This window comes from Elaeis guineensis, chromosome 4 (genome assembly GCF_000442705.2).
Source record: "Elaeis guineensis isolate ETL-2024a chromosome 4, EG11, whole genome shotgun sequence".
Classification (NCBI taxonomy): domain Eukaryota; kingdom Viridiplantae; phylum Streptophyta; class Magnoliopsida; order Arecales; family Arecaceae; genus Elaeis; species Elaeis guineensis.
In genome coordinates, this window is record NC_025996.2 from 56,405,663 (window position 1) to 56,549,841 (window position 144,179).

The 144,179-nt window shown below is 37.1% G+C and overlaps 3 protein-coding genes, 1 non-coding gene and 1 pseudogene across 7 annotated transcripts in view; 2 read left to right on the forward strand and 3 right to left on the reverse strand.

The window, feature by feature from the left end:
* Positions 1 to 14,183: 14,183 nt before the first annotated feature.
* On the forward strand, positions 14,184 to 35,144 carry LOC105042490 (uncharacterized). 2 transcript variants are annotated; one of them, XM_010919724.4, is made up of 7 exons: positions 14,184 to 14,467; positions 14,564 to 15,057; positions 15,295 to 15,414; positions 15,522 to 15,575; positions 29,838 to 30,001; positions 34,535 to 34,704; positions 34,787 to 34,974. In XM_010919724.4, exons 2-7 carry the CDS (start codon positions 14,635 to 14,637, stop codon positions 34,834 to 34,836), a joined length of 981 nt encoding a protein of 326 aa, XP_010918026.1. In that variant the 5' UTR covers positions 14,184 to 14,467; positions 14,564 to 14,634; the 3' UTR covers positions 34,837 to 34,974. The 2 variants fall into 2 exon arrangements, with proteins under 2 accessions (XP_010918026.1, XP_010918025.1); XM_010919723.4 differs by having other exon boundaries at positions 14,185 to 14,467; positions 34,535 to 34,711; positions 34,787 to 35,144.
* A 27,755-nt stretch (positions 35,145 to 62,899) lies between these two features.
* LOC140857699 (small nucleolar RNA R71) lies at positions 62,900 to 63,005 on the reverse strand. The gene has a single exon (XR_012141191.1). It is a non-coding gene; the product is annotated as a small nucleolar RNA R71 (small nucleolar RNA).
* A 54,134-nt stretch (positions 63,006 to 117,139) lies between these two features.
* Positions 117,140 to 117,698, reverse strand: LOC105042503 (acetylglutamate kinase, chloroplastic-like; annotated as a pseudogene).
* A 15,423-nt stretch (positions 117,699 to 133,121) lies between these two features.
* LOC105042491 (aquaporin TIP3-1) lies at positions 133,122 to 134,372 on the reverse strand. The gene is given in 4 exon segments (XM_010919725.4): positions 133,122 to 133,681; positions 133,768 to 133,841; positions 133,844 to 134,014; positions 134,113 to 134,372. Coding segments are annotated over 4 exon segments (768 nt in total). The 5' UTR covers positions 134,249 to 134,372; the 3' UTR covers positions 133,122 to 133,294.
* Positions 134,373 to 137,025: 2,653 nt separating this feature from the next.
* The window catches only part of LOC105042492 (uncharacterized), a 17,971-nt gene continuing 10,817 nt past the window's right edge, over positions 137,026 to 144,179 (forward strand). For 2 of the 3 annotated variants that reach the window (XR_012140977.1, XM_073256570.1), the window contains exons 1-2: positions 137,026 to 137,324; positions 139,597 to 139,753. Coding sequence is in view for 2 of the 3 variants with exons in the window: in XM_073256570.1 (XP_073112671.1) it covers positions 137,291 to 137,324; positions 139,597 to 139,753 (191 nt within the window). In the remaining variant the exon portion in view is untranslated. The remainder of the gene's footprint in view (positions 137,325 to 139,596; positions 139,754 to 144,179) is intronic. The other variant, XM_010919727.4, reaches the window with a different exon arrangement.

Here is a 144,179-nt window from a genome sequence, read left to right on the forward strand (position 1 = left end):
TATTTTAAATAAAATTTTAAGTAAGTTCGTAAGTAAAATACCACATGAGATGTGGATAGGGTGTAAGCCAGCACTCTCTCATCTTAGGGTTTAGAGATGTCTGACTTATGTCAAATATTTAAAAATTGATAAGCTTGAACTTAGGTCTGACAAGTGTCTATTTGTAAGATACCCAAAAGAGACCAAAGAATATTACTTCTACCTTGCTAACGAACAGAAGGTGTTCATCAGCAATAGGACAGTCTTTCTAGAAAAAGAGTTCCTTAGGAAAGGAACTAATACCTCAAGGATTGAACTTGATGAAATTCGATCGGTAGAAGAACCGACACAATCTAGTAAACCCATAGAGTTGGACTTGATTAGATCAAATTCGGAACCTATTGTAAAAATATCTTTAAGGAGATCCGATAGAGTACCGCATCAATTGGATAGATACTATAATTTTTTGGTTTGAGATGGTGATCTGATTGAATTCGATGAGAATAATGAGGATCCGATCACCTATATGGATGCGATGCAGAGGTCTGACTCTAATAAGTGACTGAAAGTCATAAATTCAAAATGGAGTCTATGAAAGTCAACAATGTATGGACATTGGTTGACCCACCTGAAGGAATAAAATTCATAGGGTGTAAGTGGATCTTCAAAAGAAAGAGGGGCACAGATGGAAAGGTGGAGACCTATAAAGCCCGTTGGTTGCTAAGGATTACCATCAGTGTTATGGGATTGACTATGATGAGATATTTTTTTCTATAGCAATGCTCAAGTTTATTCAGATCATGCTTGCGATAGCAGCACATCTGGACTATGAAATCTGACAAATGAATGTGAAAACAGCCTTCCTAAATAGAGAGCTGGAAGAAGAGGTGTATATGATATAACCTGAAGGTTTTATATGTACAAATAAATCTAAGTTGTGCAAGCTTCAGAGATCCATTTATGGACTTAAGGAGACATCTCGAAATTGAAACATATATTTTGATAAAATGATCAGAATGTATGGCTTCATTAAGAATGGAAAGAAACTCTGCATATACAAATGGATTAATAATTCGGTGATAGTATTTCTTATTTTATATGTGGATGACATTCTCTTAATTAAGAATGACATCTCTACATTACAGAGAATAAAAATTTGATTGTCATCACAGTTCTCCATAAAAGACTTGGGAGAAGCATCCTTCATCCTTGGAATGAAGATCTATAGAAATAGATCTAAAAGGTTGATTAGATTATCCCAGTCGATGTACATTGATATTGTACTAAAAAGATTCAGCATGAAAAATTTTAAGAAAGATTATCTTTCGATAGGTCAAAAAATTTTTCTTTCGAAGAGTGATTGTCTGACAACTCCTCAAGAGAGAGAGCATATGAGCAGAATTCTATATACTTTGATAATGAGATTTATTATGTACGTCATGACATGTACGTGATCAGACGTGACATACTCACTAGGGGTAGTGAGCAGATACCAGTCCGATCCAAGTAAAAACCACTGGAAGGTCATAAAGACCATCCTTAAGTATTTGAGAAATACTAAGAATCAGTGGCTTATTTATGGAGAATCTGACTTAAAACTTGTGGAGTTTACAAACTCTAATTTTCAGTTAGATTATGATGATAGTAAAAGCGTGTCGGGATATATTTATATCCTAGACAGTAGAGCAATCTGCTGGAAGAGTTCCAAGCAGCACACTGTGGCCGACTCTACTTGCGAGGTGGAATATATCACGGCATCCAATGCTGTGAAGGAAGCTGTGTGGTTACAAAAATTCATCAACAAGCTCGGAGTGGCACCTTCCCTTGATGGCCCCATCTTGTTATACTGCAACAGTACTGGCGCCATTGCTCAAGCGAAGAAATCGAAGTCACATCAACAGATCAAGCACATTCTGCGTCGCTACCACCTAGTCTGAAACATCGTAGATCAAGATGACGTCAAGCTTCAGAAGATCAATAAAATGAAGAACCTGACTGATCCATTTACTAAAGCTCTCGATGTCAAGGAGTTCGAAGACTATAAATCAAAGATGGATATACGATACTATACCGATTGGCTTTAGTCCAAGTGAAAGTTGTTAGAAATTGTGTCACAAAGTCAATCATCAGTCTGTTGATGGTTGAGCTTATTATTGTAATTGTATATAAATTGTTGAATTAATAAATATTATTTAATTTTTTTATTATTATGTACATCTAATTTTGAACTCCTGTTATGTGATGAAGTCTATAGGACTATTTGATTTGATATAGGAGGATATATCATTTAGTCCTTAAACCTTAGGTTTACGATCAAATGATATACTATTATTCGGACGATAGCTATATCAAGTATAGATTATTGTATGCTATGTACGTTGGTTGTCCTCTTAACCAAGGAGTATCGAGACACTGGCATGACATATAAGTGAGATGTAAGAGTATATTTCACAGAATGTGACCAACTGCTGAGCACTCTGCTGTCAAGAGTAGCTCACGAAGGATATGGATATAAGTGTCCCTCTGATCTGAAGTCACCATGGTGACTTGCAAGCAACTCACTGTGCTTTGATATCGAACTACCTAAATTTTTTAATTCAGTGATAAAAATTTTTAGGCACAATCAAGTACTTAAAAAGTCAGTGTGTGAGTCAAGATAGAATTGATCCCTCCGAATAAGTAGAAGTTAATGTATCAGTGTATTTCAATTCAGTAAAACCTCGATTGAGATAATCCATGTGATGGATTTTAAAAATTAAAATATAATGTGAATGACTATATCAGGATTGATAGTTAAATTTTAGGTCACCTTAAGTATTTGGATCAAAAGAATGAATTATATGGTAACCATATGCCAATAGGTTCTTGAATGATGCTTCGTAATCTTTCGATCTATCCGGACGTCGGGTATCATTGCTAGATGGTCACTTTGATTGGTATAAGAAGATTGTTTCTATACTATCGATTTAGATTTAAACCTATAGGGTCTCACTCAAAAAAAATTTCTAACTGATCATATGGTTGATCGATGATTAAGAATCATTCTAGGATAAAACAGTCAATTCGATTGATGATTAAGCCTATGTAAAAGTTGTAATAAATCAATTCGCTAATTATTGGTGAATTATAAGAGGATTGTTTAGGAATTAGATTGCTAATTAGCTCAATTTGATTGAGCATTGAGGTTTGGATCAAATCTAATGGAATTGGATTCAATTTGATTTGACCGTTTAGGTTATAAGATGACCTAATCGCTAAGGATATTTAATTCCTGATTTGATCAAAATTTAAGCTTGATTAATTTTTAATTTGATTAGAATTTTATCAAAATTATTTATTACCTAATTAGATTAGGTTTAGTGATTTAATTGGATCTAACCTAATTTAGTTGGATTAAGAATTTAGTTGGATGAGAAAATAATTTGAATTCAAATCCCTTGCACCTCCTTTCTCTGTACCCTCTTATTCTTCATGCGAGAAAAATTTTTTATGTGAATTTTTCTTATGCTCAAAAGCTTTTTTATATCCACATCTAATTTTTTTTGAATTAAAATTAATTGATTTAAATTTGAGTTCAAATGGGTTTGAATTTGAATGAAAATCTAGAGTCCAAATTAAGTTGGACTCTTCTCTTCACGCCATCATCTTTCTCCACACATAAAGCATTTTTGCATGAGATTTTTTGCACCAATCTAATGTTGATCGACTCTTCTCTAAGTTCATAAAATGAAGATAAAGTTTTATTCAAAATTTAATTTAAGTTTGATTTGAATTGGTGATAAGGATCAACCAACGTCTGAAATTGAACTGAAACTATCTTTTCCTTATCCTTATCTTCTATGGGATGCCACCCTTAAGAAGGGATCAATTTTGTGTGAGATTAGAAGTGATTTTTGGTATGAGAAATCTGAGAGTTGGGATGTGAAAAGTTGAGAGTAGGTTGGGCTTCCGTTCGTGAGAAACAGAGAAAGTATTCTTTCTCTCGGGCATGAGGAGTAGGGTCTAGGGTTTCAACTCTAGTTTTTATGAGAAGAAAAATACAAAAGTGAGTCTTGTTCAATCTCCCACACCATCACTTTCTTATAAAGCTTCATCTTCTGATCCGAAGGAGTTTGAGAGATCTGAAGAAAGAAGCTTGGATTAGCCATCTAGAGCCTTTGACATGAGCTAGTACTCTCATGAAGGAAGATCTTATTAGGGCTTCGAGTGGATGATTTATAAAGGTTGGATGATTTGTGCGGCTGCTCGATCAGTGAGAGCTTCATACCACACCTACCAGCAGCAAAGATCATCGATCCATAATAAGGTGATGAGCTCTGAACTCAACCAATGTGATCTAAAGGTTAGATCAGATCCAAAACATCGATGTAATTGATGCAGTTTTCTATTTTATATCAGATTTTATATGTAAATTTTTTATATCATGGATCCTTAATTGGTAGTTTAGATCTGATTCAAGATATGTTTAGAAGATTAAAAAATTTAATTTTTTATTTTTTATTATAAAATTTTAAAAATACATGCTTTAAACTATCAGTTTTTCCTACAGGGATGTCCCATGTTTCTTTTGTGGCGTGAAATTTATGGAAGGGCGACATATCTTGAAGAGTCCAAGATTCTTAGGACTCTTCATCTAACCCTATTACATGCCAATAAGAAGGGGTCTATTCCTCTCTTTTGTGCATGTAAGATATCAGAAGAAGAGTTTTTCATGTGAAGGTGCTTTGGGGCATGGTTTTTGGTGTGAAAAAGAGGAGAGTCCTCTCTCTTTGGGTTAGCTCAAAAGCTGAATTTTAGGGTTTCTTTCTTAGGATTTAGAAAAAGAGAAAAAGAAAAGAAGAAAATTATTTTCTTCTCCATCTTTCTTCCACCTCTTCATCTCCTCCAGAAGTCCATCTTCAACCTTTGAAAAGGTTTCAAAGATTCAAGAAAGGATCTAGATTAGCTAAGAAGAAGATCTTCGTACGAGCTAGCACTCCTAAGAAGATCGATCAGATCAAGACTTCGAATAGATTTTTGTAGAGATCGAACGTATGTGCGACTGCAAGCAACCAGCAAGGATCATCTTTATTATATCTCTCAGCAGTGACGATCATCGATCTGCACTCAGGTATCGAGTTTTGAACTAGATTAGAAGTATATGTGATCTACTACTTATATCCATTCATGCAGATTTTATCATATGATTATTTCAGATTTTATATGCAACATATCATTTCATACATCCTAGAGTAGGTTGATTTAATTATCTGATCATATGCATGTTAGATTAATATGATTAATCTATTTTTTTTGCTATAATTTATTCGAAAAAATTTTGAAATACATGTATGAAATCGCTTATGTCCACCAATAGTGATATCAGAGCCTAGATTTGTTATGACATGTTAAATGTGCATATTAAATCTGAATTTTAATTTTATTTAGATCTGATATATGATATCTTAGATCTAAATTTAATTAATAGTAGATCATATAAACTGAAATAAAGTTGTCCTGCTGTATGGTTTACCCCTTATAGTGAAAAGATTATCCTAGTTTGTACTGATCTTCGATAAAATCTAATTTTTTATATTGCATGTGATGTTTATGATCTGATTTAGATATAATCTAAGATTGTGATAGATCTGATATAATTTAGATTAGATCTAAATTTAAATATATATGATATGTGATTAGATTAGATGATCCGATAACAAGTACTTGAATTGGATTGATCACCAAGCCGTCTAGTCATAGGAGCAAGAAGGATTTAAAAATCCTTTCTTTTCATTGATGGGGTACTCTTATGGCATGTAGGGGTATCATGTGATTAGATTCTATGAAGAAGAATACGAAAGAAAGAACTTATTTTTCTATAAAACTCTAGATTTGAAATCCTAGATTTGTTGCATGTGATACAAAATTGTATGAAAAATAAAACATCTAATCTATATGATTAAAATTATTTTAATCATGAGAAAATAAAATCTTGAATCATAACAAGTTTAGATATGATCTAAAAGATATTTATGATTAATTTTATTTTAAGATTATGTAAGATTTTTCAGATCTGAAATGTGCTCGACAATTACTGAGCTGATTCAGTTTTGAATTGAGTTGACCTAGTCTCCTTGTGTAGCCAGCTCAATGTTGATTGAGTCGATCTAATATCAGAATAAAAATTTTTGCATAATATTTATTGTAAATTATTTATAAAATAAAAAATTAAAATTATTTCAAACTTAAACCTAAATTCATATTGATGCTAAACTTAATTGAGAATTAAGTGAAGAATCGATTAGATCTAGAATTATGAATTAAAGATTTAATATCATTTGCATAAAATATGGGAGCATAAGTTAGCTCAAATCAGGTCATCTTAATTGGGTTAGATCTAAGTTAGAATCAAAGAGTTAATGGACTATATAAAAAAATTGATTAAGTCTCACCAAATGTTAAATTAGATTATATTAGGGCTTCTTTAGAACCAATACAATAGTTGTAGATGGTCAAGTCCATATTTTTGATTAGACTAAATGGACCTTGATTGTGGCTCAGTGGTTGAATCTGAATCATTAGGCTGGTCAAATTGAAACTAGTTAACCAATTGGTGACTAAGATAAGTTTGGCATTTCGATCGATGATTTTAATTGAGAACGGCTTACCTGACTATTTCAATGGTGTCTAAGGCAAGCTCAGCAGACCCTCCCACCGATCTCATTTACCTGGCCAATTTGATGGATTATGTCTTGATTAGACGCTAAGTGATTCGAGTTGATCCATGCCATTACAGTTGATCAGTGTGACTGATCTAGGTGCTATTTCAATCAGCATAACCCTATTCTGATTCAATGACTTGATGAAGTTAGTGAGAGGATTGTGGTCTATTAATTGATCTCTTCTCATCTCTTCTGTAAACTAATTCTTAAATTTTTTAAATTATTAGATCCATAAAATGAGCTAGTTATGGAGATAACTGGATCATAGCCTCCTATTAAGGTGAATGATAATGGATCCATTATTTCTGATTGACATTACAGGCACCATTCGTCTAGTATTTTCTATGAATGATAGAATTATCATTCATTATATGATGACTCTGTTGTACTATCTGATGATGGTTGGATTGATCGAGTCATCTTTAGATCTGATCATTCATTACTTAGAATCATGAGTAGGTTCATATTAATGGTTTGACCTAACTGAAACTTTCAGTGGAAGTCCATTACCTACTGAAATAAAATCTGGAGCTAAATTAACTACTAAAAATTATTTGAAAAAATAATTGATTGATAATCTATCCATAGGTGTATATGGATTGACCAAGCTATTCTCAGACCTGTATGCAGTCTGTGTGGATTCTAATATCCACTAAGGGATTAAAGTAATTTCTCGAATTAGAGGTAGAGGCTATCAATTCATATAAAATAGTGGAAGAATTTTTAGACTAAATTCCAAATCTTTAGATTTAATCAATTGTAAACATTGAGATCATATATTTTTCTTTCATTATAGCTAGATATCCATACTGTATTTACTGTTTGATAGTGACTTATTTATAGGATCCAACTTCGATAGATAGTATCGAAAGTTGTAAATAGTTCTAGAGCATGAATGGATTCTAAATATGATTATGGATTCAACACTTGATGTTTCCACATCCAACACATATGATACGATCAAAGGTACTTTTCAGAAGTGGCTAAATGATCATATCATCGTGTGGTTTTTTTGAGAGCAGTAAAGAATACGAATGTAGTTATAAATTCGATGATACTCAGTGAGAGGAAATCTTTCAAATATTGAAGTTCTTTTGCACCTTTGAAGATGTATCTTTGGTGGACAATAATTTTGAGAAAAAAAAAAAAAGAAGGTGCAAAAGAGTCATGCTTGGGCTAATGAGTTCAACTGATAAAAGAGTCTAAGATTAACCTAGTCTGACAGAGTCCTTTGATCCGAACAGGCTAAGAAAAGAAATCAGCAAAGAGTTGTTGAATAAGATACTTATATGATAATACTTTATGATTTTCTGTCTGTGACACTACACTAGGTATTGAATATCAGAAGTCCATACAAATTATTGCAATAACTTCAGGTTAGTAGAAAGTTTGAAAATAGCAAGAGGTTCCTGAACATTAGAGTTGGAAGTTATGTTCCAATCTTGGTTTTAGGAATCGTCGAGCTTATTTTCAGTTCTAACAATATCATTTTAAGTGATTATTACTATTGTCTAATGATTTTATGATATAATTATGAATGATATCAAAATCATGTGGACAACTAAGAAATGATATTTACACAGCCTGTTAGTGTACTGTACACAACAAACAAACTTCTTAGAGTAGATAATGTCATGGAAGCTTATCTTTGACAATTTAGGCTCGATCATATAAATAAAAATAGGATCAACAGGAGATAATTCTTAAAGTCAATATTATGAATTATTGTCAACCTGTCAATCCTATCTTTTTAGTAAGATGACCGAATCACTTTTTGCTAGAAAAGATGAACGAGCTAATGATGTTCTGAATCTGATACATACTGATGTATTGGATCTACGAACATATTTATCATAAATTTAAATTATTAAAATATTTAAATAATTTCTTAATAAGGTAGAAAATAAATTGAAAAGAGCATTGAAACTCTTCGATCAGATCAAAGAGAAGAATGCCTTTTCGGTGAGTTTTTGACATATCTAAAAGAGAATAGGATTCTCTCTTATTGGAATCAATTTGTTAGATATAGTTCGATCCATGATGGATTTACAAGTCTATCAGTCTCCTTTTAGGATTATGCTTTTGAGACTACTTATTATGTTCTAAGCTAGATTCTGAATTAATCAATTCCAAGGACTCCATATGATATATGGACTAGGCATAAGCCGATACATTCTTACCTTAGGGTTTGGGAGCGCTTGTTTTATGTCAAGCATTGGCAAATCAATTAGCTTAGATCCCGATCCTATATGTATTATTTTGTAGGATAATCCTAAATAATCTAGGGGATATAACTTCTACCATGCTAAAGAATAAGAGTTATTCGGCATTCCTTTCAGAAAAAGAGTACCTTGGTAAAGAAACTGATGTTTTTAATATGGAACTTATGAAGTTCAATAGGTAGAAGAACCGACACAATCTAGTGAACCCATAGAATCGGATTTGATTAGATCAAACCCGAAACCATTGTAAAGGCACCATTAAGGAGATTCATAGAATACTATGTCAATCGAATAGATACTTCGATATCTTGATACGGAATGTGATCCTGTTAAACTCGATGAGAAAATAAGGATCTGATCACTTACATGGATGTCATGCAGAGATCCGACTCTGATTAATGGCTTGAAGTCATAAAGTCCGAAATGAAGTCCATAATGGTCAACGGTGTATGGAACTCGTTGATTCACTCGAAAGGATAAAGCCCATAGAGTGTAAGTGATCTTCAATAGGATCAGAGGGTGCAGACGAGAAGGTGAAGACCTACAAAGCCATTGATTACTTAAAGATATTGTCAATATTATGGTATTGACCATAACAAGATAATTTTTCTTATGGCAATGCTGAAATATTTTGGAGTTGGAATGCGTATTTTGATAAATGTCAAAATACATGGCTTCGTTGAGAACGAAAAAGAATCCTACAATATAAATGGGTTAATAATTTTGTGAGTGTATTTTTTATTTTGTATGTGAATAAAATTTTCTTAATCAAAATGATATTCCTTACATTAAGAGAATAAAGTTTTACTATTATCATAGTTCTCCATAAAGAACTTTGGAAAAGCATCTCTCATCCTAGGGATGAAGATTTATAGAGATAGATCTAAGAGGCAGCTTGGGTTTTTCTAATCTAGCATACATAATGTATTTATGAGTAAATTTATTCTATCATGTACACTATATATGAGACTGAATTTGGTATACTCACTAGGATAGTGAGTGGATACCTACAAGATCCAGATGAGAATCACTAAAGGTCATCCTTAGGTATTTGAGAAATACTAAGGACTGATGATTCGATTATGGAGAATCTGACTTAAAACTTATAGAGTATGACTCCAATTTTTGGTTGGACATAATAATAGTAAGAACGTGTCAAAATACATCTTTATCTTAAATAATGAGCAATTTTTGGAAAAATTTCAAGCAGAGCAATATAGCCAAATTCAAATTATGAGGCAGAATGTATTGCAATATAGAAGCTATGTGATTATACAGATTCATTGGCAAGCTAAAAGTGGCACCCTCCGATGATGGCCCTGTTGTATTGTACAGCACTGGAGCCATAGCTCATGTCAAGGAGTCGAAGTCCCATTAGCTTATCAAGTATTTTGCATCGCTACCATCTTATTCAGAAAATCTATTAAGGTGACGTTAGTCTTTAGAAGATCGATGGAAAAAAAAATTGACCAACCTATTTACTAAAGCCTCGGTATCTAAAAGTTTTGAGATGATAAATTGAAGATAGGTATATGATACTATACTGATTGGCTTTAGTCTAAATGAAAGTTGTTGAAAAATATGTTCTAAAACCAATCATTTGATGATTGTACTAATTATAAATATATATGAATTGATAAATAATAAAAGTTATTTGTTCTTTTTCATTATAAGGTTACATCTTCTAACGAACTTCTATATTGTAATAAAGTCCTTAAGACTACTTTGATCGATAAAGGAGGATTTATCACGTAGTCCTTAAATTGGTTCGCGATCAAACAATATGCTATTACTAGGATGATAGCAATATCAAGTGTAGGTCGTTGTGTGCTATATGCTTAGCTATCCTCATAACTAAATGGTGTGGAGATATTGATGTGGCATGCAGGTGAGATGTAGGAGTACATTGTCACTAAACATGATCAACTGTGAAATACTATGCTGTCAAGGATAGCTTGTGAAAGGTATGGGTATAAATGTCCCTCCGACCTGAGATCACCATGGTGACTTGCAAGCAACTCACTGTACTTTGATACCAGACTAACTGAGTTTTTAATTCAGCAATGAAAGATTTTTGGGTGCAGTCAAGTACTTGTCAAGTCAGTGCAAGAGTCAAGATGAGATTGACCCCTACGAATTAGTAGGAGTTAATATATCAATGTATTTCAATTTAGTAAAATCTGAGCCCGGATAATTTATGTAATAGATTTGAAAGATTGAAATACAATGTGGATGACTTATCTAGGATTGATAGTTAAATCCTAGGTCATCCTTAAGCATTAGGATCAAAGAGATGAATTATATGGTAACCATATGCCAATAGGTTCTTGAATATTGCTTCGCCATCATTCGACCTATCCGGATGTCGGATCACCATTGCTAGATGATTACATCGATTGATTCAGAAATTTATTCATGTGCTATCGACTTAGGTTCGAACCTATAGGGTCACACTCAAAAAAATTTTTTGACTGATCATGTGACTAATCAACGATTGAGAATCATTCAAAGATTTAATCGTCAATTCGATTGATGATTAACCTTATGCAAAAGTTACAATAAATTTATTCATCAAATGTTAGTAAATTAATAAAAGATTAATTAGTAATTAGATTGCTGATTAACTTAATTTGATTGAGAAAAGAGGATTAAATAAAATCTAATTGAATTAGATTCAATTAGGTTTGATCCGATTAGGTTATAAGATGACATAATCGTTAAGGGAGAAATGTCCCTGATTTGATCAAGACTTTGATTCAATCAATTTTTAATTTGATTAAAATTTAATTAAAAATTTATGAATCTAATTAGATTGGGTTTCATATATTTTATTTGAGCCAAATTAGATGTGATTTGGTTTGGATTCAAATAAGGAAACCTAGAGTCCATATAGGATTGGACTCTTGCTCCCATATGCCTCCCACTTTGATGCCAACTTTCTCTATGCTCAAGAGGTTTTTGCATGAGATTTTTTCATGCCAAAGAAGTCCTCCACCCTCTCTTTCTTCACGCCAAGTCTGATTTGATTTTGATAAAAGGAAGGTTTTGAAATTAGATTTCAAAATATTTCTTATCAAGAGAATCTGTTCTTATCCAAATCACTCCACATGCCAACTTATTTTTTCTCTTGTGTGTGTTAAACTTTAAGGAGGATTTTTATCATGAAAAATCAGATTAGGATCTGATTTCACATGAAAAAATAAAAGAAGGGGCTCCCATATTTCTTTTGGGGTATGAAATTTGTGGAAGGGTGACATATCTTGAAGAGTCCAAGATTCTTAGGACTCTTCACCCAACCCTATTACACACCAATAAAAAGGGGTCTATTTCTCTCTTTTGTGCATGTAAGATACCAAAAGAAGAGTTCTTCATGTGAAGGTGCTTGGGGGCATGGTTTTTGGCGTGAAAAAGAGGAGGAGAGTCCTCTCTCTTTGGGTTAGCACAAAAACTGAATTTTAGGGTTTCTTCCTTAAGATTGGGAAGAGAGAAAAAGAAAAGAAGAAAATTATTTTTTTCTTCATCTTTATTCCACCTCTTTATCTCCTCTAAAAATCCATTTTCAACTTTTGAAAAGTTTCAGAGATTTGAAGAAAAGATTCAGATTAGCCAAGAAGAAGATTTTCACGTGAGCTAGCACTTTCGAGAAGACCGATTCGATTGGAGCTTCGAGTGGACTTTCATAGAGGCCGGACGCGTATGCGACTATGAGCAACTAGCAAAGATCATCCTTACCATATCTCTCAGCAGTAGTAATCATTGATCCGTACTCAGATATCGAGTTTTGAACTCAGATTAGAAGTAGATGTGATCTACTGCTTACATTTATGCATGCAGATTTTATCATATGATTATTTTAGATTTTATATGCAACATATCATGTCATAGATCCTAAAGTAGATTGATTTAATGATCTAATCATATGCATGTTATATTAATATGATTAATCTATTAGCTTTTTGCTATAATTTATTCAAAAAATTTTGAAATACATGCATGAAATCACCTACGTTCACCAACATTCTGCGCTCTTGTTCTTACCATTTTCTCCTTTAGAGTTGATCTCTTTATTGGACCCCCCACCTAGCACGCCAATCTATTGCTGCTAAATCCTAGTAGTGTTGCATCAAAAGTCGGTCGGGTGCATCGATAGACACGAGCAGCCCTACACAATCGGGGGATCTACAAAGAAAGTTTGCTCACCAGAGCCCGTTTGATATAGGATCCTCCAATGATGAAGTTAGTTGGGGTTTTGGGAATAGTAGGAGGAAGAAAAGCAAGTAAGAGTAGAGAGTTGGTCTTTCAGTCTGAAATTCAGCTTTACCTTAGGGTTCCCTTCTTATCTCTTTTATATAGAAAGGGTGTTGTAGGTTGTTACGCTGGAATCTGATAGACAGTTAGGACCTATGAGACCATGATCTGACATGCCATTGGGATTTGTGCACTACCGCATAATCTAAGTTATTAGTCATACTTGTAAATCAGGTCAATTAATCATGAGTGTATGTTATGCTCACGTTTGGAAGTTGTTGGAGAATCTCAAAGATTATTTGCATGGTCAAATAGGCTGGGAACTTGAGATGAGATTCTATCCCGGGCACATGGGTGTTTGTGCAAGTCACCAGATATTGTCGATCAGGTACTGATCGAGGGGTCAGTAGCCGATCGAAATGGAGATCGGACAAGAACCAATGTTGTAATGCTACCTAGTCTTGGATGCTTGGTCCTCCTCATTGTCTTAAGCAGTCTCGTATGATCAGGCAATCCATTGGGTGTTTGGTTGTGATTCGAAGAGAAGAGTTTGGGTCTAATAGCAGATAATCCCCGTAATACTTTTTATTGTTATCTCCGGCGTTTAGTCCGTGACTTCTGTCCAGAGGTGCAAACGAGTTGAGCTACTCGAGCTCTGATTCGAGTCGGAGCTCGATTCGAGTAAGAATTCGATTCGAATCAATTATTATCGAGCTTTAGTAGGATATTCGACTCGCAAGTCTATTCGAATATATATATATATATATATATATATATATATTATTATTATTTTTATTTATAATATATATATTATTAATAGGCTAAAATTTGATTTCTAATTTGAGTACGATTCTATTGATATTCGAATTAAATCAAATCAATTTTAATTTTATCTATTTTTTATTAAATTAAATTTAAATTTAAAATATTAAAATTTAATTAATTTTAAATTAAATTTTAAATTTAAATATTTTAAATCAAATCAAACTTGAACTTCCAGCTGCCTGATGCAATTCGATTCGGCTGGATCGCACCTTTACTCCCACTAGTTGCGTCCCTGGTTGCCATAGGATTCTGTCTCTGACCGGGTGTTCTTTTGTTTCTCGTTTCAGCAAGCTTGCACTCCCTATAAAATCGCCTTCTCTATAATTTTGGTGTTCTCCAAGTCATTAGCCTCAAACTTTCCCATTAAAATGATGAAAACAGGATAAGGAGAGGGACGAAGGCAAAATGCTTTGCTTTCCTTTGCGGTTTTTGCAAGTTTTTTTTTTGGCATGTCTTCCAAAAGTTATCTGCAGAAGTGCCCTGCCTTTTTCAGTATGTTGTTCTTCTTGCATTAGCTATAATTCTACAGTTTGAGAAGAGCAACCGGCCGTAGAAATACTAATTCTCTCCATTTAATTCGCCAAGCAGGTAGATCATATATTAGCTGCTACTTCTGATTCCAACCAACCCAGTTAGGATTCCGTTGTTTGGTGCCGCAAATGGTAGTTGCCATCATGGGGTTTCTGCCTTCTCACACAGGGTTACCGCAAAAATCGAGTTGCCGTAGTGGTATCTGTGATCCTATGGTTTTGAAACAACGTATCAGACATAAAAGGGTTGGCATTTTCGGTAGGAAGCAGATATCGCCCACAAACCGTTTGTATTATGGTCAGAATGACACTGGTGCTCTGAGGGTCTTTGTCATGTCGGACTTGCATACAGACTATGCAGAGAACATGGCATGGGTGAGGCGCTTGTCGACTGTGTGGTACAGGAACGATATCCTCATTGTTGCTGGGGATGTTGCGGAAACATACAAGAATTTTGTGGTCACCATGTCTGAGTTGAAGGATAGGTTCAGTGGTGTCTTCTATGTGCCTGGGAACCATGACCTCTGGTGCCGAAGGGAAGGAGGCAACTATGTAAGGTTCCTTGTTTATTTGAGATGTCCAAAAAATGAATGACAAACTGTTTTTCTCCTAGTTTTTATTGTAAGTGGTTACCTGGGACCAGGGCTGGTTAGTTGTTCCTGTGGGTGTTTGCCAATCTAACTTATCATATGCCCACTGGAGTTGGGCTGTGGGGGAATGCACAATTTTTTGATATATGATTTGCACCATGTTAAGTTGACTGAATGTGAAGTATTATTTTTGTTTCAGACTGATTCACTGGAGAAGTTGAGAGCCTTGCTTGATGTATGTACTGAACTAGGAGTAGAAACCAGCCCAAGAATTGTTGATGGTTTGGGAATTATTCCTTTATTCTCATGGTACCACAAGGTAAATGAATCTTGGTGGTGGCGATAACATATTACTCCTCTGCAACCTTTTGATTTGTCAAATTAATCTTTTTCCAATTTTCTGATGTTAGAGTAATTGCTTTGCAGAGTTTTGATAAAGAGAAGGATGTAACTGGCATTCGAATCCCTTCGCTTGAGATGGTGATTCACTTTCTTCTTTATTGTAAAGGCGTTGGATGACATGATAATATTGATTACTTTTATTCACAGATTAAGCTATTATTGCTTTTATTAAGTAACCTGATTTTGCTATCCTAAACTGTCAAGTCTCATCAATACAACCTGAACCAACATCCTATATGCCAGTGATGCTGGCAGATCTGAAATCAGCATCACTCAATCAACATTTCAATTTTGTAAACCTGTATATCAACCATAAAAGAATCCTTAGCACCTCAAGCATAATACAGATGCCATCCATTTTGTGAGCTATGACCTTTTAAGCTTAAATTGATTCAAGTGCAGATCAACCAAATCTGAATGCAACTTATTCAATTTCCTGTTGTTGCCCAATCTTTACTTTCCATTCTGCTTGACATTGATGGCATCCCATTTTACCTTATCCAAGCAGTTTCAAAACCCTAAATTTCCTTGCCAACATAAAAAACTAAATCAACATGTTCTTCAACAAGTGAATAATTGCAAAACTGGATATTAACTGGAGAACATATAAATAGAGTAACCTGACTTCTGTAACATTATTGATCCTAGAATGAACCTTTCTTACTTCTTAAGAATTCTCTGATTTTTTTTCCTGTTGCCTTGCAAATACTAATCACATTATTGTATTTTGACCTCTCCTTCTTTGTACCCTACATTTCCATTTTCGTTAACAAAATGTTTATATTGAATAATTAACTTGGTCCTTCAACCAAAAAATAATTTACTTAGTCTATCAATGGATGCATTTTTGAAATCTATGCACACATATATACATATTATGTCTTTTGTTGTATAAATATGCACTACTATTTGGCTTCTTGGACTTTGAAGTGAAATACCTGATGACATATTGACATGTAGACACCTTTGCCAAGCATCTGTTCTAGTATCATACCACTAAAACTCTACAGTCAGAAGTTCCAAACAGCACAATGTACTTTAAGTTGATATCTAATATCCTTTCTTTATCTTTATTTTTATGAATTTGTCTAGTTAAGTTTCGTTTTCTTAACAATATATATATATATAGGGCCTAAACTCAAACTCACGTTGAACCACCAAGTTGTTGATCATGGAATCGAGTGGTTGAACTTTGGCTTGTATCTCTTGTATTTGTTCTGGATTTTTTCAATTTTTTGTACTAATTCGAACAGTTTGTTCCAGTGTTTTACATTTGAAGCAACTGAGTTCAATTTCATAGATTTTGTTGTGCATACACGTACATATACATAGACACATATGTAAAATATACATACATATGTACATACATATAAATATAGAGTTAGGCTACAATGCTGCTTAGAGCATTTTAGAAATGCTTGTAAAAGGAGCTTCTCAAAATAAAAAAAAACAAAAATCAGCATCGTGGATCATGATTTATGACTTTTAAATGGCTAGAAACAAAAATCATGTTTGTGAGGTCTTTTACATCCAGAAAGACAAAATTGACAAGTTTAGCAGTATGATATCATGCTTTAGGTTGATCTATAGTCTAGAAATATGCAAATTAACTGAAATTTAGCACATTCTTTAAAATATTTAGATCAAGGTCAATGGTTTGAAATTGCAAATTAGATAGTTTATGTTGTGTTTTTGCTCATTAGCTACTTTGCCACCATTCAATTTCTACAGGTTAGATGCATTGGCGAGAGAACTCTAAAATAAATGATTTTTAGTTTCTAAGTATTTTATATATCTTAGATTATGACCAACAGTGCTGATTTTCATTTTGAGGGCACTTCATCAATTTCCATTGGGAAGCATCTAGAGCCAAATCCTCTTAGAAGCATTCTAGTCTAATTCTCTCTCTCTCTCTCTCTCTCTCCCCCCCGTGTGTGTGTGTGTGTGTGTGTGTAATATACACACATATACACACTCACACACCCATATGGACATACATACACATACATGCATGTACATATACATTATAGATTAAAGTAAAACCAATTATAAACCTTATAAATTGAAGATCCACATCATGGATCATAATTTGCATTATTTGAAATATGCGGAAACAAAATTTTTAAAAGAAAAAGTGCCTTGGAGATCTCTTCCTTCTGTAATAAGTGGATAAGGAAACAAACAATACTAGTAGATTTAGTGTGCTAAAATATAATATATGCCAAATAAATTGAAAATCCAGACAATATTATTTTGTTCTAGACATAGTAGAAAGCACAAATAATGAAATCAGCTGATTTGGATGCTTTTGAATCATTAATCAAATCAAAAAATTGTATTGTGCTATTAACGTTGTTTACTTAAGACTATTTGACATGGTTCATTGAACCATCCTAAACTGGATGATTTGAGGCTTGCTGAACCATACCGGCAGCTAACTGGTGTGATTCGGATATTCGATTCGGAGTGCCAGTAAAAGCGGAGTGAGGGAGAAGGAAAGAGAGAAGAGAAAGAGGAGAGGAGGAAAGAAAAGAAAAGGGCCGACGGTAGCTCGCTGAGGCCATCGATGTTGGATGTATGTCCTAGAAGTCAATCAATCTGACACATTAATTCTTTCTAAGATATAATTTGATACTTGATCTAATTAATTAGGGCAATTAATTCTATTCATGTAGTGCATGTGTCCATGAATCATCCAGAAAATTAATAAGATGATAACACATTCTCAAGAGTTGAGAATTTGAGGTATGTGTCGATGGTTAATTCTCAAATTACTCTGATCGAAGGATCATCACGGGGACGGTGAATGATTCGATAAGATTGATGTGCGGATCGCTTCCCTTAGGATAGGTGAGTCTCGAGTTTATAGTGTCGGAATATTGGAGTGAGTGTAGGTATTTGTTAGAGAACAAAGATACCGAGCATGACCAACACGAAAAATCATTTGGATATCTACTCACTCGTTAGTGACATTCTCGATGCGTAAGTTGTGACTGGTTCTTAGACCTGCGGTATCTCGGCTATTCACAATGAAGTTGTTGTAGTTTGACTGCACCATAACTCGATCTTCTAGCTTATACAGAATCCTGAGGTGTATGTTGGCTGCAGTAGATTTATTGTAGAAATAGGATGTGCATCAAGATAGGATCTATCGATCTTAGTAGGAAAAGAGTAGTCTTATGTGATTTATGAGATTGAGTTCAAAAGATCTTGGTCAGGACAGTGTAAATGATGGAAGAGTTTTCATTAGGTTTTACAAATGAATTCAAGTCAAATAAATCTTACTTATGATAGACGATGGAGTTTGACGAGTTTTTCATGATCTCCATCTTGTCAGGACTCATGATAGAAGAACTGAATCACACGATAACTACACCTAGAAGTTCATCCTTCTATTTTGCTGGATTGCCACTACATGCTACTAGACGTCACTGATGGATTGTGGGATCAATAAGAATTATTTTGATTGTCAATAATTCTCGATTGAGGAGTTAGAATTATTCCAATCCATTAAAAAAAGTTTCAATAATATTTTGATTGGGATCAAAATATTTTTCACTATCAGACAGAATAGAACCTATGGGTCCCATATAAAGAGATCCTGATTGATCGGATTGTCGAATCGCGATTTCGAATCGTAAATCACAAGTGATCTTAATTATTAATTTGATTGATGATTGGACTAAAATATAAAAGTTACATTGAGGACTTACTAAGAGTTAATAAGTTATAGAAGGATTCAATTGCAATTATTGCATATTATTTGATTTGATCAAATATTAGGATTGGATCCTAATCAAATTAAATCAGATTTAATTTGATTAGTTTTGATTTGAGTTTGACTCAAATTAGGTTTTATTAATGTAATGGGATTAGATCTAATGAATACTTGACTTAAATCTATCTAGATTAGGTTTGACCTAATCTATAGTCATATTTCATTTGGATAGGGTCTTAGTCAATTTAAATCAGATTTAATTTGATTAGATCTGATTTTAATTTGGCTTGGATTGGGTTTCATAAGTCGAATGGGATTGGACTTAACCCAATCTGAACTGGACTCCAACTTCCACTTGGATTTGGACTCTAACTAAAATCCTAACTAACTCCCTTTAAATAGGGATAAAAGGGGCTCCTACTAAAAAATCTGTAGGAGGAGGAGCCTTGGTCGCACGTCCTAAATTGGGATGCACGTCCTAAGGCAGTAGGAGAACCTGGGATGCCAGTCTCGGCTTGGGTTGCGCGTCTTGCCTTGGGATGCGTATCCCAAGGCAGCAAGCATGGAAAAAGGAGAGATGATGCCGCGGCTCCTTGGGTTGGCGTGTGAGGGTTGTTTCTCTTCTTTCTTACAACCAAAGATTGGTTGTTGAAGGTAAGATCTCTCTCTTTCTCCCTTATCTTATGTTCAAAAGTTGAACATCTCCACTCTTCTCTCCTTGTCCAAAGAGTTGGACATGTCTCCATCATCTTCTCCTCCATATATGTTCAAGAGTTAAACATGATTAAAATTAGATTTGATCTGATCTATTTTAGTCCATGAGATAGACGGTTCTCCTCTGTACATGTTCAAGAGTTGAACATGATTAAAATCAGATTTGATTCTGATTTTTGCCTTTCCTATTGGTCCATGAGATGGATAAAAGTTCTCCTCTACCTTTTCTTAGATCTAGTCCAAGAGTTGGACAAGATAGAAGAAGAAAGAGATTAGATCTCTTATCTTTTTTAATAGATCTTTGATTTTCTCTTGAGAAAAGAAAAGTGAAAAAAAATTCAAATGTGATCTAATTTCATCATCCTCCTATTGATCTGATTGATTCTCTTAAGAAGAAGATCAAAAGATCAACTCGATTCGATAATCCAGAAGCGATCTCTGTAAAGAAGCTAGCACTCCGGTGAGATCGAGTCCTCCTGATCAGATCAGCCTTGGTGGATATCCGTGAGATCGGACGTGTGTATGGTTTTGTAGGAATCTTATTAGATCACCACGGACCATCGGATCGCGGTGAAGATCTACCTGCATAAAGGTAAAGGTCTAAATCTGATTTTTATTTTTTAGTATTTTAATTTTAGTATGTGAATTTTTCTGGCATGTATAGATTAGATCTATAATTTTTATGTATGTTAGATTTAAAATAGTTTTAAATCTAGATCAGTTTCAATTTTCGCTACGTTCATGATTTTTAAAAGTTAAAAATCTGCATGTTCTGATCTTCGCATGCATATCCCGAAAGTCGGACTTTCTTCAAGTGGTATCAGAGTCATGGTTTTGTTTCACATGCATGTTATTAAAATCTGAAAATCAGATCTTTAGATCTAATAAATTAGATTTGATTTAATTTAAATATACATGAGATGTATTAGATCTAAATTATACATGAGATGTATATGCATATGTGATATATGTAGATCTAAAAATTAAATCTTTAGATTAGAAAATCAGATTTAGTAAATTAGATTAGATCTAATTTAAATATATGTGATGTATTATATTTTGTTTATACATGAGATGTATAATTGATATTCATATGTGATATGTGTAGATGTAGTTATTTATGAGATACATAATCTGATTTGATATTGCATAAAATACATGTTATTAGATCTAAATATACATGAGATGTATAAATGATCAAACCTATTTTAGATTAGATCTAAATTGGTTGGGTTGATCGAAATCATCCTGGCATAAGGTTGTCCTGACATAATGGAGATTATGCTGAATGATTGTCCTAGGATGATGTGAGATGAAGTAAATAAAGACGCAAAGATGTATGATACAACGCATGGTTTCGTGGAATGTAACGGGACCATGTGCACTCATAATCCTTTCTTAATTATACATGATGGAGGGTAATCTACTGTTAAATATTTACAAAAGAAGAAAAAAAGTGGAGAGAAAAGGGGCTTCATGATATTTATTTGAATTTTATTTGATATATCTCAGGGGTTATTTATACTAGTGTACAAACTCCATACTAGAAAAATAATATAACCTAATGCAGATCACACTAATAAAGAAAATTATTACGTGCTAATATGTGATTCTTAAAATCATGCTAACGCTTCCGTTCAAACTTAGGATGGTGTTGTAGGTACCAATTTGAATTTAAATTTTTTTTATAGAATTAAAAATTATTTTCGTTCAATTTTCGCTACGTTCATGATTTTTAAAAGTTAAAAATCTGCATGTTCTGATCTTCGCATGCATATCCTGAAAGTCGGACTTTCTTCAAGTGGTATCAGAGTCATGGTTTTGTTTCACATGCATGTTATTAAAATCTGAAAATCAGATCTTTAGATCTAATAAATTAGATTTGATTTAATTTAAATATACATGAGATGTATTAGATCTAAATTATACATGAGATGTATATGCATATGTGATATATGTAGATCTAAAAATTAAATCTTTAGATTAGAAAATCAGATTTAGTAAATTAGATTAGATCTAATTTAAATATATGTGATGTATTATATTTTGTTTATACATGAGATGTATAATTGATATTCATATGTGATATGTGTAGATGTAGTTATGTATGAGATACATAATCTGATTTGATATTGCATAAAATACATGTTATTAGATCTAAATATACATGAGATGTATAAATGATCAAACCTATTTTAGATTAGATCTAAATTGGTTGGGTTGATCGAAATCATCCTGGCATAAGGTTGTCCTGACATAATGGAGATTATGCTGAATGATTGTCCTAGGATGATGTGAGATGAGATCTTTTAATTTAAAACCCTAGATTTATGTATGAGATACATAATTAAATGTTTAGATATGAAAGTAGTTTCGACATCTAAACTACCTCATATTCATAATGCATTTAATTAAGAATCTGAAATTGAGAATTTAAGATTTTAATCTTAAGCATAAAACATGAGGGTTTGGGCTTAGGTAGTTCAGTTAGGTTTAGTAATTCGATTAATCAATTTGTATATAGTAGGGCTCAATCGAGATAAGCAGTTGATCCATCCCGATCAAGAGTTGATTAGGATTAGGTTAAGAGTGCTCGAGATCAATGCAATAGTTGTGGATTGGTCACATCGATTAACAGCCTTATGTTGGATCGATTAACTTAAAGATCTGATTTGGCTTAATAGCTCGAGTCTGAGTTACACAAGCTAATCTATTCAAAATTGATTGATCTATTGGTATCTAAGAAAAGTGGTTTAAAGAGAGATGATTATTTAATTGATTCCGTTCGCTGATCTGACCAATTTATTGGCATCTAAAAAAAGCAACAAGAGGATCTCCACCGATCTTATACTTTTCTGGCCAATTTGGTTGATTAGTCTTGATGTGGTTGTTTGGTGATTTGAGCTAGTCCATATTCTTAGGGTTAGTCATAACAGTTATAACTAATTAGGATTAGATCTATTATAATTGTGGATTTACATGAGATGTAAATTAGCAACTAAAGAATTAAAGAGACCTAAATTAAAACCTCCTCAATAATATTAAGTCGAGGGGTCTTCCACCATTGTAGAGTGCTGTGCCCTCTCCAATATTGATTGTTCTTGGCTGGATACAGTGGTTAAGTTGCATCAGGGGAGAAGCAACCACTTTATATGCGGGGTGGAGATGGGGTTGGGTTTAAAATCTGTCAGGTGAGGGTCCAATGATGGCTTCACTCGTGCTCAATGGTGGGTCTGACTTAACTAAGGAATGAGACTAAGATCTGTTAGGTGAGGTCTCAGGACCTAGAGACCAAGTCCGCTACAATTTGCTTGAGAAGTATTGGGTAAGAATTGTCCACTCATTGGTTGACATATTCATCAAGATCTGTCAGGTGAGATAGTATGACAATTGATGGGATCGCAGTACCCGCTAGAAATCCTAACTCATAAAGAGGTTTCTACTTCCCAATCCGAGGAGTGTTGGAATCCAAATAATTAGTGGGAGCACATTTATTTTAAAAGTCCCTAGAACGAATGTAAGATCAAGTATAAACATTTAACTAGAATCTCTACTCTCTGATAGAATTAAAAATCGACTTTTAATCCTCACAAACTTAGAACCAATTGACTAATCGATCAAGTTATAAAGACTGACTTAGGAACCTAAAATGGTTTTAAGTTTCGAGAAGTTGAGCTAATTAGAATATTTTTAAGTCATCAAACTGTCCGATATTGACCAAAGAGCAATTAGTTCATGATTATTGTTTGACAATGATAAAGGACTTGAATGAGCTTGAGAAGCTCAATATGTCTAAGCATAAGAAATCACGAATGAATTTGATCCTGTAATTCCTTACTGTTCATATGGACAGTTTATAGTAAACTACCATATGAATAAAATTGATTGCACCTTGGTTGAGTTGGTAACTATCGATGGGATCTTGAAGAGTTCAAGGGGAAGGGTTCTTGTACATCTGGAGAACCTAGAGAAAAGGATAAGGGACATACCTTCAGAAGGTATGAGCAGATAGTGAGTGCTGTAGGATCTGAAAGATCCAAATATAAGATAGATCCAAAATATATGTGGCACCTCAGGCTTGACCATATTAGAGAGGACAGAATAAATAAATTGAAAAGGTATGAGCTCTTAGACTCAGCGACTCTTAAGTCATTTTCGATTTATGGATTCTACCTTCAAGGATAGATGGCCAAACCACCCAATGTAGGACATAGGGTGAGGACCACTAATCTACTTGTCTTGATACATTCTGATGTATGCAGCCCATTTGATGAGCTAGTTAGTATTGATTCTCTTTACTTCATTACTTATATTGGTGACTATGGGTATATGTGTGAGACAAATCTGAAAATCTTGAAAAGTTCAAAAATTTGGATATGAAGTAAAAAAATAAATTAGAAAAACTCTTAAGATTCTTTGATGAGATCGAAGAGGTGTATGCTTTAGTGGGAGTTTCTAATCTATCTCAAAGAAACGGCAGTCTCATAATGGACTCTTCTTGGTGCACTTCAACTCGACAGGGTGTCGGTAAGTAGGAATTGGACTATTTGATATAGTCCGATCCATAATGAGCATCACTGATTTTCTCTTATTTTCTTTAGGAATATGCTTCACTTAATGAATAGAATTTCTTCTAAGTTTTTTCTATCACGCCGTATGAGATGTGGCATGTTTAGGATGTTCGGCCAATGTCAAGTATTGACATATGAATTAAGTTAGAGGTTAGATCTACGAGACTCGTTTCCAGATATCTTAAAGAGTTTTAGGAATACTATATTTTTTCTCAAAGGATCACAATGTGATTGTGGCTCAATATGCTATGTTCTTGGAGAAATAGTTTATCCAAGATGGAATAGTGGGAGAAAAACTAAGCTCAAAGAGAAAATCTCTTAAGAGCAATGAGTCATAGAACCTATCTATGTTGAGTCAGCATATGTAGTCCCTTTTTCATCTTATAATCTCCGATCCTACTCAAAGATACTTAGGTATTTTGACAGAGGACATAGAGGAAGTTTTCCTTGTAGGAGATAAGGAACATGAATTTGATATGATCAAATCGTTTGATGTGATCAAATATTCTTTGAGGGAAACATGTGTTTGTAAGAAGGTCAGTGGGAGTATTGTCACGATCCTTGTATTGTACGTGGATAACATCCTTCAGATTAGGAAAGTGGTTCCTATGTTGACATCGGTTTAAATTTGGTTGTCTAAACAAATTCTCCATAAAGGACCTCGAGAAGCATCCAATAAAGATTTATGAGATGGATCTAGGTCTATGAGATAGACCTAAGTGGATGCTAAATCCTTCACAAATATGTGCATAGAGGAGGTGCTGAAAGGGTTCAGCATGGATAACTCCTAGAAGGGTTTCTACCCTTTAGGCATGAGATTGATCTCTCCGAGATGTGTTCTGATACATTTGAGGAGATTCGGTATATGAGCTAGATCACTTATGCTTCGGCTAAAGAGGGCCTCATGTATGCCATACTATGTACATGATCCGATATAGTCCTTATTGTGAGTGTCATGAGCAGATATTGGAATATCCAAACTAAGAGCACTGGATAGCTATGAAAAATATTTCTAATACTTGAGAAGCACTTAGGATGTTCATGGTCTTTGGGAGGAGAAAAAAAATTAAGGATAAAAAGATTCACAATTCAGACTTTAAGTCTAATATTGATGGTAGAGAGTCTATATCAGCATGTGTTTCCTTATGCAATGAGATTTGGTAAATTAGAAGAGTTTCAAACAACCGATCATTACAGATTATAGAAGTTGAGTATGTCGCTGCTTATGAGATAGCTAAGAGGGTATTCTAGTTTATTGCAGAACTAGGTGTAATATCATGAGATGACACAACACTGTTCTTAGGCAACGATGGCTCCGTAGCTCTAGCTAAGGAGTCAAGATCTCACCAAAGTTCTTAGCACATAAGAATGATGATTCGTGATTATTCTGAGAAGGCTTCAAGGATTAGAGTAGACCCCACGAAGACATGGTGGGCCCACTGAATAAACGATTTAATCAGCTAGGACCAAAGCACATCTTGAGAAGATGGGGCTTAGGTTCATGGCAGATTGGCTTTAGTGCAAGTGGAAGATTATTGGATGTATGCCCTGTAAGCCAATCAAGTCGATATATTAATTTTTTTAAGACATAATTTTATATTTGATCTAATTAATTAGGATAGTTAATTCTATTCATATAGTGTATGTGTCCATGAATCGTCTGGAGAATTAATAAGATGACATATATTCTCAATAGTTGAGAATTTGAGATATGTGTCATTGATGGTTAATTTTCAAATTGCTCCCGATCGAAGGATCATCATGGAGACGGTGAATAATCCGGTAAAATTGATGCACGGATCGCTTCCTTTAGGGTAGACGAGTCAATATGGAGACACTGGAGCGAGGGTGCAGGTGTTTGTTAGAGAACAAAGGCACCGAGCGTGATCAACATGAGAAGTCATTTGGATGTCTACTCACTCGTCAGTGACATTCTCGATGCTGTAGTTGTGTGACTGATTCTTAGACCTGCGGTGTCTCAGTCGTTCATAATGAGATTGTTGTAGTTTGACTACATCATAACTCGATCTCCTAGCCATACAGAATTCTGAGGTGTATATTGGCTGTAGTAGATTCATTGTAGGAATAAGGTGTACATCAAGATGAGATCTATTGATCTTAGTAAGAAAGAAATAATCTTATGTGATTTATGAGATTGAGTTCGAAAGATCTTGATCAGGATAATGTGAATGATGGAAAAGAGTTTTCATCAGGTTTCACAGATGAACTCAAGTAAATAAATCTTACATATGACGACAATAGAATTTGATCAGTTTTTCATGATCTCTGTCTTGTCGAGACTCATGATAGAGGAACTGAATCACATGGTAACTACACCTAAAGGTTCATCCTTCTGTTCTGCTGGGTTGTCACTATATGTTGCTAGATGTCACTGATGGATCGTGGGACCAATGAGAATTATTTTGATGGTCAATAATTCTCGATTGGAGAGTTGGAATTGTTTCAATCCATTGAAAGGAGTTTCAATGATATTTTGATAGAGATCAAAATATTTCTCACTACCCAGAATAGAACGTATGGGATCACACATATTGGACTGTCAAATGCGATTTTGAATTGTAAATCGTAAGTGGTCTTAATTATCAATTTGATTGATGATTGGACTAAATTATAAAGTTACATTGAGGATTTACTAAGAGTTAGTAAATTATAAGAGGACTAAATTACAATTGTTGCATATTATTTGATTTGATCAAATATTAGGATTGGGTCCTAATCAAATTAAATCAGATTTAATTTGATTAGTTTTGGTTTGAGTTTGACTCAATTTATGTTTCATTAATCTAATTAATGAACACTTGACTCAAACCTATCTAGATTAGGTTTGACCTAATCTATAGCCATATTTGATTTGGATATGATCTTAGTTAATTTAAATCAGATTTAATTTGATTAGATCTGATTTTAATTTAACTTGAATTGGATTTCATAAGTCTAATGGGATTGGACTTAACCCAATCTAAATTGCACTCCAACTTCCATTTGGATTTAGACTCTAACTAAAATCCTAACTAACTCCCTTTAAATAGGGATAAGAGGGGTGCCTACTAAAAAATCTGTAGGAGTCTCGCGCGTCCCATCTTGGGATGTGCATCCCAATGCAGTAGGAGAACCTGGGATGCGAGTCTCGGCCTAAGTAGTGCGTCCCCGCCCTGGGATGCGCATCCCAAGGCAGCAAGCATGGAAAAAGGAGAGATGATGCTGCGGCTCCTTGGGTTGGCATGTGAGGGTTGTTTCTCTTCTTTCTTATAACCAAAGGTTGGTTGTTGAAGATAAGATCTCTCTCTTTTTCCCTTATCTTATATTCAAGAGTTGAACATCTCCCCTCTTTCTCTCCTTGTCCAAAGAGTTGGACATGTCTCCATCATCTTCTCCTCCATACATGTTCAAGAGTCGAACATAATAAAAATCATATTTGATCTGATTTATTTTAGTCCATGAGATGGACGGTTCTCCTCTGTACATGTTCAAGAGTTGAACATGATTAAAATCAGATTTGATCTGATTTTTGCCTCTTCCTATTGGTCCATGAGATGAACAAAAGTTCTCCTCTACCTTTTCTTAGATTTAGTCCAAGAGTTGGACAAGATGGAAGAAGAAAGAGATTAGATCTCTTTCTTTTTCAATACATCTTTGATTTTCTTTTAAGAAGAGAAAAGTGAAAAAGAAATTAGATGTGATTTGATTTCATCATCCTCCTATTGTTTTGATTGATTCTCCTGAGAAGAGGATCAAAAGATCAATCTGATTCGACAATCCAGGGAGCGATCTCTACAAGGGAGCTAGCACCCCAGTGAGATCGAGTCGTCCTGATCAGATCAGCCTCGATGGATATCCGTAGAGGCTGGATACGTGTGCGGCTCTGTAGGAACCTCATCAGATTATCACGGACCATCGGATCGTGGTGAGATCTACCCATGCAAAGGTAAAGGTCTAAATCTGATTTTTATTTTTTAGCATCTTAATTTTTGTATATGAACTTTCCTGACATGTGTAGATTAGATCTATAATTTTTTTGCATGTTAGATTTAAAATAGTTTTAAATCTAGGTCAGTTTCAATTTTTGCTGCATTCATGATTTTTAAAAATTAAAAATCTGCATGTTTTGATCTTCGCATGCATATTCCGAAAGTTGGACTTCCTTCAGTCGATGCCTCCAAGGCTCCTGGTCCTTCATGAGCTGTGAGAAGAGAGAGAGAGATAAAGAGGGGAAGGGAGAGGAGAGAAGGAAAGGAAAGACAGCGGGGAGGCTGCTGGACAGCCCAAAATAGCCCCGCAGCCACTGCATGTTCGAAATAGTGGTTGTTTTAGGCCATTTGGTGGCTATAGCGGCCATCAGGTGGCCCTCCGATGGCCTCTCCGTCATCTTTCCCTCCCTCTTCCGTCCTCCCCTCTCCCTTCCTCCCTTTCTACTCTTATTTTCTCTTGCAGAGGACTGCAGAGCCCAAGAGGTCTTGGCAGCCCTCCAGCGGCCTCCACAGCCCTCCAATGGCTACCGCTGGCCTCCCTTCCTTTCCTCCTCTCCCTCCCTCCCCTGTTTCTCTTTCTCTCTCTTTTCCTCCTCAGTTCATCCCTTATTTTTTGTGTTGCTTCGGATCCAGTATGGTTCGGTACCGATTCGTACTGCTGGCCAGCTGGCATGGGATCCGATTCTGAGCCAGCAATCCTTGCTATTTGATGCTTTAGTAGGTAGAAACCAAAATTTTATTTTTGTTTTGGATTCTTGATGTTGTAGATCAAGTTCAACAGCTTCTGTTTTTAGTATTGATTTGATATCATTAAGATTTATCAGCAATCAAGGTCTCAATTGTACCAAAAGGACACATCTTGGGCATTTTTTCCCTAAGACAAGCTTGCAACTATTTTTTTACCTCCTTATTGCATATGAATTCTCTAGTGCTGAATTCCTCCCTTGTGCTTTACTAATTGGTGCAATTGCTATATGAGGTAGTTCCTAAATTAGAATAATATGATATGTTGTTGTCATACAGTTAAAACCATGCAGAGAATCTACCATTACCTCTTGTAAAATCTTCTAGTAGATGAAAAGTGAATGAGCACTGATAACATTACATGGTCTACTGGAGTTCTTTTAATAGCATAATTTGACATTATTACATACAAAATTGTTGGCTTATAAATTTTCCAACCTTGTTCGGACCATTCAACCTAGTCTGCAATTGTCTAAATGCAATGCTCGTTTAAATGACCCTAAAATTGTCCCACTCCTGATCTTTATGTTGGAGATGATTGAGACTTCTTTATTATCATGATCTCTTAAATAATAACAATTCTCACATTTTATTATATGATTAGGCTTGCAAGGATTTTCATGCATGCACATGGCCCCCGGAATTATCAAATGGTGATGTAGCTCTTGCTCATCACTTTGATATGATGAATGAGAAGAACAATAATGCAGTCGAAGAAGTCCATAAGACCAATTGTCAGATAATAACATTCTCCCACTTTCTTCCAAGGTAAATTCTCAACTATTATAGGTGCTGGACTTTTAGATTCAGAAAATCAAAATTTGCTAGGTTGATCATGCATCTTTTCGTACATTTCTGGATTAATGAAAGATCACTCAATATAGTTTACAGAAAGATAAATAGCCATATTGTCAAATTGTAGGTAAACTAGGTATGAAGCCAGAGAGTACCATCATATGAAACAGAAGTACCTAACTAATGAATATGATGAGAACCACAAATAATTAAAGTGTTTGGAACGAGTTCAATCAATTTTATGTTATATTGACTTGATCATGCCATGCAAAACGACTTAAAAGAAAGTTCAATTGTAAGGTATTTCTTTTATGTGTTCACCGACAAGATCCTGCAAAGTGTCTCATTATTAAGCATGATTGGAAGAAATCATGCAATGCTGTTTGGATGTAGTTGATCAGGTATTGTTTGTAACTTGTTTTGCTTGCAAGGTGCATCTTACCTTTTCTTAGCAATAAACTCAGCTGTTAGATTTCATTCTTTCACATTGTTTGATTTTTTTTTTCCTTTCTCACCATCTTGCAGCTACTGCTCCAATAATAGTTAGAGTGCCTACTCAGTAGGACTTTTGTCTTCCTCTAACATGCTGCTAATGTTTTTTCTGGAATGTATTATCCTTCTAATGTTAAGCATGAGTCTCATAAACCTGTCTGCAAAAACCTTTAGCTTGTGTATTTCATCCTCTTAAGCTTCTTTCCAGCTGGATATTCCACATTCTCAAAAGGGAATCCCAATTTATAATTTGTTGAGCATCTTCCTCTTTTGATTCTACCAAAGATTTTTATAATTGTCCATCTGAGCCTTCACGACAGAACTGCATTATCTGCCAATTACATGATTGCCATCTCTTCCACTGGAAGATTACCTTGAATCACTTGTCCACCTCACCACAATTTCTCTGACTATTGGCACCTTGAGATATATGTGGCGTGCAATGAACTGAATGTTACCTTAGTGGTCATACCCCTTTGCTTAAAACCTGGTGGTCCTGAGTTCAAGGCTTGGGTGGTGTATTTTCAAGATTTCACTCAGGTAATTATAGACAGTTGGGACTCTTTCCTATTCTCAAAGATAAAAAATGAAAGATTATGTGGTATGCCAGGTTTTGGGAATATGACTTTCAGAACACTCTCTAACAACTGACCTTGATAATCTAAGACTAAATATAACTTTTGTGTCTTTGAGTGAGCTGAGAGCTATTACCATTGCTCAAATTCTCTCAGGGATCCCATGAAATCCTGTTTGCTGGATTCCATTGTGCTCTGAGTCATCAACTATGTTCCTCCTTATTCTGCAATCTCCTCCATCCTATTTGCTTTATAGTCTATAAAATACTAAGCTTCATCCTGTCATCCTTTATTTGTTCCTTGAAATGTGTTTTTCTTTTCAAAACCTTTGTTCATTAGGCTTCATACCAACATTGTCTTTGGATGATGACGTAAAGCTCTCCATTCCTTCAAGCAACCTCATTTTAAACTGATGGACATAAATGGGCATTTTCTTATCTTCAAGCCTGTGTCGCACTTGTTTCACCTTCCTTCTTCTTTGTTAGACTTGCCTTAATGCTTATATCAATATGCATAGGCACGGTTCTTTGCACTAGAACCTAAGTTCACCTTGAGGACTTCCAGGTTTACATCTGAACATGACCTTCGAATGGACCGCAAGAAGAAAGAACAAAAAAATTATTAAGTTCAGACTCTGAATTACAGTGAGGGGCCTTTCAATTTAAAAAATGGAGCGAAGAGTGACCATTTAATGCTGAATAATTACAAACACATCTTAAACATTTCTACATTATGCATATACTGTCTATAGAAGAGGTATATGGAGTCATCTAGGCTGTCAAAAATGAAGCTTAGATGTTTGATTGGAAACAAGCCTTTCATGGTGCATAACTAACATAAGACCACACTACCACTGCAAGCATATATCAACTCTCTCTCCGAGGTGTGTGTGAATGTTCATCTCATGCGTGTGCACATGTTTGCCAGCATATGCACGGACATGCTGAAATACAACAACAAAAAACATATGGAGGGAAATGCATTAGAAAACAAAAAAGGCTCAATTTGGTGAAGCTTGGTGGGAATCAAAAAGCACTTTCTAGCCCTCCAAAAGCATTTTTGGATGGTATAGTGGTATTTGGTAAAAAAAATCTAAAAGTGCTTTCTAGTTTCTTAGAAAGCCGAAAAAGGTCCTTCATAGCTTCTCTCTAAAAGTTTTCTGGCAGATGTTGGGAAGTTGTTATAACTTTAATGAAAATTTTCTAGTGGCCAAAATACCCACGAACAATAGTTATGTTATATTATATTATATAATTATGATAGATAAATATTATATTATATTATATTATAATAATATTATATTACATTATGTTAAACTATAGTAATCTTATACTATGTAATAATACATTACTATGTTATATTATATTAGATCATTTCATATTATGTTATATTATTATGCTATTATATACAATATTACATTATACTATATTATATTTTATTATATTATAATAGGATTTTTTATATGTATATCCTCCCAAACATTTAAATTTGCATAAATATCTTTTCAAAATTGATATCTGCATGTATACCCTCATAAAATATCTTTTTTTGCATATGTACCTATATCATCTAACATGGTAAAAAATTAGTGGTTTAAAATTAAAATGACTAAAATATCTTATGGATAGATGTGCAAAAAAAAAAATTTATAAGGATATATATGTAAATAGCAATTTTAAGAGGATATTCACGTAAATTTGAATATTTGAAAGTGTATACGCGTAAAAAACCCATTAACATAAATACACCTCTCTTGGTTTGTTAATTCTTTTCTTATTCTAATAGAGAAAAATTAACATATACAACTAAAATAATAAATTTACTTAATTTATTAATTTATATGGATAAAATAATCTTTTTATCAAATGATAGATCAAATTATTTTATCTAGAAAATAAACATATCGTAACCATCCATGTCTCCTCTAATGTATAATAATATGCTTCTAAGAAAAGTATCTAAACCTAATATTAGAAGAATAGCTTGTACATTTGCATAAAATGGATATAGTTGTGGATTTGGGCATTATATAATAATAAAAATTTATAATCTTATTATATTTTATTTTAAATTTTAAACGAAAATATCTTTATGAAGTGTATAAGGTATATCTTATTATTATAAGATGGACATAATCATCCCATCTTGCATAAAAATAAAATATAATATAATATTCTAATGTATAAAATATTATATAATATCATCATCGTGTTAATATATTATGTAATATGTTACTACATTATAGAGTAAGAGGGTCTGAATCCATCTAGATGAAATAGATAAAAATTAAATTAGAATTTTTTGCATGTATATCTTTCTAAATATTCAAATTTGCATGAATACTCTCATAAAATTGTAATTTATATATATAACTTTATAATTTTTTTTTGCACATCTACTTATAACGATATTTTAGTTATTTAAATTTTAAACCATTAATTTTTGAACGACATTAAATGATGTCGGTACATATGCAAAAAAACAAGAAAAAAAAAGGATATACATGCAAAACAAGTATTTTATGAGGGTATATATATAAATATTAATTTTGAAAGGATATTCATGCAAATTTGAATGTTTAAGAGGGTATACATGCAAAAAATTTATTATAATAATATGTAGTAATATTTTAATATGTTATAATATCTAATATTATACTTATTATGCTTTATATTACGATACTTTGTAATATCCTTTATTATTATTTTGTCGTACTGAAAGAACTTTCTCAGCTAGGTTACCAAACATATATTAAAGTTTCATAGTACTTTAGAAATATAGTTATTAAACAGCAAACGGCTTTTTATAAAAGCTTTACTTCTTGAAAGCTCTATTTTTCAAAAGTTCCAAAAGCTCTACCATCAATAATAATCCCAAACAGGGCCTTAATAGGTACGTACACTAACATGGTACACAATGCTACGTATCTCTAACTTCATACTTACAGTTAAGATGGCTATAAACTTGGACTTTGCCATAAATGATAAATAAGAGGCCCATCACAGGAAAAGGTGTATATGGATAATGTGGCATAACAAGCAATCAGCAAATTTGTATGGTGATTGGCCAAGCTGTTGAGTCCAAGTCCAAGAGATGGGTGGTGAGAATTCTTGAAGCTATATTGGCATGAAAGAGTCGAATACATGGTTTCACTGAGAATGAGTCAAAGTAATGGACATACAATGCTGGTGACAAGGCAAGTCAACATGTGAACTAACAGGACATAGAAAGGAACCATAATAGTTACAACCAGTGAATGTGGAGTGATGTGAGATCATGAAGATTACTACATATTACTTTCTTCATACAAAGAACACTCAGAAAATAAGAATGAATCTCATACGGCATCCATATTTGGTCTGATGTTGATGTTGAACATTTCATGCTCCCTTTGTCACAAAACATCTGTAGAATTCAGGCTTATTATTGGTTGATGCAGGCAAGACTTATGTCCAGAGAAAAGAATGCTTTTTTACCCAAACCTTCCGAAGATAATAGGCTCTGACTTTCTGGAGGTCAGATTGAGGTTTATACATGGTAAAAATGGAAACAGATCAGCTTGTCATGTCTTTGGCCATACACACTTCTGTTGGGATGCTGTGCTTGATGGTATTAGGTATCACTGATTCACCTTAATTTGTTGCCAGATTTTAGAATATAAAATAAATAAAACTCATCTTTCAACATGTAGGTATGTCCAAGCTCCTTTGGCTTATCCTAGAGAAAGGAAAAGGAGGATGAATGGTGGTGAAAATTGGTTGCCATTTTGCATCTATCATAAAGGATTCATGGATAAACTATCACCTTCCTACTGGTCTGAATACTACTCCAAAAACAAAAGAGAACCTGATAAGACTGATCTTGCACCATGGGTTGCCAGATTTTATACAAGGTAGCCCAAGCCACTTTCTCTCTCATTATTTATGCTTTTTGTTGTACAATTATGTAACCTGTAAATGTAAAATAAGATTTAGCAAATGACAATTGAGGGTGGGTCCAAATTCAAACCCAATGCTATTAAATATGTTAAGAAAGCTACATTTTTTTTTATCGTTTCTTCTGAATATATTGTCATTACTTTGTGATGTATGGAACCAGATTATTTTCCTCCCTGGTCCATACAATTAATAATGGTGATTCTGCAGGGAATGAAACGTGAAATAAAGGCTTTTTTTTTTTTTTTTTGATTTGCAACCTTTACCTTTTTTATCCTCATTTTTTCACATTGTCTCCTCCATATGTGTTAACTTAGCTCATATATCTCCTGTTAGGTCATATTGTTGCGACATTCTATCATGTGGATATTGTAGGTCAGCAACGCAATAAATGATACATGAATTTTTGCACCCACTCACAAAATGTGTTTGTACAAAACACATGGTGTAGCTATTCTTCAATCCATTTTATCATTAATATATTGCTTAACATGAAACTTGAAGAATGTTCTGAAAATTTCCAAGTTATGAAGAATGAATATAATAAAATAGCCAGCTAGTCAAGAAGATACTCTAACTGTTCTGTAAAGATATATTAATCTGGAGAACCTATGCTTTCTTAGTAGTTAAAAAATCTACTTTTCCTATCAGAAGTGGTCACTCTATAATAAAACCACCTTAAAACAACCAATTTGTGAATTAAATTTTACTGCCTCTAACATTGTTTATTGGGTCCATGAACAACCAAACTAGCTATTGGAAAAGGAAAAAGGATTTAACTTTTAATATTTCTAAAGATTATCTTTTGCAACTTCTGCAATTGGACAATGAAGCTTGCACCACAGTCTAATCATTCTCTGATGGAGTGCAAGACAGATTTCGCCAAGATCAGTAATCAGTCCTTAACTCAATGGTTCAATCGGTATTCCCTTTTTCTCTATTGGAATTGCTTATATCCCCTTGGTGGGTTATACTATGCAATAACTTAATCATTTGTTCTCGATACTAATGTTCTATTGATCTTGCTTCAGACAACTTGTCTAATAAGGAAACCGTTTGTGAGGTTTGAAGGCTACTATGAACCCTTTGCACACTGTAGATTCTTTGATATGATTGTCATGGCCATTATTTGGTCTTTTATTAACGATAGGAGTGTTTAGTCTGTCATGTCTTTGTTCAACAAAGTACCAGTTAATCCATCTAGAGACTTGGTTTTAAAGGAAATGCAATAGAGTTCATTCAAAACATGCAAAGTTGCACCAATAGCCAAGGGTATTTGCTAATATGATATGGCAGATATCTCTGTTGCTATCGACCTGCAATGTGTCTTATCATGCTGAAAACACTCATTTTTCAATCAGATTTCGCATGGGTCATTATTCACGTGATCATATGGTCCAATATAGGGACATGCATTTCATGTTTTTTCTTACCTTTTCATGCATGTGGTGCTTCATTTTTTAATGATATTTTATTTTTAAGATGCTTGCTTTTTATTTTTTGTGTTTCGGCTTGCTTTTCTACTAACAATCAGACAATCAGAACCTCCAGTTGGCCCAATGTGCTCCAAAATTCAAATGGTCTGTAAAGTTCTATCTAATTTATCTGTTGATACTTGCATTAAAAGAAAGAATCCTTTAAAAAGACATTCCTCCTGGACACTTATTTGGTGTTGCTTCTGCTTTTTAAAAGTCATTTTTGAAAAGCAGATCCATGTAAGTTCTTAACAAAAGCATACTTTTTGATATATTTGATGTTTGCTAAGAACACATGACTATATCTTATGGATGGGCTTACGATATTTGAAAGATATTGAGCAATCACATAGAACAAGTTTCACTTTCTGCTTCTCATAGAAGCAACTCTCAAATTATGTTACCGAAAACTTGATTTTTTTTTTTTGAGTTTTTTTTAATAAAATAAAAAAGAAATTGCAAAAGGACTTCTTTTAAGCAACACCAAACATGTCATGTAGTCCATAATAGATGATATTCAGCACATGATTACTGAATATGGTCCTCAACCAAGCAGCTAACAGTTTGGGTAGCCTTGACTACCCTAGGGCATAAAACTCAAAACAAGTCAATTGTCAGGTATCACATTGTCATTAAATATTTGTTAAAAATTGTTTTTTCTGCATTTTTGTATTTTAAAAATTGTAACTTCAATTCTTATGTATGAAGGCATCTGATTGATACACATTTTACTAATTCTTGTATGATTACTAATTTATTTCTTTGCTTGTTTGTTTTTAGGAATTTTTATATTTATTTAAATTTCTTCTTGGCTAAAACAAAAGCAGAACCATCAAGATTACCTAAATCAAGATTTAGATATTCATTTCTTGGTTTTGCTTTGACTCATATTTTTAAGTGCATGTCCTCCAAGCTCTCAAGCATATTCACACATCTCCTGCTAGAGCATGAGGCAAATTATCTTCTTTATCACTAATTATCTTCTGAATTTATAACTTATTGAGTTAAATAAAGTTTAGCACTTACTTTTTCCAATCTTTGGCACTTAGTTAAATTAACTTCACTTTTAAGTTCTTATGAGATAAATATGAAAGGCTTTTTCGTTCTTTGACTGTTGCTGATAGTTTAGGTTTCTCTTTTCCTAATAGTTTTAATGGAGACTTTCTCCCATTTTACCCCCCACACCCCTACCAAAAAAACCAAAAAAGAAAAAAAAAAATGAAGGCTTTGAATTTCATTAATTTGTCCAGGTGACTGGTAAGTCTATTGTTTGATTTGCTTATTATTTGATATGCCAGATTTTTTTTCTTTTTCTTTCTTTTAAAAGCCTGTAACAGCAAACTTCATCCAACATCTGTAAGTCTGTTAAAATTTGTTCATATCACACTTTCTTGTCAACTAAGGGCTCATAAATTTAACTAGACTGTGGCTAGATTACTTCCATTTTTTTTAGTATGGAACAATGGAAAACCAAGTTATGAAGGAACGATCTGGATAAACAGATCAACAGGTTAGATCTCATTTTACAAATGATGATTAAAATATTTGGGCTAAAAATTAGGGAATCTTTTCTTTTTACAAAATAATAGTGGGAATGCCATCTTTCCAAGTCCAACTCTCAAGTGCAAGCTCTGAGAGAGTTGCCAACCAATGGATTGAAGCCATGTTGACAAATTTAATAGTATCTTGGAACAATTCTTTGCCTCGATGTCACTGATCAAGTTTTCTGTACTCTTCTTTGGAACTACTTCAATGGAAAACCTTCTTCCGTTCCATTGTTTATGGGAATCATGTCAATCTTTTGTTGGAATACTAGGGGGTCCGGTAAGCCAAAATGCCACGCTACTATCTAAATGCACGATTGTCTGCCTTCAAGAGACTGAACAAGAGAACATCACACAAAGACTGCAAAAATCCATGTGTGGAATAAAACTAAACAAATGGATGGTTAAAAGATGCGCCAGGCACAGCAGGGGGTCCGTTAACATGCTGGGATCCCAATGCATGTGATGGCGACCTAATGGACCGCGGTCGCTACTCTCTCATCACAAGGTTTACTTGTAAAAGAACGGGCCCGAGTTTGATAGTGATAAATATTTATGGACCACAAGAACAATCAGAAAAAAGAAGGTTCTTCATGGAACTCTCCAAGTAGCGACAAGAGTTTCAAGAACCTTGGATTCTGCTGGGAGATTTTAACGCAACTCAATTTTCATCTAATCGGAGAGGAAGGACTGGCAATGCTTCAACCTCAAATCTCTGTAATAACTTTGTTAACCATAACTCGCTTATGGAACTTAACCGCGCCACAAGACAATATACATGGTCTAACTTCGGAGAAAGTGCTACAATGGCAAAGTTGGATCGGTGTTTTGTTTCCTTAAGAGTGGCATAATAAATTCTCACTTGCAACTCTCTCAATGCAAGTCCGAACAACTTCAGGCCACACCCCCCTCATCCTTCATCTCAGCCGGAAATAAGCCTTTTCGTTTTGAAAATATGTGGTTCTCTTGTCCAGGGTTTGAGGATCAGATTAAATCATTGTGCACATCTGCACCAAGCTCTAGCGAAGCTTTAGACAATCTTGTGAGGAACCTACTTTTTCTCAGAGCCAAACTCAAACAATTGAATAAAATAGAAGTGGAAAATGTAATCATTCGAAAAGAGGAGCCGCATGCTCGAATCGATCTCATCGACGCATAAGAGGAATCAAGGAAGCTTACTCCCCAGGAAGCAGATGATGAACAACAATTGACACTATCCTGAAGCAAGAAGAAATGCTTTGGAAACAAAGAGCTCGGGCAAAATGGCTTCAAGACGGGGATCACAATACTAAGTTTTTTCATGTGTGGGCAAGTAATCGGTGAAGAAAGAACTCAATTTTGGAATTAATTCACAAATATCGCAAAATAATGGCACCACAGGAAATCAAACAAGCTTTCTACCAATACTATTCAACTCTTCTACATGCAAATGAAGAACGGCTCATTCAAGGGGACTGGGAGATTCTATATGCTGAATGCCCATCCAACCTCACAGAGCTTGAGAAACCTTTCTCAACAAAGGAAATGAGACATGCAGTTTTCAGTTTAGCCTCCGACAAATCTCGGGACCTGATGGACTTCCATTTACATTCTATGAGAGCTTCTGGAACACCTTAGAGCCGGATGTTGTCAAGCTACTCCAGGCCTTGTATGATCACTCAGCGAAAATAGGAAGGCTGAATTATTCATTCATCACTCTCATCCCGAAGAAATCTGTTGAATACTCGGTTAAGGATTTCAGGTCGATAAGCTTAATTAATGGATTAGTCTAAGTCATTTCAGAAGTTCTCTCAAACAGGTCGAGCTCTTTAATCCCACCTTCTCTATGAACATTTAATAAGGGAAGGAACTTTTCAGAGTGTTCCATCATGGCAACGGAAATGATAAGTTTCCGCAACAACGAATCACACAACGGTTTAGTCTATAAGATTGATTTTGAAAAGGCACTTTGGACCTTCCTTCTCAATCTACTTTTAGGATTTAGATGATGTACGTGGATTATGGAACTAGCTTCCATGACCAAATCCTCAATCCTTGTTAACGGATCGAAGGCAAAGACATTCAAACTCAAAAATGGATTGAGACAAGGAGACCCTCTCCCTCCCAACTTTTTCTCTTGGTTGTTGGTACCCTTGAAAGAATGCTCAGAGTAGCTGCAAGAAATCAAATTTATCCAGGCATTGGACCGATGGAAGTTACAGGGCAATTTCAAAGCCTGACGACACCCTAGTCTTCTGCAAATCCCACTTAAACTACATCAGGGCACTCAATTACATTCAAACTCAAAAATGGATTGAGACAAGGAGACCCTCTCCTCCCAACTTTTTCTCTTGGTTGTTGGTACCCTTGAAAGAATGCTCAGAGTAGCTGCAAGAAATCAAATTTATCCAGGCATTGGACCGATGGAAGTTACAGGGCAATTTCAAAGCCTGACGACACCCTAGTCTTCTGCAAATCCAACTTAAACTACATCAGGGCACTCAATTTCCTACTCTACTCCATCAAGCTGATGACGGGACACAAGATAAATTTTGAAAAATCATAGGTGATAGGTTTGGATATCGAGGAATCCATGTAGAAACGTTCAGCTGATATTTAAGGAAGCAAAACAGCTGACTTTCCCACCACCTACGTAGGATTACCACCTCGTTACCCTAAGCTAAAGAGTGCTTTACCTAAATAATTTTTAAAAAAAATTATTTACAAAAATAATACAATTTTTAACTTATCTATTAAATTAATGCAAATCCTATAAAACACCATTCAAAATGACATTTTATAGTGTCCACGTCACCACCCCTTTTTCATACTTTTTCTACATGGACGATGGAAAAAAAAAATTAAAATCATTATTTGAAATAGTATTTTTGAAAATGTCATTTGAAAAAAAACCATTTCAAGTGGCGAATTTAATTATTAATTCTCCAAAAAAAATAAATAAATAGAAATTATAATTTTAAATTTTTTAAAAAATAAAAATTATGATTTTGATTCAAATAAAAATCATCATTTCAAATTAGTATCTCAATTTCAAATTATCTTTTTAAAAAAATATCTGAAAAAAATTGATGTAAAAAAAATAAAAAATACCATTAAAAAAAATTGAAAAAAAATAAAAATTATAATTTTAAATTTTAAGAAAATAAAAAATTTTAATTTAATTAAAATAAAAATCATCATTTCAAATTATAATCCCCTTTTCAAATTAATTTTTTTAAAAAATACCATAAAAAAAGAAAAAAATAGAAAAAAATAAAAATTATAATTTTGAATTTAAAAAATAAAAAATTTAATTTTAATTCAAATAAAAAATATCATTTCAAATTATTTTTCACATTTCAAATTAATTTTTTAAAAAATATCCCAAAAAAATATCTTAAAAATTAAAAAAAATAAAAAATACCATAAAAAAGAAAAATTGAGAAAGAAATGAGAAAAAAATAAAAAATATAATTTTAAATTTAAAAAAATAAAAATTTTAATTTTAATTCAGATAAAAAATATCATTTTAAATTACTTTCTCCAGTTCAAATTATTTTTTTAAAAAATATCCTAAAAAATATCTTAAAAAATTAAAAAAATAAAAAATACCATAAGAAAATGAGAAAAAAATAAAAATTATAATTTTAAATTTAAAAAAAATTTAATTTTAATTTTAATTCAAATAAAAATCATCATTTCAAATTAATTTTATAAAAAAATATCCCAAAAAAAATCTTAAAAAATTAAAAAAATAAAAATATCATAAAAAAAGAAAAAATGAGAAAAAATGGGAAAAATAAAAATTTTAATTTGAATTCAAAAAGAAATTAAAAAAATTAAAAATACTACAAAAAAGTGAAAAAAAGGAAAAAAATAAAATTTATAATTTTAAATTTAAAAAAATAAAAATTTTAACTTTAATTCAAATAAAAATTATCATTTCAAATTACTATCCCCATTTTAAATTAATTTTTTATTAAAAAATTACATAAAAATAACTCAAAAAAATAAAAAATAATATGTAATATATAATATAATATATCATAATAATAATATAATATAATATATAACAATATTTATATTAGTTATTACAATATAATGTACTATATTATATTTTAATATAGTATATTAAAATATAACATAATTACTATACTATATTTTAATATAATATATTATAAAATATAATATAATGTTATATTATAATATTATAAAAAATTATTATAAGATATTAAAATATAATAATATTATAATATATATTTTATTATAAAATATAAGATATTAATATAATATAATATATATATTATTATATAATATATAACAATATAATTATATCATAATATTTGTATAATACGATAACCATATCGTATCGAGTGGTTGATAAAAGCATCCTATCATACCGATGCCTTACCGACTTATACCGGCCCATACCGCACTATATATAACGATTCGTGCCCTACCGATTTATCTGATTTAGCTTATTTTTAAATATTTTAAAAAATATAATTAAATTATCTGATATATTATTATTATTTATGTTATAATTTTTATAATCTTTTTAGCATAATTTTTTCTCTCCTAATCTTCTGAGACACATGAGACAATATGTATTTATGTTCATAAAGCATAACATCCGTTCACTTGAAATTAAAATAATCTTTGATAAAAATAATAATTAATGATATAAAATAAAATAAAAAATATCAAGTGTAAAAAGAATAGTACAATAAAAATCTCAAAAATACTAAATACAAATCTAAAAAATATTAAATCCCACAAGGACGTCATGGTGCCCGTGGTCGCTTGGACCTTCTCAAGAAGGTCCTCAACGGTCGCTTCTGCTCCTGTATCTGCTGTGATGGCTCCTCCCTTACAGCAGTAGAGGTCTGCTAGTCATGCTACTCAGGAATAACCTCCTCAATCCCCTCAGGAATGGTCTGCTGTGCTGTCGGAGCATCTGCGGACCGAGTGACACCCTCAATCCCCTCATTTGGATATACGGATGGCTCTGAAAAGAAAGTATCATACTCATGTGGCCAACTGGTACCCGGTGATGTCATCTGCTGCATGTAGGAAGAAGAAGGTCCTGCCATCTATGGATCAAGTGATGACATCTGCAGCATATGTGGTGATGGCATATGTGAAACATATGGTGAAGGCGTATATCTCATATGTGGCACATCGGCTGCTCCATACCAAGGCGCACAGCTATCTGGATCAACACCAATCGCCACTAATGTTTTCGAACTTGTTCTTTCTATCTCACGCAGTATGCAGATCCACTTGTCCTCATCAGTCGTAGATAAAGCACGATGAGCGTCGAACATAAGACCTGACATAGAATCAGTCTGCATAATAAAAACAAAATTAGTAAATATTGTAAAACATAAAACAAAAATATAACAGAAGTACATAAAATATTTTTTAATTTTAATTATTAAAAATAAAGATATTGATATAAAATATAAATTTGTGGTCTTACCAAAAGACACACAATAGAATTCTCACCCTCATACCCTGGAACTGCATACCGAGGCTGTCCAATGACTCGCACTGTAATGCTAAGAAATCAAGCCATGTAGTCCTCGGTATATGCATGGCCTCTCAAAATAGAATCACTATAAACTATGTAATCTCGACGTGCATCCCAAAATGGTGATGTACTCTGCATGTCTGATACGTCAGTCAATACGAGCTCTCCCTCATCAATCAATACGATGAAGTCTCTGGTTGGTATCAAACTGCTCTGGGATGCTCTGAATCTGGCTAAACTGCCGCATGACATGATCAGAAAGATGCCACTCCACTACATCAAAATAAATAAGTGGCACCCTAGCAGTCCATATATCATGTCCAACTGTATACATCTGTAGCAATATGGCCAATATCTCATCTGTATATGGCTCCCACAAAAATTGATAGAGTTAAAATAAAAAAAATTAGTAAGCTAAAATTTTAATAGATTATTAATACTGTAAAATGATATTTATAAAAAAATTAAATTTATCCGTCTATATATATCAACTAATGTATTCAACTGGCACCTATAAACCCGTGCCACTCTCGTCGATATGTGATGAACATTGAATGCAACGTTCCATCTGTTTCATAATCTACTCATGTTAAGTAAATTTTATCAAATTTAAAATAGTAAGTTTCAAATAAAAAAAATAATATTTTTATACCTATATCCAATAGTCTGTCTAGTCTGAATGGAACATCAGGATCATGCTGCTCTGATGGCATCTCGAGCAACTGTCGTCGTAATGGACTGATAGTCGGCATACGCGCCCATATCCAAATCTGCAAATTTTAAAAAAATCAGACATGATATACCCAATGTGAACTATAATTGAATATTAAAAATAAAAATTTTTAATTCACATACCTGTAATAATATAAGATAACCATCAATCTTGCTCTGATCAGCATAAGAACCCCGACACATAACTCTGTACAGGCAAGCTAGTACTACACTGCCCCAACTAAGTCTACGAGTGAAGTCTAAATCCTCTAATAATGGCAAAAACATCAACTTCATCTTATTCGATGAAGTATCAGATAACAGACACCACCTAACAATTGCAGCACCTGATCCCTAACATACTGTTGCACCATCTCCTTTGGTGCATCATCCTCAATATAAAAATATCGATAACGATCATCCAAACACTCAATCCTAAGTCGTGAATGATCGAAAAACTGAGCATCGGGCTCAAACCCTAGCAATCGCAAGCACCAAGCCTACCACTCCGGAATGGTAAGTATGGGATCAACTCCGGTAACTAGATCGCCATCAACTGGTAGTTCAGTAAGGATGTGACATCCTGTAACGTGATGGTCGTCTCACCAAATGGAAGATGAAACGTGTGTGTCTCTGGACGCCATCTCTCAAGCAAAGCAGTAATAAGGCCAACGTCCATCTGTATATAACCAATCCGATATACTCCATAGAATTCAAGATATCGTAAATAATCCAGCACTCTATGTGGGATGTCCTCTGTCCTCCAGAAGTCAGCATCAGATCGTCGTAGACGAAGGTGTCTGGACTCCTGTAATAAGATATAATAATTAGATAACATATATGACTTTTCAAAAAAAATTTAAATAGTAAGAGTAGGATTGGAATGCTTACGCCGCCATCTAAAATAGTTTGTGATTGATGGTACTCCTGTAATGTAAGAATACTACTGTCTCGAGGATCGAGATGCCATGGATCATAAGCCATAATATGCTAATAAATCTAAAATAATGATATTATCACAAGTGTATTAAAATATAAAAAATATGATAGCCATCATTTTATGAGAAATATATTTTAAACACAATATTGTCACACAATACAACTTAAACACACAATTCAGTTCATCTTTGGATATGTCTTTTTAGCTTGATGAGTGCTTCTTGCTTGTCATACTACTCTTTTCAGCTGTATATTTTTAAAATGAGTGTTAAAATTACTGCAGATATGTCTTAAGCAGTATCGGTGATAGGCATGTGGTGGACTCCATCCAATAGATTCATCTGCGATGGTATTTAATATACCTGGATGTCTGTCAGAAATTAAGCATATTCTATTTCTATATTTGACGATATGTGTTTTGAGCTGGAAAAGAAATCAACTCCAACTTGCAGTCGTCTCCTCATCCACAATTGCATATGCTAATGAAATATCCCATTCTCAGCATCAATTCTTGTTATAATTAATATCTTACCTTTAAACTTTTCATACAAGTACGTGCCATCAATGCTGATTACAGGACGGTAGTACGTAAAACCCTAGATGGATGGTTTGAAAGCCCAAAAAATATAATTTAAAACTCGGATATTGAAATTCGTAGTTTGAAAAAAATTTTATGAAACAACTGTACCGAGATTTGCATGTTGAAGTGCAGCCATATAATAGGATAATTTAACATAAGACGGCTTTCATTCTCCATAAATATCAACCAATGCCTTCTGCTTTCCACACCATGCTTTTCTGTATGACACTATATATTGAAATTGATCATTAACGGTTGTCACAATAGCTTCAACTTTAACACCGAGATCTTTCTCAACAATATGTCGGACTAATGTGCCAATCATCCTTCCACTAACATGTTTGTGGTCTCGACTTAATCCAGTAAACAAACAAGTGTGAGGATCCTCATATTTTATAATTTAAAAATATTCATATTTTTTCAACAATGTAGCACGAAGCCTCCATTTACAATTTTGAACGTTATCTGATGATACGCATCGTACGGACCATAATTTCGAATGCAACTGAACTACATTATATATCCGATGCTTCATAATGTGATAAAGATCAATAGCTCTCCTTACATATTCTTTACTCTCAAACATTAGATGTTTAAAAATTTAGTCATCGAGGAGTCCCAAAATTAATAGTCAGAGTTCAATCTTCGACCAGCACTAACACAACCACCATCATCTAAATTTATATCATTAAAAAATTATGGGGGTTCGAGCAAACGAGGTTGAGGTTCTTCCACATTAATATTAGGCTGAACATCTTCATCATCATTCTCATCTTCACCATCATCATTATTACTGCTATTGTCATCATCCATCCAATAGTCTTCATCTCTGCTTTCATCTGACTCAAAGCCTAGATTATCAGAATTTATTCCACCGATCATCTCCCTATATGAGTGTCGTCTCCCGCACTTACCACTACTTCTGGCAAAGGAGAAGTTACCATAACAGAAGACATAGGAGAAGTCACCATAAGACTTTGAATAATTGGACAACTAGGACCGACAGTGGTAGAATATTGTTCTACAAATATGGCCTCAACACTATCAGTTTGTACCATAGGAGTTATGAAAGGTGAGGAAGGCCCAACAATATTATCTGTTTGAGTTAAAAGCCGACTATAATATCCAAAGCTCGGTACATCTTTCTTTTCAATATATAATTCTAAACATCGACATTCTGAATATTTCAAAGGAAACGTCAGTATTTCTTCGATATCTTCATCATCATCAATTGAAACTAAGATATACTTGCTCTGCATTAACTATCCCGATAGATTAGGAGATTTTCATTTCAATTTTATTTCATATTTTTCTTTGTCTATAGGAATACTGCTGTATAAATGATCCAATAATTCTTGACGTGATAATGATGAAGATACTCTAATCATCCGATTTGCAGAGTGACTGTATTGCACATCAGTTTCGTCATTCTATATCATACCATCTGTTGGGTGTAAAACCTCCCCCAGCCGAAGTTTGTGTTCGGAGTGACCCCTCGGGGATACTGCAGACAAACTTCGTCCGGACTCCTACGGAAGCCAGATCTCGTCTCCGACTCCAGCTACAGGCAGACTTCGTCCGGTCACCTACGGGCAACCTCGACTGCTGGTGAGCTTCGTCGGACTCCTACGGGAGTCGGACTCCGTCTTCTACTTCGACTGCAGACAAACTTCGTCCGGACTCCTACGGGAGCCAGATCTCATCTCCGACTCCAGCTACAGGCAGACTTCGTCCGGACTCCTACGGGAGCCGAAATTCGTCCCCAACCTTAACTGCTGGAAGGCTTCGCCTGACTCCCACGGGAATCGGGCTCCATCCTCGACCTCGACTGCTGGTAAGCTTCATCCGGACTCCTACAGGAGCCGGACTTCGCCTCGACTTTGATCGAATGAAGACTCCGTCTGGACTCCTACGGGAGCCGGACTTCGTCCTCGACCTCGAACGATGGTAAGTTCCGTCCGAACTCCTACAAGAGCCGGATTTCGTCTCCAACCCCGGCTATGGACAAACTTCGTCCGAACTCCTACGGGAGCCAGACTTCGTCCCCAACTTCGACTGCAGGAAGACCTCGTCCGAGCTCCTACAGGAGCCAGACTTCGCTTCTGACTCTAGCTACAGACTCCAACCAAACTTCAGCCGACAAGTCTGGACCCCCTGGCAGGCCGTAGTAACGGCCACGACTCTGCTCCACTCCCTGCGGTGGATCCTACGCGGCTCCATTACTCCCTGGCAGGCCGTAGTAACGGCCACGATTCTGCTCCACTCCCTGCGGCGGATCCTGTGCGGTTCCACCACTCCCTAGCGAGTCGCGACAACGGACGCCGCTCCACTCCTCGCAACTGATTCCACGTGGCGAGCCATGGTGGCAGCCATGACTCCACCCCATTACTCTTCATGATAAATTCCTCTGACCCCGTACGGCCCACTACGAGGCGATCATAAACAGTCGCTATCAATCCGCTGCTCCCCCCGTCTATAAAAGAAGACCCCAGATATATTATTCTCTAAGCTCTATTTTCTATCCGAAAACTTTGCTAAAATTTCTGTTCGAGCACTCCATTCTTGTTGAGGCAGAGAACTGACTTGAGCGTCGGAGGGTCTTGCCGGAGCAACCCCACCTCCGGTTTAGACTTCCTTTGCAGGTCCCGACGGTGATCGCGACTCACTCGACTCCAGCTTCTCCGATGCAAGCAAATTTTTGCACCAACAGGATTGGCGCTAGAGGAAGGGCCGTGTGTCTTCGCAGTACCTTGTTCTTAAAGGAGCGCTCAACGGGACCGCCTCTGGTCATCTTCTCCGACATCTACTCCTCCTTCCCCCCACTGGATCCTCACCCGATGCCTTCTCGCGAAGCATCCACACAGCGACCCATGGCCTCCGTGGCCAGATCTCAGGCTCCGACCTCGCCTCCAGTTTTTCAAGCCCCGCATCCTCCAGCAGCGGTGGCCAGCAGGGAGCGGTCGGACAATCGGCCTCCGATGGATTTCGCCAACACCATCTCGGAGGATCCCGGCAGGAAGCAACCAACGTACTGGCTGTACCTCCCAAGCGGCAAAAAATTGATGAGCCCATAACCTTTACCGAAGAAGATGCTCAGGGAGTCCAATTCCCTCATAACGACGCGGTTGTAGTTTTCTTGAATATAGCAAATTACGATGTCCGTCGCATTCTTGTCGACAATGGAAGTTCGGCCGACGTTTTGTTCTACGATGCCTTTTCAAGAAGACGGCCATTTGAGGCCGATTACCTCCCCTCTAGTAGGGTTTACCGGCGACACTGTCCCGATGGAGGGAATGGTGACTTTGACTGTAGCTGCAGGTCGATATCCAAGACAATCCAGGGCTCTGGTGAATTTCCTGGTGGTGAAGGCGCCGTTAGCCTACAACGCAATCCTCGGCCGACCTGGCCTCAATGCTCTCCGAGCCGTCATGTCAACCTACCATTTGAAGTTGAAATTTCCCACCAACCAGGGGATCGGAGAGGTCCGAGAAGACCAAGCCCTGGCCAGACACTGCTACAACATAGCCTTGCAAAGAAGCGACCAATCCGACCCCTGTCCAGTTGATGGGCTGGATGCTCGCGACGACCTCACCGAAGAGAGGGGCAACCAATTGAAGATCTGGTACTGATCCCTTTGAATGACGGGAATGCGGAGCATGTGGCGATGATCGGCTCCAACCTGGGGGAAGAGGTGCGGATGCATCTCATTAATTTTCTACGAAAGAATGCGGACGTCTTCACTTGGGTTCCATTGGACATGTCGGGGATCAACACGGAAGTCATGGAGTACCGCTTGGCCGTTGATCCCAAGCATCGACCGACGAAAGAAAAAATTCGAGGTTATGCACCAGAGAGGCAGAAGGCGATAGCCGAGGAAGTGGACAAACTCCTTAAGACCGGATTCATTAGAAAAGTCAATTATCCTGATTGGATCTCCAACGTTGTCCTGGTCAAAAAGCAAACGGCAAGTGGAGGATGTGCATAGACTTCAAAAAGCTGAATAAAGCCTGCCCCAAGGACAGCTACCCCCTGCCCAGAATTGATCAACTGGTGGATGCGACCTCGGGCCATGAGCTCCTCACCTTCATGGATGCATTCTCTGGCTATAATCAAATCAGGATGGCGCCGGAAGATGACGAAAAGACTGCTTTCATTACTAACCGTGGCCTTTACTGTTACAGGGTCATGCCTTTCGGCCTCAAAAATGCAGGCGCAACCTACCTGCGGTTGGTGAACAGAATCTTCAAGGAGCAGATCGGCCGCAACATGGAGGTCTACGTGGATGACATGCTCGTAAAAAATAAATCTTCCATGAACCACGTCGTCGATCTCGAAGAGACCTTCAGCACCCTCCGAAAATATAAAATAAAGCTGAACCCGACTAAATGTGCTTTCGGAGTGACCTCAGGAAAGTTCTTGGGCTTCATGGTATCGGGGTGCGGAATTGAGGCCAATCCAGAGAAAATTTGTGCCATCCAGGAGATGACCGCCCCAAGATGATAAAAGAGGTTCAGTGCCTTACAGGGAGGGTGCAGCCCTGAATCGCTTTGTCGCGAGGTCAGCCGAACGGTGCTTACCCTTTTTCCAAACTCTCAAGCAGCCGAAGAACTTCTGTTGGACCCCTGAGTGCCAAGGAGCTACCTCGGCTCACCCCCGCTGTTGGCAAAGCCAGAGCCTGGGGAGGAACTGTTTTTATATCTGGCGGTCTCTCCCATGGCCCTTGCGGCAGTCCTTGTCAAAGAAGAAGCAAAAGTCCAACGGCCGATCTACTACGTCAGTCGCGCGTTGAGAGACGTCGAGATCAGGTATACCAAATTAGAAAAACTGACTTATGCCTTGTTGATTGCAGCCCGGAGGCTCCGACCCTACTTTCAAGGGCACACCATAACGCTGCTCACCGACCAACCGATCAAGGCGATTCTGCACCGGACGGATGCCTCCGGGAGGATGGCAAAATGGCGATTGAGCTCATAGAATTTGACATCAACTATCGACCCAGGCCAGCAGTGAAGGCCCAGATATTGACAGATTTCATAGTGGAGTGTACTATCCTAGAGGAGGCCGAACCTGAACAATGCGAAATTGACGGCCTGAAGTCCCGACCGAACTCCCCCAAAGAAGAGGCAGATCCCTCTGGTTGCTTTTGGGCCCTCTACGTGGACGGGTCTTCCAATATGTCAGGCGCAGGCGCGGGCCTGATCTTGATCAGTCCAGAGGGAGTCATCGTGGAGTACGCTCTGCGCTTCGAGTTCTCCCAACAAACAATGGAGCAGAATATGAAGCTCTGATCGCAGGACTGAGGATCGCCAAAGAGCTGGGGATAGATCGGCTCCAGGTCCACAGCGACTCTCAACTAGTAGTTGGACAAGTCAACGAAAACTATGAAGCGTGGGAGGACAGCATGGCTAAATACCTTGAAAAGGTAAAGGAGCTCATCCCGCCTTCAGCAGCTTCAACATCAGACAGATTTCGAGGTTGGAAAATACCAGGGCCGACCTTCTCTCCAAGCTGGCAATGCTGGCTCCGACCGAATTGCCCAAGGGCGTTCTCTTTGAAGTTCTAAAGTGTCCGAGTACGGAAGAATCATGGCCCGTGATGGAAATTGACCACGAGCCCAGCTGGATCGATCCACTATAACCTATCTCAGAGACAGGGTTCTCCCCCAGGATGCAAAAGAGGCTCGGAAGCTAGAAATCAAGCCTCCCGATACATCCTTTATGAGGGCAAGTTGTACAAGAGATCATACTCTTTACCCCTTTTGAAATATCTCCGGCCTTCGGAAGCTGACTCGCCTTGTGGGAGGTGCATGAAGGAATCTGCGGAAACCATTTGGGGCTAGATCTTTATCCCACAAGTTACTCCGCCAAGGATATTACTGGCCGACGATGCATCATGACTCGATTGAATACGTCAGAAAGTGTGATCGATGCAGAGATATGCCAACATCCAGAGATAGCCCGCCACCGAGCTTACACCCTTGAGTGCCCCATGGCCTTTTGCACAATGGGGGATGGACATCCTTGGACCCTTTCCCGTGGCATCGGGGCAGAGGAAGTTCCTCCTTGTAGCGATCGACTACTTCACCAAATGGGTTGAAGCCGAACCACTAGCAAAAATCACAGAAGCAAAAGTGCAAGATTTCGTCTGAAAGTCAATCATATGCTAGTTCGGTCTGCCCAGGACCCTAATCACTGATAATGGGCGGCAATTCATGGGAGCAAGATTCGTCGAATTCTGTGAAGATCTAAACATCTCCCACAACTTCACATCAGTAGCCCATCCTCAGGCGAACGGTGAAGCTGAGGTGACCAACAGAACCCTTCTGCAGGGGATCAAGACAAGGCTTGAAAAGGCGAAGGAAACTTGGGCAGACAAACTTTATCATATGTTGTGGGCGTATCGAACTACCAAAGACTGCCCACAGGGGAGACCCCCTTTGCTTTAGCCGTCGGAACGGAGACCGTCATCTCAATTGAGCTTAAACTTCCGTCGGCACGAGTCGTGATATTCGACGAACATCAAAATTCGCAAGGTCTTAAAGCCAACCTCGACTTGCTGGAAGAAAGGTGGGAGGTAGCTCAAGTTCGAATGGTAGTCTACAGACAGAAAGTCACCTGCTATTACAACTCCCAGGTCAAGAACAAAGTTTTTAGAGCAGGAGATCTAGTGCTTCGACGAGCCGCTGTCTCGCAACCTCAGGATCGAGGGAAGCTCGCCCCAAACTGGGAAGGCCCGTATGAGGTCAAAGAAGTAGTCCGATCCGAAACTTATTATCTCAAGGAGCTCGGAGGAGCAGACCTCCCGTGACCATGGAGCTCGAAAAACTTACGGATGTATTACCGATAACTTTATTTTAAATAAAAGTTGCATATCTACATGTCTCCCCTCTTGGCACTATCTTATATCGACAGGGCAGTCAAAACAAACTGTATCCGAAGCAGGAAGGAACTTCATCTCGACAAAGTCGAAGGCCCGGTTCTCTTTAGACCGGATGGGGGGAGAAGCCCTGCAACACCCATATGCGCCCCCACAGCCCTGTTAGGGATAGGAGGAGAACCTCGCCCTAACTCGAGCAAAGTCGAAGGCCGGTTCTCTTTAGATCGGATGGGGGAGAGGCCCTGCAACGCCCATATGCGCCCCCACATCCCTGTTAGGGACAGGAGGAGAACCTCGCCCTAACTTGAGCAAAGTCGAAGGCCCGGTTCTCTTTAGACCGGATGGGAGGAGAGGCCCTGCAATGCCCATATGCCCCCCACAGCCTTGTTAGGGACAGGAGGAGAACCTCGCCCTAACTTGAGCAAAATCGAAGGCCCGGTTCTCTTTAGACCGGATGGGGGGAGAGGCCCTGCAACGCCCATATGCGCCCCCACAGCCCTGTTAGGGACAGGAGGAGAACCTCGTCCTAACTTGAGCAAAGTCGAAGGCCCGGTTCTCTTTAGACCGGATGGGGAGAGAGGCCCTGCAACGCCCATATGCGCCCCCACAGCCTGTTAGGGACAGGAGGAGAATCTCGCCCTAACTCAAGCAAAGTCGAAGGCCCGATTCTCTTTAGACCGAAGGGGGAAGGGCCCAGCAACGCCCATATGTGCCCCTACAGCCGCGTTAGAGACAAGAGGAGGACCTCATCCTAACCAGAGCTGAAACCTGTTACGACAGAAATAGAAAAAGAACCTCGCCCCGACATCAATTAAGGTCTGGTCATTCAAGACCAGAAGAGAAAAAGGGAGACCTTCCCCAGCGGCCCCTTCGCAATAAGACTTCGTCCGGACTCCTACGAGAGCCAGACTTCATCTCCGACTTCGACCGTCGGTAAGCTCCATCCGGACTCCCACGGGAGCCAGACTCCATCTCCGACTTCAACTGCAGACAAGCTTCGTCCAGACTCCTATGGGAGCCGGACTCTGTCTCCAACTTCGGCTGCAGGAAACCCCGTCCGGACTCCTACGGAGCCGGACTTCGCCTTTGACTTTGATCGAAAGAAGACTCCGTCCGGACTCTTACGGGAGCCGGAACCTCATCCCCGACTTCGATCGCTGGTAAGCTCCGTCTGGGAGCCAGATTTCGCCCCTGACTTCAATTGTAGGTAAACTCCGTCCGGACTCCCACGGGAGCCGGACTTCGCCCGACTTCCCTACGGGAGCCGGACTCCCGTAGCCCCACTAAGAATGGAGGAAAAATTTCACTCGAAAAAGAAAAAGGGAGGAGGGGTTAAAAAGGAAAGCGATGGACTACGTTAGTGACGAATGGAAAACAAACAGTATCAAAGATGCAGAGAACCCCGTCTTAGCAAGGATTGGGGTTCTTATGAAGAACCCCAGCTCTCAAGGAAGCTCTCAACACAAGCCGAGATGAGACGACTTCCTCAGGGTGACGAAAGCTCAGACCTCCGACCCGAGCCCTGGTGGGGGGCACCAAACTCGAGCGGCCCCAGATAAATCTGCAGTCACGGACGAAAAGGATGGGTCGATACGATGGCAATCGGGTACCTCCGAACGATGCAAAGGCCGAAAAGAAGCTCGACAAGCGATATTCAACACGTGAGTATAAGAGGTAGCAGAAATTTTTCTTCTCATATTATTCATCCAATATACATTATAGAGCCATTAAGGTTGAAGGAGAAGGATAACTGAAAGGCGAGCCGGCGTGACAACTACCGGTAACCTACGGACGACGTCAAAAAAAAAAAAAAGAGAGAAAAGGAAAAGGGAAAAAGAAGAGAAATAGAGAGAAGGGAATACAACAATAACAATGGTAAAGGAAAGAAATTCGACAGACAACAGTTCGACGCAAAGTGCAGACGAAGTAACAAAATCTCCTTCTCATTCTTCGATTAACAAGATGTACGTTACAAGACCCGGAGGGCCAAAAAAAAAAATATTATTACAAAACTCGAAAGGGATACACCGGAGGCCACTTCAAGCTGTAGACTTCTCTTCCTGGTTCTGTCCTTCCCAACAGCATTTTTCAGTACGTGTGATAAGCCTCTCGGCTCTCGCCCCCTGCCTCATTCGCTCCATCTCCAAAATCCCAGCCCTAGGGGGAAAAGGATGGGATAGAATTCAGGGAGCAGCAAAGGCAACGGCAGCGGCGACGACGACCTGTTTCAAGAAGAACCAGGGTTACCCCGGAGGCAGCAATGGCGCCGGAGATATGCGCCACCACCGTGTGCTCCGCGACAACCACCGTCCTAGGTGTTCCGGCAAGGTCGGCATGCGCTACTTCCATCGTCCCCGCAACAAGTTCTACAGCCCCACCATCGGCGTCGACCGCTTCTGGTCCCTCGGCCTCGACGACATCAAGGATCCCGCCACGGCTTGTGACGACAGCTCTGCCCCTTTACCGGTGTTGCCCCATTCAGCTACTCCGAAGTTCTCAGGCGGAAGCCTTCACCGATTGTCTCCGTTATTAAACCCCTGTTGTTGAAGGAATTCTCCCTCGAGCTCCCTTTAAGGCGACGGGAACCCTCAGCGGCAGTTTGACAACTGGAGAACTCGTAGACTGCTATTCTCCTCCTCGCCTCTTCCCAATCCATGGCATCCTCTTGAGGTTGGTCTCCGGGGCGGAGGCCCCGCGGGAGAACCCCTCGGAGAGACTCGGGGGATCGAAGATGACGGAGAGCCGGTGGAGATGGCAAGGACCGGCACAAAGGACCTCAGAGTCGGAAGGGGCACCGATGGAGTGGCTGAGTGGCTAGGCTCTCAGGCGAAAGAAAGGCGTGGACCCACAGGCGAAGTGAAGCCCCTGGAGGAAAGGCGGGGGCTTAAATAGGCAACGGAGTCTGGTGCAGTTATGGTGGCAGATGTCCCTAGGCCAACCAGTACCCACCATGTGTCCCACTCATCGCGGCATAGGGTTGACCGTTCGGGGATTTTTATGGCATGATGCTTAGGATCACGTCCTAGTGGGAATTCTGAAAAGACTTTTCGGGTCGCCCTAATCGGAAAAAGGCTCCAGCATGCGCGCATTAAATGCCAAGATTTTCGAGAGCGGTCGTGGGCAGAATTCAAGAAAACGACTTCGGCTGTGAAAATCTTCTGTACTTCCTCCGATCGAAACTCGAACTCGAAAGTAGGGAGACTGTTGTTGGGTGTAAAACCTCCTCCAACCGAAGTTGTGTTCGGAGTGATCCCTCGGGGATACTGCAGACAAACTTTGTCCGGACTCCTACGGGAGCCAGATCTCGTCTCCGACTCCAGCTACAGGCAGACTTCATTCGGTCACCTACGGGCAACCTCGACTACTGGTGAGCTTCGTCCGGACTCCTACGGGAGCCGGACTCCGTCTTCTACTTCGACTGCAGACAAACTTCGTCCGGACTCCTACGGGAGCCAGATCTCATCTCTGACTCCAGCTACAGGCAGACTTCGTCCAGACTCCTACGGGAGCCGGACTTTGTCCCCAACCTCAACTGCTGGAAGGCTTCGCCCGGACTCCCACGGGAGCCGGGCTCCGTCCTCGACCTCGACTGCTGGTAAGCTTCGTCCGGACTCCTACGGGAGCCGGACTTCGCCCTCGATTTTGATCGAATGAAGACTCCGTCCAGACTCCTACAGGAGCCGGACTTCGTCCTCGACCTCGAACGATGGTAAGTTTCGTCCGGACTCCTACAAGAGCCGGATTCCGTCTCCAACCCTGGCTACGGACAAACTTCATCCGAACTCCTACGAGAGCCGGACTTCGTCCCCAACTTTGACTGCAGGAAGACCTCGTCCGAGCTCCTACAGGAGCCAGACTTCACTTCCGACTCCAGCTACAGACTCCAACCGAACTTCAGCCGACAAGTCTGGACCCCCTGGCAGGCCGTAGTAACGGCCACGACTCTGCTCTACTCCCTGCGGTGGATCCTACGTGGCTCCATTACTCCCTGGCAGGCCGTAGTAACGGCCATGATTCTGCTCCACTCCCTACGGTGGATCCTGTGCGGTTCGACCACTCCCTGACGAGTCGCGACAACGGACGCCGCTCCACTCACCGCAACTGATTCCACATGGTGAGCCATGGTGGCAACCATGACTCCACCCCATTACTCTTCATGATAAATTCCTCCTGGCCCCGTACGGCCCATTACGAGGCGATCATAAACAGTCGCTATCAATCCGCTGCTCCCCCCATCTATAAAAGAAGACCCCAGATATGTTATTCTCTAAGCTCTATTTTCTATCCGAAAACTCTGCTAAAATTTTCGTTCGAGCACTCCATTCTTGTTGAGGCAGAGAACTGACTTGAGCATCGGAGAGTCTTGCCGGAGCAACCCCACCTCCGGTTTAGACTTCCTTTGCAGGTCCCGACGGTGACCGCGACTCACTCGACTCCAGTTTCTCCGACGCAAGCGGATTTTTGCACCAACACCATCATAATATAATAATATACAAACTCGAGTACTGGCCATTTTCTCAGAGAAATCAATAAAAAAATCAAAATAAAAAAATTTAGTATTACTAATTATTTTATCATTTTAAAAGATTTACATGATAAATACATCATATCATCAACAAATAGGTACGGATAGATCCTATCTCATTCGAAAATTGTATTAATTCTATAAGTTAATTACATTAATCAAACGATACGCAACAGGGATCGAAAGAAATTTCGACAGTATTTTTTTTTAGTTCTCCCCACACGACTGAAAATATGTGAGGAGAACTAAAGAAAAATACTGTCTAAAATTTCTCTCGAACCCTCTGTATATTGTTCGAATAATATAATTACCTATAGAATTAAATATAATTTTCAAACTATCCAAACTGAACAATCAATTGACCAATGTATATATTTTACGATACTCATATAAAAATATATAATCAAATATATATTTTATACGGATATCGTAGAATATCCTACATTGATCAATTGACAGATCTATGGTTTCATAAAATACAATATATTTTAAAATTTTTAAATTAGGATCGAATCAAATTTTAAAACAAATCCGAATATAGAGATAAAAATAAAAAATAAAAAATAATGAGATAAAAATAAAAAATAAAAAGATCGAAATAGAAGGACACCACAGGACCGCCGTCGTGGGGCCGCTGGGGGCCCGTCGTCGGGGGCCCGCTGCCGGGGGCTGGCCACGGGGCCCTCTACCGGGGGGCCGCCACGGAAGGGAAGGGGCGGGTGGCCGGCCAAGGGAAGGGGAGGGGCGGGGCGGCCACCGCCTGCCCACTGGCGGACCAACGAAATGGGGGAGCGTGCGAGCCCACCGCCGGCCGGCTGTCGCTAGCGAGCCAAGGAAAAAGAGGGAGAGAGAGAGAGAGGAAGAGAGAAGGAAGAGGGAGAGAGAGAGGAAGAGGAAAGAGAGAGGGCGGCCGGCCAAGGGAAGGGGAGGGGCGGGGCGGCCGCTACCGGCCCACCGACGGACCAACCACATGGGGGGTGTGCGGGCCTGCCGTCGGCCGTCTGTCGCCGGCAGGCTAAGAAAAAAGAGGGAGAGAGAGAGGAAGAGGAAAGAGAGAAGAGGTAGCTCACCGTCGTCGAGAGCTCGCCGTCGTGCCACCGGGGAGGAGAAGGAAGACGCGGAGAAGAGGGAGACGCTGGAGAAGAGGGAGAAGAGGGAGGATTTTTCTTTTTTTTTGGGTCTTAAGCTACAAAAATGCCAAAAGAAATGGCGTTTTCAAAAACGCCATTCCCTTTGGCATTTTTATTTCAATTTTTTATTTTTTTTATTTTTTTATAATATTTTTATTTTTTTTAAATTATTTTTATGTGATTTTTTAATAAAAAAATTAATTTAAAATGGGAATAGTAATTTAAAATGATAATTTTTATTTTAATTAAAATTAAAATTTTTATTTTTTTATTTTATAATTATATTTTTTATTTTTTCCCCTTTTTTCACTTTTTTATGGTATTTTTTATTTTTTTTATTTTTTTGGAATTCAAATTAAAATTTTAATTTTTTTATAATTTAAAATATAATTTTAATTTTCTCTCATTTTTACCCTTTTTGGCACTTTTTAGGTATTTTTTTCCTTTGTTTGGAATATTTTTTAAAAAAATTAATTTTAAATGGAGAAAGTAATTTGAAATGATATTTTTTATTTGAATTAAAATTAAAATTTTTAATTTTTTAAAATAAAAATTATATTTTTTTTCATTTTTTCTCATTTTTTCTTTTTTAATGATATTTTTTATTTTTCTAATTTTTTAAGATATTTTTTTGAGATATTTTTTTTAAAAAAAATAATTTTAAATGAGAAAAATAATTTGAAATGATATTTTTTATTTGAATTAAAATTAAAATTTTTATTTTTAAAAATTTAAAATTATAACTTTTATTTTTTTCTCATTTTTTTCTTCTTTTATGGTATTTTTTTAAAAAAAATAATTTGAAAAGGAGATTGTAATTTGAAATGATGATTTTTATTTGAATTAAAACTAAAATTTTTATTTTCTTAAATTTTAAAATTATAATTTTATTTTTTTCAAATTTTTATGATATTTTTTATTTTTTTATATTAATTTTTGTCAGATATTTTTTAAGAAAGATAATTTGAAATGGAGATACTAATTTGAAATGATGATTTTTATTTGAATCAAAATTATAATTTTTATTTTTTTATTTTTTTCTCATTTTTTTTTTTGAAGAATTAATAATTAAACTCGTCACTTGAAATGGTATTTTTGAAAATGCCATTTCAAATGGTGTTTTCAAAAAAGTTATTTCAAATGGCGAGTTTATTTTTTTCTTTTCATCGTCCATGTGGAAAAAAGGTGGTGAGACAGACAACATAAAATGCTATTTTGAATGACATTTTATAGAATTTATATTATTTTGATAAATAAATTAAAAATTAAATTATTTTTATGAATAATTTTTTTTTAATTATTTAGGTAAAGCACTCCTAAGCTAAAGGAAAGCGATTTGAACCCGCTACTAGAGAAAATTCAAAAGAAATTGGTAGGATGGAAAGACAAGTTCTGATGTTACCGGCAAGTTAGTTCTAACCAGTGCAGTCATCATGGCAATACCAGTATGCTGGATGAGTACCTTCTTACTTCCCTAATTAGTTATACAAAAAATTGACAAAGTTCTAAGGTCCTTCATTTGGAGAGGGAGGATAAATGTTCACTGGGGCATTGCCTGATGAAATGGTCTAACATCTGCAGGCCCCAAAAATATGGTGGATTAGGAGTGATTAATATCAGAGTCTTCAGTAGAACCTTGCTGTGTAAATGATGGTGGAAGCTTCATGCCGAACCTGAGAGACCATGGTGCAAACTAGTCAATTCCATTTACTTTCAGATCCCACCATTACTGGGGCCTAAAACGGACACACAAACGATCCTCGATGTTCTGGAAAGGATTATGTGCCATTGACGACACATTCCAGATTAACAAAATTCAAGATTTGCAACAGATGAAGCATCTCATTTTGGTTAGATAGTTGGATACAAGATCATTCATTAAAAGACCTCTTTCCATAGCTGTGCATGGTAACACTCAGTCAGAGCTCTTCGATAGCCAGAGGCATTACCGAGCAACAAAACTTGAAATTTTTCGGCGTTCAATTCCAAAGCAGACTAACACAAGATTTTAGAAGACAAAAGAGAAACCTGGAACAAATTTCTTTGACAGATCACAATGATGAATGTTAGAATATGGGGCGCCCATGATGGGCTGACCCATTGATAAACACTTAATTTAAGTCATTTAAAACAGAAAATCATATTTAATATATTTTATTTCTAAAAAATTTGATGCTTCTTTTTATGTTTTACAGGAAAGATGATCGCCAATATAAAGAGTCCGATTTGCAGATCAAAAAGACTCAAGTTTGAAGAAAATTGGACTTAAAATAAAATTTAAATAAAAGAAAGATGCATACGGTATTATAGAAAATGAAGATACTATGCAAGAAATCTAAAAAGAATATAAGCGTCGTTGTAAAGAAACCAAAGTTTCTTTTTGGAATAAAAAAAAAAAAGAAGGGAGTGTTCACGTATGGTTCACGCGGCATGGACGCGGGCGCGAGGCGGGCGCGGCACGGCAGGCAAGCGGGCGCGCGGGGTTCGTGGGGACAGACGAACAGATGGATGGAAAAAATATATATATTTGAAAATATTTTAAGAGAAAAAATTTATATTTTCTTTATCTGCTTATGATCTTTCCATCTCATCCATCCATTTTTTAGTCCTTAGTATTTTCTTTAGTCCCACATCGGAAAACCATGTAAAACTCCTCCCTCCTAATACCTATAAAAAGGCTTTTGTACTCCCATTGGAGGAAGAACCCAGAAATTCTTCTAGAGCCTTGCATAGAGGAATAGAAAGGGACTACTTCATGAGCAGCTAGGCTAGCAGTCTCGGGAGTGGAGAAGAAATTTTGTAACGACATAGAGATGGGTTTATTATTCTAAACTTTCTTGTATTTCTTTATATGCAATAAAGATTATGCTTTTTATTTAAATCGTCATGAGTTCTTTATTTGCTCTCTTTCATATGCTTTTATTTATACTTTCCTGATAGATTAATATTAGGAACAACTTTTACTTTCCAAAGACGCGCCGTGATCTATGGGTACGGGGCATGCCGAGGAAAGAAGAGTTGTTTACCTAGTACTTTTCGGAGACATACCGTGATCTACGGATACGGGATGTGCCGAGAAAAGAAAGGTATTTTTCCTAAGATTAATCACATCTATTTAATTAAAAAAGAGATACAACTCTAGTGCAAAATTAATTCAAAACTCTCGAGCTCTTTATTTTCTAATTACATCAATTTTAAAATAATTTATTTTCTAAATCAAAACAACGCTTCTTTCTTTTATTTTGTAATCTCAACTTAACGCAAGGTCCCTGAGGATACGATCTCGACTCATCATACCTACATAGTGAGTAGAGTTATTTTTAGTGCTATCAACGACTACGCATCAAATTTTGGCGCCGTTGCCGGGGATCTTGGCACAGTTGAATTAAAAAAAAAGTTACTGACATTTCATAACACTTAACTAAAATAGCATAACCTCAAATATAAAAATTTTTAACTTGATTGGACACCTTGTTTCTTTGCATTGTATCTCCATAATTAACTTTAAGGGCGCAACCCATTAACTAAGATAAGGTGGGGATTTGATCACCCTTTCTTGACCCACAAATCACTCTCTTACATTTGCATAACTTAGACCTTAATCTAAAATTAATTAGACGTTAACCCCTAAAGATTTCGAGCTCATTAGGACAAGTGACCCTGAGAGTTGAACTGGGTTAGACTTGGTCAGCTAGCTGGTGTCTAGGCAAGTGGTTTGTGGGACGACTGGGCCCGAAGGAAGGTGATTTTTAATTGGTTCCGTTCGCTGACCTGGCCAATTTAATTGGTGTCTAAGGAAAGCAACGGGGGGACTCCTACCAACCTTACACTTACCTGGCCAGTTGGTTGGTCAAGCTCCGACTTGGAGGGCTTGAAGGCTAACAACAGTTAGGAGCTGTCTAGAACTAGGGTAACTTTAGGATAGAGAGTCCACTGCGTGCTAACTTGATTGTAATTAAAATCTAACCACAACTAATTCTTCTATTAGTTTTAGGACTTCTTAGGATCTCTTCTTTAGAACTCTTTTCTCTCTTCTCCTCTCCTCTTAAAAAAAAAAAATCCCTAACAGACTAGGATAGTCCTACATAGACCTTTTAGTTGCATGTTAGGTCGACGATCACTAAAACCTGACTTGCAACCATTAGATGAAGAATTAGAAAAGACTCTTAGGACTATCCGAGTTAGAAACATGGCTGCACCTGGTGAGGCTAATCCTCCACGCTCATTGAGAGAATATTTCACTCCATCCTCGTATACCTACTCTCCATGCATTCAAGCACCTCCAGTAGAAGTTATCCAATATGAGATTAAGTCTAGCATTATTCAAATGTTGCCATCATTCTATGGACTTAGTAACGAGGACCCATACAAACACTTGGATGAATTTCTTGAAATTTGTTCCACAGTAAAAATCCAAAACTTCTCTGATGATGCCCTTAGGTTGAAACTGTTCCCTTTCTTACTTAAGGACAAAGCCAAGCATTGGTTAAACTCCTTAGACTCTATAACCATTTCAACTTGGGATCATCTTCAGAGAGAATTTCTCAAGAAATACTTTCCAATTGAAAAAATAAATCAAATTAGAAAAGCTATCACCAGTTTTTTCCAATTAGAGGGTGAACTTCTTCATGAAACATAGGAGAGATTAAAGGACCTTATTAGAAAATATCCCCATCATGCTGTATCCAAGTGGCAGTTAATCTAATATTTTTATGATGGGCTATCTGAAAGACATCGACAAATGGTCGATGCATCATGCGGTGGGATATTCATGCTGAAAAGTGAGGATGAGGCATGGCAACTGTTTGAAATTTTAAGTGAAAATTTATTACATCATATGTCTGCCTTTATTAGAGATAAACCCATGTTAAACTCAAAGAGAGGTGGAATATATGAAGTAGAAAATGTCATAGATATCCATCATAAGGTAGATGAATTGTCCCAAAAGTTAGATCGATTATTAAGTATAGGATAGTCACCTTCTCCATCCTGTCAGATACAAGATATATGTGCATTGTGTTCGAGCCCCACTCATTGTGTGAATGATTGTCCGGTTGCACCACAGTTTTCTGAACATGTACAAGAACAAGTCCATCAAGCCCAAACTACTTATAGACCAAGGAACAACCCCTATTCTAGTACGTACAATCCGGGATGGAGAAACCATCCGAATTTCTCATGAAAATCACAACCAGTGGTTCCTCCGGTGCAACAAAGATCAGGTTATCCGGATGTAACTTTTAGGCATCCATCCCAACCACAATACCAGAACCCTCCTCAACCCACCTTCGAGTACTCATAGCTCGACTTTCGAAGAAAAGGTACTACAAGCACTTAAAGGACTAGAAATGAATATCCAACTCCTTCACTCCCATACGCAATCAATAGCAAAGCTAGAGACCCAGATAGGTCAGCTAGCAACAGCTTTCAGTAGGAGGGAAGAAGGCAAATTACCTAGTCAGCCTATTAATAATCCAAAAGGTCAGTACATGGCTGAAAGCTCCATTGGTCTTGAAACTTTTTCCGAACATGCCAAATCGATCATGACCCTTAGAAGCAAAAAAATCTTAAATCAACCTAAAGTAATCCAACAACAAGAGCAACCAATTTCAGCTACAACAGAAAAGAAATCTAAAGAGAGAAAAGAACCTGTTAACCCATCACCTGCACCTAAAGCTTAATTTCCCAGTGCTTTAGAATCCTCTCTGCCTCTTGATAAGAAGGATATAAAAATGAATGAAATATTGGAACTGTTTAAACAGGTCCAGATAAACTTACCTCTTCTCGATGCCATTAAGCAAGTTCTGACCTATGCCAAATTTCTAAAGGACCTGTGTATATAGAAACGAAAATCAAAGGCACAAATACCAAGAAAAGTCCCCTAACTGAGCAGGCCAGCTCAGTTTTTTAGCAAATTACCCCATCCAAATTGAAAGATCTAGGTACCCCAATTATTTCTTGTGTCATAGGGAACCTCACAATTAAGAAGGCATTATTAGATTTGGATGCAAGTGTCAACCTTCTCCCGAGCTCTGTATATCACCTATTTGGATTTGGAGAGTTAAAACCCACGACAGTGACCTTACAACTAGCAGACCGATCTATTAAGGTACCCCGTGGAATGCTGAAAGACGTATTGGTGAAAGTAGATGAATTTTACTTTCCTGTTGACTTTCTTGTGCTGGATATGGAATCTGGTAGCAACCCCAACCAAATACCAATCATCCTAGGTAGACCCTTCTTAGCAACTGCTAATGCTTGTATAAATTGTAAGACTAGAGTTATGGATGTAACTTTCGGAAATAAGAAGCTAAGGTTGAATATTTTCAATGCATCTTTGGGACCACCTGTGTACGACCATAATGAGATCAACTTGTTAGAGGAAGTTATAGAAGATAAAGCTCCTGCCTTGCTCAACTCAGATCCTTTACAGGCATGCCTAACACATTTTGAAATGGATAATTTTGATATTGATGGATACACTGAAGAAATACATGCTTTGCTAGAACCTCTCAATTTTAGCACCAATCCCCCTTGGATTGTAAAGTACGAGCAATTACCAATTCAATCAAGCCCTCTGGTACCATCCTTAGAAGCACCATCTACTCTAGAGCTAAAGCCTCTTCCTACCACATTGAAATATTCATTTTTTGGATCCAATGTACCTTTCCAATGATCATTACGTCTGACCTAACCAATGACCAGGAAGACAAACTTGTCGGGGTACTCAAAAAGCATAAAGAGGCTATAGGGTGGTCAATTGTCGATTTGAAGGGTATAGATCCTTCTGTTTGCATGCATCATATTCACTGCGAGGTTGAGGCAAAACCACATAGGGACATGCAACGAAGATTGAATCCGAATATGCGGAAAGTCGTGAAAAAAGAAGTAGTGAAATGGCTAGATGCTGGAATTATCTACCCAATTTCAGATAGCCAGTGGGTTAGTCCAACCCAAGTAGTACCTAAGAAGTCAGGTATTATCGTAATAGAGAATGATGAGGGTGAATTAATTTCTACTTGTGCAACAACTGGTTGGCGAGTATGTATGGATTACCGAAAGCTGAATGCCGTTACTAGGAAAGATCATTTTCCTTTGCCTTTTATTGACCAAATTTTAGAACGACTAGCAGGACAAAGTTTCTTCTATTTTCTCGATGGATATTCGGGATATAACCAGATCCCGGTATTTCTTGCTGATCAAGAAAAAACTACCTTCACATGCCCTTATGGAATATTTGCATTTAGACATATGGCATTCGGGCTCTGCAATGCACCCGCTACATTTCAACGGTGCATACTGGTCATTTTTTCGGATATGGTAGACAAATATCTTGAAGTTTTTATGGATGATTTTTCTGTGTTTGGAACCACCTTTGAGGATTATCTCCATAATCTTTTCAAAGTTCTTAAACGATGTATGGAGACAAATCTTGTCCTAAGTTTGGAAAAGAACCATTTCATGGTGCGAAAAAAAATTATATTAGGACATATTATTTCTGAAAGAGGGATCGACACTCATGTTAAGATTCGAGTAGGAATATGATAGACACTTTTTTAGCGTCTGGCTGAAGACGTTAAACTTAGCACTTTTTGGGAGGCAACCCAAATTTTTTTTATTTTGTTTTAACTGATCTTCATTTTTTTTAAGAATAAAAGACCGCTCTATATGGAAGAGTATGTCAATAAACTTGACGTCTGGCTAAAGACGTAAAACTTAGCGCTTGTTGGGAGGCAACCCAACGATTTTATATTTTTTTTTACTTTACCGCAGCTGCAGAAATTTAGAACAAGAGCCTATTAATCAATGAAGCTATCTTTAACTTTCGAAGCAGAATTATCCCAGGTGCACTCTCTCTTTTTATTTTCTTTGCTTTCCTACTCCATTGAGGACAATGTAGATTAAGTTGGGGGGGAGAAAATTAATCAAATCCTCGAGTATGGTCAGAAATAATTAGTTTTGTGTATCCGAAGTTTATTTTGATTAAGAGTCAATTAGGCATCCTGAACAATGAATGATTAACGGTTAAGATGATTTTAGAAATACTGAGGAATAAATTATTAAGAAAACCCAATGAATGGTAGGGTTTAGACTAGACTAAATTTTAGGAGTGATTCTACAACCCTCTTCTTACTGATCTCAATAAAAAATCTGCTTCATGAGAGATTGGGTGGAAAGGTCGAGATATGCAAAAAAAAAAATTCTCCTCAAAATTTACTTTAAAAAAAAAATATTGGTTTCCTACTGAGTAACCGGGCTCCTTCGTCTAAGTAAGTGTCGTGGTTCGTGTAAAAATGTGGACAATGTTAAAAAAAAAAATAGTGGATAATAAGGAGACTAAATTGCAAGAAGATAATAAATCTATCTCACATTAAGTTAGAGGATTTAAAGAGTAAAGTGGGGAGTTGGTGAAAGAAAAGCTTTTGAAATTTTTTTAGTTAATACTCAACCACTAATTGGGTCAAATTGATAATCCAACGAAGTATCTCTTTAATGGTCTAACCAGGTATCATCTACCTTTTGGGATGCCTAACCTAACTTTTTATTCAAGATCGAGTCGGTACACAATGCTGATATATCTATTTTACTCGAGGACGAGCAAAATTCAAGTTGGGGGGTATAATAAATACTTAATTTAAGTCATTTAAAGCAGAAAATTATATTTAATTTATTTTATTTCTTAAGAATTTGATGCTTCTTTTTATGTTTTACAGAAAAGATGATCGCTGATACAAAGAGTCCGATTTGCAGATCAAAAAGACTCAAATTTGAAAAAAATTAGACTTAAAATAAAATTTAAATAAAAGAAGGATGCATACGATATTATAAAAAATGAAGATACTATGCAAAGAATCCAAAAAGGATATAAGCATCATTGTAAAGAAATAAAAGTTTCTTTTTGGAATAAAAAAGAAGAAGGGAGTGTTCATATATGGTTCACGCGGCATGGACGCAGGCGCGAGCGCAGGCGCGAGGCGGGCACGGCATGGCAGGCAAGCAGGCGCGCGGGGTTCGTGGGGACAGACGAACAGATGGAAGGAAAAAAAATATATATTTGGAAATACTTCAAGAAGAAAAATTTATATTTTCTTTATCTGCTTGTGATCTTTCCATCTCATCCATCTATTTTTTAGTCCTTAGTATTTTCTTTAGTCCCACATCGGAAAACCATGTAAAACTCCTCCCTCCTAACACCTATAAAAAAGCTTTTGTACTCCCATTGGAGGGGGAGCCCAAAAATTTTTCTAGAGCCTTGCATAGAGGAATAGAAATGGACTACTTCATGAGCAGCTAGGCTAGCAGTCTCGGGAGTGGAGAAAAAATTTTGTAACGACATAGAGATGGGTTTATTGTTCTAAACTTTCTTGTATTTCTTTATATGCAATAAAGATTATGCTTTTTATTTAAATCGTCATGAGTTCTTTATTTGCTCTCTTTCATATACTTTTATTTATGCTTTCCTGTTAGATTAATATTAGGAACAACTTTTACTTTTCGAAAATGTGTCGTGATCTATGGGTACGGGGCGTGCCGAGGAAAGAAGAGTTATTTACCTAGTACTTTCTGGAGACATGCCATGATCTACGGATACGGGATGTGCCGAGGAAAGATAGGTATTTTTTCTAAGATTAATCGCATCTATTTAATTAAAAAAATGATATAACTCTGCTAGTACAAAATTAATTCAAAACTCTCAAGCTCTTTATTTTCTAATTACATCAATTTTAAGATAATTTATTTTCTAAATCAAAATAATGCTTCTTTCTTTTATTTTGTAATCTCAACTTAGTCCAAGGTCCCTGAGGATACGATCTCGACTCATCCTACCTACGTAGTGAGTAGAGTTATTTTTGGTGCTATCAATGACTACGCATCACCCATATTATGACCAATTCAATATTTGAACTCTGGGAGTTTGAATTCAAAGAGTCATTAGATTAGATAAGGATTATCTAATTATCTCCTTTGTGGGAAAAACACCCTTTTAAGAGGATGTTGGAGTTACAAGAAAAATGAGCAATCTCTTCTCTGGGAGAAAAGGTGAGCGAGACTTTCTTAGAGAAAAATACAGAGTTCTTCGGAGATTTGGGTGTGTTTGCTGTAGAAAACACATAAGGTTCAATCTGTGATCTTGTGTAGCACCGTCTGGGTTGTTTGTTCGTGATGAAGGAGGGCAGAACATTTTTGAAGTCGGCTTCCACTGCGATCTTTGTCTTCCACTGCGATCTCTGTCTCTGTGTTCAGATAAAATATCTAACATGAAAATTTACATTGGTATCAGAGCCAGGCTGTACCGATCTTCAAGTGGTATGACCTCTGGATACCGATTGGTTTTGAGATAGTGCAAGCGACTGTTGGAGGGGACCGTGTGGCTCCACCGCATCTGGCCCCTCGCCACAGCCTCCAGCACATGATTGGTTGCACGATCGACCGCCTTTCGAATAGCCTGTGTCTGAGGCAACAAGGCTGGCGTCAAGCTGAGGAGGCACCAGAGCATTTCGGGATGCTTGATGGAGTAGATCTGTTGCTTTGCATCTACGATCTCCTTCTCTGCAGCACCCAAAACCATCATGAACCCCGAATAAAAATCCAATCCACAAGAAGCTTGCATAGACTGCGAGAAACGGCCCTGAAACATACTCGATCCATCGTGGACCGGGAGAAACCAAAGGGGAAACACCCCTCCTATCCACGGCCACACGTGGACCGTGTGGATGCAAGCTGCTCTTGTGCACGCGCCCACCTGGGCCGAGTCGCGCCTACGCACAAGCCCACTTGGATCTAGGCCTGTCTCAGCGGGTCTTGCTCAAATTTTTTTATTTTTTATTCTTTTGGCTGCATGAAAAATATTTTTTAGGATAAACATGAAAATAAATAAGTATTATAACTTGTTTTTTATGCTAGATCAAATATGAGATACAAGCATGATGTATGTTAATTTTTCTATTTATATGATAGCATGATATTATACATTACATATTTTATGTGATGCATGTTTATCCTAGTGGGAGTCCTTAAATTGGTAGATGAGGGGCTCATTTAAGGACCATATAGACTTCTTTGTCTGAGTAGAAGTTCTTAAATTGGTAGATTGAAGGCTCATTTAAGAACTGTGTTGAGTAATAGATGTTGTGCGCATGATTGAATTAGAGGAATGATGGTGCAGTTAAGTTTCATGTGATGAGGGTAGACAAACGTCAACTTTCAATCGTGAACTTAATTGTATACTGCTGTTAATCTAATTATGATCTATAGCAAACATGATATTGTGTATATGTTGATCTGTGCTATTCTTATGTGTGTAGATATGGTTTCAAATAACATCATTGCAGAGCTCAATAAGGGCGATAAGCTAGACGATGACAATTATAATATTTGGCACCGTAAAGTTCAGTACATCCTTGAGAACAAGATATTTTGGAGATAATGAACCATATGATAGTCGAGCCAAAATGTGGAAACACGCCACAGCATAGGAGAGATCATGAGGCTTTTCTAGCTTGAAAAAAGAAAAATAATATTGCTCGCATTACGTTGCTGAGTAGCATAGCTGATGATCTCATGTGTGAGTTTGAGTCTTATAAGATGGCTCAGGCTATGTGGATTGCACTGAAGGATAAGTTTGGGGCATTTCTGCTATCAAACTTAGGAGGTTAACCATCAAGTTTGATACCTACAGGTTGCATCCTAATATTTCGATGAGACAGTATTTAAGAGAGATGTCAAACATGTCAGGGAGCTGAAGTCAGCTGGTCACAATCTCTCAGACAAACAACAGATGCAAGCTGTTTTTAGATCCTTACCTGTCAGCTGAGAGTATATGAAGGTAAACATGACTCACAATGAGTCTGTTAAGACCTTTGCTAACATAGAGCATCATCTTGTTCTTGAGGATGAGCGTCAGGAGACTGCTAAGATATTTGATCAAGCTTTCATGGCTAAGACTGTTGGAAATTCGAATTCCAAGCAGAAGGGCAAAGGTAAGAAGCCCTGGAACAAGAATAGTTGGTAGAAAAAGGGATCTGGGAAGCCTATTGAGAGGGCTAAGAAGAGAGGGAAGCATGGTGGAAAGAGAGATATGACCAAAGTGAAGTATTACTGCAGCCATAAATTGGGCCATTTTGCTCAAGATTGCCCAGAGTAGAACAAGATAACACCATGTGATGTGCATCCTCATTTTCTTTATATTTCTAGCACTGCATTAATGGCCGATGCTAATTTTTTATGGATTGTATATTCAGGAGCAACAGACCACATAGCTAGAGATAAAGGAGCATTTGTTGAGTACCGTTGGCTGCCTTCTAGGAGCAGATGGCTTTATATGAAAATAATGCAAGCCTTGAAGTGAAAGGGATTCGAACATGCAAGCTAGAGTTGTGTGGCGAACGAACCCTACTCCTATATGATATTTTATACGTTCCAGAGATCCGACGAAACTTAGTTTCAGTTGTCTCTCTTCTTAGATTAGATTTCAGCATCAATTTCCACAATAGTTCAGTTGAAATTGTTTTAACGACTAGACTTTTTGGTTCTGATTTTTTTTGGATGGTTTCATTATGTTGGATACAATTTCTAATAATGATTATCATTATTTTCTTTATCTTCTGTCCCGAGTAATATTTCTGATGTGAATGTTTGGCATGTTAGGCTTGGACATGTGGGCCAGAGAGAATGAATAGATGGGCAAAAGCAGGACTGTTAGGGTCCTTGACAAAAAATAGAGATGTCTGTTTGCCCACATTGCCTAGCAGGTAAAGTAACTAGAAAACCTTTTGGGAAAGAACCAGAGCTAACTTTTCATTACAATTGGTTCATTCTGACATATGTGGTCCAATGAGTGTGAGGGCAAGGCATGGAGCCTTATATTTTATCACTTTTATTGATGACTCCACTCATTACGATCATATTTATTTAATCTCCTATAAGTCGAAGCTTTAGAGTGCTTCAAATAATTCATGAGTTTGGTTGAGAATCAATTGGATCAAAGGATTAAGGCTTTGAGAACTGACCATAGATGTGAGTATTTATCAAATCAATTCAGGGATCTATGTGATGAAAAGGAAATCATAAGATAGTTGACGATTCCTGCACTCCACAATAGAATGGAGTTGTAAAGTGAAGGAATAGGATTTTGCTCGAGATGGTTAGGTCGATGATGGCGCAGGCTAACTTGCCTATTTCTCATTGAAGAGATGCTTTGATGACCGTAGCCTATGTACTTAACCGCATGCCCTCTAAGTCTGTTGCTTCTATACTATAAATTGTGAATAAGTAGAAAGCAATTTGAGTGTACTGCGGTCCTGGGGGTCGACAGCTTATGTGCATGATCCTTCTCATAGATATGGGAAGTTGGGCTCTATGGGCAAGAAGTGCATATTTATTAGATATTTTGAACACTCAAAGGGTTATGTTTTCTTTGGTGAAAATAAAGATGGAAGTATAACGGAGCTTGAGTCGTGAGATGCTACATTTTTAGAGAATGAATTTTCTAGTAGGGGTGATGTTGACAAAGCTGTGTCATTTTATGAGATTGTGGATCAGCAGGTATATGATGAAAATCAAGAAAGTGAAGAACAAATAGTTGTACCTCCACCAGCTAATCAGAGTGGGAGGATATTTGAGAGTCCTCAAGAGACACAGTTGCGTAGGAGTAGCTGAGGGAATGTTCCCCGACATTATTTTGAGATCGAAGGGAAAGCATTAATAGTTACTCCAGAAGATGATGAGGAGCCGAGTTCAGTTCAAGAGGCTTTCTCATGCCCTACTAAGGATAAATGGATGAAGACAATGGAAGAGGAGATAGAGTCTATGAGGACTAACCATGTCTGAGACTTGGTTGACCTTCCGTCAGGCCGAAAGGCAATTGAGAACAAGTGGATTCTCAAAATTAAGAGGAAGGTGGATAGTTCTGTTAAAAGATATAAGGCTTGCTTAGTAGCTAAGGGTACACACAACAGGAAGGTATTGATTATGAGGATACTTTTTCACCTGTTATGAGAGTCACTTCTACTAGACTTATTCTAGCTATAGTTGTCAAGTTAGACTTGGAGTTACATCAGATGGATGTAAAGACTACATTTCTAATGAAAAACTAGATGAAGAAATCTATATGGAGCAACCATTAAGTTTCATTGAGAAAGGTTAGGAGCTTAAAGTTTGCAGACTCTGGAGGTTCATTTACAGACTTAAACAATCATTTAGACAATGGCATTTGAGGTTTATCGTGCTGTTCATCTTATGACTTTCAGATGATTGGTGAGGACCACTATGTATATATGAAGCGGTCTGAGAAAGATTTTGTCATATTATCCCTTTATGTGGATGATATACTATTAACTGAAAGTAGTCTATTTTTCGTGAATGCCATTAAGAGTTGGTTGTCCTTGAATTTCGAGATGAAGAATATGGGTGAGACAGAATTCATTCTTGGAGTTAAAATCCAAAGGATCGCTCCAAGAACCTAATCCCTTTGTCACAAGAATCATACATTGAGAAGATTCTTAAGCGTTTAGGATGAAGACTGTAAGCCTATAGATACCCCTCTTGCTAAAGTGAAGTTTTGAGCCTTGCAATGTGTCCTAAGATTAAATCTGAGAGAGATTCTATGAGGAAAGTCCCTTATTCCAGCACTATTGAGAGCTTGATATATGCAATGATGTGCACACAATCTGATATTTATTATGCAATGGGTCTTGTAAGCCGTTATCAGTCCAATCCGGGGTAGAAATATTGGCAAGCGGTCAAGAAGATCTTAAGATACTTGAGGTCACTGCCAATTATAGATTGTGTTACCATGGGAGTGACTTGCAATTGGTGAGTTACTCAGATGTTGAATAGGGTGGACATCCGGATGAAAGCAAATCCACTAATGTTATGTATTCTTGCTGAATAATGATATCATTTCTTGGAGCAGCAAGAAACAGACATGCGTGGCATTATCAACCATGAAAGTAAAATTTCTTGCATGTTTTGCTGTAGTGCAAGAGGTAGTATGGCTGAGATATTTTATGAGCCATTTGGGGGTCATTGGTGGAAAGATAGAGCCGGTAAGACTCTATTGTGATAGCCAAGCAGTCATAACCTACATGAAAGACTCTAAGTATCATTGCAGGATGAAACACATAGGCACGAAGTATAACTTCGTGAGAGACGTGATAGCACAGAAAGAAGTAACTCATAGTACATCACCACACATGAGATGGTGGTAGATCCGATGACGAAGCTTATCCTTAGAGATATGTTTGTTGAGCATGTGAAATCTCTAGGATTGCGTAGATTGTAGAGTTTTATGTTTTTTTATTTCTTTTCATATTTGAATATAATGTATGAACATTTTTTATTTGAATAAATATAATATTTTTTATTTATTCAATGATTATTTTCTTATATCATAGTGAACATATATACAATATGATAGTATGTCGTACAGATTGGTAAGGTTGGCTCTCTCACACGAGCAACCGCTTTGGGCTTATGAGGAGCGAGCCAAGATGAGACTTTTGTATTTTTTAGCATTGAGAATGATAGCCAAAAGGGCACTCAGTGATATGCAAGAACACAACATAGTTTATAATGTCGCTCTGATAAGAGACCAGGATGAGATCCAAGAGAGACATAATTTATGGATCAAATTATAGATCACCACCATCTATAATACTGTAGCCAGATGTGAGATCTCCTCCAGGCACTATAAGGGTGAGCAGAGTGGTAGAATACGGGTCAAGCGCAAGAGTGCTTGGACTAAGATCTATATGGCATAAAATAAAGAAAATCGACATACACTCTTATAAATAAGAGTAACCGTAGCATGTGTTTCATATCGCATGTGCTTAAAGATCGTGATTGAGAAGCAAGTGAATGAATCCCTACTTCATTACTGTGTGAGTCCCAGAAAGGTATAGAATCTTTTCATTGATACCCTTATTTGATAGTATCATGAGGTGAAGAGTTAGTGTATGCTACTTTGGCATGTATCCAAAGGTTATGATAATGCGACCTAAAGAATAACATCAGAAAAGTAGCTAATTCAGATCTAAGTGATATGTGGGCGAAAAAAGATCGTATTCGATATATACACACTATGCTTGTGTCCGAGACATGTACGTTATAAAGTTATTTTTAGGAGCATCATAAGCACGGACACAAGGCATATAAGAGATCATAGTGGTAAGACTCTGGATAATAGAGACTCATGAGAGATTAGAGATGCCGCATATGAGTGTAAATAGATAGATCTAGGATATTCGAGACACTTTTTTATAACAGATTTGAGTAATAAAAGGGTTGTAGTCTCTTATGCTGGTCTTGAGAAGGATTTTTAGTATAAAAGCTCTCAAACTTAGTGCCTAGGCAGTCACGGTGACACACTCAGTATGAAAATTCAAGAAAAAGCTCTGTGTAGATCATCTCATCATGTGTGAGTGGGAGATATTAGAATATGGGGCACCTATGATGGGCTGACTCATATTATGACCTAATTCAATATTTTAACTCTGAGAGTTTGAATTCAAAGGGTCATTAGATTAGATAAGGATTATCTAATTATCTCCTTCATAGGAAAAACACCCTTTTAAGGGGGTGTGGGAAGTTAGGAGAAAAATGAGCAATCTCTTCTCTAGGAGAAAAGGTGAGCGAGATTTTCTGAGAGAAAAATATAGAGTTCTTCCGGGATTTGGGTGTGTTTGCTGGGGAAAATATATAAGGTCCTGTCCGTGATCTTGTGTAGTACCGTCTGGGATGTTTGTCCGTGGTGAGAAGAAGGGCAGAATATTTTTGAAGCCGGCTTGCACTGCAATCTTTGTCTTCAACTGTGATCTTCGTCTCCATGTTAGGTAAAATATCTAATACGAAAGTTTACAATGAAATTGAATGAAATGGTTTAACGAGTGAAGATTTTCAGCAAGAAAAGTCTACTACTTTCTTTAAGATCGAGGAGTTAGATAGCACATCAGCTACATCATCAAGAAAATATGGGTCCAAGAGAAAGCTAAGGTCTTTGCATGGCTGAGCACAAATAACAAGATCCCAATAAAAATTAACCTACAGAAGAAAGGGTGGCTTGGAAACAATAGCTATACCCTATGTGAAGAAAATGCAAAGACCAGCGATCACCTTTTTCTCATCTGCTCTTTCTCGAAAAGGGTTTGGTCCCAGCTTCTAACGGATCTACACCTACTTGACCTCCCCTCCACTCTCATTGCACTCTAGGGCTCATGGAGGGATAGCATCCACAACTCAGTAGGGACTAGATGCCCTACTTGCCATAGGATTGTGGTGTACCTGGAATGAGCAAAACAAGCAAATTTTTGAGTTCCAGACTTAATTACCAAGCTCAGTAGCTAGACGAACACTACCCTCTTCCTCTCTTGGACAACTCAAATGAACGAAAATAAGAAAAAACTCGCTCCAATTATAAATGCCATCCTTCATCTAAACACATAGCCATTTACGAGGGACATGGAATAACATGCAGAAAAATTGGCTTTCCACCTCTGAAATTGCTAGAAAATATATAGAGGGAATTGTCGGCTTTTGATGTCTGGAAAAGAAGATAAGGTTCGACAATGGGATAGGAGGCAGCTTCGATGGGAATACAATTATTAGGGGGAGAAAAGGCGAAAGTGGGCCAACCGCTTAATGAGCTCACTTTTCCCGCTCAATATATTATGTAAAACATGAGGTTCTATTTTTTGGGGTGTGCTAGATCAGTATAGGAAGTCTTTAATTTCATGTGACTGTAAAGAAACATAGTGTTTCCATCTCTATTCCCATGCACACTCTTAGTTGCCATCGAAGCAGCTCGCAACGCTTACACATATTAATAATAATGAATAATGAAGGTTCACCTTCTTTATATAAAAAAAAACAGTATCTTGGACATAGAATGTCAAAGTGAAGTGGCAAATGTAGTGTGGTTAGATTTTTCCCTTTTTGATGAAATGAGAGGGAATACCATGCAGATTTTTATTCATTATAGATTATTTACAATGGGACCCTCGGATGCCATGCATACGGTGGGATCACAGAGGTATATATTAGACCCATTCATATGACATGACAACTATGACTTGCATAATTGTACTAGGTGCATTTGGACAAAAGCTCGGCCCTCAGTGGACAAGCTATGCAACGCGGAAACAAGAGGAGAAAAACAAACCAGTGTACACTCTAGTCATGCAAAGAGAAAGAGAAGCATTTTTAAGCAGCCTCAAGTTGTATCAGGTTGGAGGATGTTATGGCTGTGCCCGTTGCCCAACCTATCTCCTCTGTGCCATTCAATACCCCATGCATGCTTATTAGTGCTAAGTCACGATGTGAGCCAGCATGATCTTCTTGTAGAAGAGCATCAATAGAACTTGTGAGAGTCTACATCACCTACCTATCACAAGAGGATGCCTATTCTTGCACGAGAATCAGGGGCTACTGAAGAACCAAAGCGAGTGAGGTGGCCTGAAACCTGAAAACTCTATTGTTCCTCTCCTTCCAAAAGTGCCAACTAATTACTGAAAGCAAGCAATCCAAAGCCATTCGTCGGTTGCCATCATGTATGCCACTTCCCCGTCTTATCCATAGTTCATCAAGGGAAGGTGCTAGGGGGGGAATAGAAATTATACCAATTACCTACTACCAAACACGACCAGAAAACTCGCATAAATGGAAAGTATGATTGGCTATTTCTTCTCCTTCACCGCAAATAGGGCATGCTAGAGGTGCTGTCCAGTTCCTTTTCTTCAAGTTGTTGGCCATCAATAATTCTCAAAAAAAAGTTGTTGGCCATCAATAACTTCTTATTATATGCTAACCAATTAAAAAACTTCACCTTCTCTGGAACCGACATTCTTGAGTTAAACTTTCCAAAGGCCGAAGTCATGCCTCCATGGCTGAAGAACCTATAACACTACTTCACTGAGATGAATCTGGTTGTGATCCACTTCCATTCAATGGAATGAGCCTCTAAAGTTGTTAAAGGCATTTATAAGATGTTGCAGATATGTTCAGCCCTGCATCTGTTATGACCCAAGCCTAAAGCCAATTGAGAAGACCCAAACCCAAGCCAATTGAAAAAAAAAAAAAAAGGAGAGAGAGAAAACAGAGGATATCGGGAGGAAGAAGACTCCCGTTGAGAGTCTTCTTCCCACCGTGAAAAAGAGAGAGGAATCCGAGTAAAAAACAGATTTTTCCTCCATAAAACCCAAGCCCCTCGCCTCCTCCTTCATGAATCACCGAAAAATCTCCCTTTCATATCCTTTTTCTCTCGATTTTTCGTTATTTATTTGCTCTCGGATTGAAGATTTTTGCCGGTGATTTCGTGGCCTAAAAATCTCCACAAAGAGCAAGGTATCCTCTCCGCAATCTCCTCTTGATTATAAACTAAAATTTTTGCCGATTATTACGGTGTTGTTTTGGAAAAAAATTTGGTACCAAGAACCTCTGCTTCGGATTTTTGTTTTTGGATTTTTCCGACGCCGTCCGCCGCTGGTGAGCACCCAGACCGGGTGTCACGATTGCGCCGCCTCAGGTTGGACCTCCTCTCTCGTCGTTCCGACGAGATCCTGTGAGGGATTTGGACGGGAAAGAAGGGGGGACCACGTCCCCTGTTTCGGTTTAAACGGAGAAGAATAAGAGAAGAAAAAAAAAGAAAAAGAGAAAAAGAAAAGAAAAGAAAAAGGAAGGAAAAAGAAGAAGAAAAAAAAGGAGAGAGAGAGAGAGAAGGAGAGAGAGACTTTCTCTCTCTGCTCTCTCTTGGATTTTTGTTTAGGATTGATGGATTTTAAAAATAATAATAATAATAATAATAATAATACAAGAAGAGTTTCCATGGATCAATCCAAAAATTCTGGACACTGTCATCTAGTCGATTCATGTGAAGACATTGGATTTTAGAAATTTTTATTTATTTTTTAATTTGATAAAATTTTAATCAAAAATATGATATTTGATGTACCAAGTTCAGAGAAAGATTTTCAAGCAATTAGTTGGCATAATTATCCTAACATTATTTCTTCCATATCTCCTAATTATCTCTAAGTATGCATGTGGAATAGATGGAAGAATGGGTGGCGTAATTTTTTTTTTTGAAAATTATTGAGCGCCATATCCTAGAGGGGCCCACCCCCTCTAATATGTCATACATGAAGGAGAGAGGGTGGGATCCATGCCCCATCTCTTATGGCTAGAGAACCCTTTGTGGGGCACCAAGAGTTGGCGTCCCAACCACTTGACATGTATTCTATGGATGGCTATTATATATGCTTAAAAGGGCTGATTAATTACCTTTTATATCTGATTTTATTTAGCATAAATCATCTTTAAAAGGTAGAAGATTCTTCTGAGATAAGGATCTACCTTTTTAAGATGACAAGGTTCCTAATATGTGTCTGGGCTTATGTCTATTTAAAGGGAGGTCTCTAGGATTTCTTTGTATTGATTTTTCATCAAGAAAACCTTCCCTCTCTCAATCTCCATGCCTCCTCTCTCTCATATTCTTCCTTTTCATGCTCTAAGGTTGGTGTTCTCTCTTCCACACGCCTAGAAGGAGTTTTAGTGACTTGGAGATCAAGGATCGAGGAGAAGAAAAAGAAGGCTGAAGATCAAGGAGTTGATCTCTCAGTTAAGATCAAAAGAGTTGATCAGAGTCCTCAAGACCAAGGTTCTTCTTGAGAAAAAGAATCTTCTACGAGAAGAAAAGTTCAAGATTCATCCTGGTGGTATCCGTAGAGGCCGGACACGTGTGGGCTTCATCTTCTACGAATCCAAGATCATCTGAAGCAGTGAATTTCTACCCACGCAAAGGTAATGAGATATGATCTCATTTTTTTTTAAATTTCAGATTAATTATATGTGCTTTCTTCTGGGCTTGATAGGTTTAGATCTGATATCTTGCATGTGGGGTTAAAAGTTTAACCTGATTTATTTTTTATTGCATGTTTTCAAAATTTTAAAATCTACACATGCTGCTATCTTATTTTCTATCATTGATCCACCACTCCTTTATCAGATTATCAAAGCCAGGAGTGCTATACCAAAAATTTTTGAAAAGGAACAGTTTGTTGAACTTGACCCTAGAATGGTTATCTCGAAGAAGAAGAAGAAGAAGAAGGCAGTGGTTGGTGGTGGTTTTTAGAAGCAGCTCAAGAACCGAATATAGAAAGTTGGAGACCCAGCCTAGAGAAGCCAAATAGTGATCTAGCTTTGCTAGGGATGGGTTCTTGTTGTGGTTTGACTAAGTGAAGGTTATATGAGCGTTATCTCCAGTAGCTGCAACTGGTCTATGAAAAATTAAAATCTATAGATGCTGCCCGATGACTAGTTGGGCCATTCCTCTCTTCTAGGAATCGAACAATGTTGGAATCACCTACCAGAGCCATGGTCCAGTACAAGAATCTTTTACAGACCTAAGCTCTTCAAGAAAAGGCCCCCTAAGTGATGGATCAATTGGGCCATAAACATTTGTAAGCAACCAGTCCATAGAACTCTGAGATGGTGAGAAGTGCATCGCACTTATGGAGTGCCTTCCTATATAAAAAAAAATGCTCATTGATCTCTTTTGAGTTCCAAGCTGTAAGAAGTCTGGCAGCTGATCCCATCACACACAAGGATACCCAAGAATCCATTCTACCACCACGAGACAATAAGATAATTCTTAAGTTTATAGCTTGCATTTTAGTTTCATGAAAGCATACCAAATTGCACTTTGACTGAGACGTTGCATCCTTTACTACATGCCTTTTAGAGGTCCTACCTAGCCCTCTTGCATTCGAAAACAATATTGCCAGATTCATTTGGTGGGAGCAAAAATCCATTGAAAGCTCATGCGGCCATTGAAGGCCCGACCAAATGTGGCTAAAGACACATTCAGACAGTCATTTTGCATGGGACTGTTCTCTAGAACAGTGAATGTACCCTCACAGTGAGATAAACCTCTACAACCAAGTACTATTACTTATAGGGACCAAAACATCATTTTTGCAATGTTTCAAAAAACTTCCCCTTTGTTAGAGTAGAAAACACATTGCTGAAGCTAGCTGACACAATCCAGCCTTAGTTTGTGACAAGGCATCAAAGCACCAAGTCATCCCGCATATATTAAGAAGACAAGATTTTACCCTACAATTAACAAAACACAATGCATAGGGCAAAGGGGGATCTATACCAGACTTACTTCTTTCCATTGAGACTAGTTGATTGCTCACTTCAGTTCTGTCTGGGAGATGCACACTCTCAATACCATCTTTGTGAAATGGGTGCTACTTTTCCAAATAGAACCAAGCTCGGATGGCAGCGATTGCCCACTTCAGTCTGTTAATTTCATGGATAATATCAACAGGACCGGCTGGAGGTGGGTGGAAACAACAGTGGAAGAGAAGGTACGGAAGTTCAAAGGGCGGATGGTGGGTTCTCTACTCCGCACCTGGCGGCCATCACGAATGGGTCCCTGGATTGTCACGGCTCAGTTCCGAAGTCACGGCCCCCAGAGTGGATTGAAGCCGAGAAAATAGGCTAAGTCATCTAGCCCTAACTCGTCCTCCTCCAGATCGAGTTCGCCAAATATTGGGTCAAGTTCCATCAAGTCACCACCCGCTCGGATGGGTGGCAAAAATTGACCAAGGTGGCTTGGCACAAATCTTCTGAGAAAGGCATGATTGGGTTGGAACTTGGGTGAGTGAGCTCGATCGAGTTGGAGCTAGAGGTTGGATTGGCCTTTTCAACCCTCAGAGGTAACCCAAGCCCACATGACATGGTTATGAATGAGCTTGCTCCTCCAAATTAAAATAAGCGAGAAGCCCATTGAAGGCCCATTTGGCCAAGGGGGTTGCTGGCCCAGGCATGAGCTAGATCGGGAGGTTTGGATTGGGCAACGACCTAGACTGAGGGGCATTTGGGATCCCAAAGTAGATTGTGGCAAAAGGCGTAAAGGTGACGACGAAACTTGGAGACTGCAGGAGGTGACGATGGGGTTGGAGGAAGAGGTGATGGGTGTTAACCGACTAGAGATAGGCAAACTAGTGGTGGGTGCCCTCTTTGCCAACCATCAGAAGGAGCCAATGGAGAAGGCTTGGAGCCATGGTTGGTTGTGGTTTTCTCACCAACGGGTGGGATGGGGGTCTTGCTGACAACGACCTTAGGCCCTAAGGACCACCCTCACGGATGGAGGCTAGTGAGGGGGTGCATTCCAAGGAGACAATCTCAATAGGGAGGGTAGTATGGGGAAGAAGGATACGGCGAGGGTTGGCTGGTGGTGGGCCAGGCCTTCAGCTGCAAATGGGCCAAGAGGTGGTGGGTGGCCAAATTGAAAGCTACTTTGAATGTCGACCAAAATAGTCTCAATGTTCATTCCACGAAGAGATGGACACAACCTTTAAGGACTATACTGGAGCGGATGGAGACTCGACACCTCATCATTGATGTGTTATCCATGAAGGTGTTCGTGTCGAATACCCATGGGGCTAAAAAATATCCTTCACATCCCATTTCTGAAGATTATGTATCTTTACAATTCAAATTTTGTGTTTTGCTTGAAATTCGATTATCAGGGAATAGCCTCAACCGTGCCAAGCAGAGATTTTGAGAACTTGGGACTTTATGCAATATTGATTCTGTAGGCTGTTCGGGGAATCATTGTAGCTTGGAGGAATGGGGGGTGAATCTAGATGTCTTCCATAACTATGACCAACATGTTATCATTGTTCTATTTGCTAATAACAATCCTCCTTGGTTTTTATTTGGTATCTATGTGATCACCGATTATAGGAAGAGGCATATGGTGTGGAGCAAAATGATAAGATTGATTGATCAGGGTGTCCCATTTTTGTTGTAGGAGATTTTAATTATATTGATAATGCCCAAGAGAAGAGGGGTGGAAGGCCTTCGTTGATAGCATTGAGCTAGAGAATTTTGTGAATTCATTTGGATGAATAACTTGGTAGATTTAGGATTCTCTGGCCCTAGATTTATTTAGTGCAATAATCATCAGGGTGGAGCAAGAATTTGGGAGCATATTGATAGGACCTTTGGTACGTCTAGTTGGATCCAGATATTTTGGGACATTAGGTCTACCATCTTTCTAGGATTGCTTTTGATTACTATCCAGTGTTGATATCTATGGATGTGGATTTCTTGTACAGGAGCTCCTTTTGGTTCAAGAAAATTTGGCTCTCATACCCTCAATCTTAGGATATTGTGCATGAGGTGTAACGGCTTCTGGTTCAAGGTGATGCAATATACTGTGTCACATAGATATTAGAGCTAATGAGATGCAGATTCTATCGATGGAACCACGAGGTGGTTGGTGACATCTCTCAGAAGCTGAGACGAGACTGAGGATGCCATCACTAAGCTCCAAAGGAGGGGGGACCAGCATGGAGAGCCGACGAAGGCAGACCTCAAAGAGCTGTGGAGGGGACTAACTCTGCACCATTCCTTGTTAAGTCAGCAAAGGTGTTATGGAGCTAGAAGTCAAGGATCTAGTAGATTAGAAAGTGCGATAGGAATACCAAATTCTTTCATCAATCATCAATTATTGGAGACAAAGGAACTAGATTTGGATACTGAGGGATAATCAGGAGCACTAGATGGAGGGCAAGGAGGACATCAGACAAGAGGATCTTCATTTCTTTGGATGAGGTGAATGAAGTACCTTGAGGGAGGTGATATGTCTATCATTCCTCCTGTTGACCATATTTAAATACTAGACAGTGACATGCTAGTCAATCCAGTATCAATGGATGAGGTTTAAAGAGTTTTTTTATACCATGGCGGAGGACAAGGCTCCTGGCCTAGATGGTTTCCACCCCTCTGCTTTAGGCGATACTAGATGATTATTCAGAATGAGGTGGTGGATGCTATGCAATAGTTCTTTGCTTTTGGATCCAAGTTGGAGTCTAGAAGAAAATTTTTTGTGCTTCTTCCAAAACATGAGGATGCTTCGAAGCCTAGTCACTTTAGACCTATAGTCTTTGCATTACTTTGTCCAAGGCCTGTGCGACGATCATGGTTGGTCAGATAAAGTTGGTGCTCCCTAGGCTGATCTATCTTGAGCAAGATGCATTTGTTAGGGATCGTAGCATCTTTGACAATATGATAGTTGCATAGGAGTTCATGCATGGTTTACAGAGGGCCCTATTCAACACAATCTGATGGCCATCAAGCTTGATATGGAGAGAGCATATGACTGTTTTAGCTGGCAGTTTTTGATGCACACAACTGGAGACTTTCAAATTTCATGAGTAGTGGATCATATGGATTATGGGCAGTGTCTAGTTATCCTCTCTTGCACTCTTGGTTAACAGCACCCCAACCGACTACTTCCAATCTATAGTTAGCCTCTACCAAGGTTGTCCTCTATCCCCCTACCTATTTATTCTTTGTGTTGATGCTTTGTTCTGAGATTGCCGGCGACTGCTACGATGTGGGATCTCGACCCCTACAAACCCACATGGGAGTTAGGTCGATTTGCACCTCCTTTTTGTAAATGACTACCTCTTAGTTGGTAGGATGATTGTCCGGAATGCAGCTTGTTTCTGGTGAATTTTGGAAAAGTACTATGGGCATTTGATTAGAAGGTTAACCTATTAAAATGAGCCTTGTATTTCAATTGAAGACCAAGAGCTGTTTGAGGTAGGTGATCTACGAAGGTTAGGAATTTTGGAGCACACTGGACCTTATCATTACCTTGGGGTCCCAATCACTAAGCGCAGGCTCTAGATGGCAGTGTATAGGGATTGAGGAGGCGATCCAGGGTTGACTGGAGGGATGGCAAGCCAGATATCTTTTCATAATGGGCAGGGTCACACTAGTTAGATTGGTGCTCAACTTAGGTCTGGTCTACCTAATATCCCATACTATCCTACTGAAGATAATTTTGATGAGTGTGAGTAGTAATTCAAGAGTTTCTTATAGGGTCTCACTGAGGTAGTGGTGGTGTCCATCTGTTGGCCTAAAATGTAATTTGTCAGTTTATCAGGATGGAGGTCTTCGTATTCAATTCCTTATGGCGAGACATGAGGCTTGATTGCTAGACATGCAACCAAAATTTTATCACAGTCGGATTGCCTCTGGAGTGTGATGATAAGGGCCCAATATAGTTCCTGGTTCCTTAATGATGCTATCTAGCCTACTTGATATAGCTCCTTTGTGTGGAGGAGATTTGTTCTCAGCTCAAACAATCTTGGATCAAGTTAGATGGTTTGTGGGTGACAGTCAAACGATTGATATCCTATGGGACCCGTGGAATTATTAAGTTGCCATTGAGTAGATGGCTTACCTTCAAAAACATGGAGATCACCGAGCTGAGGCACATCCATGACCTATTTCAGTCGGGAGGGAGTGGGTGGAATGTTAGCTTAGTGCCCACCTCTTTGGCATCGAGCTGGACGAGAGGGTACTTTCTATCATATTATCTATTCATACCAATCTGGATGTGAGAGTGTAAGGATCGACGTGCAGTCTGAGAGTACATGGTAACCGAGGACCTATACAAGGCTTACAGGGGGCTCTCGACTAGGAGACTAGATGGAGCATGGATCTAAAGGCTGCATATCCATTTGAGTCTGTTTATTTGAAAAGTGGCTTGGTGCCATCTTCCGACTAGGGTGGTGGCCTGGTTGCATGGACAACCATCGTCAGTAGCGATGCACCCTTTTATTTATGATAGCCAATACATGATGGGGAGCTACCTTTGCAATGAGATTCGTGACTTATACTATGAGCTAACAGTGTTGCTGCTGGATGTCCTCTTATGTGATAGAGTATACTTGAGAGATGGTGTGGACGATATAGGAGACCTTCCTTCACCTTCAAGAACATCTTTTTTCTGACCTTTTTGAGACATTTATACTAGATCTGCATGAACAATCCAACCTACCAAAAAAAAAACAACAACCTGCACTTGTTTCCTAGCAGTCTCATCTATTTATGGTAAGACTATTGATGTAAAGTTGGTATGTAGGGTATATTTCATTCTCCTCTAATCCCAATAGTTTCAACTTTTTATCTTTAAGCATGCACTCGATTTAGCTGACTTTGGAGCTATTTTAATGTGATCAATTGTCCCATTAGGTAGCTTATGTGCCATTACATAAATATCTCCTCTTCATTGCCATGACAGCCACTTGGTGTTGCTGGTAATGTCTATAAAATATTAGAGAAAACTTAGGATATCGATGCAGTGGCACTGGAGTATCAGCTATGTGGTACAATAACACCAACATGTCAGCTCTGCCCATAACATCTTGAAGAACACCAATGTCTATAGTATGAAAGCTTCTTGGAATCCAATTCAATTCAAACTCAAAAAAGATTGACCACCCTAATTTTTCTCACTGCAGCCAACTCGATTCTAAGTTTTTAGATCCCACAGCACGGAGCCATGGTCAGCTATGTTGAAGAAATGATTTACACAACCTAGATCACACTAAGAAATTCAAATATGAGCCAATTAAAGCCAAGCCATAGTTCTTAGCAGCAGACCCATGGTGGTGGTTACGAACTTGGCCACCATAGTTCTTATCTGATTAGTGAAGGTGATGATGCTAAGAATCATACCCATTCTCATCTAATCAATGAAGGTGATGATGCCAAGAATTATTCAGTGGAAAGCACCCCATAGGACCATTCCAGAACTACCAGACACTATTATTCTGATCATTATGCTCGCTATTAGAGGAAGTAAATGTTTTAATGTGGCTCCTACTCTATAGCATGATGGATCAAAATATTAACCCTGTAACTAAAAGAACCAACACTTGCCTCAACTATTTTGGGCATGCTTTCAAGATTTTCACAAAAGAGCACAACACTGAAACCCATCAAGTCCTGCCAATATAAGCTCTAGTACTAGCCCTACATAGAAGACTAAACCCAGAGAGAATGGATGCTACTGCCCCACCGTCCAGTAGGAGAAAGAGAGATTCAGTAGGGATGCATACACCTTGAATATGAGCTTGTGAGATGTACTGTACTTGAACTAATTCTAATATTTTACCACCATTGTGAAGCCATCACCTCTGATGTGTCCTTTAGCCACTAATCCCTGCCTGTTTGGTTGTTTGGACGAGATGCAAAGAATTCCTTTTCAAACACTTGCTATGTTGATCAGGGTCCACCTTTCTTTACTTTGTGAGTAAGAATTGTAGACACCTTATCCACCATCATCAGATATCTGAATGCTTCTACATGAGCTGTGCTATCGAGATAGTTGGAAATATCCATCGTTTCCCTATTAATGGTGAGGAAAGCTTTAGATGAGAAAATAGGTCTGGGATGTGGAGGGTTGTGGGAGCACTTGTGCCTTGCATGGTAGAAGATTATTTGTGGGAAGATAATAGCTTATTAGAATTCAATGGGGTTAGGTTTTGCACCGATTGGCCAGATGATTGAAGTTCTGACAACGAAAGCATGATATAAGATTCTTGCACAAGATTTTCTGGTGACCAAGGCATCCATAGTAGAAGCATATATCCAGTTTAAATGATCTCCAAGGAGCATTTGGCCGACCTCTACCCTGTAAGCTGAACATGGGTTGGGTAAGGCCTCTATACTATAGATAAGCTATATTGGAGGTCCTATGCAAGGGTGCAGGGGTCCTGACATTTTTAGACTAGGCTAAAAAAAAAAAAATCTATAAAAAACATACAAAAAAATCATTGAAAAAATACGTACAAAATCTATAATATACGTAACAGTGAAAAATCTATCATTAATTATTTAATTATTTTTTTTATATATTGAGAAAGCATCTGACCATGAACATCAATACAAGATCTAGGTGGGCTGGGCGGTCGCCATATCGCCCAGGACGGCCTGAGGGGGAGCACTGGAGCCATATCGGAGATAGGAGATTAGGTTGTCCAACTCTGAGTGGTTGAGGAATACCCCTGCGAAGCACATCCACATGCATCTCCTTTTCTCGAAAGATTATAAGGTCGATTAGCTAGGTTCCACCCCTCATTAGTCACTTCAACTTCAAAAGCTAGGCACCACCATCATTCTGATAGGATGGAGTTTTTTCGATGTAGCTTGTGCTTATTGGGTCATTTAAATAATGAAAAATAATGCTTCAAAATCTTGATCCATTTTCCTATGGTTCTAGGATGGGGAGGTGGGTGGAGTTTGAGGAGTTGCTTTCTTATACTCTAAGATTGTGGGTAATGGCTATGATGGTCTTGGGATAGAGTAGAGGCAAGGTGCTGAGACTAGTTTCATCCAAACCTTTGCTGGATGCTAGAGGAATGGTGTTTGGTCCTGTCAAGGGGATTTAGGGTTACTGATGAGTACTGAAAATATATCAATAAAAATATTAATTTATATAATAATTTATATTTATTTCTTAAAAATTAATATTTTTATTTATCTTTTATAGAAAATATGATCGTCAATAAAAAGAGCCTGATTTGTAAGTTAAAATAAAAAAATTTAGAGCAAATCAGACTTAAAACGGATTCATAATCAAGACCCAAAGGCAAGCTAAAAATGGGCTCAAATTGAGCTCAAAATCAATTCAAACCGGCTCGAACCCAACACAATTAAATCCAAATTGGTGCGCGATGTATGGTGGATTGATCGCTCAATCCACGAAGTCAGCCATGCGGTCCACAAAAAATTATCAATCTTTGTCGCGATCTATAGAGGGCGGAAGGATCTTGTGCACCATCGGACTATTGAGAGGCCGTGGAACATTGATCGAACGGTCCAGTATGTGTTGTTCTGTATCAATCGATGGTGGCCCACTGGTTTGGTGCGATCCAATGGCTCCAAATGATCCTATGCGTGATCCGACGGTCTGTGTTCATTGCCGACTGAGAACTAAATCAAAAAAGTGAAATTTTGGCACAATCTGACAATCCAAAACAAATCTGATGCAAGATCCGACAATCCATAATGAATCCAACCTGATAAAGGATTGATGAGGCAGATCTCATGCATTGAAGGCTGATCCAATGGTCAGAAATGTAGGACGTAGGTTGGACACATTTTGAGGATTTTAGGACTCCATTTGCTAGCAGAACTCAGAGAAAAATTCATCTATAAAAGGGAGCCATGGCACAAGAGAAAAAATAGTAGAGGTAGTAGAAAAATAAAAAAAATTAAGAGAAGTTTAGAGATCCAAGGAGAAGAAAGGGAGAAGTCAGTTTGCTCCATGGAGTACGAAGAAAGAAGGAGAGATCGTTAATCATCTTCCCAATGATGCTGCACCGATCAACTTCAGATTTTTGTTACAGTTTTATTTTATTTTATTATTTTTTTAAATTTTTATAATTAAATTTTAATTTTAATTAATATAAAATTTATATTTTATACTTTAAATTTTTGTTATTTATTTTCATTACAAGTAAATACTAAGATCTAGTTAGTAGATCTTAGTATCAATTTATTTTTATGCTCTTTAAATTTTTATTATTTATTTTTATTATAAGTAGAAGCTAGGATCTAAATAGTAGATCTTAGTACTAAGTTTATTTTTCATATTTTATTTTTTATTTTTAACTTAAATTATCTTTTAAATTTTTTTTTATAAAATTAAAATTTCAAATCAAAGTACTGTCTTCTCTGTAAATTCTACCCAACTCACTACTCTCTACATATTTTTAAATCAAATTTAATTTGATAATTACAGTGTCTTAATGACAACATCGTGACAATATCAATTTTTGGCATCGTTGCCAAGGAAGGTACTAATTTTAATATTTGATTTCTTTGATTTTTTTATGAATATAGCTTACTATTTTTTTGATTTTTTATCTTTTTTGCAGAAAAATAGAAAAAAAAGAAAAGAAAAGAAGGGTGAAATACTTCAAGTTGGTGAGATCAATCCTAATCCTAATCCTAAACTATTTTTTTTAATATTAATTATTTTTTAAAATTAACATAAAATTATCCATATAAATCTAATAAAATCATATGACAAGAGTGGAAACTTAATTATTTAGAAGTATTCATCATTTTAGATTTACTTTTGATGATACTGAAGATAAGGTAAGCTTCAAGTTTGATTAATTACATACATATAATTTAGTTGCATAGAATCTCTTGTTTGAAATTAGTTGTGTATATTCATCTCAAATCAACTTAAGGGTAATGCTCATTAACAAGATAAGATGGAGATTTCATCATCCTTTCTTAGCTCAAAAATAATCAACCAGCATTGTACATTAACCCAAGCCTAATTAAAATTAAATAGACGTTGACCTCTAGGATCAATTGAGTTCAATTTGAGTATTGTATGACGTCAAGTACAAAATAAGTTTGGACTCACCTCTGAAACTAGTGTCTAAAGCAAGAGGTTACAAAGACTAAGCCTAAGTAGACTCATGATTATTTAATTGGTTCCGTTAGTCTACCTAACTAATCCAATTGGTGTCTAAGGCAAGTAATGAGGGCATCCCCACGACCCCACCTCTTACCTGACTAGTTGAAGAAAGTGAGAACAGACCCAACTTGCATCTAAACTGAGCCACTCTATATCGAACTATTAGGTCTAAGAAATCTATAGGTGTCCTAGATTTAATTACTTACTAATTGATTATAATTAACACTTAACCAAAACTAATTCTTCTCATCTATAGTCTCTAGGATCAGGACTTTCTTAAGGTTCTCACCTTTAGAACTTCTCTCTTCCTCTTCTCTTTCTTTTCTTCCTCTTTTTAAAAAAAAATGAAGGATGGAAGTAACAATATACTTGCCCATATAAAAGTTAATGATTTGGAGATAAAGGTAGGGATAATTTAGAAAAAGTTCAGAAGAGGTCTAGTGTTCTTAGCTTACTTCTGTATTGATTAGTATTAATATCCTAATGATATATCTTACTCATGCTTTACTGAACATCAGTGGCCTTTTTTAAAATTGCTTGATGAAATTCGAAACTCTAAGTTAAATGGTACTTAACTATAAATTCTTTCTTTATTCGAGGATGAGCAAAGTTCAAGTTTGGAGGTATGATGAGTACTGAAAATATATCAATAAAAGTATTAATTTATATAATAATTTATATTTATTTCTTAATAATTGATATTTTTATTTATTTTTTATAGAAAATATGATCATCAATAAAAAGAGTCTAATTTATAAATTAAAATAAAAAAAATTAGAATAAATCAGACTTAAAATGGATTCAGAATCAAAACCCAAAGGTAAGTTGAAAATGAGCTCAAATTGGGCTCAAAATCAATTCAAACTAGCTCAAACCTAACACAATTAAATCCAAATTGGCACTCGATGTACGGTGGACTGATCGCTCGATCCACGAAATCAGCCATGCAGTCTACAAAAAATTATCGCAATCTTTGTCGCGGTCTATAGAGGGCGGAAGGCTCTTGTGCGCCATCGAATGGCTGAGAGGCTGTGGAACACCCGATCGAATGATCCAGAATATGTTGTCCCATATCAATCGATGATGGCCCACTGATTTGGTGTGATCCAATAGCTCCAAGCGATCCTGTGTGCAATCTGATGGTCCGTGTTCATTGCCGGCTGAGAACTAAACCAGAGAAGTAAATTTTTTGCATGATCTGACAGTCCAAAACAAATCTGATGCAAGATCCACAATGAATTTGAGCTGATAAATGCTTGATGAGGTGAGATCTCATGCATTGAAGGTTGATCCGATGGTCAGAAATGTAGACGCAGGTTGGACACGTTTTGAGGGATCTTAGGACTTTGTTTGCTATCAGAACTTAGGAAAAAAAAATTTATAAAAAGGAGCCACGGCATAAGAGAAAAAAAATAGAGGTAGTAGAAAATAGTGGAAAAAAATAAAAAAAAAATTAGGATCTAAGAACAAAGAGAGAAATCGGTTCACTCTATGGAATACGAAAGAAGAAAAAGAGATCGTCAACTATCTTTTCGATGAGGCTGCATCGATCAATTTTAAATTTTTATTACAGTTTTATTTTATTTTATTATTTTTTTAATTTTTTATAATTAAATTTTAATTTTAATTAATTATAATTTTTTTATTTTAAATTTTTTTTATTTTTTTATTGCAAGTAGATGCTAAATCTAGTTAGTAGATCTTAGTACCAATTTATTTTTATGCTTTTAAATTTTTATTATTTATTTTATTGTAAGTAGAAGCTAGGATCTAAATAGTAGATCTTAGTACCAAATTTATTTTTCATACTTTTAATTTTTATTTTTGACTTAAATTATTTTTTTAATTTTTTAATAAAATCAAAGATTTCAAATCAAAGTATTATCTTCCTTGTAGATTCAATACAACTTGCTACTCTCTACATGTTTTTAATTTTTATTGAAGTCGGATTTAATTTGATAATCATGGAGTCCTAACGACAACATCGCGACAATATCAGTTACCAAGGTTGCTTTTCTCTATGATCACTACTGGCATGCGACGGGACAAGGATAGGTGATGAAAGAAAGAGGACAATTTGGGTTGATAGGGCCAAGATGGAGGAAAACTATTAAAGGTTCGAGCATTATCCACTCTTGTTCGAATAGAAATACTTTCTTTTTCTAGTCTTGCTAAAGCTTCTTGCTCTAAACTTTGCTCTATCATAGTTAGATATAATTATACTATTTAAGATCTTGCAAGCTTTTAGATCCTATGAGATAGAGATGTCCAATTTCTTGATGAAACAGGACGTTCTATTATCCTATCCCATCTTAATGGCTATCGCGATCAAGTATTCTTGTAGGTACACCCAGTCTCTCTTTTTTTCTTCTTTCTTTTTTTTTTCTTTCTTTTCTTCTTCTTTCCTTTTTTTTCCCCTTCCTTCTTTCCTTTTTTATTTCTTTTTCTTCTCCTTTTTCTTTTCTTTCTTCCTTTCTTTTTCATTTCCCTTCCTTTCTTTATTTCTTTCCTTTTTTTCTTTCTTTTCTTTTCTTTCTTTTCCTTCCTTTCTTTTCTTTTTTTCCATTCCCTTTTTCATTCCTTCCTTTTTTTCATTTTTTTCTTCTTTTCTTCTTTCTTTCTTTTCCTCTTTCTTTTCTTTCCCCATATAGATGGGCTTTATAGTCCTGCCCTCATCCCATTCTAATTTTCTTGTAAGAATGAGATAAGATGGCTAAAACCCCTCCCCCCATCCTCGTCTTGCTGAGATTTGAATCATTGCTCAACTAAATGATAAATTCAAAAATAAATTAATGAACCTATGGATCAAGTAAGAATAGTTAGTCATAACTGCCCAAGAAAGGTACCATTAATTGGTCAATTCATATTTAAAACACAATATAAGAAAGGAAGAGAATGGATGTGTTATAATTTGTAAATTTTATTAAAAATTTATTTAACTAATATGTGTAGACTTTGGATGAACTCTTTCTAAAGCCCAAAAATGCAACTAGAAAGGCTATTATTCCCTTTTTTAATTATTGGGTCCAAGAAGGGTGAAAGGTTGAGTTTAAGTCTTTGTCAGGAAGATAGTTTCTCTAAGAAATCTTTAGCCTAACCAAGAAAAGAGATAATTCAATCAGAGATAAGATTCAAGCAGCAACCACTTGCCTTGCCCCATATATAGACTACTTGATGGATGTGGTATGTGTTGCACCTCATCACCTAGATTCAATTGGTGGTGCTAAGATTGTTGTTTGAGAATTTTAAATGCAAAAGACTCAGTTAAGGGCAATTTAATGGGCCAAAACTTAAGGATTGTATCTCTCAAAAAATATTTAAGTAAGCTTTACTAAGCACGGTTGATCTCTCAAGAGAGTCTTGGTCTCTTATTCCTGTGTATAGTCCTAATGATGACTACTAGATAGGAGTTTTGAACTGAGTTGTTTAATGCATGTGCTATGTTCCAAGGACCTTCAAATGTTGGAGGAATTTTTATATTGCACCGGTATGTCAAAGAAAAAGAGGAACAAGCAATCTGCTAGCTTAAGGAAATTCTTAGACCATATTAGAACTCTAAATCTACTGATTTGGATATAAAGGGCTTTTATGTGAAACAACATGAGATATATTTTTTGTTAGATTTGCTGGATTGTTTCTGATTTCTTTAGATTGGAGAAGCTCTCTACCCCATGGTTTTTCAAAAAGTTTGCTAGAACCTTTGCTTAGAGCATATGTCCATAGGTTTAGAGATTAGAAGCTTTTTGAGGATATTCAATCATTTCAATTTGAGAAATTGTGGACACATGAGGATGGCTGGAAGATAGTGCTAAGTACTTGAATTTAGTGAGAGCTTAATAGGATATGGGAGGTGCTTGGATTGTGAAACTTCGAAAAATTCAGCATATACTTAAAAGGGTGGGTCACAAGGTGAAGCTCCTTTTAGTTAGAATCAAACAAAATGTTGTTGGACACAGATTTATAGGATAAATCTTCCATGGCTGCTTTGGAGAGTGAGAAAAGGAAAGTGTGAACAAAAGAAGTATCAAAAATTATAAAAAGGTATATTGAAAATAGAAATCTAGAATCCCTTGGTTGCAAGAGTGTGGTCAAAACCTAGTCTTCTTCCATAGAACTAGCAACCATAAAAAGCATAATCTCATTATTTTCCTATGAGTTGATGTTATATTTCAAAAGCAACTTTTGTTCATCCAAACTTTCTCTGGAAGGATGCAAGCTAGTTTTTATACCTAGATGGGGAGACGTTTTGTTATCAATATTTTTGAATTTGATAAACTAATATCACTCTTTTCCTTGAGCAGATTAAAGAGGTAGTTTTTGCCTTTGATTTAGATAAAGCATGGAGATTAGATGGTTTTCTTCTATTTTCTTTTTAGAGGACTTATGGTAAGATGAATTTTGGCATTGTTTGAGTCTTGATAGATAAAAGAGCTAGAAGTTTCAAGGATTTAGTTATGCATTGATCATGCTCATATTGACAAAAAAAGGCATGCCTTCTCCAAAAGATTTCAGATCAATTTGGTCTCCTACATGGTGCCTTTTAAGTTATTTCTAAGGTCTTAGTCACTAGATTGGTCTAGTATTTTTTTGAACTAGTGGATAGGGTGCTGAACTAGCATCCATGAGAGGGATGTTAGTCTTAATTTTCTTTATATGTATGAGGAAGTTACTGGTTATAAGAGGAAGAATAAGAAAGGAATCATCAGAAAAATTATTCTGAAAAGGGGTGTGACAAAATTTGACTAGAATTTTCTACTTATAGTTTGGATAAGAAAGGGTTCCCTACTAAATAGATTAGGTAGATGAAATGATCAATGACTTCTAACCAAGCTGGTGTCTTGGTTGATGGGAACCTAAAACTAGATCTAGTTTAGGAGGGATTGTTGTAGGGGACCCTTTGTCCTTTTAATTATAGTAGCTGAGTGTTGTCAATGATATTGTCCTTGCAAGAAACATGATGCAACTCAAAGTTGGGTTGTGGTCAAATAGATGATGGTATTGAAATCTTTTGTTTACTGATCACACTTTATTGTTTTGTGAAGCATGGAGAGATCAATTAGATAGTTCTCAGGCTTTAAAGTTAGTTTTTATAAGCTTATTGGTATCTGGAGAAGTGAATTAACCTAATGCCAAGATTTTGAGAAAGCTATTCAATTATAAATTGAATAATTTTAATATTTATACATCTTGATTTGCTTCTCAATAACTAAAAAAACTCATGCAGAAACTAACATCTCTAATTACCAAAGCTGATCACAACCTTACTACCTAAAGGGGAAATTGTTTCCCATTTAGGAGATTGATCTTCAATTATTTTTTAATTCTATTCTAGACTACCAAAATGGGTAGCGAAAAGATCACTCAGGATATTTATTTGGTAGGAGAAGTAGATCAATGGTTTATATTAATTGTTTAGTGAATTGGATGTTGTCCATATATAAATCTAAGAAAGAAGGGTTCTAGGTAATATCAAGCTATTAACACTACAGGTTTGATACAGCCCTCTTAGGGTAATGGTGCTAGAGGTTCGTAAATACTTCGATGGCTCGCTATATGGAGAACTCTCCTTCAAGAGGCATATTGTAGGCATAAAAGGTTTGATATGGTCCTTAAGGCATAACATGGCTATGCCTAATGTAGATAGGTATTTGCAAAAGTTCTGGATCCTTTCTAAAAAAATGCATTTGTACAAGCTTCTAAATAGAGGTGGTTTACTTTGCCCATTTAAGATGAGAAATTATTGCATGCACCAAGTGCTAGTGAACCAGGGCAAATCTCAGAGCATATGCATGGTGGATAGCATGCAATTAGAAATTGGTGAAATACAATGGTAGCATGGGTGTTATCCACTATGGGATTTGATATGGTCAATTGCACCTAGTGCATGCAATATGGTGGCCTTCAAGATAGTGTGGTAGACAAAGGTACTTACAAAAAACCTTCCATTAGTTTTTGAATGAAAATAGTTGAGGTAATAGATTAAAATAATAAAAAAAATGACAGTTGGAACAATGAGTTTATGGTTAGATTGTTGAGAAACAGACAGTTCAAAATATATATTTTTTAAAATTTTTATAGTAAAGCAGTAGATTAAATATTTAATCTCCTACACATACTTTAAATTAGATCTAAACTACTTTCTAAACATCTATGACATGAAAATATTGTACAAAAAAATTTAATTTGAAAAAAAATACTGCATTGATCATATCGATGCCCTGAATCAGATCTAATGCTTAGATCTGATCCGATGAGTTCAGAACCCATTACTTGATCATAGGGCAATGATCATTGCTGTTGATGGACATGGTAAGAGGTCCTTTCTGATACTGAGTAGTCGTACAATATATCCACCTCTACAGGTAGTCCACTTGAAGTCCGAGTAGATCATCCTTCTCAGGAGTGTTAGCTCACGATGAAGGATCTAGATGGCTGATGGAGACTCCTTTCTTCAGATCAAATGGACACCTCCAGACAGAAGAAAGAGCTTTTTAAGAAAGAGATGGCATGGAAGAAGAAGAACAAAACACCTTTTGTTTTTCTCTCTCACAAAATTGAAACTAGAAATCCTAGAACCGCCACCCTAGATCTCACACCCCAAAGAGGATCTTCTTCTCTTTTTCTCACATACAGACATCCACCCCTCTCTTTCAGATTTCTCATGTCCTCTCTGAGAATCTCTCACACCAAATCTAAAGTGGTTTGGTGCATAAAAAATCACCCCCTTTTAAGGTGACGTCCCATGTAGAGATTGGATAATTTAGTTCAGGTGCAAATAGCCTTCAATCTTATCATGGATTCAAATCAAATTTGATTTTTTTTTTAAATTAGATTTAATTCACTCATAAGGAACTCAGAAAAGAGGGTGACACAACTTAGATTGGTGCAAAACCATCACACAAAAATTTATTTTGCATGTTAGAAGAAGGCTGGTCGGGGCTAGGTAGAGTCCCATAAAACTTGGACTCTTGATTTAAGTTTGATTTCAAACCAATTTAAACTCAAACTCAATCCAATAAATTCCAATCCAAAGAGGATTAGAAGAAGCATCACACACCTTCTAGGCACAAAAAATTCCATATGAAAACCATTCTCATGCATGAAGAAAGGATAGGCACAGGTAGAGGTGGCGCAAGGGGTGTTTTGATTTCATTTGAATTTGAACTTATATTTTTATCTAATTAAGTTCTTGACCCAATCAAATTAGATTAGACCTAATTAGATTACCTAATCTAATTAAATAATAAATAGTCTTGATTGAATTCTAATTAGATTAAAAATTAATCGAGTTTGAATCAGGAATCGAATACTCTTAGCGATTAGGTCATTTCATAACCTAATTGGGTCAAACCAAATTGAATCCTATTCAATTAGATTTAATCCAAATCTCAATACTCAATCAAATTAAATTAATTAGCAATCTAATTACTAATCAATTCTCTTATAATTTACCAATAATTAGTGAATTAATTTATTACAACTTTTGCATAAGGTTAATCATCAATCGAATTGCGATTAAATCCTAGAATGATTCTTAATCGTTGATCAGCCACATGATCAGTCAAAATTTTTTTTGAATGTGACCCTATAGGTTCGAACCTGAGCCGATAGTATAGGAATAACTTTCTAATTAATCGATGTAACCATCTAGCAATAGAACCAGACATCCGGATAGGTCGAAAGATTGCAAAGTATTATTCATAAATCTATTGGCATATGGTTACCATATAATTTATCCCTTTAACCCTAATGCTCAAGGTGACCTAGGTTTAACTGTCAATCTCAGATTAGTCAACCACATTGTGATTCAACCTTTCAAATCCATCACATAGATTATCCTGATTAAGATTTTACTAAATTAAAATACACTGATGCATTAACTCCTACTTATTTGGAGGGGTCAATTCCATCTTGACTCACACACCGACTTCGCAAGTATTTGACTGTACCCAAAAATCTTCCATCACTGAATTAAAAATTCAGATAGTCGAGCACCAAGCACATTGAGTTGTTTGCAAGTTATCATGGTGATCTCAGGTCAGAGAAATACTTATATCCATATCCTTCGTGAGCTACTCTTGACAGTGAAGTGCCCAACAGTTGGTCACATTCAATGAGATGTACTCCTACATCTCACTTGTATGTCATACCAGTATCTCATACTATTTAGTTACGAAGACAACTAATGCATATGATATATAATGACCTATACTCGATAAACACTATCATCTTAGTAATAGCGCATCATTTGGTCAGGAACTAAATTTAAGAATTAAATGATATATCCTCCTATATCGATTAAGATAGTCCTAAAAACTTCATGACAATAATTAGAATTCATTAAGAAGATGTACACTACTTTGCGATGAAAAAATTAAATAATAATTTTATTAATTTATCAATTTATATATATTTACAGTGATTAATACAACCGTCAACAGGCTGACGATTAATTTTGGAATAATTCTCAATAACTCTCACTTGGCCTAAAGTCAATCAGTATAGTATCGTATACCTATTTTTCTATTTATGATCTTCAAACTCCTTGATACTAAGGGCTTTAGTAAGTGGGTCGGCCAGATTCTCCTTTCCGTCGATCTTCTCAAGCTCGACGTCACCTCGATCCACGATCTTTTACATCAAGTGGTAGCAGCATAGAATATGTTTGGTGTGCTGATGTGACTCTAGTTTTTTTACTTGATTAATGGCGTCAGTGCTATCATAGTATAACCAAATTGGGCTATCTAGAGAGGGTGCTACTCCGAGCTCATCGATGAACTTTCGTAACCACACAGCTTCTTTCACAGCATCGAATGCTGCGATGTATTCCATCTCGCAAGTAGAGTCGACCACAGTGTACTGCTTGAAACTTTTTCAGTAAATTGCTTTACTGTTTAGGTGTATAGATGTAACTTGACACGCTCTTGCTATCATCATGATTCGACTGAAAACTAAAGTCTGTAAATCCCATAAGTTTTAAGTCGATTTCACCATAAACAAGTCACTGATCCTTAATATTTCTCAAAAACTTAAGTATAGCTTTTACAATCTTCAATGATTTTTTTTTTGAATCAGACTAGTATCTACTCACTACTCCTAGTGAGTATGCCATGTCTAGTCTTGTATATATCATAGCGTATATTATGAAACTCATTATTGAAGCATATAAAATTTTGCTCATATGCTCCCTCTCATAAGGAATTATCAGATAATCTCTCTTTGAGAGAGTAATTTCATGGCCCATCGAAAGATAGCCCTTGTTGAAATTTTTCATGCTGAATCATTTCAGCATGATGTCGATGTACAAAGACTGGGATAATTCAAACATTCTCTTTGATCTATCTCTATAGATCTTCATCCTAAAAATGTAGGATGCTTCTCCCAGTCCTTTATGGAGAACTATGATGATAGTCAGACTTTTATTCCTTATAAGTAGAAATGTCATTCTCGATTAAAAAAATATCATCTAGATACAGAACAAGAAATACTATCATAGAATTGTTAACCTATTTATATATGTAGAGTTCTTCTCCATTCCTAATGAAGCTATATGTTCTGATCACTTTATCAAAATGTATGTTCCAACTCTTACTTGCTTGCTTCAATCCATAAGTGGATCTCTGAAGCTTGCATACCTTAGACTAGTCTGTGGATGTGAAACCTTCAGGTTATATTATATATACCTCTTTTTCTAGCTCAATATTAAGAAAAATTATTTTCACATCTATTTATCAAATTTCATAATCCAGATGTGCAGCTATCGTAAGCATGATCTGAATGGATTTCAGTATTGCCATAGGAGAGAACGTCTCATCATAATCAATACTATAACGTTGATGATATCTCTTGACAACCAGATAGATTTTATAGGTCTCCACCTTCTCGTCTATGTCTCTCTTCCTCTTGAAGATCCACTTACACCCTATGAATTTTATTCCTTCAGGTGGATCAACTAATGTCCACATATTGTTGACCTTCATAGATTTTATTTTAGATATCATGGCTTCTAGCCACTTATTGGAGTCAAATCTCTATATTGCATTCATATAGGAGATTAGATCTGTTGGAGCACGATCCCAGCTCCTCCCACGAACCTTGGGTGCAGCAGAACCAGCAACGAATAGATCTGGAGACTTCTGGACTCGATTGAAAGCCCTTGACGAAATCAGTCTGGTTGCTGTCTTCTTCGTCAGCCTTTCATTCCAGATGAAGAACGCCTCTGAAATCACCTCTAAAAAATTCAAGATCTGGTAACCAACCAGATCAGACCTGGACCAAGGTCCTCCAATTTATAGATCTTAAATTAAGACATTCTAAATAGGGAAGAAGGCAGATAGAGACAGACCTTGCAGATCTATCCTGCTGCAGCCTTTCCTGTAGATCTGTTGATGGAGATCTCACCCACACCTCAAACGACCTCAGATCAACTCCAGATCTAAGAGGGACTTATACCAACCTCTTCTCAAGAGATTTTAGGTCCTGAACCTAGTGTTTGGGCGACTGCAAGAGAGGAGGGGAGCAATCTGGTTGGCGGCTGCAAGGAGAAAGGGGCTAGCGCCTCCCTTCTTTCTTTCCTTATCTGGACCTGACGGCAAGAAACCCTAGGGTTTCTTGCTCCTGGGGCATGGAGGATGGCTGGAGAGAGAGGCAGAAGAGAGAGAGAGACTTGAGAGAAAGAGTTATCTATTACTTGGCTTCATCAAACCTATACAAGTACATGTATATATAAACATCGGGTCAAGTGACCCAAACCCAAAACTCTCTTGACCAACTCTATGGGAGATTAGGTTAACCCAAGCCCATGTACACCCATGACTCGACCTAATCTCACCTATCCTGGGCTCAGACCTGGCCCATAAAGAGTTGGTCCCTTGAGGCTCACATAACCTAGACCTCAAGAACCCGAAAGGCCCACAGCCTTTCAACCTAGGGCCCAACTAGCCCTAGAGCCTCCATGAAGCCCTCATGAATGATGGACCTTGGCCTTAGCCTTGGTCCCCTGGGCCTTGGGCACACCACCTGACCACAACAATCTCCACCTTGGTGTCCCAAGACCTCAACCAGCTCCACTCTATCCTTGCGACTGTAGACCCATTTGCAGCCAAAGGGCCTCTTCCCCTGTGGCAACTGCACCAATCACCACGTCTAATTCTGGTGGAGAGACTGCATCTCCTTGGACATCACCTGGACCCACCGCTCTCAATCCTGGCTCTCAATAGCCTCCTGATACATATATAAGTCTCCATTCGCTGTCACCAGGGCATATGACAGCGTCTCCTCGAAGCCATATCGGTCCGATTGCCTGATGGTCCCCTTGGGCTTGTGTAGGGCAACATCGATATCAGTCCTCGGCCCAGCTCGCTCCTGCTGGACCTCTCCACCTCGATCATCCGTTCGAGTCCTCTCCACCTGTGGAGACACCTTAGGTAGGTTCTCCACCTGAATGTCATATCCTCCAGTAGTACTTGCAAGAGGCAAAATCAAAGAGGTTAGCTGTCCAGTAGCGCCCTGCTGGACCTCCTCCTGCTACTCCTCCATACCTGCTCACCTCCGTAGGACTGACTCATCAAAAATCACATCCCGACTAATGATGACCTTTTTTTTCAAGGGATCCCACAGCCTGTATCCCTTGACTCCTCGCGGATAGCCTAGAAACACCGCCTTGCGTGATCTGACGTCTAGCTTGCTCCGCTCACCAGCTCCAATGTGCACATAAGCCGTGCACCCAAATACCCGTAGATGGCCCAGCCCAACTGTCCTCCCAGACCACACCTCCTCTGGAAGCCTACCATCCAACCTGGTGTGAGGTGACCGATTGACCAAGTAACCCGCTGCGTCTACTTTGTCAACCCAGAACTCCTTTGGAAGCCCTGCCTGCAGCCTCATGCATTGTGCCTTTTCTAGAAGTGTTCTGTTCATCCTCTCGACCACCCCATTCTGCTGTGGAGTTTCCCTAACTGAGAAGTATCTCCTGATCCCACACTCCTCATAGTAATCCTGGAACTCTCTGCTGGTGTACTCCCCGCCATTATCTGACCTCAGACACTTCACGCTCCTCCCCTGCTCCTTCTCCACCTCCGCTCTCCAGATCTTGAACTTGGTGAAGATATCTGACTTCTCTCTCATGAAGTAAATTCAGAGTTTTCTTGAGAAGTCATCAATCAAGGTCATGAAGTATCTGGCCCCATTCCTAGCTGAAACTGGGGCTGGTCCCCACACATCCATGTGTACTAACTCCAGAGGGGCTGCACTGCGGGCTGTACTGATGTTGAACTGAACTCTCCTCTGCTTTCCCATCTAGCAAGGCTCACAGATCTCCCCTGTAGCACCATCCTCCAGATCAGAGATGAGTCCTTTCCTGCTCAACTCCCTCAGCCCCCTGTCACCCATGTGGCCTAGGCGGTAGTGCCACATCCTGTAAGCCCCCTGCTGGTCCTGTGCTGCAGCTGCTGCATCAGACTCTCCGGTCACCACAAATCCCTCCATGCGATAGAGGTTATTGTCCAACCTCCTGCCTCTCATCACTACCATAGCTCTATTGGAGATGTTCAGTACTCCGCTTCTAGCCCTACTGCTGAAGCTGTATCCACTGCTCTCCAAGTAGCTTAGTGACACCAGATTCTTTTCTAGCTCTGGGATGTGCTTTATATTTGTCAATGTCCTCACAATCCCATCAAACATCCTCACCCTGACTGTCCCTATCCCAGCCACCTTGCAAGGATGATTGTCGCCTAGAGTCACTGATCCCTCATCTGTCTTGGTGTATGTCGCAAACCAAGACCTGTGTGGTGTGTAGTGATGTGAGCATGCAGAGTCTAGTGTCCACTCCTCTGTGTAATGCCTGTGACCATCTGATACCACAAGTAGATCATCCTGCACCTGCTGCCCAGCAACTGCACTCACTGATTCTGAGCCACTTCTTTCTCCCTTCTTGCTCTTTCATAGTGGACATTCTCACTTGAAGTGCCCGAACTCTTTGCACTTGAAGCATTTCACCTCTTTCTTTCCCTTCCTGGACTTGGACCGCCCCCTGGACTTGCTTCTACCTCTGCCTCTACCTGTCCTCTCCCCTACTGCCAAACCCTCCTAGGGAGCCCGATCTCTGGTCAACTTTTCTCTCTGCTCATTAAACCTCAGCACTGAGACCATGTCCTCATATTCCAGAGTCTCCTTACCGTAGAGCAGTGTAGTCACCAAAGAGTCATATGATCCTGGTAGTGAACACAAAAGCAACAGAGACTTGTCCTCCTCATCCAACTTCATTCTGATATTCATCAACTCCGTGCACAACTAGTCGAACCTCTGAATGTGGCCAATCACATCAGATCCCTCCTGCATCCGAAGACTGTACAACCTCTTCTTCAGCATTAGCTTGTTGTACATATTCTTCCCCATATACATGGTGTGCAACTTTGACCAAAGGCCCTTCGGGGTCTTTTCTTCCAGCACTAAATACAATGCCGCATCCGTCAAACATCCTTTGATCACCGAGCATACTTTCTTCTCCAATGATGCCCACTGTCTATCTGTCATTCTCTCAGGCTTCTCATCCAAAGCCAGATCCAGATCTGCTTGCACCAGAAGATCCTCCACCCGAATTTTCCACATGAAAAAATTTTTTTTGCCATCAAACTTCTCAACATCGACCTTCTTATTGCTGCCCATGACTGGATCCAAGCCAAACAAGCAATATAAATTCAAGAAGTGTAGAATATACCTTGATGGTACCTTACTGAAAACTTTCAGCACTTGGGATCTTCAACTTCTCATGCTTGAAACCGCTTCCTCACCACTGTGGCTCTGATACCAACTATTGGAGCATGATCCTGACTCCTCCCATGGACCTTGGGTGCAGCAGAACCAGCAACAAATAGATCTGGAGACTTCTGGACTCGATTGAAGGCCGTTGATGAAATCAACCTGGTTGCTGTCTTCTTCGTCAGCCTTTCGTTCCAGATGAAGAACAGCTCTGCAATCATCTCTAAAAAATTCAAGATCTGGTACCCAACTAGATAAGACCTGGACCGAGGTCTTCTAATTTATAGATCTCAAATTAGGATGTTCTAGATAGAAAAGAAGGTAGATGGAGACAGACCTTGCAGATCTTTCCTGCTGCAGCCTTTCCTGTAGATCTATTGATGGAGATCTCACCCGCACCTCAAACGACCTCAGATCAACTCCAGATCTGAAAAGAACTTGTACCAACCTCTTCTCAAGAGATTTCAAATCCTAAACCTGGTGTTTGGATTACTGCAAGAGAGGAGGGGAGCAATCTAGTTGGCGGCTGCAAGGAGGAAGGGGCTAGCGCCTCCCTTCTTTCTTTCCTTATCTGGACCTGGCGGCAAGAAACCCTAGGGTTTCTTGCTCCTGGGGTGTGGAGGATGGCTGGAGAGAGAGGGAGAAGAGAGAGAGAGAGACTTGAGAGAAAGAGTCATCTATTACTTGGCTTCATCAAATCTATACAAGTACATGTATATATAAATACCGGATCAAGTGACCCAAACCCAAAACTCCCTTGACCAACTCTATAGGAGATTAGGTTAACCCAAGCCCATGTACACCCATGACTCGACCTAATCTCATCTATCCTAGGCCCAGACCTGGCCCATAAAGAGTTGGTCCTTTGAGGCCCACATAACCTAGACCTCAAGAACCCGAAAGGCCCACAGCCTTTCAACCTGGGGCCCAACTAGCCCTAGAGCCTTCATGAAGCCCTCATGAATGATGGACCTTGACCTTAGCCTTGGTCCCCTGGGCTTTGGGCACACTACCTGGACCACAACAAGATCCTCGTTGTTCTCATCGAGTTCCACAGAATCTCCATCTCGAATCAAGAAATCGTAGTATCTGTCTGATGGGCGTAGTACTCTATCGAATCTCCTTAATGGTGTATTAATAATAGATTCTGAATTTGACTCAGTCAAATTGGGTTCTGTGGGTTCACTAAATTGTATCGATTCTTCTATCCGTCGAGCTTCATCAAGCTTAATTTTAGAAGCACTAATTCTTTCACTAAAAATTTTTTTCTAAAAAGTGTGCTTTGTTGCTCATGAATACTTTCTATTCATTAGCTAGGTAGAAGTAATACCCCTTTGTTTCTTTAGGATACCTTATGAAGGCACATTTGTCAGACCTAGGTCCTAGTTTGTCTATTTTTAAATGTTTGACATAAGTTGAATACCCCAAACCCTAAGATGTGAGAGTACTGATTTATGCCCAGTCTATATCTCATATGGTGTTTTATTCGCAGACTTACTTAGAATCCTATTAAGTACATAGCAAGCCGACTCGAGTGTATAACCCCAAAATGAGATTGACAGACTTGAAAATCTCATCATGGATCGAACTATGTCCAACAAGGTTCTATTCCTCCTTTCTGAGATGCCATTATGATGTAGCGTTCCAAGAGGAGTCCATTACGAGAGAATTTTATTTTTTCTAGATATGTCAGAAATTCATCGGAAAGGTATTCACCTCCTCAATCAGATCGAAGAGTTTAATGCTCTTTCTAGTTTATTTCTTTACCTCACTACATAATCGTTTGAATATTTCAAACGATTCTGACTTGTTCTTCATCAAGTAGACGTTTCCATACCTAGGTAGGTCATCTGTGAACATAATGAAGTATTGATGTCCTCCTTTCGCACTTGTGCTCATCGATCCACATACATTAGTATATATGAGACCTAGAACATCACTGACTTGTTCATCTTTTTCAGTAAAAGATGGTTTGATCATCTTTTAAGTAGATAAGATTCACAGATTGACCATGATTCATAATCATTGTCCTTAAGGATTCTCTCTAGAATTAACCTGTTCATCCTGTTCTTGTTAATATGACCTAGCCTACAGTGCCAAAGGAAGCCATATGAGATATCATCTATCTTAGGGCATTTTCTCGATGTGTACATTACACTAGGCCACAATACAACGTAAATTTTATTGTTCAATTATCTATGCATTACCGTAATACCATTCAAAATAATATCATAAAAATTTTTTATATTAAAATTTTATAATTTTCTTTGGACAGAAGGTCTACAAAAATTACATTCAATAAGAAACAAGATAATAATGACAATCACTAAGAACAATGATATGAGAATTGAATATAAATTTGATGATTCTTAAAGCTAGAACTGAAATTGATCTTCCATCTCCAACATTCAGGAATCTCTCACCATCTTCAAATCTCCTATTGACCTGAAGTTTCTGCAATGAATAGCAAATATTAATAGGACTACTAGTATTTAATACCCAGATCATTAATAGGACTCTTACTGATCTGAAAAAAAGAGTTATCATACAATTACCTTGCTTAGCAACCAGTTGCTTCTTCTTCTTCTTCGGCCTGTTCGGATCAAGAAAAGCAATGTATTGAGGATAGTTCCTCTTCCAATGACCCTGCTTCCTATAATAGAAGCACTCTACCTGATTCTGGTCGGACTTGGACTTGGACTTCATGGTATGACCCCCAGCACTTGGCACCTTGTTCTTTTTTTCTTCTTTCCTTTCTTAAAGAGACGACACCCACTTGAAGAAGATACTCCTTTTACATTCACCGTCTCCTTGTAGAGCTGGTGATCTTTCTCAAAAATCTGTAGCAATCCAACTAGGGCTGAAATTGGGTCGGGCCGGGCCAGGTTCTACCCCTGCCCGAGCCCAGCCCAAAATTATTTTTCGAGCTTCGGGCCGGGCTTAGACCTGATTTTTTTGAAAAAATACAGGCCTAAGCCCAGACCGAGCCTGGGCTCGAGACCAGCCCAAACCCAATCAAGCTGGCCCGCATCCAATCGGTATCAGGTCCAAACCCAATCGGGCCTGGGCGTTGTGGAGGGAGGGGATGAGCGGGGGAGGGGACGGTCGGAGGCAAGGGAGAGTAGGGAGGAGCGGGAGGGGGAGGTTGGTGGGGGGAATGGAAGAATATCGGAGAAACACCGCCTACCAGATGGCTCCCACTGCCGTGCCGTCGAGTGTCCCCTCCATCGAGAGCTCCTACGGTGGCATCGCAATCGATGGCTTCGGATCATCGCCCAACATGCTGATGGAGCCCATTTGAGACACCGTCCGATGGGATCTATCATGAATCACGAGCAATCTGAAGTTGATCATCTTTTCGAACCCTTTCTAGGAGGATCTGAAAGGCACTCTGGGATTGGGACCTCTAGGACTGATGATCGAAGAGCTCCACCACCATCAACGCCTTTGACTCCCTCAACCACAAGCACCATCTCTCGCAGCCAAGTCTGCCGCCTCCTCCACCTCTGGCATCAGTGCATCATCTTTTCCCGAATAGCGGGTCCCTCCGATCAAGAGGGAGACTTCCCACTCTGATTTGATTATATTGGAGTCCAGGCAAAGGCGAAGGAGGGGCTGGAGGGTGCAAGAATAATGGAGGGGGCGGGACCGACCAGTTAGGGTTTGAAATCATTCTTGGTTATTCGCTATTTGCAAGGGTGTGACAAGAAAGGAAGGGATCGTGGCCCCCGCCTCCTTACAGGGATGGATCAAGGTCTCCTTTGGAACCCGGGGTGCACGCAAAACTAATGAACGTGGGGTCATCGAATCGAGCTAGCGAGGCTAAAAGATCTGTAGGTAGGTGATACGGTGTTAGACGGTCTAGCCTGACTCCAGGCTCGGGCCTGGGCCAAGCTCGAGCCAGGCCAAAGGTCTGCTCGAGCTCGGCCCGAAAGTAAATCGGGTCTAGTTTTTTGAGCCCGAGCCTGACCCGAAGAGTTTTGGGCCAATATCGAAGCCTGACCCGAAGCCAGTCCAGTCTGATGGGCCTCGGGTTGACCCAAGCCCACTTCCAGTCCTAACCTCAACAGACTATGGTAGTTTACTATAGACTTCATCATTCGATAATGATTGAGAAATGATAAATAAGACTTCGACAGAAAATTCAGAATCGTATCTTTCTCAAGCTGCTTGTGCAAGAAAAAGCCGAGCTTGTTGAGGTACTCGATCTATTCGATCATGTACAATATATGATCGATTACCAATGCCCCCTCCTTCATCCTGATATTGAAAATAGCACAATTGATTTTTTGCCATTCAACATCATCGGGAGTGCTAAAAGAATCATTCAACACTTTGAATATTTCTTCTAGCTGAGCTTCCTCAAATTTGCAACTGAACTCATCATTCATAGCTTTCGCATAATACAATGCACTGTGGTGCGATTGTCGAGTCACTTCAAGTAAGTATCTCATATCATACCGCAAGCATTAGGAGTATTTTTTTAGGTGCCGTATCTGTCAGCACGTACAAGATCCTCTCATGCTCTAAGACTATCTTCAACTTTCGATACCAGCTATCAAATTAGATCCTCTCAAATTATCAATGTCCAACAGTGATCGGAGCGACAAGTTTGTAGCCATAACTGCAAAAAAAAAATCAAAACTTAATTAGTATATGAATCGATTAAGCCTAAAGATATGACTTTAGTCTAAAGGTTCTTTCACTATTTTAATCGAATTGGTAGCCTCTACCATTAATTCAAAAATTACTCTAATTACTTAGCAGGTACTAGAATTCATACAGTTGCATATGAGCCTGACTTTGGCCGGCTTATCCATGTATATCTATAGGTAGATTTTTAATTAATTATTTAACAAATAATTTTTAGTAATTAATTTTATCTCAGGATCCTAACAGTAGGCTTTAGCCTCTACTGAAAGGTCTGGTTAGGTCCAACCATTAATATGATCATACTCAATAATCAAACCATAAATGATCAGACCCGACTTTGGTCGGTCATCCTGATCACCTATAAGAGAGACTTGACTGAATCATCATATTATGAATGATAATTTCAATAGTAGATGAGCACTAGATCTTTGGACCGTCCAGTGATCATCCAACTATTAGACCCATATCATTCAACTTAATTGAAGGCTATGATCTAGTTATCTCTATAACTATTTCATTTTTAGGACCTAATAATTTTAAAAGATTTAATTAATTAATTGATAGATAAGAATAGACTCGATCAATTATTCTTAATCCTCTATGACTTTATAAGTCAGATTAAAGAAGATTAGATTTTATCTAGTCTATCCAATGAGTCATAAATCCTCTCACTAACTTCACCAAGTCACGATGAGGACTAAAGGCAAGTTGAACTAGGAGCACCTAAATCAGTCATACCGATTTTTAGTTAGCATAGGTCAACCCCAATCATTAAGTGATCTAATCAAAACATGATTGATTATGTTGGCTAGGTAAGTGAGATCGATGGAAGGGATATTCTATTAACTCATCATAGACTCAATTTATGCAAGTAGCTCTCAATTAGTGACCACTGATCAAGACTGTCAAACTTATCTTAGACACCAACTGGTTAACTAGTTTTAATTTGATCAACTTATAGACTTGGGTTCAACCACGGAGCTACGATCAAAGTCCATCTTGGTCTAATCAAAGATATAGACCCGACCAACTACAACTATTAAGAATTGATCAAGAGAAAAAATTGATTCAATCAGAATTAACTTTTAATTAGATTCGATCAATTACTATAATGGTCCATTATCATTGATTTCTAACCCTAGATCTAATCTAGTTAAATAGACTTGACTCAGCTAACCAATTAACCCATAAATTATGAAATTAATGTCTTAGATCTTTGATTCTCAAATCCAAATCATTAATTCTTAATTAAGTTTTGGACTGACATGAGTTCGGATTCGATATTTGAAAATAATTTTCAATTTTATAAAATATTTTTATAAAAAATATTCAATGATCAAAATCTTAATTTTAGATCTAAGATATATTATTTTTGATCTAAAATAAAGTTTTAAATTTTTTTCATTGCTCATTATCATGGAAAAGATCATGCAGCACTCCTACATGTCATAGAAGATCCCATCAATGGGTAAATAGGGCTGCAAAATTCTGATTTCTTTATTACCGACAGCTATGAGATCTATCCAATCAGATTACTATACTACTCAGATTCTAAATTAATTATTTAGATCTAATTTAAATAATAAAATTAGATTAATATTAAGTTTATGCAAAAAATTCATATCATAAGAAATCAAAGCTCTAATACCATTGTTGAAAAATAGCTATTCAAAGCATATATTTTTTAAAATTTTTATAACGAAAGCAGTAGATTAAACTATTTAATCTTCTATACATCTTTAATAGATCTAAACTACCTTCCTAAGGATCTATGATATGAAAATATTGTACAAAAAAATCGATCTGAAAAAAAATACTGCATCATCGTATCAATGCCCTAAATCAGATCTAATGCTTAAATCTGATCCGATGAGTTAGAACCCATTATCTGATTGTGGGTCAATGATCACTATGATGATGGATATGGTAGAGATCTTTCTGATATCGAGCAGCTGCACAGCATGTCCGCCTCTACAGTAGTCCACTTGAAGCCCGAGCAGATGTCCTTCCGATAGTGCTAGCTCAGGATGAAGGATCTAGATGGCTGATGGAGACTCTTTCTTCAGATCAAATGGATACTCTCAAATCAGAAGAAAGAGCTTTTCAAGGAGGAGATGGCATGGAAAAGAAGAATAAAACATCTTTTGTTTTTCTCTCTCATAAAATTGGAATTAGGAAACCCTAGAACCGCCCCTTAGATCTCACACCCCAAAAAGGATCTTCTTCCCCTTTTTCTTATGCACAGACACCCACCACTCTCTCTCAGATTTTTCACACCCTCTCTGAGGATCTCTTACATCAAATTTGAAGTGGTTTGGCATACAAAAAATCACCTCCTTTTAAGGTGGTGTCCCATGTAGAGATTGGATAATTTTGTTTAGGTTCAAACAGCCTTTGATCTTATCATGGATTCAAATCAAATTTGATTTTTTTTTAAACTGAATTTAATCCACACATAAGGGACTCAAAAAAAGGATGACACAAAAAATATCACACAAAACTTTGTTTTGTGCATGAAAAGAAGGCTGGTTGGTGGCTTGGTGAGAGTCCCATAAAACTTGGACTTTTTATTTAAGTTTGATTTAAATCAATTTAAACTCAAACTCAATCCAACAAAATTCTAATCCAAAGAGGATCAGAAGAAGCATCACACACTTTTTGGGCATAAAAAAATTCATAAAAAAACTATTCTCACGTGTGAAGAAAGGATGGGCGCAGGTAGAGGTGGCACAAGGGGTGTTTTGATTCCATTGGAATTTAAACTTGTGTTCTTATCTAATTAGTTTTGACCCAACAAAATTAAGTTAGATCTAATTAGATTATCTAATCTAATTAGATAATAAATTATCTCGATTAAATTTTAATTAGATTAAAAATTATAGCTCGAATCAAGAATGAATATCCTTAGCGATTAGATCATCTCATAATCTAATTGGGTCAAATCAAATTGAATTTTATTTAATTAGATTTAATTAAAATATAATGCTAATTAAATTGAGTTAATTAGTAATCTAATCGCTAATCAATCTTTTATAATTTATTAATAATTAGTGAATTAATTTATTATAATTTTTGTACAAAGTTAATCATCAATCAAATTGACGATTAAATCTAGAATAATTTTCAATCATTGATCAGCCACATGATCAGTTAAAAATTCTTTTGAGTATGATCTATAGGTCCGAAACTAAGTCGGTAGTATAAGAAAATTTCTAAACTAATCAATATAACTATCTAGCAATGGGATCCGATGTTGGGTAGTCGAAAGATTCAAAAATCATTCATGAACCTCTTGGCATATGGTTACCATATAATTCATCCCTTTGATCCTAATGCTCAAGATGATCTGGATTTAACTATCAACCCTGAATTAGTCAACGACATTGTGATTCAACTTTTCAAATCTATCACATGAATATCTGATCAAGATTTTACTAAATTGAAACATACTGATATATTAACTCTTACTTATTTGGAGGGATCAATTTTATCTTGACTTGCACACCAACTTCGTAAGTATTTGACTGTACCCAAAAATCTTTCATCATTAATTAAAAATTTAGATAGTCCGATATCAAAGCACGGTGAATTGCTTGCAAGTCATCGTGATGATCTCAGGTCGAGGGATGCTTATACCATATCCTTCGTGAGCTACTCTTGACAACATAGTGCCTAGTAGTTGATTACATTCAATGAGATGTACTCCTACATCTCACTTGTATGTCATACTAGTATCTCCACCATTTGATTACGAGGACAATCAATGTATACAGCAACAATGACCTACACTCGATAAACGTTATCATCTTAGTAATAGCGCATCATTTGGTCGTAAACTAAATTTAAGACTAAATGATATATCCTCCTATATCGATTAAGATAGTTCTAAGACTTCATCATAATAATTAAATTTTTTAAAAAGATGTACACTATTTTGTGATGAAAAAGTTAAATAATAATTTTATTAATTTATCAATTTATATATATTTATACTGATTAGCACAATTGTCAACAGGCTGACAATTGACTTTGGGACACAATTCCTAACATACATAATATGTAAAAATTGAAGGGGTTGGAAACGTGGAAATTTGGAAATTTGGAAGGAAGAATTGTTATTAGTTGAAAGAAAGTACAAGGTTTTGTAGGCTTAAGCTTTGGCTTAGTTTGCTGGTTTCTAGTTTTTGGTTGCCTTCCATGGAACACTTCAAGCCTATTTATAGTAGTCCCAAAACTCCTTTAGTTTCTTCTAAAGTCTTGCACCAACTTTAGTACTCTAGAGTAGTCTTCCACTAACTTTGGTTGCTCTAAAGTTTTCTTTCAACTTTACAGGTGCCAAGAATTTCACTTCCAGATTTTTCTTTCCCAGATATTTTCTTGATAGCCTTGATCATCATTGATCCTTATAGACTTCTCTAGTTCTTTCAAAGTGCATTATTTTTTGATACTCCTTAATGCGCATTTGTGTTACTCCAAGCATACTTCGAAATAGTTAATACTTAGCTCATGGTAGCACCTTCATAAAAATATCTACCATCTGATCTTTTGTCTTACAATAGTTGAACTCAAATTCTTCTTTTGCTGCAGCTTCATAGCTCTCTGATTCCACTACTGCAAAATTACATGTCTAATAAATATATCTAGTGATCTTGTCTTTCTTGATTGTGACTCTGAAGATGTTTCTTCAAATCTTTAGGATGAGCTTGGTGTTGATGGCAATATCGATGTAGGATTTGTAAGAGTTGATTGTTGACTTGACTCCTCATTTCTTGTCTCCTTGAAAGTAATCATTCTTTTTTCAACTTTATTTTCATTCCAATTCCATGCAGTATTTTCATCAAACTTCACATCTCAACTAATCATGAGCTTCTTCATTCTTAAGTTATGTACACGATAGCCTTTTGACTCTATTTTGTAGCCAAGAAATATCCATGTTTAGTTTTGTCATCTAACTTGCTCTTCTCGTTGGGAATACAAATATAACATATGCAGCTGAAGATTCTATGAAGTTTTGCTGATGGTTTTTGTCTAGACCAAGCTTCAACTAGAGTTTTATTTAGCACTACTTTAGTTGGATGTTCTATTGAGAATATAGACTATAGTATACACACTTCTGCCTAAAATGTTTTTAGAAGCCTTTTCTCTTTTAGCATTGAGCATGCTATCTCCATTATGGTTCTATTGTTTCTTTCAGGGATGCTATTTTATTCGGAAGCAAACTCGGCTATAAGTTGACATTCTATGCCTTTATCTTCATAAAACTTGCTAAACTCTTTTGAGACGTATTCTTTGCTTCCATCGCTTCTTAGTTTCTTTATACATTGGTCATTTTGTTTCTTGACAAGGATTTTAAATTTCTTGGAGATACAAAATATTTTTGACTTTTTATGTATAAAATAAACCCAGATCATTCTAGTATAATTATCAATGAAAAGAATAAAGAAACTATTTTGATGGAGAGATGGCATCGTCATCGGTCCACAGATGTCTATGTACACTAGCTCCAAAAATTCTTAGCCTCCATGCTCCATCAAAAGAAATAACTTTCATTGTTGTTTGCCAAGTAAATATCATTCATGAACTAATTTATCTGTTTCTTTTATACTTGGAAAGTCATGCATCATATTTTTTTGTTGGAAGATCTTTAATGCCTAATAATTATAGTGGCCAAATCTTCGATGCCACAGCCATGAATCATCTAATTGTGCTTTCATGATTGTACCTGTAACATAGCACCATTGAAGGGAAAGCTCTTGTACGTTATACTCCATTCTTATAATAGCAATTATTTTTTTGCTATCATTTTTATCATAAATCATGCAAGAATTTTCCTTAAAGAGTAGAGTATATCCCTTTTGCATCATCTAGTAAACACTTAATAAATTTTATTGTAAACTATAGGAATGAATAGAACATTATTAATAAACATCTTACCTTGGTTGGTTTGTACTATGATAGTTTCTTTTCTTTCGCTTCAACTATTGTGCCATTTCCAAGCCTGACTTTTGACTTGATAGAAGTGTTTAGATTAATGAAAATACTTTCATCACTTGTCATGTGATTGCTACATGCACTATTGATAAGTCATACTTTATTTTTGAAAACTTCGATAGTGTGATAGTTATAAAATAGTTATTCATCGATCTCCTTTTGTTCTACGAAGTTGGCCTAGTGACTTCTCTTTGTTGATAATCCTTCTCTATATGTCTAAATCTCCACAAAGCGACATTGTAGCTTTCCATGGTACCAATAATCTTTCTCCAAGGACTTGTCTTCTTACATATTCCATAGGGAGAATATCTTTTTTCTTTTTGATTATTTTTTCTCTAGAATTTTTTTCTTTTTTTGAAACTTCTTCTTCTAGAATTCTCCGACATCTTTTCTACATTAGTTCAAGAATTTGAGACTTTATATTAATTTTAGTCTGAAAGACGCTCTCCATGAGTCTTCATTGCACCCATTCAACCTTTGTTCGTGAGCTTTTAGGAAGCAACTAATTCAATTACTGACAGGTTGTTAAATCTTTTGATTCTTCTATAGTAGCTATAATTGAGTCATACTTTTTGGTAAGACTGACCAATATTTTTTCTATAATTATTTTATTAGTAACATTCTCCCCATAAGCTCTTATCTGATTTACTACTTCTTTTAATCTACCATAGTAATCTTTAATAGTCTCAGAATTCTTCATTTTTTTATTTTCTAATTCTCTTCTCAGAGTTTGAAGTTTCACAGTACGTACCTTTACACTTTTCTAAAACTCCTCTTGTAGTATATCCCATGCTTGCTGAACACTTGCTGCATTAATAACTCTTGAAAAAGTAGCATCAGCCAATGCCTATAGAATTATGAAGAGAGCTTGCACATCCTTTTGCTTGCTTTCCTTTAATTTTGCCTACTCTACCATAGATACGATGGAGGTATTTTTGGGACTTCAAAACCTTCCACAATAATATTCATAAATCTTGGGATAAGAAAAATATCCTCATTTTAATGCTCCAAATATCATAGTTGTTCCCATAAAAATTAGAGACTGCTATAGACATAGAAGACTAAGATGAAAGGGAGCTAGCCATGCTACTCATTAACCGATTGAGCTCTAATACCATTGTTAGTTTTCGAGCGAAAGAGTTGAGGTGATAGATTAAAATAGTAGAGGGAAAATGATAGTTGGAACAATAAGTTTATGGTTAGATAATATGTCAAAATTGAAGGGTTGGAAATATGGGAATTTGGAATTTGGAAGGAATAATTGTTATTAGTTGAAACAGAGTACAAAGCTTTGTAGGCTTAGAGCTTTAGCATAGTTTGTTAATTTTTAGTTTTTGGTTGCCTTTCATGGTACACTTCAAGCCTATTTATAGTGGTCTTAAACCTCTTTTAGTTGCTTCCAGAGTCTTCCACCAACTTTAGTACTTTAGAGTCTTCTACTAACTTTGGTTGCTTAGAGTTTTCTACCAACTTACAAGTCTCAAGAATTTCACTTCCAGATTTTTCTTTCCTAGATATTTCTTTTGAATGCCTTAATCCTTCTAGACTTCTTTAGCTCTTTCAAATATGCATTACTTTTTAACACCATCTTATATGGCTTATATTGAAGAAACCCTTGCATATTAGGTCAAAGGTGGCTATCTATTTGTGATGTTATTGAGGAGTCATTGAGCTATTTATTTTCTCATTGTACATTTATCCAAAGTCTTTGGAACAAGAATCATATGGGATGGGCACTATAAAATATCATATGGGATGGGCTTTTCTACTAACAGAGTTATTTAGTCTCGTATTAAAGTATTTTCTTTCTTTCTTATTTTTACAAATATTTTTTAGCAATACATACTATATGATCATATGATCCACATTAAATATATAGTCAAATGATATATAATATAAGTTTTTGATATACACCTAGTAACAATAATACACATCTATAATTAAATTGATACATATTTACTAAACTTAGTATTCACCAGTATATAGTATATGACTAGTTGATACACATCTAATAAAATATTCATCTAACGTCCCAATACATACATCTAGATAAAATAATATAAATTTTCAAACATATCACTCATCAGTATATAGTACATGAGCAAATAATACATACTATACAACTTACTGATATATATATCATAAGCTTTTTTGATACACATCTAGTAATGATCCAATACATACCTACAGATAATTGATACATAGTTTATCGAACTTAGCATTATCAATATATAGTACATGTTAGTTGATACACACCTAGTAAAATATTTATCTAACATCCCAATATACACCTCAGATAAAATGATATATAATTTTTATGAAATTTTAGATGCAAAAATCTTAAAAAAGAAGAGATTTGAAGAAAAAAATGGACTGGAGGAAACCTTATGGATAGGAGAGATGGCACATGGGATTTGAAAGAGGAGAAAGAGATCAAGAGAAACCTTATGGATGGAGAAATGGCTTGGTAAGAAAAATAATGGATGGAGAGACTTGATGAGAAAGAAAGAAGATATGGACGGTTATGAAAGATCTCTCTTAGATGTATATTTTATTCTTTTATTATTTTAGTTATAGAATAATGGACTCTGTTAATAGAAAAAATTCAAACTCTATTTGATTTCTAGATTTTCTCCTTAAGATGCAAAAAAAAGTGACATGAAACCCCATATGATGGCGTATGGTGCCCACCCCATATGATTTTTGTTCAAGTCTTTGGTAAACTCTGAGGTTGCATTTGGGAAAGATTGTCGGCAACTTAAAGTGGGTCCATTGGATTGCTTATTTGTTATACTTTTGGGATGGCAATCTAAATTATCTTAGCAATCTACATTGCCTCCCATGAGGTAATCTAGATAGTCTTGAGGAGGGTGGCTATTCAGATTATCACTTTTTTAGTAATATTGCAATAAAAATTTTGATAAAATTATTTCTTAAAAAAATTATACAAAATCCATCGTCCAACCCACCCCCTCCCCCCAACCCTCCATCCCCTCCCCTAGCGCCACCCGTGGCTCCTCTATGCACACCCCCCACCAGTGGCTCCTCCATCTCCCTCCTCCTACCTGTGGCTCCTCTGTCCCACCACCTATCCATGTCTCCTCTACCATCATCCCCCACCACCCCCATAGCTAATGTCCATCTCCTTCACCAAGCTCCCCAGATCATTTCGATCCGCTAGGATCCCCGCCACATCCATCATCATGATCAGCTTCTCTGCCCCTACGACGACTGCAATCTCCCCCATGTAGTGTCTGCATTCACATTGTAGCCCTGTCCAACATCATCCGTGGTCGCAGAAGCAATGATGGGGATGTGGCCGACCGCCAAGATGGGTCAGAGGATGGCTTGGTCGATGCCAGCCACCTCATTGATGAAGCGTCAGGAGTAGGGTGGGTGGTGAGGAGCCGAGCATCCTTGCCATAGAGGCCACGATGGTGGTGCTAGCGAGCTTGACAAGAGGTACAAGAGACTTATTCACCTTGCCGATGAGGACCATCTCGACCACCTCCATGGTGAGGCCATCCATGACGTGGTGGCATCATGGAACTAGGGTTGGTGGCCGAGGCAAAGGAGCCATGAGTTGATCTCTCACCACTACTGTGGACGAGGATAGGATGAAGGTTGACATAGGAGAGGAGGATGAGGTCGTTGATGTCAGAGGACTAGAGGGCCAGAGAGAAAGAAGAGTATTAAGACAAAATTGCTAAGGGATATTTTAGAAATTTGATTTCATATTATCGATAATCTGATTTTCATACCAAACATGTCAATTAAAATTTTCAGTAATTTTACTGTAATATCATCTCCATATACCAAACACAGTAATCAATATTATTAAAATTTAATAATGACAATATATCTTGAAGGCAATCTATATTATCTTCCAAGATTGTTGGTAATGCACCAAATGCAACCTTAGAACCTATAGATCAACCAATGATGCATAGTATCTTTGTTTGAATCTTTCAGAGAAGGAAATGGATTCTAGGTCATTTAGTGGAGCTTGGGATCAGGTGGGATAGCGATCAATTGGTTGATTTAGAAAGGAAGAAAATCTACCTTCTTGAATTAGAAATAGTCTATTCTTGTTGTTGGTGATAGTGGAAGTGTAAAAGACTGAATATTTTGGACTGTACTTTTCATTCAATTGTTTCTCTTACATTCATATATAATGCTAGAGTCTTTATAATAAATTTTACATATCTCAAAGACATAGAAAGTCTGAAAGTTATATTCAAAATAGAGCTAAAGAAAACTCACATATTTAAGGACTCTAGAAAGTTACAAATTATTTTTCTAGCATACTCTTCATTTTTTCAGCACATTACTCAACATTCTCCCCCTTAATGTGCTGCTCTTGAACTCCTAATGCTTCTCTAAATTTCTGAGCTGGTCTCTAGGCAAAGCTTTGGTAAAAATATCATTTAACTATTCTTCAGTCACACAATACTTTAGCTGCACTTGTTCTCTTCATGGCTTCTTAGATAAAGTGATGTTTAATGGCAATGTGCTTCATTCTGTTGTGATAAACTAGTTTGTTGTCACAATGAATCACAACTGCTTCATTCTGCTCTCTCCAACATCTTCTAAATTTTTTTTCAACCATATGGCTTGTTGTATTACAAAACCAATTGCTACATATTCTGCTTCTGCTGAAGATTAAGCCATAAATTGTTGCTTCTTTGAATATTATGAGAATAAATATGAAACCAAGAAAAAATATAACCTGAAGTGCTTTTCATATCATCAACGCAACCTGCCCAATCACTGTCACTATATCCAATCAATTTTATCCCAACACAATTGCTCTCATATTTAATTCCATAACTGGTAGTACCACGAACATATCTCAACATCCCTTTTGCAACCCCCAAATGAAAATAACTTGGATTGCTCAAGAATTAGAAAAAAATTAGCAGCAAACATAATATCCAGCTTTGTAACCATGAGATAAAGCAAATTGCCAACTAAACTCCGATACATACTTTAATCAATTTTTTCTCCACTATCTTCTTTTTTCAATTCTCATTTATAGCAAGAGAAGTCGCCACTGGTTTGCAACATCCATCCCAAATTTCTTCAAAATTCTATCTGATAATTCTTTTGACAAATGAATACTTCATCTGTGGATTGATCAATTTCAATCCCAAGAAAATGATGTAACAACCCTAAATCACTTATTTCATACCTTTTCATCATCTCCATTTAAAATCTTCAATCATTTTCTCATTATTTTTCATAAATATCAAGTCATCAACATATAAAACAACAATAAGAATATCTTCTTTACCTTATGTTTTGACATATAAAGTTGGCTCACTCATACTTTTCTTAAAGCCTTGTGAAAGAAAATAACCATCAATTTGACTATACCATATCCTAGGTGCTTGCTTCAGTCTATATAAGGCTTTTCTCAATCGATACACTTTGTTCTCCTTTCCTTCAATTACAAATCTTATGGCTGCTCTACATATACTTTGTCTCTAATTAAGAAGACTGATTTAACATCAAGTTGATAAAATTTTCAATCCTTATGAGATGCCAAACATATCAAAGCTTTAACAATATCTAAACGATACATCAGAATGAAAGTTTTAATAAAATCAACATCGGACTGTTGTGAATAGCCTTAGCAACCAGCCTTTGTGTCTTTGCATCAAACCATCTAGATTGTGCTTCACTTTATACATCCATTTTACACCAATCACCCCCTTATCTTTTAGCTTGTCCACTAGTTGCCAAGTTTTGCTTTTCTCAATAGCATTGATCTCTTTCTGCATTGCTTTTCTCCAAGCTTCTTCCTCCATAGTTTCTTCCAATATTTCTAGCTCTATAGTACAAAAATTATATCTTTCATAAACATCACTCAACCTTTTCATCTTTCTTGGTGGTGAGCTTGGCAGCAAAATTAAGGAACTGGATGAAGACAGGCTTGGATCTATCCTTGATGGATTGAGGTGATTCTACATCATTTTCAACTTCTTCAATGATTTTTGCTGCATGGTAGTATTGATATAAATTTTTGCTCCACCTTGCTTTCTTTCCAATTCCAACTGGAATTTTCATTAAAAATGGCATCCCTACTGATGATCACCTTGCCATTTTTCAAATTCTAGAGCCTATAGTCTTTTGACATAGAGTTATAATCCATAAAAATACACTTCTTGCTTGTCTCTTTAAGTTTGGTTCTCTTCACCTTTGGAACTTAGCATAGCATATATTGAAGTAAACATTGGAAGTTCTATGCATGCAATTTTAAAATTTTACGGTGGATCTTGATAGATTAAATAATTTAATCTATATTATATGCATAAGATCTAATCTAAACTATCTTGTCAAGATCTATGATATGATTAAATATACGATTAAGATCTGAAAAATAAAAATCTATATTGATCATATCGATGCTCTAGATTAGATCTAACTCTCAGATCTAATTAAACCTGATCTAACGAGTTTAGAACTCATTACGAAACATGGATTACTGATCTTCATAATTGTATCTCATGGATCGGAGCTCCTTCTAGTTACTCACAGCCGCACAAAGATGTATAGCCTCTACAGATCATCCACATGAAGATCAGTTACTGATCAGTCTCCTCGAGAGTGCTAGCTCACGAAGATCTTTAATGGCTAACCTTCTTCTTCTTCTTTTGATCTCTTAGACACTCTAGAGAGGGAGAAGAATCAATGGAGGAAGAAAAAGAGGAGAGAGGCTATGTAGAAGAAACAAATTTTCATCTAATATCACTTGGGGCATCCAACCATTGGACTCCTTTTTTATAGAAGGGGCTAGGGTTTAGGGTTAGGAGGAGGCGCCAACAAATCCCATGCCAACCTCCATATGGGGCATCCCATATTTTTTTGTTAAAATGTGTGATGGCATAAGAAAGAAATCAGATCTTTTCATGCCAACCAACATCTCAACCAAATGGAAAATAGTTTTTGGCGCCACCAAAGTTTTCATGAAACCTATTTCTTTCTTTGTTATCTCCTTATCTTTAATTTGAATCAAATTTAAATCAGAAAAGAGATAAGAACAATGACTCATCATGAGTGCTGCCCACCTCTCTTATGCCTTCTTTTTCATGCCAAAATATTCATGCAAAACTCATTTTTGCATGTAAAGAATGCCATGGGTTCTAGGGCATGCACAAGGGAGAGAATCCCAATTGGCTGGGACTTTTCCTTCTATTTTGATTCCAATCCAAATCAGATTTGGTTTGGACCCAATGAGAGAAAGAAACCTAATCTAATTAGAAATATAATTCTTCAATAAATTTTAATTCAATTAGGAATAACTAAACCAATCCTGATCAAATCAGGAATAAATTTTTCTTACAATTAGGCTTCATCTAATCAAATCCAATCCAAGTCAAACTGAATCCAATTCAATTAAACTTGATCTGAACCTCTTTGCTCAATCAAATTAAGTCAATTAGCAATCTCATTGCTAATAAATTCTCCATTAATAGCAGAGTCCAGTCCAATGGACTCTCCTTCAGAGTCCAATCCAATGGGCTCTAATGGAACTTTTCAACCAATTGATTATACCAAACTTCTAATATGTGTGACCCCATAAGTTCGAACCTAAATCGATAGCATAAAATAAATTTCTATACTAATCGATGTAACCATCTAGTAATGGGACCCATATCTGGATAATCAAAAGATGCAAAGTAATATTCTAGAACCTACTGGCATATGGTTGCTGTATAATTCATCTTTTTGATCCTAATATGAAGATGATCTAGAGTTTAACTGTCAACCCAAAATAGTCAACCACATTATATTTAACCTTTCAAATCTATCACATGGATTATCTGATCAAAATTTTACTAAATTGAAATACACTGATGCATTACTCTTACTTATTCAGAAGGATCAATCTCATTTTGATTCATGCATCGACTTGATAAGTACTTGATTGTACTTAAAAATCTTTCATTACTGAATTAAAATTAGATAGTCTGGTATCAAAGTACAGTGAGTTGCTTATAAGTCACCATGATGATTTAGATCGGAGGAACACATACCTATATCCTTCGTAAGCTATTTTGATAGTAGAGTACTCCATAATTGGTCACATTCGATGCGAATGTACTCCTACATTCCACTTGCATGCCATACTAGTATCTCCACACTCCTTGATTAAGAGGACAATCAATCATATGGTACACAATAATCTATACTTGATATTGCTATCATCCTATTAACAGCATATCATTAGGTCGCAATATATTTTAAGGATAAACAAAATCTTCTTTATTGATTAAATATAGTCTTAAGAACTTCATCACAACACAGGAGTTCAAAAAAATGGACAAAATATGATAAAAAAGTTAAATAATATTTATTAATAAAAATTTATATATAATTATAAATATGAGCAAATCGTCAATAAGCTGATGATTGATTTTGAGACATAATTTTAATAACTCCACTTGTATAAAGCCAATCGGTACAGTATCATATATCCATCTTCGACTTATGATCATCAACTTTTTGACTCTGAAGCTTTAGTAAATGGATCATCAATTTTTTTTTTATCAATCTTCTAAAGGTCAACGTCACCTCGATCCACAATCTTTCGATAAGATGGTAGTGGCATAGAATATGCTTGATGCGCTGATGGGACTTAGCTCCTTGGCTTGAGCAATGATCCAGTGCTATCACAGTATAACAGGAAGGGCTATCAATGGAGGATGCCACTCTGAGCTCGTCAATAAACTTTCACAGTCACATAGCTTCTTCATAGTATAGATGTCATGATATATTTACTTCGCAAATAGAGTCGGTCACAGTGTGCTGCTTAAATTTTTTCATAGATTGCTCCATCATTTAGGATAAAAATATATCTTGATACACTCTTGCTATCATCATGGTCTAACTGAAAGCTAGAGTCGATGAATCCACTAGTTTTAAGTCAGTTTCTCCATAAACAAGCCATTGTCCTTAGTATTTTTAAATACTTAAGATAGTTTTCTTGACTTCCAATAATTTTTTCTAGAATCAGACTGGTATCTACTCACTACCCCTAATGAGTATGCTACATCTGATCTTATACATGTCATGGCATATATTATAGAATCTACTACTGAAATATATGAATCCTATTCATATGCTCTCTCTCTTGAGAAGTTGTCAGACAATCCCTCTTCGAGAGAAAAATTTATGATCCATTGGAGATAGCATTTCTTGAAATTTTCATGCTGAACTGCTTTATTAAGGTATCTATGTACATGGATTGAGATAATCTAAGCAACCTTTTTGATCTACCTCTATGGATTTTCATCTCAAAGATGTAGGATGCTTCTCCTAATCCTTCATAGAGAATTGAAACGATAATCAAACTTTTATTTCTTGCAATATGAGGATGTCATTTCAATTAAAAGAATATCATCCATATCCAGAATAAAAAATATAACCACAGAGTTGTTTGTCCATTTGTAAATGCAGAATTCTTCTCTATTCCTAATGAAGCCATACAATATGATAACGTTATCAAAACATATGTTCCAACTCCTTGATGCCTGCTTCAATCCATAGATGGATCTCTAAAGTTTGCATATTTTAGACTCATCTATAGATGTGAAACCTTCAAACTACATCATTTACACTTCTTCTTCTTCTAACTCTTCATTTAGAAAAGCTGTTTTTACATCTATTTATCAGATTTCATAGTCTATATGTGCTATTATCGCAAGCATAATCCGAATGAATTTATGTATTATCACAGAAGAAAATATTTCATCATAGTCAATACTATAATGCTGATGATAATCTTTGACAATCAAACAGGTTTTATAGGTCTCTGTTTTTCGTCTGCACCCCTCTTCTTTTTGAAGATTCATTTACACCCTATAGGTTTAACCCTTCAAGTAGGTCAACTGATGTCCACGCATCATTGACCTTTATGAACTTCATTTCAGACTTCATGACTTCAAGCTATTTATTAAAGTCGGACCTTTGCATTATATCTATATAAGTGATCGGATCTTCATTATTCTCATTGAGTTCAATAGGATCTCCGTCCCAGACCAAAAAATCGTAGTATCTATCTGATTGATGCAACTCAATCAGATCTCCTTAATGGTGCCTCCATAATAAGATCCAAATTTGATATCATCAAATTCGATTCTATGGGTTCACAAGATTGTGTCAGTTCTACCTGTTGAACTTCATCAAGTTCAACTTTAGAGGCACTAATTCTTTTCTTAAAGAAATTTTTTTCCAAAAAGGCTGTCCTAAGGCTGACAAATACTTTTTGCTCATAAGCAATATAGAAATAATATCCTTAGTTTCTTTTGGACACTCTATAAAAATATATTGGTCAGATCTGACTCTGAGTTTGTCTATTTTCAAACATTTGACATAAGCCAAACACCCTCAAACCCTAAGGTGAGAGAGCACTAGCTTACATCCTATCCACATCTCATGTGATGTTTTACTCACAGATTTACTAGGAACCCTGTTAAGTACATAGCAAGCAGTGCATATCTTCGAAAGAAGATCGACAGATTAGAAAAGTCCATCATGGATCGAACCATATCTAACAGGGTTTGATTTTCCTTTCTGACATACCATTGTGCTGTGGCATTCCAAGAGGTGTCCATTGTGAGAGAATCCTATTCTTTTCTAAATATATGAAAAATTTATTAGAAAGGTATTCATCTCCTCAATCAGATTGAAGAGTTTTAATATTTTTCTTAGTTTGTTTCTCTACCTCATTATGAAATCATTTGAATATTTCAAATGATTCAGACTTGTGTTTCATTAAGTAGACGTACCCATATCTAGATAGGTCGTCTGTGAACATAATGAAATAATGATACCCTTCTCTGGCCTTAATGCTCATAGGTCCACATACATCAGTATGTACAAGTCCAGAACATCACTAGCTCGTTCATCTTTTCCAGCAAAAGGTGACTTAGTCATCTTTTCAAGTAAACAAGACTCACAGATAGGCAATGATTCATAATATGACTAGTCTATAATGCTAAAGGTAGGCATCCATAACATCATCTATTCTAGGATGTTTATTCTACGTATACATTACATTAGGCCGTGATACAATATAAATACATTGTTCAACTGTCTACACATCATAGTAACACCATTCAAAATGATATCACAAAAAAATTTTATTAAAATTTTATAATTTACTTTGGCAAAAGGCCTATAGAAATTATATTCAATAAGAAACTAGGACAGAAATGACAATCACTAAGAACAATAGAATAAAATCGAATGCAAACTTGATAATTTCTAAAGCTAGAACTGAAACTGATCTTTCATCTCCAACATTCAGAAATCTCTCACCGTCTCTAAATGTCCTACTGACTTGAAGTCTCTACAATGAATTACAAATGTTAATAAGACTACCAGTATCTAATACCCAGATCATTGTATCAAAAATGAGAAGTTGTAAGGTATTATCATATAATTTCTTATCCAGCAACTGATTGCTTCTTCTTCTTTGACCTATTTGGATCAAGAAAGCTATGTATTGAGGATAGTTCTTCTTCCAATGATCTTTTTTTACAATAGAAGCACTCTGTCTGATTTTGGTCAGACTTAAACTTAGACTTCTAGTCTGACTCCCAACATTTTGTACTTTTTTATTTATTTTTCTTTCTTAAAGGGATGACACCCATCTGAAGATCTTTCCACAACATTCACCATCTTCTTATGGAGCTGGTGATCCTTCTCAAAAAACTGTAGCAATCCCAACAGATCGTGGTAGTTCACTATAGGCTTCATCATTTAAAAATGATTGAAAAATGGTAGGTAGGATTTGGGTAAGAAATTCAGAATCGTATCCTTCCAAGCTGTTCGTGCAAAAGAAAGTCAAACTTACTCAGATGCTTAATCTGTTTGATCATATATAATACATAATCAGTGATCGATGCTTCCTTCCTCATCTAAGTGTTGAAAATGGTACAATTGGTCTTGTGTCATTCAATATCATTGGAAGTACCAAAAGACTCATTCAACACCTTGAGCATATCTTCTGGCTGAGCTTCCTTGAATTTGCGGCTAAACTTGTCGTTCATAGCCGCCTGCATGACACAACGCACCATGGTATGATGGTTGAGCCACTTCAAGTAAGTATCTCGAATCGCACCATGAGCATTACGAGCAAGCTTCTCAGGTGTCGGATCTGTAAGGACATACAAGATCCGTTCGTACTCCAGAATGATTTTTAATTTTTGATACAGTTATCAAAATTAGATTCCATCAATTTTTACTATCCAACAGTAATCAGAGCGATAAGTTTGTGACCATAACTGCATAAAAAAATTAAAATTTAATCAGTATATGAATTAATTAAACCTAAAAATATGAAATTTAGTCTAAAGCTTCTCTCACTATTTTATACAAATTGGTAGCCTCTACATCTAATTCGAGAAATTACTTTGATTCTTTAACAGTACTATAATCTGCACAGACTGCATACAAGTCTGACTTTGACCGCCCATCCATATGCATCTATGGGTTGGTTCTTTAATCAATTATTTCATCAAATAATTTTAGTAATTGATTTAGCCTTAGAAAATTTTTCAATTGACTTTGATCTTCTCTGCAAGCCCTGATTAGGTCCAACTATTAACATGATCATACTCAAGAATCTAACTACCAATGATCAGGCCCGACTTTAGCCGATCAACTTAATCACTTGCTAGAGAGACTCGACTGAGTCATCATATTATGAATGATAATTCCAATAGTAGATGAGCACCAAGCCTTTCAGCCTCCAATGATCATCATACTAATGGATCCATTATTACCAACTTAATGGAAGATTATATTTAGTTATCATCATAGCTATCTCATTTTAGGGACCTAATAATTTAAAAGATTCAATTGATGAATTTAGAAAAGAGAAAAGATCAACCAGTAAACCACAATCCTCCCACTGACTTCATCAAGTATTGAATTGAATAGTGATATGTCGGTTGAAATGGCATCTAGATCAGTCACACTAATCAACCTTAATGCATGGATCAGCTCAAATCACTTAGTAGTCTAATCAAAAATAATCCATCAAGTTGGCCAGATAAGTGAGATCGATGGAAGGGTATGCTAAGCTTGCCTTAGACACCATCAAAATGATAAGTAAATCGCTCCCAATTAAAAACATCGGTCAAAATGCCAAACTTATCTTAAACATGAATTGGTTAATTAATTTTGATTTGACCAGCCTAATGACTCGGATATGACATGAGCTTCAATCAAGGTCCATTTGGTCTAATCAAAGATATGAACTTGACCATCTACAACTATTGCATTGAAACTAGAGAAAGCTTGATTTAATCTAATTCAATATTAGTTAGATTTAATCAATTTCTCTATATGGTCCATTAACTTTTTGATTCTAACCTTAGGTCTAACTCAATTAAAAAGATCTTATTTGAGCTAACCCATGCTCCATATTTTATACAATATCATTGGATCTTAAATCATAATTCTAGATCTAATCGATTCTACATTTAGTTCTTAATTAAGTTCAGCATTGTTAAATTTTTGAAACTATTTCTCATGTAAATATTTTTACATTAAATCATAAAATCTTTTAGATCACATCTAAATTTTTTATGATCTCAAATCTTAAAATAATTTTAATCATTAAGATTAGATGTTATTACTTTTTTATAACTTGTATCACATACAATAAATTTAGAATTTTAAGATTTAAGATTTTATAGAAAAGTAAGTTCTTCTTTTATGCTCTTTTTATGGGACTCATATTGGCACCCCTATACATCATAAGAGCATCCCATTGAATGGGAGAAGAGGGTCATATAATTCTATTTGCTCCTATGACTGACGGTCTGGTGATTATCCAATCTGAGTATTTGCTACTTAAATCATCTAATCTAACATATATAAGATTGATCAAATATCAGATCTGAAAATAAAAATTATTTAGATTTAATCTAAATAATATAAAATCAGATCTAAATATATATGAAATCATATCATATTAAAAAGTTCTGATACCAATTGAAGTAAATATTGCAGTTCTATACATGCAATTTTAAAATTTTACAATGGAACTTGATAGATTAAACAATTTAACCTACATTAATACACAAGATCTAATCTAAACTAACTTATCAAGATCTATGATATGATTAAATATGTGACTAAGATCTAAAAATAAATATCTGCATCGATCATATTGTTGCTCTAAATTAGATCTAACCCTTAGATATAATCAAACATGATCTAATGAGTTCAGAACTCATTATCGTGGGTTACTGATCTTCGAATTGTATTGCATGGATCGAAGCTCTTTCTGATTGCTCGCAGCTACACAAAATGTACAACTTCTACAGATCATTTACACAAAGATTGATTGCTGATCATTTCCTCAGGAGTGCTAGCTCACGAAGATCTTTGATGGCTGACTTCTTCTTCTTCTTTTGATCTTTAGATGCTCTAGAGAGGGAGAAAAATAATGAAGAAGGAAGAGAGGATAGAGACTATGTAGAAGAAATAAATTTTTATCTAATATCACTTGGGCATCCAACCATTGGACCCCCTTTTTATAGAAGGGGCTAGGATTTAGGGTTAGAGGAGGCGCCAACAAATCCATGCCAACCTCCATATGGGGCATCCCATATTTTTTTGTTAAAATGTGTGATAGCATCGAAAGAAATCAATCTTTTTCATGCCAACTAACATCTCAACGTAAATGGGGAAATAGTTTTTGGTGCCACCAAAAGTTTCCATGAAATCTGATTTTTTCCTTCTTATCTCCTGATCTTTAATTTGAATCAAATTCAAATCAAGAAAGAGATAAGACCATGACTCATCATGAGTGCCGCCCACCCCTCTCTGTGCCCTCCTTTCTCACGCTAAAATATTTCATGCAAAACTCATTTTTGCATGTAAAGAATGGCGTGGGTTCTGGGCATACGCAAGGGAGAGAATCCCAGTTGGCTGGACTTTTCGTTTCTAATTTGATTCCAATCCAAATCAGATTTGGTTTGAACCCAATAAGAGAAAAAAATTTAATAAATTAGGAATATAATCTTCTCATAAATTTTTAACTCAATTAAAATTAACTGAACCTAAATCATGATCAAATTAGGAACATTTTCTTTTACAATTAGGCTTGATCTAATTAAATTAATCCAAGTCAAACTGAATCCAATTCAATTAAACTTGATCCGAACTTTTTGCTCAATCAAATTGAATCAATTAGTAATCTAATTGTAATAAATCCTCCATTAACAGCAGATCTAGTCCAGTGGGCTCTTCTCCAGATCCCAATCTAATAGGACTCTTCACTAGAGTCCTAATCTATAAACTCTTAGCCAACTATCAGACTAAATTTTAATATGTGTGATCCATAGGTTTGAACCTAAGCTGATAGCATAGGAATAAATTTTTATACTAATCGATTTAACCATCTAGCAATGAATCTGACGTCGAATAGACCAAAAGATGCAAAATAACATTCTAGAATCTACTGGCATATGGTTGCCGTATAATTTATCCTTTTGATTTTAATACTCAAGATAACCTGGATTTCACTATCAATCCTAAAATAGTCAATCACATTATATTTTAACCTTTCAAATCCATCACATGGATTATTCTGATCAAGATTTTACTAAATAAAATATATCGATGCATTAACTTTTACTTATTTAGAGTGGTCAATCCTATTTTGACTCACGCACTGACTTGATTAGTACTTGACTGCACCTAAAATCTTCTATTACTGAATTAGAAATTCAGATAATCTGGTACCAAACTACAGTGAATTACTTACAAGTCACCGTGGTGATCTCAGGTCAGAGGGACACTTATACCCATATCCTTCGTGAGCTACTTTTGATAACAGAATACTCCATAATTGATCATATTTGGTGCGAATGTACTCCTACATTCCATCTGATGTCATACCAGTGTCTCCACACTCTTTGGTTAAGAGGATAACTAACCCATATGGCACACAAAACCTATACTTGATATTACCATCATCCTATTAATAGCATATCATTTGGTGCGAATATGTTTTACGGATTAAACGATAAATTCTTCTTTATCGGTTAAATATAGTCCTAAGGACTTCATCACAATTTAGGAGTTTAAAGAAGGTGGACAAAATGATGAAAGAGTTAAATAATATTTATTAATAAAAATTTATATACTATGTATAAATACGAGCACAATCGTCAACAGGCTGACGATTGATTTGGAATACAATTTTAACATATACAACTGAATAATTTAAGATGCTTGATTGAAGTTTTCTCTCAGACCAAACTTCAAATAGAGTTTTGTCACTCGTCACTCGTTACTCTTGTAGACCTCTATTGAGCAAATAAACTACTGTATTTATAGCTTCATCCCAAAATTTATTAAGTAGACCCTTGTCGAATAGCATGGACTTGGCTATTTCAACCATAGTTTGATTTTTTATTTCTGAAACTCCATTTTGTTGTGGAGAGTAGCTTACTTTCAGTTGTCTTTCAATACCTTCATCTTGATAAAATTGATAAAATTCATTTGAAGTGTATCCATTTCCTCTATAACTTCTCAAAACTTTAATAAACCTACCACTTTGCTTCTTAACAAGAGCTTTAAACTTTTTAAAGATGATAAAGATTTCAGATTTTTGTCTCTTGAAATACACCTACATCATGCAAGAATAATCATCAATAAACAAAATAAAGTATCTATTTTGTGCTGGGGTGAGTGTTTCTATGGAGCACACATGTCGGTATGAACTAATCAAGTACATCTTTGGCTCTCCAAGTTACTTCCTTTGGAAATGACTTCCAGTGCTGCGTTCTAAGAGCACAATCTTCATAAATTTTTTCATTCTCTCTGATTTTTGATAAACCATTACCATGTTTTTATTCGAAAGTAGCTTTAGAATGTTGAAATTCAAGTGCCCAAGCTTTTTATACCATAACCATGACTCATCCTTCACTATTACTGTTAGGGCCATATTCTTCATATACTTGAAAGTGAGTGGAAAGTTTCTATTTTTTATCATTTTAACCATAGCAACAAGACATCTTTGCAGGTCATAAAATTTACACTCTCAATCTTCAAAGTGTACCATACAATCATGCTCAAGAAGCTGTCCAATGCTAAGGAGCTTCTATCCAAATCCGGCACATAAACATCATGGATGGCCTTATTTTCCTCCTTTGTCTCCACACCAATGCTGCCTTTTCCTTTTATTTCTACATGATCACCATTCCAAGTTTCACTTTGGAGTTGAAAGAAGAATTCATATCCAAAAAAGTATCTTTATCTGCTGTCATGTGGTTACTACAACACTATCCAGGTGCCAAACTTTTTCTCATCTTCATGTGCTTTGTGACAAGCATAAAATAAATTTCCTTCATTTTCTTTCTCCTCTGTAAAACCAGCTTGCTGCTTATTCTTGAAGGGCAATCTTTTTGTAGGTGGCTAAATTTTTGTAATTGAAATATTAAGGCTTTCCTTTGTTCCAGTAATCGTTCTCATCATGGTTGTTTTTTTTACAAATATTGCACCATTTTGAAGTGCCTTTATTGTTGAATTTTTTTTCCAAGGTTGTCTTTGCCTCTTCCTCTTGAACTTCTTCCTCAACCTCTTTCTCTTCCAAATCTATCACCTTTAAATGACTCATTTGATAATTTCTTCTCGCCATCGTTTGAACTAATATTAAGTTTGGATCGAAATGCACTCTCAATAGAATTTTTGGAGTGACGTGCCAATCATTGCTCATAAGATTTTAATGAGCCCATCAACTATTTGACACTCAATTGAGATAAATCTTTAGTTTTTTCAATGACAGCAATAATCGAAACAAATTTTTCAGGCATCATGATCAAAATTTTGTCTACAATCTGCAGATCATCAATGGAATCATCATAATTTCTCATCTGATTTACCAACTCCATAAAAATGGTGAAGTATTCATTCAAAGTTTCATTCTTCTTTATTTTCATATTCTCAAAATCCTTTTTCAAAGATTGAGGTTTCAGGCCCTCACCTTTGCATCTCCATGAAACTCTTGTTGAAGAATATTCCAAGCCTCCTTTGCTTTCTTGGATCTCATAATTCTAGAAAAAATAGAAGCTGAAACTCCTCTTTGTATCGTACCAAGAACACCAGCATCGATAATTTTCTTCTTCTTTAACTCTTCTTGCTGTGTTGATGGCAACTCTGTTGATGAAGTCGGTTGTTCATATCCTTTTTACACCAAATCCCAAACATCAAGGGATAAGAGCAGTCTCCATCTTTATACACCAAAAATCATAAATTTCACCTTTAAATATTGGAACATTCACATTACTAAATGTAGTATTTATGGCTGTGAAACTACTTGCCGAAGCCATGGTTGTTCTTGACTGGACCTTACTTCAATATCTGTTTTATCTCTCTAATATTTGATCTTAGCTCTGACATCACTATATTGGTGACGATGGAAGTGTAAAAGACTGAATATTTTGGATTGTACTTTTCATTCAATTGTTTCTCTTATATCCATACATAATGCTAGATTCTTTTATAGCAAGACTTTACATATCCCAAAGACATAGAAAGTCTAAAAGTCACATTAAAGATAGAGCTAAAGATAACTAATAGATTTAATGACTCTAAGAAGTTACAAATTATTTTTTCAGTATACTCATCATTTATTCAGCACATTACTCAACACTTGTAATGCTACGGTTGGCCTTGAGCTTCTTTAAAGAGTGCATTAATGTCGCTCATGAAATGTTTTTAAGGACGTTTGTGACCTTTGGGTTAGAGTGGAGAAGTTGGTCTAAGGATCTCGTTGTTAGTTGGGTTCAAGCCGGCAATGAACGGGCTCTCCGGTCCAACCACGGACTGCAGAAGATCCCGAATTCTCCTCTTGTCCCAAGAGAAGTGCTTGCAAGCTAAGTTTCTAATTCATTAATATGCCAAGATTCAAGTCAATAGCCCAAGCTAACACAACTTGCAGCCAAGCATTTGTATACCACATAACCACGCTGGATTCACCTTTGCATCCGCTTAATCTCAGTGGCCAGAACTCGAAAATGCAATTATTAGTTCATCATCATCCAACAAAACACACGCTAGCAGGCACAAAAGAGAGTGCATTCGTGATAACTACAGACAATGGAAGGAGGATGGCATTCAGTTCTGGCCCCATACTAGCAATACCGTTCTCCAAACCACTCTACACGACCAAATAACTGAAGCAGAAACAAAACAACAGATCAAACAAGCTAGTCATTCGTATCAAACGATACATCTAGTAATCTTCAGGAGCCAAGGGTTGGTGAGCATGGGGAGTAGTCTCCGTCGGGATCACAAGGAACTCATAGGTAAGCCCTGCAAGTCCGGCACCCACAAAAGGCCCAAGCCAGTACACCCAGTGGCGCCTCCACCGCCAGCCGACAAGTGCCGGACCGAAAGCCCGTGCCGGGTTCATTGAAGCACCATCGAATGGACCGCCGGCGAGAATGTTTGCTCCGACGATGAAGCCTATGGCAAGCGGTGCAATTGTGCCGAGATAGCCTCTCTTCGGATCGATCGCCGTGGCATAGACGGTGTACACCAGTCCAAACGTCAGCACGATCTCAAGCAGTACTGCATGCCACTCTCCAATGCCTGATCCCAGTGAGAACCCCAGCGGCCTCTGCATGGTCCCAAAAATAAACAAGGTATCATCTTAGCTCGAGCACCAACATAGCAATTTTAAGTGAGAAGCTGGAAGTCCATTACCATGCCTCCCGTTGTGACCCTTAGAAGAAGTGAAGCTATGATTGCTCCAAGGAGCTGGGCCACCCAGTAGAAACGGCATGGATGAGAGAGATCCGGCCACCGACAAGGGCACCAAAGGTTACAGCCGGGTTGATGTGCCCACCGGAGGTATTGAAGGCGATGGAGACTGCAACAAAGAAGGCCAACGCATGGGCTATGGCAACCATCACAAGGCCGCCGGCAGTGGAGGTGTCCCTGTACAGCTTCTCTGCAACCAAGTATATCTAAAATTAGCAGCCATGCATGCATGCAAACACCAAGGAGTAAATCGACGTGCATGCAGTTTAGTCACAGAATTTGGTGTACCGAGGGAAAGGACGGAGCCTTCGCCGGCGAATACAAAGATGGCAGTGCCGATGAACTCAGAGAGGGCGGCGCGCATGGTGTCGGGGTGGACGGCATCTTCGGTCCGGCCGAAGGCGAAACGAGGGCGAAGTGGCATGGTTGGATAGAGTATTCGAGCCTCTCTTCTTCTACTTGCACCACAGCCTGTTCTTTTTCCTCCTTTGGAGTTCTATATCTATAGGCTGGTATGAGAACTTTGCAAACAGAATGGGGGCGAATGGAGGCGGTGGCGTGGGAAGCGGGGAGGTTATAATAGGAAAGGTGGAGAGAGTGTGGACACGTGGGACGAGGGAGGTTGGGAGGAGTGGCACGTAGAGGAGGTGTGTTGAGAGGTGGGCAGAACCGCTTGTCAAGTGGTTCTTGTCTTTTTCATTTCATAGCGATCGGTTTGGGCAAAGGGGGATGTCTGGAAGCTAGGTGAAGATATATGGAACGAGCATACGTGATGCAAATGATTCCTTCTGGTTATTAATTTATTTGGTTCTGGATCTTGGATGCCATCATGATTCAGACCAGTTTGGTTGGCGGGCTTAGGTTTTGGATCCATTTAGGATTGAAACACATGACATGTTTGGGGTCTGATTGGATTCAGTTAAAACAACCCAATCAAACTAAGGGAAATCCAGATTTTATGAAAGAAAAAGCAAAAAGGTAGTGCAATAAAAAGGGGGAGTAATCTTGTTTGGGTCTAATTTTGTTAAGAAAGCAAAATCTTATGAAAAGGGAAAAGTTCAGATCCTAAAAGAAAAAGTAAAACTTCTAGAATTGAAATATAAAAATCCATACCAAGTAGAAGATGATACAAGACAAAAACAAGGTATTTTCACTTTTTTTCTTTTGAAATCAATAAATCTTTGTGACCAAAAAAACTCTAAAAACTGATATTACAAGAAATCTGAAGAAATAAAAGACTGACATGGTATAAGGTGTTCACTCTAGTTCATTTTTCTTGTTAGATTTTTCGGAAGCAAAAATTATAGAGCAAGGACAAGAGCAAATCAGCTTTTAGGTTTATAATTTTAACTTATTGTGGTAGATACTTCTCAAACTATGTCGTATATAGGAGAAGAGCAAATGAGCCCTTAGGTTTATAATTTTAATTATTGCTGTATATACTTTTCAAACCATATCATAACTCCTCTGAGATATTTTATCTACATGAAATCTAAAATACGCCTCTTAAACTTTTCCATCAAAGAATCTCTTAGTTAGAGGTGCCTAGGATGCTCAACAAGCATATCAAGTAGTTGCCATCAATTGACAAAATTAACCCTATTTTAAGCCAACTAGATTTAGATTTGAAAAAACAAAATTTAATGTAACATGATATGATGATATAAATTCCAATTTCAAATTTATGGAGGAGCATATATGTAATTTTAATATTTTAAAGATAAATATGCAAATCAAGTAGTTTTATGGCATATGAGAGCATATATCTTTTAAATAAACAAAATTAATTACCAATCATTAAATAAGAAAAGAAATTTTTGAGAGATTGTTTGGAGCTCTGTGGTTGAAGTTGCATTACAATTCAAGTTATAATGCAACTTAAGTTGCAGTATTTGACTTATATATACAGAAGGTCACTTTTTATATTTGGAAGAGAGTTTGAAAAAAAGCAAGATGTTTTTGATAAATTGATTAGTATCAAAATCTCCGATGCTGAGGGTTCAGGCATAGACCTAAGCCCCCATCTAGAGTGAGTGGGTGGCTATGCAAGTCTTGAGGAGAGAAAAGAAGGTGAAAGAGGGCTAGGTAAGGGCCAAAGGTAATCGGGTTGAATGGTAGTGGAGGAAAAGAATGCAAGGTGGGGGAGAGAGAAAGAAAATTTTTTTTTTTTAAATCATGATATATACTCAAGTGGCTACGCCATTTTAACTATAAGTGGACTTCCTACAAGATAGTCAATTAAGTTATAGCCTAATGGGCAACTTATCTTATTGTGCATTTTGAATTGTGGGCATTTAAGAAAATGGGATGATTTATACTTGCAACTTAAACTGCATGCTTTCTACTTATAAGACTCTATATAACTACTATGAGTAAAGATACTACCAAAAATCGATAAAATTATATGGAGAGAATAATAGCATAAAATGATTATTATTACAAATAAATCTTAATTGTTGCTTTATCAAAAGCTTAACATATTGTAAGAAGAAAAAAATCTTTTGAAAGAGAGGTGAAAAGGGCTAAGAAGAAGGGCTAAGAAAACAAATAAATGCTTGAAGAGGGCTAAGAAGAAGCTTTCATTGAGATAGAAGGCTACCAATAGAGGAAATGGAGTGGAAAGAGAGTGAAAGAAAGCTAATGGATTTAGGATTTATTCGCTTGGTAGAATATTCCCTACCCTTACAATATTTCCATATTTTGAGCTACATAAGAGGATTTATTTATGAAGGAGAAGTAGGTCATGAATGAGTGTATACTTAGAGTTTGTTGATAAATTTAGAGATATAATGACCAGGTTTTGGATGGCTTGCAACTTCGTTAGGCATTATTATGGTACGTTGAGAATAAAATGATGGGTAGAATAATATATTTTACAATTATAAAAATTGGCCTTGATGATGATAGAGAGGTTGATACATGAGAATAGGTTGTCTAGGTTTAGGATGGCTGGAGGGTGTGTGTGCAACCTTTTTTCTTGGAAGAAAATCCACCTGCAGTTATGGTAATCCTATTGCTTCCATAATGGCCAGATTTCATTATTCCTGTAGCATGGATAAACAACTTCGGGCCTGGCCCAGAAAGTATTATGGAGGAGGAGGCCCAATTTAATTGTTCGTAGGTGTACAAAAATTGAAGGTCCATCATTATACATGCGGGACTGGGCCATTGTCTCCTATAATTATTTGTGTGCGCCCACCGGTTGCTGTCCGAACCCCAAATCCCGAATCAAGTCTCTTCCAGAAGAAACCCAAAACCCCTCCTCTCCCTCTCTCTCTCTCTCGCGCTCTCTCTGTGTTCGTCTAACCTAAAACCTCGGACGTCCTCCTCTCGCGTTCTTTTTTCTTAATCAAACAACCGGACAGCGAATCGCAGCGATTCCACCCTCTTCTCCCTCTCGTTCCATCTTTCTCCTTCTGATCGCCATTCGAATCGCCCTGGAGCTTATGATCCCCATCCAGTCCTGATGCCGGCCGTCGCGAGAGGAGTTCCCCGAAGGGGTAACATTTCCTTCTCCCCTCTCCTTATCTTCTCTCTGTCCATGCTTGAAGTGGTTGTGGTATAGTTTTGATGACAAAAAATTTGGCAAATGAAGAAACCTATTGGGAATTTTAAAGGCCCTCCGTGATCCCCAAAGAGTTATATGCTATGTTTTATTGCTGAAAAAGTCTCTGGACTCTTTTAAACAGTGGACAAATGTGCTCTGTAACCTAGGTTCTGTAACGGAACTGAATGCTATCAAACATGGAAGTAATTCTGGAAGATATGCTGCTGATTTGCGGTTGGAAATGTGTTGAATATTCTATGATGCTCTTGTGCCCTCCAAATCTTCTGTGATGCTCTGCTCTTTGTAATGTTTTAGTCATGAAGTGAGCTTTAATTATGGGAGATAGGAGGAAGAAGTGTTGGATATTTAATGGCAAGTTGTAGCTATTCCGTTTTTCCAAAATATGATTACATGAGATTTACCCTCACGATGATAAGATAGAAGATAAGATGTATGGATTTTAAAGGACATACTTGTTCTCTTTATTTTTTTTCACCTTTGTGTTGTATTGTCATACTCTATAGTAATTTGCAAAATCAATTGGAAAATAATTAAGCCCATCAGGGTATCTAGGGGTGAAAATGGATTGGACAATATCCGTCTGGATGCATTTTCATGTCTGAATCTATTCGGATGTAGATAGAAATTTGAGCATCCAACTAATATCCGTATTCGCATTCAAATCCATCAAAAAAAAAAAAAAAAAGAGGATATGGATATAAATGGACAACTATTAGATTCATATCCAAATATTTGATTCTATTTGTAATTCTATTTAACTTTATATAGCATTCATGAATTTTTAAGAAAAATAAATGACCATATTAACATGCTATTAACTTAATTTATTATTCACTTAGTAATATCTTTGGTTCAGTAGCCATAAAGTTTCAATTATCTGACTTATATCTGTATTTATATCTATATTTTCAATATCTAATTTGTATCTGTATCCGTTAAAAATAAATATGGATATGAATTTTTGCATCTGATTATTATTCATATTTATTTTTATATTCGTTAAATAAAACAAATATGGATGTAGATATGAATATGCTAGCATCCGATCTGTATCAGATCCGTTTTCAGCCCTAGTGCCCTCTCTAAACAACATGCATCCTAAGATGCTTCCTCATTAGCTTTTGTCATATGAAACTCAGAAAAAGATAGCATACAAGTTCCACACTATGTACATGAGTTTGAATCTCTGACTTCCTTTTAACTATTACTTAAAATAAAGGGCCAAATTCTCCATAATACTAGCTTTCTCAATTCACATCTTTGGCTAATCAATAATTTTAAAAAATATCTCCTACTGCTTTTGCAGGACATGACCGACATGATCCCTTGTATATCTGTTAGGAAACAATCTAAAAATGTTAAAATTGTTTCCATACTAGTTTTGATTGAGCTGATTGCATTTTAGAGGAAGTTCTGTAGAGGCATATCAGCAAAAGAAAAGCCAATATTAGACATCTTGACACTATAAGCTTGTTCTTTTTATCAAAATTCTGGGGCATCAGATTATTAGGGATTGTTTGTAATAAACACATACACATTAACGCATAAACAAACACACACACGCACACACAATCTTCTCTATTTATTATCCATCTTTACATCCATCCTTTTATCAGTCTTTTGCTTTTAATTGTTTGGCTTCATTATGTTGTTCTTTTTATGTGTATTGTTATTTACTGATGATTTTTCCCTTCATACGCATTGTTGCATTCACCCAGTCATCACTCTTTATCAGTTCATTCCCTTTTTTGCTTCATGAAACTATTTCATTCTAATCATATGTATCTTTCATTATAAATTGAAGTTTTTCACTTTTCCCATGAGCTTGGATTAAATGTATAATATTCATGTTATTGCAGCTACTTCATCTCACTACTGAAGGTTATCTAAGTTCCATCTTTCTTTTTTCCATATAAATCTTTCGGCTCCTTTTAGATCAATTAATATTGAGGCCTAGTCTGTATGTCATACATTTTTCACAATTAATTAAGGCACAATAACTATAACTGTCTTGCAAAAGCATCACTTTTGGCATGCAGATATCCTACCTCACCAAATTTTTCACTCTAGACTTATACAGTGTTTGCAGAGCGAAATAAAAAGTATTATTCTTTGAACAGAGGAGTTTTTTAACTAAATTATGTGCAACTTCTTTGCTTTGATATTAAGCAAAAAATAATGTCTCTTTTCTGTATATTTGACAGCATTTATTGGAAGATATACTGCATTGCTTAAGTCAAATGTCAAAGGGAGATGGAAATCATTTGCTGCTTCAGTTCCCTCTGGTTCATATAAACCACAAAAAGGCCAGAGAAAATCAAAAGAAGAAAGGCGCACTATGATAGAAGCCTTTGTTGACACGTAAGACCACATTCTTATTTGCCAGTTATTTCCACTGGTTTGATATATCTTGAAAGCTCTCATAAACAGCAAGTTAATAAGTCTAAGTTTGTGTCTAGAAATGAGGTTCAGGGCATTGTTGCATACAAATGCTTAATATTTAATGAATTTCTTGATTTTCCATCAAGAACAGAAGCAACTTAGACATGAATTAAATTTCAATCACTGATTACAAATATTACTCCATGAATTATTTACACTTGAATGCAAGGAAATCCTTTTTAGAACCTTTGATGCTATGTCATTAGGAATATCTGACTCTACTTTATTTTGAATCTTTGATGAACCTATGCTTGCAGGTATTGGCAATGCATTCAAGACTTTTTATACATAGAACTAGATGTTAAAATTTGTGTGTAATTGAGAACAAATGACATGCATCTAATGATATCAATTTAATTTTTTGCAATCTGATGCTGAGTCAGCTATGATGAGTGGATCTTGTGTGAAAAGGAAGGGCCACTTTTAAGAAAAGGGAAAATTATGCATCTTTTTTCACATTCAATATAGTTAAACTATAATAGCACAGAGAGCTTTGCTATAGTTTATCTTTATTTTTCTAAAAGGGAAAATTGCACTTCGACCATATCAAATTTCAGACATTTGCATGTATGCCCCCTCTCCCTTCAAAAGTTTCAACTAGATCCTTCAACTTCCAATTTGAGTCAATGTCACCCTTCCTCTTGTCTACCTTGTAGCATTGTTAAAGGTGCTTGCAGAATTACCAAATTACCTTTCCCCTTATTTTTCCTTCTCTCTTTGAAATTCTAGTCTCTAGAATTTCAACTCAAATCAAATTGCCCACTGCCTCATCCACTATCACCATTGTCCCACCTTAACCAAGTATACAGGCACCCTTTGACTAAGCGCCAAGGCATCGAGCTTGGTGCAAGCACAGAGCAAGCTAAACATACTAAATCCATCTAGCTTGCAGTGTCCTCCAAACTCATTTCTTTGGAGAGCATGAGCACTTCATTAGGCCTTCTGTTGATAGTGCACCCATTAATGGTAGAATTCTAGGTGATGAGGTTTCTCTCAGCCATTCCCTTTGAACACCTTGTAGATGCTCTAGAAAAGGTTGTTCTAGATGAAGACAGAGATCTTGAGGCTGTTCTTGAAAGAGGGGAAGTGGGCCTTCTCACCTGCTTGGAGGGCCATGAGCTTGGTGTAGGCCTTGAGGGGGAAAGGATGATGATGGTGAGAATGAACATCTAGCAATAGATGAGGAGGGTGAGGCTGGGATGGTCCCTCTTGATGTAGGTGTGGATCATGGTGTTGTAGGTGAAGATGCTTAGAAGGTGGATGTGGGATAGGTTGCGGCTGAGAGGATGGAGGAGAAAGAGAGGGAGCTGGGGGCAGAGACGAGGTGTTTGTCAAGGGCCAGATCGAAGTGGGGGATGTTGATGCCTTGTTCCTCTCCAATATCAGCATCACATTACTCACCTCTCCAATATCACATGCTTGCCTTGTCAGCCTATGTTGCCACTGTCCTTTGGTGGTTTCACCTCATCCCACTCCAGCTTGTGTCCTCTTGATATTAGCTGCTCAAGATCACTGCCCTTAGTATCATCTTCTACTTCTCTATTGTCTATAGCAATACATCAGCATTTGCCGATCTCTTTTAATCAGACCATGGGGGCTGCTACCCTCTTGTTCATTGCCGTGTTCATCTAGCTAATCACCTCCTATTGCTAGTCCAGCAATTATGAGCCCCTCTTCCACCTATTCGGCGTCATTCTCTACGTTGGTTCCATCACCGATGGCGCCCTCAAGTTTGTCATCCATGGTATCCTCCATACCTCCGACAATAGGCACCTCAACTTTTACCCATTAAAACTTTTTCTTTTTTTTTTGGGAATAGTATTTGCTTTGTGGAATTGTTCTACATTTTTTCTTTGTGCCTTTTCTTTTTCAGTGGTAAGCTTTTCTATCAGTAGTTCTATTTCTCTTCATTGAAGTGTTGTTGGGAGTTAAATGTACATCTATATATACAGCCTTTTCTTTTTATCACCAATGCCACCAATGAGAGAGCACTACCACCGACTTTTGTTCACCACTGTAGGGAAGCACTAGTGCCGGAATTGCAAGTTGAAGACAGTCATAGATAAAAGCACCAACAACTGTAAATGAAAGGAGAAGATGGAATTGGGGATGGGAGAGCGATGGTCTGGTGGTGGTGGGACATGGAATTTGAGAAGGAGAAGGCAATGAGGAAAAAATTATAGTAAAGGGAAACTTGGAAGAAAATCTTGTCAACATAGGCATGTAGCAGTCATGTGCTAACTTAAGCTATAGGCTGGTTGATGGAGAGAATGGAAGGGTGACATTGACTCAATTGGAAAGTTGAAAGGTCTAATAGAAAATTTTTAAAGGAGAGAGGTGTATGTGTTTACACCTCATCTTAACAACTTCAGTGTATGAGTGCAGCAAGTGCAGCGGACAAAGTTAAAGGATCAGAATAGATCGAAGTCACGTGATCCTTGCTAGGTAGTCTGATCAGGACAAGTCTAGGAATATAGGCCGAACGAATAGGACTTGGCTGTGATGTGTGCAGGCATAGGCTGGAGGTTCTTTATTGTGTCTTGGAGTAAGATTTGGCTTGCGGTTGTGCCGTAAGTGGAGTGTATGGAATCATAGGCCGAATTGTTGGAATTGCTAAAGATTGTGATGAGCTAGTAGGGATGGTTAAAGAAACTCAACAGTTATTCAATATTTTTATTGTAAATAATGGATTGTACCAAGGTATGCTGAACCGATACCGCCGGTCGTTTCGGCCGGCTGACGGTACGGTTTGGTATGGTTTCATACCGTACCGAATCGACGATCCGAACCGGAAGAAAAAAAGAGAGAAATAGAGAGAAATAGAGGGAGAGAAAGAGGAAGAGAAAAAAGGAGGGAGGGAAAGGAGCCGGCGGGGCCGCCGGACGGCCTCCGACTGGCTGCCGTGGCCGTCGAAGGGCACAGTCCATGCGCGTGGCGCCGCAAGCATGAAACAGGGGCATCGTCCCTGTTTTGCAAATTTTTTTAAAAAACATGATTTTAAGTGAAGTCGGCAAATGATTTGCCGGCTTTACAATTTTTATTTTTTTTAAAAAAAATTCTTAAGTCGGCAACCCAGTTGCCGACTTTATAAGTTTAAAACAAAAAAAAAAAAAGAAAAAATCGAAATAGACGTCCGCGGCTCCGCCCGCTCGACCGTTCTCAGGCCGTCGGCGTCGGCTCGTCAGCCATCGGGAGTCTCGCAACTGAGGCACCGTCTGTCCGGTAGGTTCTCCGCCCCCCTCCGAGTGCTCTCTCTCTCTTTTTTGCTCTCTTGAAAGCCCTATCTGGCGATACGGAGCTCGAAAGTCCTCCGACGGCCGCAGCCGGCCACCGCCGGCCTCCGGCGGCTCCCACCTTCCTCCCCCCTCCCCTCTCTCTCTTTCTCACTTTCTGTTCTTTTTTCTTCGATACCGTCGGTGTACCGATTTTACCGGCCGAATCATGTCGGTTTCCTGTTGGTCCGATACGAGATGGGGTGTACCGGCCGGTTCGACACGGTATGGCAAACCTTGGATAGTACTCTGATGAGCTAGTAGGGATGGTTAAAGAAACTCAACAGTTATTCAATATTTTTATTGTAAATAATGGATTGTACTCCGAACAGGAAATCCTTTTGCCTATCAATGAAACCAATTTATCTATCTTTGCCTTTATTTTTAAATTACTTGCTTTTAGTTCCTCGGTAAGACTCTAATTTACTAGTAGGAATAGCAATAGAGTAATTTAACCGTAGTCCGATTATGCCCTATCTCTCCTTCTTTCACTTGGATAGTGTGACAGTAGCGAAGTCCTTAAAGGTTAGGACATCTGGATCCATGCTACTTCCATCATCATCCTTTGATCATTCTATTTTCGGCTAATCCAATGCTGGTGGCATGCCCTTGCATCTACTACAACCTAGCCACAAGACTTGTCACCCCTCATCTTGATAGATGGGAAGAAGAGACCAACAATGTGCAAGTGGCTGAGAGTTGTGGGGGTCAAATTGTAATCCTCTCACATATGGGACTTTTAAATCTCAGTTTTTCATTTAAAAGGGCAGAAATGACATCTTCACTATGATTTGGTTTCACTAGATTTGAGGGGGGCATAATTATTGGCCATGACTTGATGAAGGGCAGAGTCGAATCAGATTGGTGAATGAGGAGGTGATGGTAGGGTCAAAAGCATAAGCTAGAAGAGAGGTGACAATGGAGTGGTGGAGTGCATTATGTGTATGTGGTCCCTGGACTACACCATATTCCCTAAATGCTGCTATATATGGTCAAGATGCATCTGGATTGAAAAGGTGGTTTGCTTAGCACTTTGCAAATACATATGCAAAATGATTAGCATTATGTTGCAA

Excerpts from the sequence above, each read along its gene's own strand:
- LOC105042490 (XM_010919723.4), top strand. The coding sequence starts at position 14,635 with ATGGTAGTTGCCATCATGGGGTTTCTGCCTTCTCACACAGGGTTACCG. Across the intron at positions 15,415-15,521 it reads TATTCTCATGGTACCACAAG|AGTTTTGATAAAGAGAAGGA; the intron begins GTAAATGAATCT and ends ATTGCTTTGCAG. Across the intron at positions 34,712-34,786 it reads GCTGTGCTTGATGGTATTAG|GTATGTCCAAGCTCCTTTGG; the intron begins GTATCACTGATT and ends TTCAACATGTAG.